Genomic DNA, 102,331 nt, shown 5'->3' on the forward strand with positions numbered 1-102,331 from the left:
GCCAAGCCTTCCTGCAGAGATGGGAAGAGCCAAAACACACAGGCAGCCCTGGGGTGGGTGTAGGGCAGCTGGATGTGGGCTCCTGACAACCCCTTTTCCAACAGCCACCACCAGCAGCCAATGCTCCTCCCTAAGACTGAGAGATTTCTTCAGGTAAGAGAGCAGCTGTCTGAGGGCCCCACTGTCCTTTCTCTGCCTCCCACCTCAGCACTGGACCCAGAGCATGAAAAAAGGGCCAGTCTCTAGTTTTCTGCCCCCCATACCAGCATCTACTCATGTCCAGCTGAAGCCCTGACAACTAAAAGCAGCTCCTACTCAGTGCAGGATTGGGAGGAACGGTACAGGTGGATAGAGCTGGACCACAAAGTTCCTTTCATCCCTCTCCTACCCCCACAGAGCACAGCAGAACAGCCCCAGGCAGCTGCTGTCAGGCCAAACCCAGACCAGGTGCTTTATTCACTTCATATTTATTTTTCACAAAGACTGTACAAAATTCTTATAAAACTCTGGTGTGGGGATGGGCTATGACATTGATCCAAAAAATAATTCCCATGCAGTCCCACCAGTTCCATAACTTACAAGGAGACAGAGAAGCTACAGAGAGCTGCGAGTCCTGGAGTATTTACACCGAGGAGGGCAGGAACAGGAGACAAAGCAACACGTGACGAGAGGTATTTACAGCACGGACACACAGGCCCCCTCACCTCACGAGAACGGCAGCAGCAACAGCAGGTCAGGCCCATGGTGCTCCGAGGCCGACAGAGAATCTGGGCTATTTACAGTATCTCACATATTAACAGCTTTACAAACGTGTCCAGGAAGTTCATCTCATGTATAAAAAAAAAAGCACCAAGTGTCTGAATAGAAATCACACAGGCCTCCACGGGGGCTAGAATCCGAGGGCTGGCTGGCACCTGTGGCGTCACCGGCTGATGTCCCGGCTCGAGTCCCACATTTTGGTGCTGGGCTCCATGCCTAGCATGTCGAAGAAGGGGTGCTTGAGGGCCTCGGCCAGGGTGACACGCTTGGATGGCTCGTACTCCAGCATGCTCTCGATGAGGTCGAACAGGCGGTGATGGTCCTCAGCCTCCGAGGTCAGGTATCGCTGCCAGGTGGAGGGGGAAGTGAGGCTCAAGGAGGTTACACCCTGTTCTGGGGTGTTCCCTGGGCTCACAGGCTAATCTAGGAGAAGGCTGGTTTGTTCAGACCATCGCTCAGCCTGGAGCTGAATTCTGCGGTCCTCTAGCCAGAACTGACAGATTTTCACACAGCCTCCCTTCCCTAGGCACTTCCTGAATTTTCCGTGCCCTCCTTGTCCTCCACTTCAGATTAAACTCAGGCTGCTGCAGCTTCCTATTCCTGGGACAGCCAAGGCTCCCTTCAACCACACTGGTGTGACCCAAGCTTGCCCAGAGGGAGGATCTGAGGAGGGGCCAAGCTGCCTTACCCGCAGTGGTTTGCAGTTCTCCCGGACGTAGCGTCCTGCTGAGGTGTTCTCGTCCCAGTCCAGGCGGCCATGGTAGAAATACTTCTGTTTCCTGTCAGAGTAACAGGTGGGAGCAGGTTACACCTGAGCACGACACACCCTGCAGCAGCAGCAGGGCACTGCCAGCCCCAGTGGGACACAGCTGGCCCTTCCAAAGTGGGCTGTGCCAGGGAGAATCACTCCGTGAAGCAGGAGGGGCTGGCAAACCCGCAGTGCCCAGCTGGCCTTGCTCACCTTGTCTTCCTGACCATCCGAGAAGGAATTGGCCCCAGGATCCTCTCCATCATGGCCAGGTGCTCCCGGTTGTCATGTGTCTGGGAGAGAGAAATGTAAAGGGAAGGCATGCAATAGATTCCAGTGGTTCTGCCTCCAGCCCTGGGTATTCCCCCACCCAGAGCCCCTTCCTGGCCAACACCTCAGGTGGTTCTACAAGACTGCAGTGATGGAGGGACTTCCATCAGTCCCAAGGTTTCTGGGCTGTGCTGGGAAGCAGCCAGCATCCTCTCACCAGTTGAGAAGTACCCACACAACACAGTTCTCACCTGGAAAAGGGTGAAACCCACATAATACTCAAAGATGATGCAGCCAATACTCCACACATCACAGGGCTGGCTCCAGCCAAGCTCTGAAAAACAATGTGGTTTAAATAAATCATCTAGTTACAACTCAAGAGTTCAAATCCCCTCTTTCTGCTAAAAATAAATAACTGAAAAAAACACATCCCATTCCAGCCAGACTCCTAGTGCTCTGCTGACAATATACTGCCCAGTTGGCAGCAATGCCAAACCACCAGCTGGTAATAATGACATCATCAAGGTTGGAAAATACCTTCAAGATCACCAACTCCAACCTCTGACCAATCCCCACCTTGTCACGCAGTCCAGGCCACTAAGTGCCACATCAAGCCATTCCTTGGATACCTCCAGGAATGAGGACTCCAAACCTCCCTAGACAGCCCTTTCCAATGGTCTGACCCTTTCCAGGAAGAAAATTCCTCCTGATGTCCAGCCCTGGCACAACTTGAGGCCATTTCTTCTTGTCCTGTGCCTTGCTCTCTGGGAGCAGAGCTCAACCCCCTGTCATCAGGAAGTTGTGGAGAGTGAGAGGGTCCCCTCTGAACCTCTTTTCCTCCAGATGCAACAAACCCAGAATAATGACAGGGCTGTAACCATGGCCTTCCCAGCACTGCAGAGCTGTTCAATAAAGCACTTCCCATCTCCCTGGCAAACCCAGAAAGCTCCTGAGTGATGTGGAAGCCCAACACTCCCCAGCCCAGTGGGCAGCATCCTCAAGCAGCACACCTGCCCTGGCACAGACCCAGTGGCACCTACCCAGGATGACTTCAGGGGCCCGGTAGTGCCTGGTGGAAACAATGGTGCTGTGATGTTCATGGTCAAACGTGGCACTGCCAAAGTCCACCACCCTGATGGCCGTGTTCTTCACACTCCGCTCGTCCCGCTTCTGCATGGGGGAGAATGGGATCCATCACCTGGCAGCTCCAGCCCCTTCCTTACACAGCTGAGGGCACCTCGGGAGGGGAAAGCTTTGGCAGCCCCACAGCTCAGCCCCAAACAAGTTCCCACCACCAGCCAGCTACACTGGGGTCACCACAGCTCACTTAGCACTGCCTGAGCACTGGCAGATCAGGCAAAGCCCTGAAGGACTGCATGGAGTCCACATCCCCTGGGGCTGTGTCTGACTCATCTGGCAAGGTCAGATTCTTGGACACCAAGAATCCAAGAGGAGACCCAGGTTGAGGCAGTGTGTTACCTTTTCCAAGTTGTAGGAAAGCTCATAGTCAGAGTTCACAAAGAGGATGTTCTCCGGCTTGAGGTCAGTGTGGGTGAGTTTATTGTCGTGCAGAACTGAGGGAGCAAAGAGAGCTGGGGTGAGGGGAGAGAAGCAGAGCAAGGCTGCACCCCCCCAAAAAAGCCATCACTGGTTCAGTTTGCTCATACTGGCACCAGTCTAACCCACATTTCAACCTGGGTGTGAACAGCCGGGCAAAGCCCAGGCCACAATGCTTCAGCAGAAGCACAAAGATTTATTGTATTGATTGCTAGAAGGTGCAGGGGATGGATGCTGGAGTGCTGTGAGCTACTGCCAGCCCACAAGCATCAGAAAATGAAGAGAATTCATTCCCAGAGGGGCAGGAAGGCTCAGGCTCAGAACCACGGCAAAAACTTGTTGCTCTGGGCCACCAGTTGCAGACGTGCAACCTACTGAGCTCCCCAGGCCAGCCCAGAGTGGGGGGAGAGCAGCAGGGAACACTTACACTTCACAGCCTGGCACACCTGGAAGGCCATGTGCCGTACTTGGTGGATGGGGTAAGGCAGGTAGTTGTTATCCTTCAGGAAATCGAAGGTGCTGAGTCCCAGCAGCTCGAAGGAGATGCACATGTGGCCGTGGTAGTCAAACCAGTCAAACATCCTGACACAGAGACTGACAGAAACATTCCAGTTGGGAACAGCTCTGCAGGCACTGCTCAGCTCTGTCACCCCTGTGTCAGGCTTCTCCTTTCTCTGCTCAGTCTGTATCCCACAGGAAGCCAAGATGCCTCCAAAACTATCTAGGATCACATTCAACCACACAACACCAAGCACCATTTCCACCCCAGCCCTTCCCACTGAACACTGAGAGCACACTCACTTCGTGTTCTCAGGATCCTTCTCGTTGATTTTCTCCAGCACGTTGATTTCCAGTCGAGCAGCCTCTTTGTATTTCTCCACGTTTTTAATGATTTTCAGAGCAACACGTGCTCCACCCCTGTGGGAGAAACAGGAAGAAAGCACAAGGTGAGCCCTGAGCAGGTAAGAGGGGCTGTGCCCTGTGAAAGGGACCTTCTGACCAGCCTCCCCTCCCTTGCTCAAACAGGTTGTTATTATTAAGGGGTGTACACCAAAGCTATGCCCCTTCCCTCCCTACAAAACAACCCTGAACCTTCCCCCAGAACACGGGCAACACAAAGAGGGTGAGAGCCCAGAGCAGCAGAGGATATTGGAAACCAAGAGACTGATTTTCACCCCCAGGCTCCCACGTTATGCCCAAAAGGCTCTGTTGCCAGCTGTGGTCTCTTCTCACATACCTCCGGTGATCCATGCACTGCACCACTCTGCCAAAGGTGCCTTCCCCCAAGGTGCTGATTATCTCATCTGGGAGGGAGAGAAGGAGAAGGAAGGATCTGAGAGAGGGAGCAGGACCTGGCTGCAGCAATACACAGGGCAGAGGAGAATGCATTGCAACACCTAACCTGCACACAGCTGGAGAGACCGGAGCAGCGGAAGGCTGACACCGGCTGCACAAGGCAGCTGCCCTAATTCCCTGGCACTTCAGTAACAATACACAATATAAACGTAGCTTTAACAAAAGGGGAAGGAAAAGGAGAGGGTTTCTCTTTAATAAACAATGAAAATAAAATGAAACAGAAAGATAAGACAGATCTGCGACTGCGATGGGAGCTTAACTAGAGAGCTAAATTATGTTACGATTTGGCTGTACATCTTTCTTGTAGCCAGTCGCCGACGCGATAGATCAGATGCCCCTCGTCGTCGTCCTCCACACTCTTGGCCCTTCTGCTGCTCTGTCGACTCCGCTGCTGGCCCAGGCAGACAGGGAATTCATCATTCACCAATCAGATTTTCAAACCAGCGCAGCAGCCAGCGTCACGCATTGGTTGGTTTGGAAATTCACATGGTTGTTTGAGGAGGGGTTGCAGGAGGAGATTCCCAGCCAATTCATACGGCACAGAGGAATATATAACGATAGGGATATTGCAAGGGAACATGTCAAGATACAACACACTAGCTCAGAAAAGAAAAAAACAGTTTGCTTTTTGTTGTAGCAAAAAAAGAAAAAAATAATAAAAAAAGAAAAAGAAAAAAAAAAAGAAAAAAAATAAGAAAAAAAGAACCTACAAACAGCCCCAACCCGAACCAGTGTGACAGCAGAGCTGTCAGTGAGGGAGCCGAGGGGCATGGAAGGGGCCAGCTGCTCTCGCTCCCACAGGGGCTCAGAGAGGAACAGCGCTGGCCTTTGGGTCCTGGGGACTGCCTGAGCATGCCGAGGGCCAGAAGCCACGGGGAGGGGCTCCCGGCAGCCCCAGGGCCGCCGCAGAGCAAGGGCAGCAGGAGGCAGGTGCCGGGAGGTCCTGCACAAGCCCAGGCTGCCCCCACAGGCACCCCCATCCCACTCCAATAACCGCCCACACAGCTTCCCCCAGCCCCGACACTCAGGGAAAGATGAATTCTGAGATTTCAGAAAAGCAGCTCTAGATACAATGATCCATCCAAAACTGGAAGTTTGCAGTGGGTGCCTGGGGAAAGACGGACACTTCTTCCTAGACCCTCCCCCAAAGAAGCTGACCCTGGAAGGACTAACTTCCAGAAGAGAAGCAGAACCCAACAGGGAACAGGGACAGCCTGGGATGAGGTAGAGAAGAGGTTTATGCCAGAGAAGAGAAAATTCCTGCCTTCAGTTCCTCAGCTAAGTATCCCCATACCTGGGAGCAACCGGCCAGCAGACTTGGGACCCAAATCCAGCCCCCAGTCCCCTCCCTGGACACAGAGCCAGAACAGACCAGACAACACTGAGAGCTCCACACACAGAGCAGAGAATGTGTCTGGGGTCTAACGGAAGTGGAAGGTGAACAGGTGAACAGCAGAACAGACAAGAAGAGAAAGCCAGGGATGCTGCCAGGAAGAGCCTGGGATGGTTCTGCCTCCACCTGAGCTGAGTGGTCCAAAAGCTCTGCTCCTCCGCAAAGCCCCTTGCATGACAGCCCACATCAGCTGGGCCCACCCAGGAGGATCCTGCTCTGGAGCAGGTTCTAAGCCTCAGAGCCAGGGGCTTCCTGCCACAGCCCGAAACAGGGACCACAGGGGCAAGTCACCTGTCACAGGCTCGCTGGGACTAGGACCAGCTGAGCACTGGCTGTTCGAGCCTTGCACAAATCCTGCCTGGCTGGGGCTTCTACACAGTGCCCCATGAGCATCACCGAACAGGAGGAGATGCATCACCACCCTGGGGACCCGCCAGCCTCGCGGGGCCCTCCTGTCCCCCAGCCTGAGCAGGCAACACTGAGAGAGGGTCTGAGCCACAGGGATGGCACAGGAACGCTCTGCACCAAAACTCCTCTAACACACATGTTCAAGCCGACTCCGAGAGAGCGTTAGAAAGTGAGTTTTCTACTTACCCAGCTCAGCACCTGGGAGAGAAAGGTTACAGGGCAGGCACGGCACAGCAGGATACTCACCGATGAGGAGCGGCTAAAGGACCGGCTGCGGCGCCGCCTCCGCCTGTGCTTACGCCGGCTGCTTTTGCAGCTCCGGTAGCTGCCCTCGCGGTCCCGGGAGCGCCGGTACTCGTAGGAATGTCGGTACTCGGGCTCGTAGTAGGCATCGCCCCGCTCGCGGCTGTAGTCGTTGCGCCGGTAGCTGTCACAGTAACGCCGGTCGTAGGCCCTCCGGTCTGCAGAGTGGTCGTCGTAGCTGGGCAGGGGAGTGTGCAGGGGAAACGTTGAGGGGTTGGAACAGGCAGATCATCATCATCATCACCTCACGCTGGACCAGATCACCTTGGCCAACCTGGCCTTGAACACTGACAGGGTTGGGGTATCTGCATCCAACCTCTGTGTCAGCGTCTCACCACCCTCACAGGGAAGATTTTCTTCCTGTTGTTTAGCCTAAATTCTCTGTCTTTTAATTTGTATCCATTACTCCTTGTCCTATCACTACAGTTCCTTAGGGAGGGTTCCCTCTCCAGCTTCCTTGTAGGCCCCTTTAAATACTGGAAGGTGCTGTGATGTCTTTACACCTTCTCTTCTTCAGGCTGGAGAACTCTCCCAGTCCCAGTTCTCTCAGCCTATCTCCATAGGGAAGGTGTTCAGTCCTCTTAACAACTTCCCAGCCTCCTCTGGACCTGTTCCAGCAGCTCCATGTCCTTGTTACATTGGGAACACCAAAACTTTGCAGTGCTCCAGGTGTCTCCCAAAAGCACAGTAGAGGGGATACACTCAATGCTGGCAGCTCCAGGGACAGTGGCAACTAGAGGGGTGGGAGCCCAAGGCAAGAAGCCATGAACTGCCAGCCCTTTGCGTAACAAGGGGGACAGGGACGTGTGTCCCAGCCAGGTGAGGGCCATCTGGAGCTGAGGACCCCAGACCTTTCTGTACTGAGACTGGGAAGGGATAAAAGCTCAGCAGATCCTTTGTTCAGGACCCCTCCTTGAAGGCATCAACTAGAGCTGTTACTTTGTTATTGCACCAAGATTAGACTGTTTTTAAGGACTGAGACATTTGAAACTCTGCTGTGAGAAACCCGGGCTGAGCCAGTAAGGAAACTGGTCTGACTGGGAGTGTGTGGGGTGTGTAGGGAGTCAAACAGAGCAACCATTGGGTCACTGAAGCCACTGTGAAGGGCTGTGAAGGGGCCTCAGTCCCAGCTCAGGTGGTGGAGTGGCACCTGGGTGTTTGGACAGGGAAGTTTCCCTAAGAGGGGAATGAGGAGGTTTGGTGACAAGCACTGCCCAGGCTGTGACAGCTCAGAGCAGGCCCAGGTCACATGGAACCTGAGTACAGATGACTAGGCCATGATTAAGGGACTGGAGCATCTCTCTTAATGAGCACAGACTGTAGGAGATGGGCCTCATTAGTCTGGAGAGGACTGAGAGAAAATTTCATTATTGCACATTAGTGCAATCTCCAGGGCAGGTGTGAGGATGGCGCCAGACTATTTCCAGTGGTGCCCAGCAACAGGATGGGGAGCAATGGCCACAAACTAAAACAACCACATTCTACCTCAAGACAAGGAAGAAGTTCTTCCCATGGAGGGTGGCAGAGCACTGGAACAGCTGCCCAGGGCGGGTATGGGGTGTCCCTCTCTGGAGGGACCTGGACGTGTCCCCGTGCCACCTGCACTAGGTGACCCCAGAGGTGCCTCCCAACCCAACACCTCTGTGATTCTGCGCAACAGAGCCCCACTGACCTCCGGGATCGGACGTGGTAGCTGTCCTCCCGCCGGTGCCGCCGGTCCCGCTCACTGCTGCTGGACCGGGACCGCGTCCGCCGCCGCTTGTGCTTGCGGCTCCGGTAGCGCTCGTGGTAACTGCCGCGGCTGCTGCGCTCCGACGAGCGGTACCTTCGGGAGTGCGGCATCTGTGGGGACAGCAGGGACCCTGTGAGCCACCGTGGGGATGGCAGGGACCTTGAGCCACCCCAGGGGACGGCAGGGACCCTGTGAGCCACCCGTGGGGATGGCAGGGACCCTGTGAGCCACCGTGGGGATGGCAGGGACCCTGAGCCACTCATGGGGATGGCAGGGACCCTGAGCCACTCATGGGGATGGCAGGGACCCTGAGCCACCCCTGGGGACAGCAGGGACCCTGTGAGCCACTGTGGGGATGGCAGGGACCCTGAGCCACCCCTGGGGACAGCAGGGACCCTGAGCCACCGTGGGGATGGCAGGGACCCTGAGCCACCCCTGGGGACAGCAGGGACCCTGTGAGCCACCCCTGGGGACGGCAGGGACCTTGAGCCACCGCAGGGGACGGCAGGGACCTTGTGAGCCACCCCTGGGGACGGCAGGGACCCTGTGAGCCACCCGTGGGGATGGCAGGGACCCTGAGCCACCTGTGGGGATGGCAGGGACCCTGAGCCACCCCTGGGGACAGCAGGGACCCTGTGAGCCACCCCTGGGGATGGCAGGGACCCTGTGAGCCACCCCTGGGGACGGCAGGGACCCTGTGAGCCACCCCTGGGGACGGCAGGGACCCTGTGAGCCACCCCTGGGGATGGCAGGGACCCTGAGCCACCCGTGGGGATGGCAGGGACCCTGAGCCACCCCTGGGGACGGCAAGGACCCTGAGCCACCCCTGGGGACGGCAGGGATTGCATTAACAGCTGCATGTGACAGGAACTGGCTCAGAGCAGGGGGGCTGCCAGCAGCATGTGTGAGCATGCCAGAGAATCTAAGAGAGAGGGGAGGAACCTCTGAGAGATCCCAGAGCCCCACAGGACAGGATGAGACCACCCACTCGCCCTGTAGTTTTCTTTCCCAGTTTCATATCTCTTCTTCACACCCATCTCTACTGTCCACAGCTTCAGGAACAGCTTTTGCACCTTCTCTCTTTAAGCTGCCCAAGAAGGAGGGAAGCAGCACCAAGGAGAATTGAGGGAAGGTGAAATGAAGCCCTGGATACCACTAGAGTCCCTCCCTGTGCATCAGTAATGGACGGCCAGAGAGCAGCTCCTCAAGAGACACCTCAGGTTTACTGCCAAGTGACACCTGCACTTGGACACAGGAAGGGCCTGGGGAGGCACATAAGGAGCAGCTGGAGGTATCTGGTCGGTTTAGCTGGGACTGAGAGAAGATCTCAGGGGGCTGCAGCTTCCTCAAGAGGAAGCTCTGATCTCTGCTCTGTGTGACCAGTGACAGCACCCGAGGGAATGGGTCGAGTTGTGTTGGAGGGGGGTTAGGTGGGTTATCAGGAAAAGGTTCTTTCCCCAGAGGGTGCTGGGCACTGCTCAGGCTCCCCAGGGTATGGTCCCAGCCCAAAGGCTGCCAGAGCTCCAGGAGCATTTGGATCACTCCCAGGGATGCCCAGAGTGGCATTGTTGGGGTGTCCCAGGTAAGGCCAGAAGCAGCACTTGCTGATGCCTGTGGATCCCTTCCCACTCACGAGATTTGTGACACACGTCCCTTTGTCCACGGGGAATCACCCAGGAGCAAACCTTCCCTTCCCAATGGACAGTAACAGAGCCCTGCAGCCCCTCGGCTCTGCCCCTCTGGGGGAACATGAGAGGCTGGAGCCAAGGACATCCCGAGGTGAGATGGCACAGCGGGGTGCAGCCCCTCAGATCCTGACAGGCCATGCTCCACAGCTCTCAAACATTCCCCACGCGCATTTTGGTTCCAAGCACAAATCAGAGAATCATGGAATGTTAACGGCTGAGATGGACCTTAAAGCTCACGCAGTTCCACCCCCTGCCATGTGCAGAGACACCTTCCACTAGCCCAGGTTGCTCCAAGACCCGTCCAACCTGGCTTTAAACACCCCAAGTATGGGGCAGCCACAGCTTCTTTGGGCAGTTTGTACCAGGGCCGGAATAGAAGCCGGACCTCCCTTTTCCCAAAGAGCTCCCGCGGCAATTTCCCCCATCCAAAAATGCCCCTGGCTGCGTCCCCGTCCCCGCCCTGCGCTGACATCACCGGCCGGGCTTGGGCAGGCCGAACTGGCCCCGGCGATGGGGTGATCCGGGGGCATGGGCACAGTGTCCCCTGCACGGGGGGCTTTGCCCTAGGGTCCCCCGAGCCTCGCCGTTTCCAGCTGCTGATTGAAGGGAGCGAGAAGGCGGCGCTGGCGGCCCGCCAAGCTCCGTCTCCGTGGAACGAGCACTAGAGCGTTCCGCAGCGGGGCCGGAACCGGTTTGGGGACGGTGATGGCGGCCGCGCCGGGCGGCGCCTCCGCTGTGCAGGGCCGGAAGCACCGGGACACCGGGAGAGATGAGCCGAGGGCGGGGCGGCCTCGGCGGGGAGGCCTAGACTCGGTCCCCGCGGCCATCCGACCTCGCCGCCCCCGCGGGAACACCCACACCGCCGCTTTCCACCGCGGCCCCGCCGGACCCCACAAGGCCGGGCCCGCCCCAGGCCGTCCTCACCGCGGCCTACCCACCCCGCCCCAACCCGCCCCGCGCCGCGCCGCGCCTTACCGTCCTCGCAGCCAGCCCGGTGCGCTTGTCCCACAGGAAATCCGTGATGGCGGCCGTGGGCCCCCAGGCCCCGCTCCAGCTCCCGCCGCCGCCGCCGCCGATCCGGGTCCTGCCAGCCCGCGGGGCCGCGCACGTACGTACGCGCGCACGTACGCACGCACGTAGCGCGCGGAGTGCGTCACACAGGGTGAGGCCAATGGGCGGGGTTAGAGCTGGGGGCGGGGCCGAGAGCGGGCTAAGCCACGCCCCTTTCCGGCCCCAGCTGCGCGGGCTGGGCGAGGCCGAGGGGCGGGGTGAGCTCCGAGGGGCGGGCCCACCTCTCCTCGAAGCCACACCCCGCCCTCCTGACGGCGGCGGGACAGTGCCGAGGGGTGGGGTCAAGTAGGGGGCGGGGCCTATGCGGATATTCCCGCCCATAGCCACCCTAAGCCCCGCCCCGTGCCCGCCCTCGGGCGGGGTTAGATTGGAGGGGCGGGGACTACGGCCAGTAGCCCCATCCACCGTCTCCCCAAGCCACACCCTTCCTCAGCCCTCTGCCGGTGATGGGGCGTGGCTAGAAATAAGGGGCGTGGTCCCAGACTGGTAGCCCCGCCCCTCTCTCCTTGAAGCCCCTCCTCTCTCCGGTTTCTCCGGTGGTGGCGGGGCCGGACCGGGGGGCGCGGCAGGATCGGGGGGCGCGTTCTCCTTTCCCAGGCCCCGCCCGCCCGCCCCGCCCGCAGCAGGGTCCCGCCGCCGCCGCCGCTCCGGTGCCGCCCGGGCCTCGTCGCTGCCCGCGCCGCCGCTCCGGTGCCGCTGGCGCTTCCCGGCTGCCGGCGGCCGCCGCGCCCGCGCCGGAGCGTGCGCAACAGGCGGGCGCCGGCGGAGCTTCGTGAGCGCTCGCTGAGCGAGTGGCCGCGGGCGGCGAGCGTGCGCCCGCCCGCCCGGGGCCGGGCATGTGCTGCGGGGCGACGGGCAGGGCGCCCGGGCAAGGGCGTTTGAAGGAAACGTGAAGCGAGGCGGCGGCGGCGGGATGGAGGCGGCGCCGCGGCGAAGCCCCGAGCCGCGGGAGAAGCCGCCAGTGCTGGACGGGGAGGCAGCAGGGGCGCCCGCGGGGGCGTCGGGCGCGGCCCCGGCCTCGCCGGCGGCGACGGAGCAGATCGTGGCGGAGGGCGAGGCGGCGGCAGCGGGCACGTTCGTGCAGCGGCAGCTCGGGGCGATGCTGCAGCCCGCCGTGAACAAGTTCTCGCTGCGCATGTTCGGCAGCCACCGGGCCGTGGAGATCGAGCGGCAACGGGTGAAGTCGGCGGGGGCCTGGATTATTCATCCCTACAGCGACTTCAGGTGGGACCGGGGCGCCGCGACCCCCGCCCCGGCACCGGCACCGAGCCCCATCCCGGCACCGGTCCCGGCTCCGGCTCCGCCGCTCGGCCCGGTGCTCGCCGCCGCTGTCCGTGGTGCTGAGCGCGGCCCCGCCGCCCGACACCGTAGGGGCAACAAGTGCCGGTAGCCGGGGCTCCGAACCGGCCCTGGGAGGCGGCTGCCGACCGCCGGAGCCCGGGGCCGTGCTGCCCCGGCCCCTTCCCGTCTGGGATTATCCCGCCCGCACGGACAACTCCGTCCTGCCTCAGCACACCCGGGCTCTCCGGGCTCCCGGTGCCCGGGGGCAGCCTGGCTCCGCCGAGCCGCGGGGCTCCGCTGACCCGGCCCCGGGCGTGCGGAGGCGGAGGCGGGAGCTGGTTGCTGAGCTTTGCCTGCCCTTACAAGTCCCCCCGCCCTTTTCGATGCTGTTTTTAATTTGATAAGGAGCCTTCATCTCCCTGGGACGCGGCTCCCCGCGGCTGGAGCAGGGCTGGTCACCCAGCGAGCAGCCGGGCCTGGCTCTCGGTGTCACCGGGATCACAGTGGGAGCTCGGGGATGGATGATGTGGGAGGAACTGGGTGTCACGGGGATGTTGAGTCATATAGGGTGGGCTTTCTCCACGGGGAATGAAGCTGCCAGGCAGTCATCTCCCACAGCAAGCTGTGACATGGATGATGTCCCCAGCCTGGGAAGCACCTCAGAATGGGGCCAGCAACTGGTGGGTCCCCTGCACCTGTAGCCATCTCCCCTCACCACTGGACCCCAGCCACTCACTCGGTCCTTTGCACCACCCCAGCATGACACCCAGGGCTGCCAGCCCTGTGAGCCCTTTTCCTAGGGAAACCATCCCAAAGTTTGTGAGCCTTGAGCTTGGCAGCAGCAGCTTCTGCAACCAGTGCCATGAAGGGAGCTGGCAGGTAGACAGGCAGGGGGATTACTCCAGTGTTTATCATATTAGGGAGATACATAAAGGCCATGGAGATCAGGGCCCTGAGTGTTCAGTCTGACACGTAGTGAAGGACAAGGCCTGTCCTAAAGAGCTTAAGCCTAAATCTGAAATGAGAGCTCTGGGCAGGCTTGGGCAGCTACAGGGACAGGCAGCTTCCCTGCTCAGTTTCTCAGGGCACGGCATGGAGGTGCAGGAGGCAATTCCTCAGCCAGATCAGGCCCCTTCTGCTTCAGCTGCATTTCCTTGCATAGCCCAGCAAATCCAGGCCACTGGCAGGAAGGTGTAACTTCGGGAGAGGCTCCTGACGCTGGAGTGGGCTCCTGATTATGGGGTCCCTCACAGCCCTGGGGTCATTCCTGACCCGGGGATGGCTCCTGGCCCTAGGGTGGTTTCTAGACCTGGTATCAGTTCTGTGTTTGGGGTGGCTCCTTAAGGAAAGGATGCCTCCCCCTACTCCCCCTTAGGCTCTGGTGCTCTCTCTCTCTGAAGAAGCCTCTCCATGGCACCACAACTTCCCTTCCCTCCCCTCCCCTCAGCTGCAGAGAGCTCAGTGCCTGTGTCCCACTATGGGTGTGGGGTGGGAAATCCCCACAGGCTTCTGTCACCTGTAAAAGCTGGTTTGGTCCCACTGGGCACTAAGAGCCACCCAGAAGTCACCTTTGGAGATTTGAGTCTACACCCATGACCAGGGCTGGGACTAAGAGGGGCTTCCTGGGAACACCTGAAGGTGGGATCTGGACCTGCTTTCCCAAGGGTCCATGAAGGCACTGATGGGGGATCCCAGGAGTCATAAGCCTGGTGGAGAAAGGCATGATGTGTCTGTGTGAACAATGAAAACATGCCCGTGGCATTTGCATGTGAACAGGGCTGCTGGATGTCCTGACATGACCAGCTGCTCCCAGCATCTCTTGGCTTTCCCTCCAAAGCCTCCAAGCTTGTCCAGTCTCAGCAAAAGGAGGTGGATGAGGAGTGCTGCAGGCCCAGGGCATGCAGCTCCTGCCCTGTGAGTGCTGGCAGCTCCTTTAGGGTTGGACATTCCTCCCACCTTCCCCTAGTACTGGCATTGTCTATCCTTGCTTGGCTGCTGCCTGCCTCACCACAACAGCCTCCCCGCTCCTCCTTGGCCGCCCCAGGAGCTCGGCACTTGGTTTGCATAACCGGCAAAGCTTATCCCAAATCCTGCTAAGCCAACCCGGGTGGTGGCGGGGAGACAGCAGATGACAGGGAGCCTCAAGGGAGCAAAGCCACATCTTCTCTGAGTTCTCCATGGGGCACGTGTCAACTTCGGGGTGGGGCATAGGTGTGCATGCACTGCCCTGCAGGAGAAAGAGACAGCCAAGCTCCTACAGCCTCCCCCATCCCCACACAGGGTGACTTTTGCACCCCCAGGCCCCTGACGTGTGTAGGCAGGCACATGTGTTGTGTCCTCAGCACCTGCCTCTCTGCACTCTGTCAGAGCCTAACTTTGATCCTGGGTTTGCTGTCTAACTGCCTGTGTCCTGCCTCTCCCCACTCCTCCCTGTCCCGCTCTGTCCCCTGCACTCCCACCCTGCAGGTTTTACTGGGACCTCATCATGCTGCTCCTGATGGTGGGGAATTTGATCATCCTGCCTGTGGGCATCACCTTCTTCAAGGATGAGAACACCCCTCCCTGGATCGTTTTCAACGTGCTTTCAGACACTTTCTTCTTGGCTGACCTGGTGCTGAACTTCCGGACAGGCATCGTGGTGGAGGACAACACAGAGATCATCCTTGACCCTCACACCATCAAAATGAAGTACTTGAAGAGCTGGTTCCTTGTCGACTTCATTTCCTCCATCCCTGTTGACTACATTTTCCTCATTGTTGACCTGGAGACCCAGGTGGATTCCGATGTCTACAAGACAGCCCGGGCCTTGCGCATCGTGCGCTTCACCAAGATCCTCAGCCTGCTGCGCCTGCTGCGTCTCTCGCGCCTCATCCGCTACATCCACCAGTGGGAGGAGGTGAGAACCCCTTGGGGATCTCCTGGCCAGAGCCCCAGGCCAGGTCAGGGGTCTCCAGCTACAGGGTACAGCTATCTGGAGGGCAGAGGGCTCCAAGGGTTGTTCTAGGAGAAGAGTTTTTCTGCAGCTTCACTCCTGCCTGTTCCCCAGATCTTCCACATGACGTATGACCTGGCCAGCGCCGTGGTGAGGATCTTCAACCTCATCGGGATGATGCTGCTGCTGTGCCACTGGGACGGCTGCCTCCAGTTCCTGGTGCCAATGCTGCAGGACTTCCCTGAGGACTGCTGGGTCTCCAAGAACCACATGGTGGTGAGTGCCCAGACAGGGGTGATTCCAGCTGGGATCTGCCCTAGTGAGGAGAGGATTTGGTTCCCCTTCTCCTACCCCATGGCTGGGAGACCTGCTGGTGAGCAGTGTCTCTGTGGTCACAGCAGAGAGATAAGGCAGAGGAAACCTCTGCATCACCTTCCCATCTCAGCCCACCTTGCTGGAGTCAGGGAATCCCTCAAGGAAGGAACAGGACACTGGGGCTCTTGCTTCCTCCTCAGAGCAGGGGCTGGTGCCTGCTCAGGGCTTCACACAGTCCCAGTGCCTCTTCCTGGAAGAGAACTTGTCCCTTTGGCCTTGGAGGAACCTTGTTCTCACTGGGTCTCTGGACTCCCCATCTTAGGAAGGTGGGGCCTGAGGGGTTCAGCCCCACAGCACCTTCCAACAACCCCCCTCAGTGCCGCTGTCCCTCATCTGCAGAACGACTCGTGGGGGAAGCAGTACTCACACGCCCTGTTCAAGGCCATGAGCCACATGCTCTGCATCGGCTATGGGCAGCAGGCGCCTGAGGGCATGACCGACGTGTGGCTCACCATGCTCAGCATGATCGTGGGGGCCACCTGCTACGCCATGTTCATCGGCCACGCCACCGCCCTCATCCAGTCACTGGACTCGTCCCGGCGCCAGTACCAGGAGAAGGTCAGCAGGGTGGGGGAGGGAGGGCCTGGATACTGGGGGGAAGAGTCCTGGCACAAGCAGGTCCAGCTCCAGAACCAGCTCAGCACAGCTGCCACGCCCTACTGATTCCAGAGGTTGGGATCTTTGTCCTTGCCACTCTCCCTCGGGTTATTGCAGGTGGAGCTCAGGCTGCCCATGGAGAAAGAGACCATACTGGTGTCCATACTGGGGGTCACTTTTGCACAGTGTGGTCCCTTCCTGCCTTCTGCCCTAGGCCCACCTGCATCCTGTGTGCACAGGGGTCCTCTCCTTTGCCCCAGGGGTGGCCTTTGGCACTCGAGCAGGGATATCTGTATCTACATCATAGAGAAGGGACCCATTGTCCAGCCATGCAGGTGGTCCCAGCTCAGCCCTATGTGACTCCCCTTGTCCCTACAGTACAAGCAAGTGGAGCAGTACATGTCATTCCACAAGCTGCCCGGGGACACGCGCCAGCGGATCCATGAGTACTACGAGCACCGCTACCAGGGCAAGATGTTTGACGAGGAGAACATCCTGGGGGAGCTCAGCGAGCCACTCAAAGAGGTGTGGGCATCACTCCAGTGGTGTGACCTGGGGGACAGAGGCTGGTGCTCACAGGGGCCAGGCTCAGTGACGTCCCCACTGACCTGCTCCTCCACCCTACAGGAAATCATCAACTTCAACTGCCGCAACCTGGTGGCCAACATGCCCCTGTTTGCCAACGCCGACCCCAACTTTGTGACGGCCATGCTGACCAAGCTGCGCTTTGAGGTCTTCCAGCCTGGGGACTTCATCATCCGTGAGGGCACCGTGGGCAAAAAGATGTACTTCATCCAGCACGGCGTCGTCAGCATCCTCACCAAGGGCAACAAGGAGACAAAGCTGTCTGATGGCTCCTACTTTGGGGGTGAGGCTGGGCTGGGAGGCCTGGTGAACAAAGTAGGGGTCAAAAGCTGCCCAGGAGCAGAAGGTGGGGCATCCCTAACTTTTCTGCTTGCCCCGTGCCAAAACCTTGGCATCTACTTTACCCCGGTTCTGTCTGGCTGGGGCAGAAGAGCATCCACCACCTCTGTGCTGGCCAGGGAGGAGGAGAGTGTAGAGCAGAACATCTAAGCCAGTTTACAGAATACAGGCACAACTCTGGGAGGGAAACAGACCAGGCCATCACAGCAGCCACACCTGGGAATGTCTCCATGGCCTGCAGAGGGAGGAAAATGCTGTGCCTGGCCAAGGAGACAGCCGTGGCTGAGCAGGCTCCAGGGTCTGGCCCTGCCTCTGTGCAGGGTGTTGGGATGCCAGGCAGTGCTGCTCCTGCTCTGACAGCTGGGAGGGGGATGGATGGCTGTGTCACATTGACCCCAGCCCTGTGTCCCTGCAGAAATCTGCCTCCTGACACGGGGCAGGCGCACGGCCAGCGTGAGAGCCGACACCTACTGCCGCCTCTACTCCCTGTCCGTGGATAACTTCAACGAGGTGCTGGAGGAGTACCCCATGATGAGGAGAGCCTTCGAGACGGTGGCCATGGACAGGCTGGACCGCATAGGTGAGGAGTGACCTCCTGGGCTCAGCACAACCACCTCTACAGCCACTCCCAGGGCCCATGGGCCCCCAGACCCACAGGTGATGGAGTCACAGAGCTGGGATGAGGTGATGACAGGGCCCCAAGCCCATGGGTGCACAGCAATGAGGATGATGGGGTGTGTGGGGAAGGAGCCTACCCTCTCTCTCCCTCTCAGCAAGATTCAGGCAGGGCCATAGGACAGGCTTCCCTGGGAAAATGTCATTGCACTGCACCGTACTTGCCATGTCTGGCAGTGACCAGCTGCTTGTCTTCACCCTTCCTTGCCTGTGGAGGACAAGCAGGATCCCAGTCCCCATTCCCTTAGGAGTCAGGACTTCTCTTTTTTGTCCCTGCTGCTTCCACTGCTCCAGTCTGAATCTTTCCCAGAGTCTTGCTTCCCCTGGAACGCTGGTGAGGTTTTATTGCCCTTTCCCCACTGCCACCCCGCCCTCCACAGCGTCCCCAAGAGCCCACATTCCCAGGGTCGGTGACACTGCTGCCTCCCCTCCAGGGAAGAAGAACTCCATCTTGCTCCGCAAGCGAGCCGAGCACAGCTCGGGGCCCCTGAACAACGAGATGATCCAGCAGATCGTGAAGCACGACCAGGACATGGCCCACAACATCCAGGACCTGCAGCAGATGGCGATGGGCCGGGAGCTGAGCGGGAAGCCGGTGATCTGGGAGCCGCTGGTACACGCTCCCCTGCAGACGGCCGCTGCCACCACCAACGTGGCCATCGCTCTGACCCACCAGCACAGCCTGCAGGCGCACATCTTCCTGCCGCCCTCCTCCATCTCCAGCCCGCTCTCGCCCGAGGCCACCCTGCTCACCAAGCCGGTGCGCCGCTCCCAGCCCAGCCTGGGGGGCTCCCGGCCCTCCTCCGTGAGCTCCCCGTCCGGGGCGCAGTCCCACCTCCAGACGCCGGCCGCCGGTTCGCCTTCCTCCCCCATGCTCCAGTCGCAGGCGCCGCTGGACAGCGGGGCCCAGAGACCCGGCCCCGGGGCGCAGCCCCTGGCCCGCGGGGCGCAGAGAGGGGAGATGCCAGCGGGGGCCAAGCAGCCCCAGCCCCAGCTCTCCAGGTCCCGCGGCGCCTCGGTCTCCACCTCGCTGCTGCAGCAAGCGGCGGGCGCTGCGTCCCCCAGCTCCGAGCAGGCGCTGCCACCGGGAAGAACGCTCCACTACAGCCTGTCCCGAGCCACCGGCTCCCACATCTCCCTCCTGATGCAGCCCCAGCAGCTGGTGAAGCACAGGAGCATCCAGGGCCTGCCGGTGGGACGGCTCACCCAGGATGTCCGGCTCATCTCTGCCTCGCAACCCTCCCTTCCCAATAAAGTGGCCCAGCAAGCGGACGGGAGCTCCTTGAAGCAGGGCAGGAAATCTGCCGGGAACCTGGCCCGCAGGTCCTCGCCCTCGGTAGCCGGACTCCTCGCCAAGCCGTGTGCGGGGATGCCGGGCCAGCCCACACACTCGCAGCAGATGCCTTCAGGATCGCTGGCTCAGCCCGGCCGCCCCACGGCGGGAGCGTCCACTCCTCAGTCCCCGGGCTCCGCGTCCAGGCAGGCGGCAGGTCCCTCCCGCAAGGGCTCCGTGGCCTTCAGCCCCGAGGTGGAAACGGCGAAGCCCAAACTCTCCTCCAACATGTGAGTCCTGGCGGCACCCACACAGGCAGGAGGGACCCGGGCATCCCGGCGGCAGAGGAGGCAGGAGAAGCAGAGCACCAGCCCCGCCGTGTCGGAGGGAAAACGAGGTGAGAGGCAGCACCTGGGGCCATGGAGGGGCTGTTTCAGGGGCACGGCAGGGATGAGCATGGGGCCAGCCCCAAAGCTGGCCCAGCCTGGGTGAGGAGGGGGCTCTGCTGACTGCCCCAAGGGGGCCACCGTGCCCGGGCTAGCCCGTCCTTGCTCGTCACCATCTGTAAGTTCTGCCCTCCTCCCGGACACATGGGAAGGTGAGAGCCCTTGCCCAAACTCTGGCCTCTCTGGGGAGCTCAGCTCCCCATAACTGTCTCTCGGGGGCTGGGCCCCCCACGCTGTGTGCCGCGTGTCCCACGGCCTGTCCTCGGGGCCAGGCTGGCGCTGGCAGCTCCTCCAGCTTATCTTCTGTCACAGCAGGGGCTGCCTCACGCCCACCTTGATCCCCAGATTGCTCTGCCCAGCACCTTTGCCTTTAGGGTGAGGAGGGAGAGTGAGGCCCCCGGATCCACTGCCCGGATGGAGGGAGGAGGCTGGAGCCCATGGCAGGGCCTCTCAGAGCGTGGGGGTCCAGGGTCAGCACTCCCCAGAGTGCTGGGACCTGGGGGTCCTGGGCAGGGCTCCCCTGGTACGAGGAGTGCCAAGGAGCAACACTGGGTGCAGAGGGCTCTCCACTGAGCAGCCCCCCAGTCCCTCTCCCCGGCTTGTGGGACCATTGTGCCTCAGAGGTGCTGAGTCCCAGTGAGATTTGGATGTGCTGCCGGGCAGGGCTCTGCCCCACACCCGGGCACTGTGGCTGCCCCCCCACGTGCCCCCATGGGGGCAGCCTGGGGGGATTCTGATGCCTGCAGCTGCAGGAGGATGCTCAAAGGGTGAGTCCAAGAGGACCCCCTCTGTGGCTTCAGAATGATGTCCTGAAGGTCATCTGGGAGGACCCTTCTGTGGCTCCAGGAGGATGCTCACGGGGTCACCTGCGGGGACCCCACTGCCTGTGGCTCCAGGAGGATTCTCAGCCTGGGCTCTGCTCCCCTGCCCTGTGCTGCAGTCCCGTTGCCAGGTTGTCTGGAGATGCCAGTCACCAGTGCCACAGGAGCAAAAGGCCGTCACAAAGAGATGCCAATCACGGGCAGCGCCTGAGCGACGTGCGGGACTGTGGGGTCACTCCCCTCGAACAGGGGCCCGCGGCCGCCACAGATGCCCCACGCCACCCCCCCAAACCACCCTAGACAGTAGTGTGCAATGTGTGTGCGAGTCGTGGCTCTGCCGAGCAGCCGAGCTCTGCTTACAGTGTCGCTTTGGGCCAACCGTGTTCAGTCCTGGTTAGAGTAGTGTCCCCTCCGACCCCGCCGCGCGAGCTGCTTCCCACTCCCGGAGTCTGGAACCATGGCTTGTCCTCCTGCTCTGGGGCTCAGCTACTGCTGAGCGGGACCCGCAGCGCAGGGCGAGCTCTTGTTCCCCGCGGTACTTCTTGAAGTGAGGTGTTCAGTTCTCCGCCCTCGTGTTTTGGGCCATCGGGAGCGATCCGGAGCCCAGCTGCTCTGGGAGCCCAGCCTGAGGGGTGCAGCAGCCCGCCAGGAATCCCAGCAGTGCCTGCCAGAGGTGATGTTCTGCACTGCCTTTTCTCCGTGGATTTCAACTGCCCTTCCCTGCCCATCCCCACGTCCCCGCTCCATCCCCGTGGTCCGTGTGTCCCCAGCAGCCTCTCGGGCAGGGATCTGCAGCGGAGTCGCGTGTCCCACGTCCCCGGGTTGTGTTCACACTGCGTGATGTAGATGTCTTAGCGGTCATCCCGGTGCCCCGAGAGAGCGCGGGTTGGCTCGGACAGCACCGAGCTCCGGCTGGCCGCTCCTCTGGTGCACCCTGCCCATTCCACGGCCCCGTGTCGGGAGCCAGAGCCACCCTGCGCTCCTGTCACCGCCGCCCCTGCCCTGTGCCGTGGCACCTCGTGGCCCGGTGCTCGCCCCGGTGGAGGCTGGAGAGGCTGGGGGTGCCGGCCGTGCGCGGGCGCAAGTTTAGCCACCAAAGACCATGATCCTCCACTCTTGCACTCACGGCAGTCGATGTACAGAGCTTGTAGTTTTCATATCGCAGAGGATTTAAGAGCGTTTTTTTATTTTTGGTCGTTGTACATAATGGATTTAAATAATAAAGAGAGATTCTGAGCTGGTCTGGGGGAGACTCCTTCTGCACCTCCTGTGACCCCCACAGCACCCTGCCCGGGGATGGGACAGGACAGAGGGATGCTGCAGCACCCCAGCTCCAGTCCTGGCTTTCTGCAGAGCCGGGAGCAGCCAGAACACCCTCGGGAGCCTTTGAGAGGCCTCTCCCGGGCCCCACAGACCTGGGTGGTGCAGCAGGAACCCAAAGGCAACAGGTCCCCTCCCACCCACCCCAGTCCCTTTCGGCCCTGGGCAGATTAATGTTTAATCTTTGGTTATTTTCCCCTTCCATCTCCTTTCCCTTTACTGCCGGGGGGGATGGGCAGGTTTGATACCGCCTGATTGCAGAGCAGACTCGAGGCATTAACGCGATTAAATGAAGGTCACACAGCGCAAGGTGGGCCGGGGCACCCAAGCCACGGCACTGCGGCGTTTGTGGCACCTGGAGCAGGTCTCAGCCATGCTCCTGCTGCACCCTGGTCACCTGCCAGAGCTCCCTCAGCACGGCGCGGGCAGGACACAGGCAGGACACAGGCTGGACGCTGGACACGCTGGCAGTGGGCACAGGCAGGATGAAGGTGGAGGCTGGGTGTGGGCAGGACGCAATGGCAGGCAGGACACGGGCAGGGCTCAGGCAGGACACGGGGACAGGCAGGACACGAGCAGAGGGAGGACACGGGGACAGGCAGGACACGAGCATAGGCATGTGCTGGCGGCCACCCCGTGTGCCTCTCCCCGATGTACCCCCGGCTCTCCCCGCTGTGCACCCCGGCTCTCCCCGCTGTACCCCCCGGCTCTCCCCGCTGTACCCCCCGGCTCTCCCCGCTGTACCCCCGGTTTTCCCCGCTGTACCCCCCGGTTTTCCCCGCTGTGCCCCCCGTCTCTCCCCGCTGTGCCCCCTGGTTTTCCCCGCTGTACCCCCCGGTTTTCCCCGCTGTACCCCCCGGTTTTCCCCCCTGCAGCCCCGGCCCGCAGGACGCTGCTGGCGGCCCCCCCTGCGCCCCGCAGGAATTAGGCTCCGTGACACACGAAGAGCTCAATGCTGATTAGCGGTTTCTCTCTAATTTGATTATTTCAGATTACACTGCAGCCAGCCTGATTAAGGGGGCGCGGGGCTGCTCTGCGGGGCGGCCGGGAGGGAGAAGAGCATTTTTTGAGAATTAATTCCAGCATATGTCCTACTTCTAGTCCAATACTCTTCCATCCAGTTCGTGTCCATCGGCAGGGCTGGCGGCTCCGGCGGCCGAGGCAGCGGAACAGGGACACGGCACCTCGTCCCGGGACACGGCAGAGATCCGCTGCCCGGCCGGGATTGAGGGCAAAGCCCCGAGATCCGAGGACCTTGCAGAGCCCCGGAGGTGCGGGCAGAGCCCGACGTCCGTCCCCAAGGACACACGTCCTGCAGCCGGAGGCTCTGCCCCGAGCCCCCGCGTCCCCGGCGGCGGCGGGAGGGGGATTAGAGGGCACCACAGAGAGATTAATGAACGCGGGTGAGCCGGGATTAGGGGATTCGGGGCGAGCGGGGCGCCCAGGCAGGAGCTGCGGGCAACAGCGGGAAGATGTCACCGCGTGTGCCCACCCAACGCGTCCTCGGCCCAGGTCACCCCTGCGGCGTCCCCTCGAGGGGTGATGGGCGGCTAGATCCCCGGCAGCAGGGGTCTCGCCCTCGCACACAGGTGTGGGGTGTGCCCCAGCCTCACAGCACCTCCCACCCGTACTGCACCCTCTACCTGTACAGCACCACACCTGCACAGCGCCTACCCAGTGACCCACATCTGCACCACATCCCATAACTGCTCTGCACCCCATAACTGCTCTGCACTGCACCCACACCTGCACAGCGGGTCAGCTGCATGACTACTGCACACCTACATTGCACCCCCCAGCCGCACGGTACTGCACACGTGTGCTGCACCCCATATCTGTGCTGCACCCCATATCTGTGCTGCACCCCATATCTGTGCTGCACCCCATACCTGTGCTGCACCCCATACCTGTGCTGCACCGCACACTTGTGCTGCACACACAGCCGCATGGTATTCCACCCCTGAATGGAGCCCCACACCTGCGCAGCGCCCCAAACCCGCTGTAGAACCCCACAGACCACATGGCAGCCCCCACCCGCACCCCACACCCCCATTTTTTCCCCGGTTCCAGCGCATCCCATTCCTCTCACGGTCTCTGGACACGCCCCCTGAGCACGCCCCGCCCCAATCCCCGCCCCTCAGCTAGGCCACGCCCCCCGCGCCAGGCCGGGCGCTCGCTCCATTCTCCCTCTCCACCAATCACCTGTCTCGGTCCCGCCCCCTCCGCACTGCTATTGGCTGAGCCGTCTTGGGCTCATCCTCGCGCGATGAAACGGGCCAATGGGCAGTGCTCCAGCGGCGTGCCCTCTAGCCCCTTCCCGGCCGCGTGGCACTCTGGGAGTTGTAGTCCAGCGGCGGTGCCGGCAGGGGCCGCGTTCGCGCCTCAGGACTGCGCGTCCCGGCGTGCCCCGCGCCAGGGGCGGGGCGGGGGCGGGGCCGGCGGGTCCTTGGAGGTCGCGGGCGGCAGCGGCGGGATCGTGAACCGGCACCATGAGCGGCGGCGAGCCCGGGGCGCGGGCGGCGGCCGAGCGCCAGGAGTTCGCCGCCTTCTTCCCGCAGATCGTCCGCGACCTGACGGAAGACGGGCTGGGGCACCCGGAGGTGGGAGACGCCGTGGCGCGGCTGAAGCAGGTGAGTAGGGGAAGAGGGCGGCGGGACCGGGCCGGGGGGCGGCGGGACCGGGCCGGGGGGCTGCAGGCGAGGGGCTGGGGGCCGGGGGCGGCGGGCCAGGGCTGCTCACGTCGCTGCGCTCCCGCAGGTGCTGGAGTACAACGCGCCGGGCGGCAAATGCAACCGGGGGCTGACGGTGGTGGCCGCGTTCCGGCGGCTGGCGGGCACCGCGCAGCAGGACCCGGAGAGCCTCCGCTGCGCCCTGGCCGTGGGCTGGTGCATCGAGCTGGTGAGAAACGGGACCCTGGGGATGGGACCCCCCGCGGGACCCCCTGTCCCTAACCCAGCCTCTTGCAGTTCCAAGCCTTTTTCCTGGTGGCTGACGACATCATGGACGCGTCCCTGACCCGCCGTGGGCAGCCCTGCTGGTACAAGAAGGTGAGAGTGTTCAGGTCACAGCGGGTGGCCCCTGGGAGTCAGGAGGCTTTGTGACACCTCCCTGCTTTCCTGGTGCAGGAGGGGATCGGGCTGGATGCCATCAATGACGCTTTTCTCCTGGAGTCGTCGGTGTACCGGGTGCTGAGGAGGTACTGTGGGCAGAAGCCCTACTACCTGCACCTGCTGGAGCTCTTCCTGCAGGTGAGCCTGGCTCCCCAAGCCCTTCCCGATTTCCTGGGGTCTGCGTCTTTCCTGATGTTTGACAGCGTGGGGATCTCGGAGTGTTCCTGGGCATCCTGCTGGACATGCCCTTCCTTTAGACTCAAAGAGGAGTTGAAATAGGGTTTGGGATCTGCACTGTGGTGTTGGGACTTTCCTGGAGGATTGTGTGAATAAATTATGGAATCACAGATTGGTTTGGGTTAGAAGGGACCTTTAAAGATCATCTTGTTTCACACCACCCTGCCTCCCATGGGCAGGGACATCTTCCACTCTCCCAGGTGGCTCCAAACCTCAGTGTCCAACCTGGCCTTGGACAATTCCAGGGATCCAGGGGCAGCCACAGCTTCTCTGGGCACCCTGTGCCAGGCCTCCCCACCCTCACTAGGAGCAATTTTACTCTCATATCTCATCTAAATCTCTCCTCTTCCAGTGTAAAACCATCACCCTTTTGTCTTGTTACTTCTGCTCATGCAAAACCTCCTCCCTCTTTTTTGTAAGCCCCTTAAGCACTGGAAGGCCACAGTGAGGCCACAAATCCTTTCTTTCCTCTGCAGACAGGCTACAAGACAGAACTGGGGCAGACCCTGGACCTCATCACTGCTCCTGTTTCCCAAGTGGATCTGAGCCGGTTCAGCGAGCAGCGGTACGGAGGGAACAGGCAGAGCTCAGTCCCTCCCTGGCCGTGCTGGACACAGCCGAGACTGAGGCTGGTTTTTGGGGGATTGCTGCTGCTCCCTTCTGTCCCTGACCTGCAGAGGGTGGGAGAGCCCAGGCCTTGGGGCTGAGCCTGCTTCCTCTGGCACAGGTACAAGGCGATTGTGAAGTACAAGACAGCGTTTTACTCCTTCTACCTGCCCGTGGCTGCGGCCATGTACATGGTGAGTCTGGTGGGAACAGCTCAGGAGGGCCTTCACCCTCGTGTCAGCTTGTCTAGGAGGGCAGGTGCTGGAAGGCTTTATCCCTGTTATTTCTTCCCTTGCTCAGGCGGGTATTAATGGTAAGGAGGAGCACGAGAATGCCAAAGCCATCCTGCTGGAGATGGGAGAGTTCTTTCAGATCCAGGTAGGAGGTGGCTCTGCACCCCTTGGTGCTTGTCAGGTGCTGGCTGTGGCACTCAGGTGTTCCCACTGTCACACAGGACGATTACCTGGACTGCTATGGGGACCCAGCAGTGACAGGGAAGGTTGGCACCGACATCGAAGACAACAAGTGCAGCTGGCTGGTGGTGGAGTGTCTGCGCCGGGTCACGCCAGAGCAGAGGCAGATCCTGGAGGTGAAGTCCGGGATCACACACCTGGGAGAGGGGATGGAGAGCCACAATATACACCTGGAGTGCCAGGGCTCTACCTGGCTGGGAGGAGGGGGGAGAGCACAAAGAACAAAGCTCCTGAACAAAGCTCCGGCCCCATCCTGATGGAGCAGCAGTGCCATGAGCTGGGAGGGGACCTGACTCACTCCAGGGTTTTCTCAGGAGAACTACGGCTCTAAGGAGCCCGAGAAGGTGGCAAAGGTGAAGGAGCTCTATAATGCCTTGGGCATGGAGGCGGCTTTCCGGGAGTACGAGGAGAGCAGCTACCGGCGGCTACAGGAGCTGATTGGGAAGCACGCCCAGCGCCTGCCCCGGGAGATCTTCCTGGACCTCGCACAGAAGATCTACAAGCGGCAGAAGTGATGGAGGGGCCTTGGCAAGGGGCTGGGCTCAGTGACTTAGTGGCTGGAGCTGCCCCCTGCCCTGGGAGGGGCCGGGGACGAGTTGTGGAAGGTGCGATGGGACGGCCGAGGGGTTCAGCGCTCTCCCCGCGGCCGAGTGTCAATAAACATAAGTTATTGTAGCCGCGTCGCTGTCTGATGCTGTGTGGGGACGGGGCTGGATGGCGGGGAGGGGGATGGCGGCATCCCCCGAGCTTTCCGCGGTGCGGGGATGCCCGGAGCGCCGCCCCCGCCGGCGGGGCGGGACCGGGCGGCTCCCGGAGGGCGGTGGCGGGGCCGCGGCTCCTCCTTCCCTCCCGCAGCCGCATTCGCCGCCGCAGCGCCGAGGTGAGCGGGGGACGGGGAAAGGGATGGAGCCGGGCGGGGGCTGGAGGGGGATGGGGACGGCCGCGCCCAGGAGGGTCGCTTCTGCTGCCGGGCCGCCGGTCCTCACCCTGAGGATGCTCGGAGCTGGCGGATGCTCGGAGCTGGCGGATGCTCGGAGCTGGCGGATGCTCGGAGCCGCCCTCCCGCGGTCTCTGCTGCCCGTTCCCTGCCCGCAGCCTCCAGCAGGTGCCTGGGGCCCGGGCTCTCCCCCCGGGTAAGGCCGGGCCCGGTGGTGCGGCGGCGGTTCTGCAGCGGTTCCCAGGCCCCGCTCCCTGAGCACCCGCGGTGCCACCGCCCCCAGCCTGGACAGCACCACCCCCTCCCCCCCGGCCTCCTCGACGATGCTCCAAGGGCGTTTTCTCCTTGACGGCATCCCCGAGATGCTCCCGAGCCTCCGGAGGGAATCCTGCTCCGGAGCAGCCGAGCTTCCTGGGATCATTCCCAGGCCATGCTCCAGGGACCAGCGGCTGGCTGCAGTCCTTGCCCGGCCACAGAGCCCCAGGTGTGGCAGGAAGCTTTGAGGCAGCCCCTCTGTCAGGGCACATCCCCATCTCTGACCCCCAGACCCTCGTGCCGGGCCCTGCCGCAAGGTCACTGCCATCCCTCTTCTCCTGGCTGTGCCTCTCCCCGGGTTTGTCGTGCTGTGTTCTTCCCTGACCAGGAGGGTGTTTGGTGCTTACAGGGAGCTGGATGGTCTGAAGAGAGGAGCTGCTGGCCTTTCCTGGGAGCCCCGGGACTTCCAGTGAGGCAGCACCATGCTGGCTCCAAAGAAAGGCCTCCTGTGCAACCTCAACCACATCCACCTGCAGCACATCTCCCTGGGGCTGCACCTCTCCCGGCACCCCGAGCTCCAGGACACGGATGGTTCCACCACAGGGGGAGACCAGACCGGCTGCACCCACTGCCCGGAGAACCGTGAGCCGGTGGATGCCAATTCCAACAGTCCCTCCGTGAAATGCCGGTGTTGTGAGTCCCACACTCCAGAGCCGGAGACGCTCGGGCTCCAGAACCAGGCAGTGCAAGAGGATTTCCCCTGCCTGCAAAGCGGAGACGAGGAGGAGGCGGCTTCCCCTTGTGATCCCCCTTGTGATCTGGAGTCTTCCTCCTCCTCCTCCTCTTCCTCTGTCGGTAGCTGCTCGGATTTCAGCTTGGATGACTCCCCGGTCTCGGTGTACTGCAAGGGCTTCGCCAGAGAAGAGTCCCAGTCGCCTGACAAGCAGCCGAACGTCATTCCTACAGAAAACGCCCCGGATGGAGAGTCTCTGGCTGAGCAGGACAGGACGTGTGATGGGAGAGATGCCAACCACAACTCACCGGTGCTCCGGAGAGCCACCGCCTCGGCCAGCAAGAGCCCAGACAGCCTCTGCAGCAACAACTCGCTCGACTCCCAGTGCGATGAGCTCTCTCCCAGCACAGCAGCCCAGGAGACCACGGGTACCTGCGCTGACCTAGACCCCAACTGCAACCCCCTCCCTGAGCCCGATGCTGCGCCTCCGGCACCGCCGCCTGTGCCGGAGCGGCGGGACCCCAGGAGCCCGAGCAGCGCCCCGGAGCCGCGGCCCCGGCCCGGCGGCGTCCCCCCGCCCGTGCCCCCTCGGCCCCGGCGGCGGCTGCAGGTCCTCACCGCGCACAGGGCAGAGCAGCCGCTGGGGCCAGCGAGGCCGCCAGAGCCCAGGGCCGGCCCAGGTGAGCTCTGCAGAGACACGGGCACGAAGACCATCACCTCTTTCCACGAGCTGGCGCAGAGGAGGAAGAGGAACGTGTCTGGCCCCACGCTCGCCCAGGCCAGGGTCGACCGCAGCGACTGGCTGATCGTGTTCTCGCCTGACACGGAGCTGCCCCCCACCAGCGAGCTCCTCTCCGGCCCCGCGGGCCAGGAGGCGGCCCGGGCCCAGCCCAATCCTCAGCCCCAGCCCCAGCAGGACGGGCCGGCCAGGCCTCCCGGCTCCAGACACAGAGAGGTGACGACGTTCAAGGAGCTGCGGTCCCGCAGTGCCGCCAGGCAGCCCAAGGGCCAGCGGGCAGAGCCGGGCCAGCATCCCCCTGTGCCCCCGGGGGGACAGGCGCTGGCACACACTGAGGGCCACCAGCTGAGAAGGAGACCGCGGCCGAGCCTGCAGCCCATCGCCGAGGGGCAGCCCCGGGATGTGGAGAAGGGGGAGCTGCCCCCAGCGGGAAAGGGGCTGGGCGCTGCCCCGCTCCGGAGGCTCGGGGAGCCCACGGTGCCACGGGCGGCCCAGAGAGGAGACGAGACCTGCCTGGGGGGTGAGTCTGTGTCCGGGGTGGGCCGGGGGGTTCTGCCCGGGGGGGTTCTGCCCGGGGGGTTCTGCCCGGGGGGTTCTGCCCGGGGGCTGCGGCGCCGGGCGCTGGGAGCGGTGCCGGGGCTGTCCCGCCCCGCCCCGCCGCTCGCAGCCCGCTTCTTCCGCCGCGGGCCCGGCCCGGCCCCGCCGCCCTCGGCCCCGCCGCCGGCCGCAGCTCCATGAGCTGGAGCGGCCCGGGCCCCGCCGCCGGCCCCGCTCCTCCCCCGGGCCCGGGCAGCGCTGCAGCCGCCGGCCCGTCTGAGCCCGCTGCCCCGCTCTCTCCAGCCAGGCCCGAGCCGCTCGGCCCTGCAGCCGCCGCTGGAGCCGCCGCTGGAGCCGCCGCTGGAGCCGCCGCTGGAGCCGCCGCTGGAGCCGCCCGGCCCGGAGGGGGAAGAGCGGAGGGGGCCCATGGAGAGCAAACGAAAGGTTGGGGCAGGTCTTTGCCGGAGCCTCCGCGGGGCGAGGAAGTGGGACAGGACGGGCCGGGAGGGGAGGAGAGGGCAACGGGACCCCCGGGGTCGGGAGGGTGCGAGGGGATCGTCCTGGGGCGGGTCGGTGTCCGCGGCGCCCGCAGCGCTGGGCTGGGGCAGGGAAGGGCACGGAGGGACAGTGAAGGCAGGGACAGGCCCGGCAGGTGCTCCTGCAGCCGCCCTCGAACCCCCCGAGGGTCCCCCACCCGCCGGGCTCCGGTCGCTGTGGGGGCTTCAGGGTCCGGGATGGTGTCCGGGGCCGCTCGGTGCCCGGCGGGTCCCTCCGTGCTGACCCTTCTCTCCTCTGCCTCCGTCCCCAGCGCTGCTGGTCGCCGTCAGCTCCGCCGTGGACAAGGTCATCGCCCACTTCAGCACCGCGCGGAACCTGGTGCAGAAGGTGAGAGCTGGGCTAGGCTGGGCAGGAGGGGGTTTGGGGGTCCTGGGGGTGGGATTCCCCCATCTCTCCCAGCAGGATCAGGGGCAGGTGCTGCCCTTCTCCTCCCTTCCCTCTCCCCGTGCCTCGCTCAGGCCCAGCTGGGGGACAGCCGGCTCAACCCCGACGTGGGGTACCTGCTGCTGCACACCCTCTGCCCTGCACTCTATGCCTTGGTGGAGGACGGACTGAAGCCCTTCCAGAAGGATGTTATCACAGGCCAGCGGAAAAATTCCCCCTGGAGTGTGGTGGAAGCTTCTGTGAAGACAGGTGAGGGTGAGGCTGGGGCCGTCTCCAGGTGCCTGGAGCCGTGCTGCGGCCCGGGCTGGGGGATGTGTGCCCTGGGCAGTGACTGTCTGTGCTCTGCACCCCACAGGCCCCAACACACGCTCCCTGCACTCCCTGTGCTGGCACGTGGCCGGGCTGGCCCCCCTCAGCAGCACCAGGCAGAAGTTCCACGCCTTTATCCTTGGCCTCCTGAAGTGAGTATTGGCCCTGCCAGCCCCAGTGCCACAGCAGGCTGGAATTGTCCCAGGGGCTCTAATCTGGGTTCCCTTTGTCTTTTTTAGCATTAAACAGCTGGAGTTGTGGATATCTCACCTGCAGAAGAGCCCAGGTAAGGACACGGTGCCTGGGACTCCCCAAGGCCAGGCTGATAATCCCACTTTGGGGTTGGGATACATCAATGCTTGGCTGGAGTTTCCCTGGTGGATCAGGGCGTCGTTTTCCGTGGTGCATCTTCAGCACGGAGGGTGTCTGGCTGACACGGACAGGGCATTCTCCCCCTGCCTCACGTGTCCCTGTCCCCACAGGTGTGATCTCTGTGCTTTACTCACCCACGGCCTTCTTCGCCCTGAGCCAAGGCCCTCTTCCCCACCTTGCTGACGAATTGCTGCTGCTCATCCAACCCCTCTCGGTGCTGACTTTCCACCTGGACTTGCTCTTTGAACACCACCACCTCTCGGTGGACGTCCGGCCCTTGTCGCGCCGGTTGGAGTCTCCCGGCCGTTGGCCCGTCCCGGTGCGGGGGGCTGCGTCTCTGGAGGGCCGGAGCGGTGCTGCCGGAGCCAGCCTGGAGGATGAGACCCCTCCCGATGCCCTGGGCAGGGTGGGGGGCAGCACAAGGGCCCGGTCCCAAGCGACCATGGGTGGGCTGGTCCCTGCCCCCCCGGTGGGGGCCGCCCTGCAGCAAACCTTCCAGCACGTGCTGCGCTGGGGCGACCAGCTCAGCCGCACCTTGCTGGGCTCTGACACCCCCCCGGAGAGCCACGGGCCTGAGGAGGGCGCTGGGGGCACTGCTGGGGCTGGCCTCAGTGGCTGGTGGGGCCAGCTGAGCCAGAGCTCCAGGATTTACACTGCTCCTAGCAAGGAAAAGTTTCCCTTGGTCTGGTGGACGAAGCTGCGGGCGGCTGCAGGGGATCCCAGCCCGGGCCAGGCTGCCCCATCCCAAAGTGCTGTGAGCGAGCCCAGAGGCACAGAGCTGCAGCTCCTTCAGACCAAAGCTGGCCCTGAATGCTCCGGCCCAAAGCCCAGCGGCAGCACTGACACCTCAGCGACCTCTTCCCCTGAAGACCTCTTCTTGCCCACTGGAACTGGAGCACTCACCAAGCTGGATGATCCCACTGCTGGAAAGAACCTGCTGGCTGCTTCCCCAGAACCTCCTGCCAGCAGGGAGCAGGCAGCACCTTCTGGCCCAGAGATGGCTAATCCTGCCGGTCCTGACAAGGGCAGCTGGCTGGGCCGGCTCTTTGGAGCCACCAACCCTTCATCCAGGAGCTTCCCCCCCAGCCCTGACACCGTCTTGGCCAGGTCCAGGTAAGACTTGGGCAGGCAGAGGGGGGAAGAGGCATGTGCTGAGGAAGGGTTTCTGTGCCTGGCTCACCACGGTGTTCTCGTGGGGATTTTGTACTGCCCCTTGTCCAGGGTCAGTGCCCCTGGCCCCTTACACGTCCCAAGTGCTGCTGCCATCGCGTTGTTCAGTCCTGTGGAGCAGCGGGAGCTCATGGGGAGGCTCGGTGGTGCTTGATGGCTTCTTGTCAACTCCCAGATCACCAGAACAGTCTGAGATAAACAGCAGGCAAAGCTCCCAGGCGAGCTTGTGGCTCCCTTTGCTCTGTGGCAGGAGACCGTCGCGCTGGCTGTCCCCCAGCCCGCGTGTCCTGGCCGGGGTGGTGAAGGGGCTGGCGTCCGACAGGAGCCGCGCTCCGGAGCAGCCGGACAGGGGCACGCCCGACCCGCCCCCGGCCCGCAGGTGAGACCGGCACCGGAGTGGGCAGAGCTGGGAGCCGTGGTGGGCTTTTCTGGAGGGGGGAAAGCCGGGACTGCTCCCACACACGGCCACGTGTCTCTCTAGAGAGAGGCGACGCTGCTCGCTTGAGCCATAACTGCATCCCTCCTCTGCTGAGCTTTGGGGGAACCTAAGCTTCTGCCCACCTGGGATCTGATGTTTTTCCCAGGCGTTTTGGGGACAGTTTTTAGCGTTTTCTCGTGTGCTTTGTGGATTCGTGGCAGCTTGTTTGGGACAAGCATGTGGCAGCTGTGAGCCGGCTGTGGCAGGTGGGAACAGCCCTGGGCAAGTGAGCGGGGCGGGCATGTGGCCATCCCAAAATGTTTGGGTGTTTCCTTCTTCTCCATCCTCACTGTCGCTGACCCCGATGTCCCCATGTCCCCTTTGATGTCCCCACACCTCCTGCTCTGCTCCCACCCCCGGGGTTGACAGGACAGCTCTCTCGGGTGGCTCCTTGGACGTACAGATCCCTTCTCAGTGAGCAGCTCTGCCCGAGGAGCCCCCTGCTTCTGCCCAATTCCAGTCCCCAGAGCTGCGGGATCCTCTGAGGGTCCTCGGGGTCCCCAGGGAGGGGACTCCATCCCCAACTCTGCGATGACATTTGTGCTGCAGGGCAGTCCAGGCACTGTGTGACCACACGGGCACCGCCGACGGGCACCTGAGCTTCCAAAAAGGGGACGTCCTGGAGCTTCTGTCTACTGTGGATGAAGACTGGATCCGCTGCTGCCATGGAAACAGCAGCGGCCTCGTTCCTGTCGGTTACACGTCCCTGATTTTGTGAGGAGGTGGAAGGAACCTGAGGAAGCAGCTGAGCTTTGCCGGAGTGGATGCCGGCTCCGGGAGGGGATGTCTCCTGCCACAGCTTCGCCACCTCCGGGGCTGGCAGCTCCCAGGGGACCCTGTCCTGTGCCTGTCACTGCTGCATGACGTCCCCGTGTCTGCCACCGTGTCCGCGGGACGCGCTGAGCCGCGGCTCCTCTTCGGGGGCTGCTCTGGCTCGGGGTTCCTCAGCTGCTGCCCACCCCTGTGCCAGGGCAGGGATGGCTCCTGTCCCTCACACTGCCCAGTGTCGTCTCCGTGCCCTCGTGTCCTGCCACCGCTGTCACCTCCACGTGCCCTGCTCTGCCCCGGCGGCCCAGGCCGGCCCCAGCACTCTGTAAATAGTTGTAACCACAGGAATGAGCTTGTTCCACGGGGGAAAAGCTGGAAATAAAGGTTGTGACTCACGTATCCACGCGTGTGAATGAGCTCTGGGGGTGGCCGGTGGCCGATGTGGGTGGCCCGAGCTGGCGCTGGGGCTGGGATGAGGAAAGGCTCCAGTGGGGTGATGCTGGCTCTCAGCATCCCTGCTGCAGGCCAGGGAGGACAGGGAGGCCTCCTGCCCCAGCAGAAGGTGTCCAGGCTCCTCCACAGCGTGGGAGAGGCGGCTGCAGCCTCCCAGAGCCAGGAATATCCCGGGAGAAGCTGCTGGCGACCAGCCCCAAGCCGTGGGAGATGCACAGCACTGCGAACAGCCCAGGTCACTGGTTTAGTTATTTATATAACTTCAACTAATCTTTCCATGGCCCAGAGGATGGCAGTAGGGGCTAAATGGCTCCAAGTTATTCATGGTTTTTTTTTTTTCATTGCTTGTGATTTCATCCCAGAATTTACATTTCATGCTGGGCTCCCCAGTGAAAGAAAGGTGTGGCCGTACTGGGGAGTGGCCACATGGCAGCAGCAGCTTGTCCCCAGAGGCAGTTTTGGGCCGCTGCTGCTTCCCATGGCTCAGGGCCACAATTCACCCTTCTGACTTCCCATTTCTGCGGCAAAAAGCCGCTGTGCCTGTCCCCGGGCTGGGTTCTGCTGCCAGGGTAAAGCTGCTCTCCTTTCACTCTGCTCTCATTTTAATTTCTCTCTCCGGAGTTTTTATTCTCAGACGAGTGACGTTCTATCCTAATTGGAATGTTCCTTGGCTTGCCTTAAGGAGGTTTGATTGAATTCCGCAGCTGCTTCTGGACTTTGAAATGGGGTCACGGCAGGAGGGGAGGAAGGCAGGTGATACTTCCATTTATTTATGTATTAGTTTATTTTAAATAAACAGCCCTCCAAGCCTTGGGCTGGGTTTAAAAGGAGTGTAGAGGTCAAACCTGGCATTTTCATGATGACAGAGAGTCAGACTGGGAAAGGGAAAATGAAATCTCAGGTTGCACAGAAAGGGTGTCGAGGAGAAGTTGTTTCGTTCCTGAGGGACCCTGGTCTCTCCCTGCAGGTGCCACAGTCGGACACGGCCCAGGGGTGACAGTCCCCAACCTGCCACCCACAGGACAGGAGGGCTCCAGGCACTGGGGTGTCTAACCTGGGAATAGGAACCAAATGTGTGGATTTAATGGCTCCTGCCCCAATTGGCCTCTGAGGCAGCCACGGTCACAGCCCCTCTGACCAACGTGGTGACCGTGCCACATCTGTGCCACCGCAGGGACACTGGGGTCACACTGGAACGCCACTGCTGAGCCGGCAGTGGGGTGTTCCCATCGCGGGTGGGTGTCCTCATCCCAGGGGTGCCTCAGCCCAGAGCTCTGAGTGCCACCTCCAGGAGCTCCTCAGACACCTCCAGGGATGGGCACTCCAAACCTCCCTGGGCACTTCCAAGCCCTGAGCACCCTTTCCATGGGGAAATTCCTGCTGCTGTCCACCCTGAGCCTCCCCTGGCCCAGCCTGAGGCTGTTCCCTCTGCTCCTGTCCCTGTTCCCTGGAGCACAGCCCGACCCCCCGGCTGTCCCCTCCTCTTGGGGACTTGTGCAGAGCCACCAGGTCCCCCCTGAGCTCCTTTTCTCCAGGCTCAGCCCCTTCCCCAGCTCCCTCAGGAATTCTCCAGTCCTATCCCCAGCTCTGTTCCCTTCTCTGGACATGCTCCAGCCCTTCAACCTCCTTCTTGTCACAAAGGGCCCAAAACCGAGCCCAGGTTTGAGGTCCCTCAGCAGAGGCAGCAAAGGGCACCGGGGTCACTGCCCTGGTCCAGTGGCCGCCCTGGGGCAGGTCCAGGCCAGGTGCCATCGGCCTCTTGCCCACCTGGGCACCCCTGGGCTCGTGTCCAGCTGCTGTCCCCAGGCCCTTTCCAGCTTTTCTGCCACTTTTCCCCGAGTCTGGAGCGTTCTGTGGGGTTGCTGTCAGCCAAGGGCAGCACCCAGCATTTGCTGATCCCTTCACCCTGTCGGCCCGTGGATCCCAAGGATCTCATGGATCCAGGCTGCCCAGATCCCTCTTCCTGCCCTCTGGCACATCCACAACTCCCACCCAGCTCAGCAAAGAAAACCCCCCGAGCCAGCCGTAGGAAAAGATTTTCCATTTAATACTAGACTCTCAGGATTGAGATGCAGGCTTTTTATGCAATTACATCCAATGTTAAAATTGGTAATACATAATTTACAAAGATTAACATCAAAACAATGATCTATTTAGATATGCTTTGTAAAAAGGAAATATATTAGCAGCATTTATTTTCAGCAATCACACAGCCTACACCCATGCAGACTAAGGTTCAGCTCTATTTGCAGTAACGTAGTGCTTCCTGGCTCCGGCGGCGATCCTGGGGACACACGGGTCTGCTCAGTATTATAAAATAACCAAAAAATAAAAAAAGTCATTAATTTCTACACCAGTAAGAAAAAACAATTCTTTGCACTTACCTAACATTTGATTGTCTAAAAAACATTTTGTTTAGTCTTTCAACAAAAGAAAGATAAAATGACAGAGCTAGTGTCTCGCTTCTGTACGCACTTTATTTTTTTTTTTCTTTTTTTAAAAACTTTTTAGTGTTTAACACCATTTGAGACAATGATTTCCGTTTGAAACTAAATGAGACAACTCGAGGGTTTGGACATGCGATATTCCTACTACACGCACGAGTATTTTATACTCAGGGTTCCTGGTACTGTACAGTGCTTCTCTACAGTAAGAAAATATTCCAAACTATTTTCTTATTTCTTTTTTTTTTTTTAATAAAATATTTTTTTTTTCTCAAAGGGTTTTTTTCCTTTCTTTTTTTTTTTTTGTGTTTTTTTTTGTTTTGTTTTGTTTTGTTTTCTCTTTTTAAATCAACACATAAAAGTTAATGGAATGAGTCATGTTCCACTAAGAGTAAAATAATTATAATAATAACAAGAATGTACATTAGGACGAGCTTGGTCCATAAAAAGGAACATGTAACTACGGTATTGCTTTACATCCACGCAGCAGATATATATACAACTTGGCACATTAAAAACCGGATTTCTTATAAGAACACCTAAAACAGGACTGGATATGCATGTGTACGTCTGAGACAGGAAAGCAAAGCCACCGTCCGGGGGCAGCGGGAGCCGCCCGGGCCCGTCCCGAGCCTCGGGGCTGTCGGGACAATCGCGATGGGGTGGGGCCAGCGGAACCCGCGGCCAGGACGCTCAGCTGTCCACCAGCACACGAGGGTAGTGTTAGCAGTTGATAAAATTCTACAGCTCACGACAAACACTCGCTCGGATACTGCCTGACGGGCACGGAGTGAAAGGGTCCTTGGGGTTTGGTTGTGGGTTTTTTTGTTGGTTTTTCTTTTTTGTTTGTTTTCTTGGTTTTTTTTTCCTTTTTTTTCTTTGAACAGAATTTTATTTGCACAACACACGAGACACACGAGAAACCACAGCTTATCAAAAAAACCAACAGCAATGGTGGCGTCAGGAGCTGACTTCGCGTTTTATAAAATTTCTCTGCAGAAAAAAAGTGAAAAAAACCTCACACCCTGCCCCTTTCCCCTGCACAGCAAGTGCCTCATCCCGGTGCTCCTGCCCCGCTCCAAGGGCCTCTGGAAGCTTCTCCTTGGCACAGACCACAGGGACACGTGCTCGGGCCGACCCACGGCGAACCTCGCGCTCGTCTGGGGACGTTTCTCTCTTCTTGGGACTTGTGCAAATCAGAGGCCACAGCTTTAGGGCAGCTTTTCCTTTTGAAGCCACTGGGCCTTTCCTCTCCCCTCTGGATTCCTGGATTCCCTTCCCTGGCGTGGGCCGTGGCGGCTGGTACAATCCCAGGTTAGCAGTGACCATGGGGAATATCCTCCTCAGAGTAACTCAGTCCTTTTCCTCTGCCCTCCCCATTTTTTTTTTTTAAATTTTTTTTTTTTCCTCTGAGTGGGAATATCAAGCAAAAATAAATTAAATTTGACCATCCTGGACAATAACCACGAGGTTTCCTCAGTACCTAACATCAATACAAGGCACGCCCACCAACACACACACCAAGAGCACTGCAGAGCAGGGTGGGCGCTGTGCCGGCCCGGCCCCCCACGTGCTACTGTTTGTAGTTTTGTCAGTTTGCTGCTGCCCTCCTTCCCCGGGCTGGGCTCTGGCCCCCAGCCCCAGTGACAGACCCCAGAGCTCGGCTGTCCCTCCTGGGTCACTTCCTGAAGGTGCTCTCGGGGATGGTCAGAGTGCGGCGCCGCAGCTTCCGTCCTGAGCCCTCCTCCAGCAGGTAGGTGACATCGATGGCTGCAACAGAGCACAGGGGCAGAAGGGGATCTCAGTCATCAGAGAATCTGAGGGGGTTGGAAAAGACCTCCACGATCATCGAGTTCAACCTGTGATGGATCCTCATCTTGTCACCCAGAGCACAGCACTGAGTGCCACCTCCCATCGTTCTTGAACACAGAATTTCTGTTTCCTTATTCCTGGTTCTTTCAAGGATGTTCCCCTCCAGGAAATCCAAAACACCTGGACAAGGTGCTGAGTGACCCAAGCCTTGAGCCATGGCTGGACCAGACAACCTCCAAAGCTCCTTCAAACCCCATTTAAGCATCAGTCCATGACTGACACTGCCAGAATTTGGAAGAGACTGGACAGGGCTCATCCTGGGCTTTAATTTAAAAGCAGGGACACACTTCACCACTAGAACCCCTGTCCCCTTATCCCACAGCTCAGACAACACCTACAGCAGGTACTCAGAACCCAGAGAAAGCTCATGAAAGGTCAAAAGAGACTTTCCAAATTCCCTTCAGTCTTTCCTGGCCTGTCTGTTAAGTTTCTCCGTTGTAGATATGGAATGATGGGGGGGGATTGGTTTATGGAAAGTTTTTGTGGTTATTAAAAATGTTATACAAAACAGTATCAAAGTTGTAAGAAATTTCACTTGGATTTAGAGGATTTCTGTGGCAAAGGAAAACACAGCTGCAAAGAAAACGACTCTCCTAATGCCCACTAGGAAGAAATTCAGCCAAAAACATTCACTTTATCAACACAGCTCAGCAAAGCGACCCTAGACCTGGCGGGAGACCTGGGGCTACCAGAGCCTAAACTCTCACCGTTTTTCCCTGGGATTTTCTCTAGGAGGTTGAGCAGGATCTGGTTGAGCCTCTCCCTCTGGAGGTGCCGCCGCTCCTCGGGGCTGCAGAGCGGCCTCGTGTCCGCGGGGGGCTCGTCCCCCTTCTTCTCAGCCTCGCAGCTCTCGCTGGGCACCGGCTCCTTGTCGGGCTCCTCGGGGCTGGGCAGCTCCCCTGGAGCCTGCTCAGGGGCCCCCAGCACCTCCTCCATCAGGGGCAGGGAATCTTCCTCTTGGTTTAAGTCTTTGATCTGCGGTTTGGAGCGATCGGATTTCCAGGATGACCTTGCAGGAGGAAGAGGGGGGTTTAAAGAGCAGTTTTTCAGACACTCACCTGAAAGGACAATTTCCAGCGAGTCCAGGACTCATCCATGGGCAGGGACTCTCTGGAGCTCAATTTCTTCCCTCAATCCCTGCACTTAGAACTTTATCTGCACCACACCAAACTCAGCTTTGAAAAGCAAATGGCTTTTATTTTCAGTTGCAAAAGATTTTGCCTCCAAAGCGGTTTGGCCCAGCCCTTAGTGGGGCGTTCTTGCTGTCTCTGACCAGATCTGGGCTCTGACTGCCCCACAGACACGGGCAGCAGGTCCAGGACTTCAGTCTGTCCATCTGGGAAGGCTGGAGCCTCTTGTTTTGGACATCTCCTCATTCAGCTGCTTTTTTTCTGACTTTTAAATGGCTCCTTTCTTTTCCTGATATACATTATTAAGGCTGCCTATCTATCCCTCCTCACTATGTTCCCTTTTATCTCTCTGAAAGTTTAGAGAGCTTTAAATAATTTAAACTTCTTATTTCCATAACACCCAGGGGAAAGGGGCAGGGGAAGAGTGGGCACAACAAAAAGCTAGAATGATTTCATCTCTTCTCAACAATCTGGGAGGGGAGACTCACCTGCCTCCATTTCTCTTGTAGTTGTCTGGCACATAATGAGGCTGCAACAACAATGAAGATTATGATGAATACCAAACCAAATGGTTAGTGGAAGGAAGTGCTGGCCTATCAAATACTCTGAAAGTGCCAATGCAGGACACTCTGGAAATGCTGGTGTATGCCAAAGAGACTTCACAGAAAGAGGCACAATCATGTAATAAGATAAATTAGAGCTAGACTTGTCTGACTCTTCACATCTAAATAAATTTCAAGACACAGACCATCATGATAAAAATTACCTCTGCTTTCTGCCCAGCACAAGTCTGGAACCTTCTCCAAAGCCACTACAAAAACCTCTGCTCCAGGAAGAACAGAGCTCATTTGCAGGTTTGTGGATCTAACCCTCCTGTTGCTCTGAGACCCTCTCTGAGCTCACCATTACCATCCTTTGAGCACCTCTTTGCCTCTCAACTGCAGGTTCTGTTACACCCAGTTTTCTTTCCAAGCTTGCTTTCAGGGAGCTTTTCCCCCAGGCTGTGCATATTCACAGAATCATGGAATGATGGAGGTTGGAAAAGGCCTCCCAACCCATCAAGCTGTGCCCAATCCCCACCTTGTCCCCAGCCCAGAGCTCTGAGTGTCACCTCCAGCCCTTCCTTGGACACCTCCAGGGATGGGCACTCCAAACCTCCCTGGGCAGCCCCTGCCAAGGCCTGACAGCCCTTTCCATGAGGAAATTCCTGCTGATGTCCAGCCTGAGCCTTGCCTGGCACAGCTTGAGGCTGTCCCTCTTGTCCTGTCCCTTGTTCTTTGGGAGCAGAGCCTGACCCTCACCTAAAGGATCAAGCTCCCCTTGGCTGACCAAGCTTCATGTATCAACAGCCAGCAGCTTCCCAAAACTCCATCCAGTCTCCAAAAACAGGTAAGGAAGCTGAGAGCAAACCCACTTACTGAGAAATCCCTCTTGGGTGTGAGCTTCTTGGGGAAGTGGTCGAAGGCGTAGGGCTTGGTGCACACGGGGTACCGGTTCCGGTGGATCTTGTAGAAGAGGTGAGCTGATTTATCCAGGCGGTAATCGCAGATGTAAACATCCTGCTCCTTCACACCCTTCGGCCTCCCTGCCACCAAAACAAGGCAAAACCAGTCATGGACTGAGGGGGAAATGTGGGGTTTATCACAGTGTGAGGGAGGCAGGAGCTGTCACTGTCCCTGTTCAGTCTCTCATTCAGAACCCCAGCACGACACGCTGCTGTGTCACCCTGAGGGAGAACCTGAATACTCTAACCACACACTTCCCAAACTTTCACAGACACAATTAGCAACTGACATCATTTTCCCTTCCCTGCCCATTGCTGTCCCTCTTCAAACAGTCCCAGGGCAAAACCATTGTGTGTCCTCAGCTCTGAAACACACAAACATCCCCCACGGCCTTTGGACAGCAGGAACAACTCCAGTGCAATATCCTTGCTTCAGAACTGAGTGAGTTTGTCCCAGTGGCTGGGTCAGCTGTGTCTGATTCAAGGTGAGGATGTTGCTGCTCACACCCCAAGGTTTGGTTGGTGCCCAGCAGTGCTCACCCTCAGCACAGAACTCTCCAGGGTCCCCTGCCCTGACAGCAGGCCCAGGACAGCTGACCCCAGGACATTCCACACCACAGAGTGTCCAGCCCCATGGGGTGGCCAGGATCTCCTGAGGGGTGCTGGGGATGGGCATTGGGTGGGGAGTGACTGCCCTGGGCATCACTTGTGCTTCCTGGGGTTTATTCACAGAATGATGAGAGTGGATTGGGCTGGAAGGGATCCTGAAGCTCATCTCATGCCATCTGCTACCATGGGCAGAGACACCTTCCACTATCCCAGGTGGCTCCAAGCCCCAGTGTCCAACCTGGCCTTGGACAATTCCAGGGATCCAGGGGCAGCCACAGCTTCTCTGGGCACCCTGTGCCAGGGCTCCCCACCCTCACAGGGAAGAATTTCCTCTGTGTATCCAACCTAAATTTCCTCTTTTTCAGGTTGAAGCCATTCCCTCTTGTCCTGTCATTCCAGTTCACGATTAAGAGTCCCTCTCCACCTTCCCTCCAGCTCCTTCAGATACTGGACACCTCTCTTTCTTTCTGTAACCTTCCTTTCCTTAATTACTACTACTGCTATCATCATTATTACAGTATTTTAATTTGTTTCAACTATGAAACTATCTTTATCCCAACCCCCTGGCTGAGCTGTCAGGGGGGTTAAACCACCACAGCCCACTGCCCAAATGCTTAGGAATGTGTTTAATTCTCACCTTTGCAGTAGGTGTACAGGTCTAGCACACAGCACGTCCCCACCACGGCCTCCAAGGGGATGATTTCATACAAGGGCACCCGGAACAGCTCGTTGTGGTAGAACTTCCGAGACGGGGAATGATGCGTTTCGTGTGGACGGAAATAGTGGTGGCCAAAGGCGAAGCGCTCCTCTCTGAGGGTGCAAAGGGGACAGAAACACACATCAGCCCCTGACACAACTCGCTCGATGCCCCCTGCTTCATTTTGAGTTTCCTCTCTTGCACTTGGCTGTGATGAACAGCAGAGTCACGCAAGTGTTCCATATTCCACTTCCCGCCTGCAGAGAGGACAAACACTCCCAGCGTGGTTTCCGTGGGCACAGCAGACTCTGACTGGCCAGGGCACAGCACTGAACGGCCTCACAGCTGTCACTGCAGCCACAGCCTGCTCCAACACTGAGGAAATCCATCCATTTCTATCTCTGATCCTTTGCTTAAACCTCCACAACCTCACGTGTTTCCACTGTGCAGTTGTGAGAATTCCCCAACCTCTGCACCCGGACCTTGCTCATTTTAAGACGAGACTGCCACAAAATTCCTGTGCTTTGCCAGGCAGGCCAGTGGGATGTCTCAGAGTGTCTTGCACCTACTTGTCGTTTTTCCAGAGTTTCTCGATGCGGAAGATGTCGAGCTTGTCGCGGTTGATGTGGGACAGCAGCCGGTACGATTGCCGCACCGGGTGTCCGTCGGGGGTCCTGCGGCTGTCTCTCATCAGGTACACACAGTCACCTGCCCAGGGACACAAAGGACACACCTGTAAAGAGCCTGGCCTGAGCCCAGCACATCAGAACCAGAGGAAACAGTCATTAAAACAAACACAACAGAGGCGCTTAATGCTGGATTGCAGAGAACAAACCCGCCGCAGAACCCGCCAAAAACATTCCGATGTTTTTCGCAGCAGCTTGACAGAAAAACTACCCACAACTTTCCATGCCCAGACTGAAAACACCAACCTGTAAGGAATCAAAACCATGATAGACCACGGGATATGTAAACATGTCAGTCATGATTAGGAAAAGGTGTAGGAATTAGTGACGGCTGCAATGTGTAAAGAATAAATCTTTGAGAGAGAAGATGCTTAGAGAGAAGATTACTATTAAGAAAATAAATCCTGTCCTGAGAAGCCCCAAGCATTTGGTTATTCCAGCAGAATTCTGATGAGACATAGAGCTCAGTAAAGGTAAAGAGAATGCAACAAACTGGCACTGCTGGCAATCAAGAAGTATTTCCCAAGGCCAACCCCTAAACTTAAATTTATTAGTTTTGTCCCATAGGTGAATTTACTCCTTAATTTCTCTGCTCTGACCTGTCAAATCCCAGAATGACCTGGGTTGGAAAGGATCTTAAAGACCCTCCAGACCCACCTCTCTGCCATGGGCAAGGATATCTTATAAGCTGCTCAGAGCTCCATCTCACTTGGCTTTAAGCACTTCCAGGGCTGGGAAGAGATTCCACCCCTTCTGCTATTTACCTAAAAATGACCAAGACCTGGGAGGTCCCAAGTCATAAAACCTCCCCTGGGTAGGACCAGAGGTCACACAGCAGAATGTTCTGGCTGGAGAAACGGGCAGCAGCAGCTGCTCAGGAGAAAGCACAGGAACAGGCAGGCCAAGGAAAAGCCTCCCCATGCTGCCCCTGCCCAGCTGCCTTTCTGCTGTTTATGGACTTTCAGAGCCAAAGGCTAGAGCTTTAGAGATTAATCCTTCCTCCAAGAATTGGTCTAATCTTTTTTGGAATCATTTATACTCTGACCTCTCCACCCTCCTGTGGTAAAGCTTGCCACAGTCTAGTTATGCTTTTGTAAAAAATCTTTCTAGAGTTTAACTGTTGCCAGCTAATTTCTGTTTGGTCCCTAATTACTGCCTCGTTGCACCTTCCTGAGACACGTTTCACAGACCTTCATCATTCACCCTCCAAATCACCTGGGCAGACTCTGTCCACAGAAAAGATGATCCAGATCAGATTATCCTTGTTATCCTTGTTTTTATAGGTAGTGAGATCCTCTGTGCAATGGGATGTCAGAGCAGCACAGGGCAGGCAGGAAACAGACACCCCAGGAGGTTAGAGAAAGGCACAATCCCTCTGCTATTTTGTGCATAACAATTTCTGATACTCCCTTTGCCTTTTTGACTCAGGTAGAACGTTTTTCTCATCTTAAATTACAATAACTCCTGGGTTTTTGTTCCTATTTCTTTCCCCTGTTTTTTGCATATGCAGTTATGGCTGTTTGCCTTCCACAGATATCACTGTTATTAATTAGCAAATTTCAGATTGGGAAAAACATGCCTGGGAACCACTGAGAACAACGTGGCCCCAGGGTCATCAACACCTCAGTTTTGCTATAACCAGATTCAGAATTAAAGTGAAGCACAAGCAATTCTATTTTCATTAATATAATCACATTTAGCAATCATGCCTAAGTTTAAAAGATGCTCCTAAGGACTCCTCATATGCAGAAATTTCTCCCATATATCCAACCTAAACTTTGTCTCTTGTCAGTTTGAAGCCATTTCTCCCTTGTCCTGTCACTCCAGTTCCTGATGAACAGTCCCTCTCCAGTTTCCCTGGAGCCCCTTCAGATCCTGCAAGGGCCTCTGAGTCTCCACACACCCTTCTCTTCTCCAGGCTGAGCATTCCCAGCTCTCCCAGCCTGGCTCCATAGGGGAAGGGGCTCCAGTCCCTTCAGCAACTTCATGGCTACCTCTGGACTTGCTCCAACAATTCCATGTCCTTCTTACACTGGGGGCCCTGGAACTGGACACAGCACTCCAGGTGGAGTCTCAGGAGTGCAGAGCAGAGGGAGAATCCCATTCCTTTATCTGCTGGTCCTGTTCCTTTGGCTGCAGCCCAGGACACGGGTGGTCTCTGGGCTGTGAACACACATGGCCAGGGCACGCTGAGTTTTTGGTCTCCCATCACCCCAAATCCTTCTCTCAGAGCTGCTCTCAGCCATTTCCTCCACCCATCCTGCAGCTGGGGCTGCAGCCTGGGATTGCCCTGACCCAGGTGCAGAACCTTGCACTTGGCTCTGGTGACATCCATGAGGTTCACACGGTCCCACCTCTCCAGCCTGTTCCAGGTCCCTCTGGATCCACTTCTTCCCTCCAACATTCTGACCACACCCCACAGCTTGGTGTCTTCTTCCCACCTTTGCTAAAACTGGGATAATAACAGCTTCTCTTTACAACTTTAACAGTAACTTTTAAAGAAACTGGGGAGGTGGATTCCTTAAAAGACTCTTAGAAAACAAGGAACATACTGAGAGGAGCTGCTGGCTCCAAGCAGAATGTAAATAAAACCATTCAATTCTAAACCATCTAATTTTAAATGAGCTTTTTTTCAACTCTTCTTCCCCACATCTCCCACGAGAAGAAAGCAACCTCAGCATTATTGTGCCTGACTGAAAAAGGAGCATTCAGGAGGAGATGTAGACAGATGCTCTCTTGCTCTAAAGACCAGGAAACTTGAATTCAATTCCAGTTTATACAGATGCCCCTCTGCGTCAAAAATGAAGTTTCCACAGAAAAAACACAGCAGTTATTGCTGGTGCATCAGGGATGACGGTGTGTTACAACTTCTGGCTATGTGGGTTTTCTGGGATCCATTCTGACCCCTGTTTATCAATTCCTACCCAAGGTAGAACTCCATGTTCACTCCAAGGAATGTGATGGATCAGAACTGTTCTATTTGCATCATCTCCTGGGTTTAGGGAATTTTTGCAAAGGAAGCTTGTCTGTGGTGTAATACTCAACAACTTCCAGCAGAATTGCCAAGAAATTAAGAAACAAGTTCTGCAACCACCGACTGAAGGAGCCTCCCTGAGATCCCTCTGAATGACAGAGATTTGATCACAGCAGAGTGTGACCACTCACACAGCTAATTTTCAGTCTTGCTCCTCCAAAACATCAGCTCTCAAGCTTGGAACTGGTGTTCAGGGCGCAGCTTCTCCTGGGCAGGCACTGGGCTCAATGCACTTCCAGGCTTTGTGGCAACATCAGCTTCTTCCCAACCCACAACTCCCAGGAAAATGTAAACCCACACACAGACTGAAGGGCTGCAGGCCACATTTTGTCTCAGAATGTGGAATTATGAGGTCTTTTAGACACCAGAGGGAGTAAAAAGCTGTTTCTCCCGCTGTCTACACCCTGATACACCCACAGCAAAGGTCCTGCTTGAGGACTCTGGGTGGAAAACTCAAGACCAGCAACAAGCCCATGGATTTCTCCTTTCCCTGCTGGAGCTGCACGTTCTGTCCCAGCACCTTGTGACAGAACTTGCTCCATCTGCTCCCCGTGCCTGCAGAAGCATTTGGTGCCCAACAGCTGCAGTCTGGGCTCCTCTGTCCCCTGCTGATGGCACACGGAGCTCAGTCACAGAGGGACATTTCTCTCATTAAAGGGCATTTCTCTAATTAAGGTCACCAAGATCAGATCAGAGGCACACAGGTAAAATCTAACACACTGTGACAGAAATGATCTTAATGCTCTGAACACCTGGAAGATGCCACAAGCCCCAGATAAAACATGATCCATTTCAACAGAGAATGTGAAAGCAAGTTCTGATATAGCCCTTGAAGTGAGTTACTCTCTAGCAAAAAAAGACATGACAAACCCAGATGGTGAACTCTGGACAGAACAGATAATGCAGAGATACACCAAATAAGGAAAACTGAATACAAATTCCAAAATCTTGCAGATGGGATAAAGAATATGCTGTTCTTTGACCATTTTTAATTCTTCATTTTACTGAAGGCTCTCCTACTCCCCTCTAGCAAACTTATCAACTGGTTTCACTCATTCAAGAGCAGTTTCCTAATAATGATAAAGGGTCCTTTCTAACCTTCTGTCTATCTGTAGGATTAAATTAAAAAAAAAAAAATAATGAGTGAGCTGAATTGTGGCTGTAGCAGCTGCCTTGGAGAGATTCAGGAATTCAGAGTCCAGTCCAGAAGAGATAAGCTATATGGAACACATAAGCAATGAGCTGGATGTTTTAATGACCATTCTGCACTAAAATACTGGAGGTCTAACAGCCTTCTTGGCTTTTACTTCTAAATGTTAACTACCAGCAGTTGGCTCAGCATCACCCTCCCCTGGCCAGGACAGTCCTGGCAGTGCTAATTAACATTTCTTCATCAACAGCCTGTGAGAACTCTGACTGTGTATCACTCCCAGCATCACGTGGAGAGTTATTTCCACTTGTATTTTTGACAGGGTGATGTCAGAGATCCCTACACACTGATGGAAACCCCAGAGCCAGACGTACCTTGGCGGAGCAGCAAATCATCCCTCATGAGGCAGATGTAATAAACACAGCCAGGCTGGGCATAGTGAGGGCGAGGGATCATGGGAACCTCCTGCAGGGAAAAAGGAAAGGGAATCCTGAGCTATCCACCACGAGCAGTCCAAAATTGGGCTGCCACCCTTTTGGAAATACACAGAGGAAAAACCGACCCCGCACGGAACCAAACCTAAATCAAGGAAGCTTCACCAATCCCAAAATATACAAATTCTAAATACAAATACAAAAAAACACCTCCTAAGGAGGTGCTGGGGCTTGTAAGAGTAACAGGAAGGAAGAGTCTTGATTTACCCTGTTTACAGCTCGAGGTTCACACTGCTCACACAGGTAGTGCTCAACGTCTGAATTCACACCCATGCAGTCACAGTGCTGCCAGACCTGGAAAAACAGGGACAGCCCAGTCAGAAAGCCCTGGCACAGATTATAGTTGCAAACTGCATTTTCTCAACAAATTTTCTCAACAAATATTAAGGAAAGGAAGAATATAAGCTTGATACAGGAAATTCAAGATTTTCTGTGAACTATTCCACACCCTGTCAGCAGACAGACAGGATCTCCAGGCAACAGTAAGTGTAAAAGCCCGAAATTTTTAAATTAATTTCTCTCTCCTAAGGGCAGGAGCTGGGACAGTTTCAGCTCCTCTGCTCAATGCAAGTAGCATTTTCTCTGTGAAAAGAGAATCTCTCTTCCTCTGTGGAGAGGAAGTAAGAGGCCTGAAGTGTTGGGGAAGATGAATCAGAGAAACCTTATAAATATGATTGCTTAGCAAAAGATTCTGAAAATATGAAACCTATAATTGAACTAGAAATGACTTTGAGTTGTAGGATACCAAGTCTTAGTTACTATAGAACCTGAAAACAATGGCCTAAATAGCTGAAGGAGAATCCCTTTGGATTGAACAATCCCTTTCTGCTGGCTGAGGGATCCAAAGGTCAATGCAGCAAAACAGAAGTCTAAAGAGTAGTTTTTAGAGTTTAAAATATAACACAGTATGGTGATATAGTAGTTCTTATAGGCTATATGTAAATTCTATAGGATTTCGTGTCTTATATTAGTTGGTCACTGTAAATTTGAATATTCATCACAAAAGGAGATATAATGGATTGTAACAAGAACCTCTCTCTCTTACCTCTTACTCTACTCCTACCTCCCAACTCTTACCCTTCCTCTTCCCCCTATTCTTGCTCTCTCCCCCCTGCCCTTTGCTCTCTCACTCTCTTCTCTCTCAGCTCTCACCCTGCTGTTCTCTCTCCCTCTCTCTTTGGGACTCCCCTCCAGCCCAGGCTGGTGGCTGAAGGCAAGGCCCTTTTACCCACCACCCTGGCAATAAAACCACGTGTTCTGGAATATACAGTCAGCAGAATTCCTTGTCCCAGCCGTCTGTGGATTCACCTACACTGAAGAGTCAATTAACACTACCAAGCACATGGGAAGCGTCGGCGAAAAGCTCCACTAGATGTGGAGAAGAGGCTCCCTCTGGGGCTCCTCACCATGCACTTTTCACACTGGATCATGAGCCCCTCGTCCTTGTAGAGGCCGCAGATGCAGCGGATGACGTCCTCGTCCTTCTCGTGCCCGTTGTCCTTGTCGCACACCGAGGTCTCGCTGCTGTCGGCCTCGCTGCCCGTCTCGCCCACGATCTCGTCGATCTGCGCCGCCGCCTCGTGCCGCGCGCTGTAATACGCCTTGCGCAGCCGGCACACGTCCCGCCCCGTCGGCGACTTCCTGCCGTAGTATTTCTGCAAAAAGAATTCAAATAACAACTCAAAAAGCGCTTTGTTTCCATGTCTCAGCCTGTTTAGCTCCTGTCTGTGTGTGTCCGGGAGGGGTTCTCCCTACAGCTGCAGTCCCAAATCACCTCTCCATCTCCCTCCTGACGCCGGCCAGCAGGTCCATGGATGTGCCCTGGGCAGGGGAGGAACTGAGAGCAGCCCTGAGAGAAGGATTTGGGGTGATGGGAGACCAAAAACTCAGCGTGCCCTGGCCATGTGTGTTCACAGCCCAGAGACCACCCGTGTCCTGGGCTGCAGCCAAAGGAACAGGACCAGCAGATCAAGGAATGGGATTCTCCCTCTGCTCTGCACTCCTGAGACTCCACCTGGAGTGCTGTGTCCAGTTCCAGGGCCCCCAATGTAAGAAGGACATGGAACTGTTGGAGCAAGTCCAGAGGAAGCCATGAAGTTGCTGAAGGGACTGGAGCCCCTTCCCCTATGGAGTCAGGCTGGGAGAGCTGGGAATGCTCAGCCTGGAGAAGAGAAGGGTGTGTGGAGACTCAGAGGCCCTTGCAGGATCTGAAGGGGCTCCAGGGAAGCTGGAGAGGGACTGTTCATCAGGAACTGGAGTGACAGGACAAGGGAGAATGGGCTCAGATTGAAAAAGGGGAAATTTAGGTTGGATATATGGGAGAAATTGCTCCCTGTGATGGTGGTGAGGCCCTGGCACAGGTGCCAGAGAAGCTGTGGCTGCCCCTGGGTCTCTGGAAGTGTTCCAGGCCACAATGGCCAGAGCTTGGAGCAACGTGGGATAGTGGAACATGCCCTTGCCCATGGCAGGGGTGGAATGAGATGAGCTTTAAGGTGCCCTCCAGCCCAAACCATTCTATGATTCTGTGATTTCATGATACCTGAGACTGGAAAACAGGGTACCCCTTCCAAAAGGAACAGAAATGTTTTGGGTTAGCTAAAGCTTTAGGTCAGTTCTTTAGGACACTCAATTAATGAGTGTCCTTGACCTTCTTGCTGACCTAAGGCAGTCAAAGAGATCATGATTTGCTATTGAGGCCTCATCAGGAATGGATCAGCACAAGTTCTTTTCCTCCAGAATAAATTTCTTCTTTTACTCCTGTAAAAGTATTAAAGGAGAGCACATCCCTGCTGCCAGTGCAGCAGCTATCAGGCCAGAGAGAGCCTCACCTCTGCATTCCTGAAGACCTTCAGCATGTCCCCATCAAAAGCTTCCACAGTTTTGTAGTGGCCAGTCAAGATCTGCTTCTCAATCGTGGCAAGGTCCAAGGGGTCAGAGATCTTTTCATAATAGTCTGCATTTCTACAACAGGAATGTTGGCCCAATGTCAGGTTCACCAGCAATTCTCACTGTGCAAATCCATCAGAGAAAGAAGCTCTGGAAAGGCAGCACTTACTTTTTCTTTGGGGGCAGATTCAGGAGAGGAGCTGCGAGCGCCTGCCTGGAAGAGTCTGCAACAGGAACAGAACTTAGTGACATCACTGGAGTGAAACCTCCAAAGGAAAGTAACTAAAAGCGTTCAATCTGGGTTAAAAAAAGGCTTTTCTGTTATCTGAGCCACAGAGAATTGAAATACTTTTGCATTTCTAGATGTTGGTGCCTGTAATTGGGAGTACAGGTAGTACATGGACAGTTTCTGATTTTTTCTGGAATTTTGAAAAATCAATTTCAAAGGAGGGCAACATCTGCAGATTCTGGTGGTAAAGCAGGGGATTGAGGCTAAAGCAAAGTGATTATTGGTAAAGGGAGAAATTAACAAAAATAGGAGTTATCTAACATCCTACTTTTTTCTAGCACTTCCTACTCAGAGAGTCCATTTCCAGAGGTTGAAAACATACCCACGGAGATTTTTTTAAAAGAGAATCACCTTCACCTTTGTAGGATATGATGCTGTCACATATCTCCTTGAAGATCTGAGCCAGGCGGGCGGCACGAGCCACCTCGAGGTTCTCCTCAGCCGCGGCCAAACGCCGCGTCCGCACCGAGCGCGACGTCTGCAGCGCCGAGAACTGGGTCATGAACACATCTGAGACAGGGCAACAGAGAGTTACCTCCACACAAGAAATCCCTTTCTAAACGAGAAATCCTTAACAGATCAAATCACAGCATCTTCTCTGGTCTAGCAACTGCACCACGGATTATTAAATGAAGATGTTTTCTAAGCTGCTGTAACATCCAAGGCTTCAGTTCCACGATTCCCACCTAAACGTATCAGTTGGTTATTGGAATATTTTATCTCACTGGAGCAAATAAAACATCTCATTGAATTCACCCCTAATACTCACTGTCCAGCTTCTCCTGTACCTGCTACTGGGAGCCAAATCCTGTGAGGATGATGGTCCCATCAATAGGCTTATTTTTGGAATAGTAACACCAATTTTTCCCTGATAGTCATATTTTGCCCCATTCCCACAAGTGAGTGCATGCCAAAACCCTTTGTTCTCTGAAGGCTTGAAAGCTGTGAAACCATGAGGATAAATGACAATTTTCACAGTCTACACAACTGTTTCTGATACAGACAGCAGGAAACAGCCCTTCTCCGTTGGGGTTCAACCATGGAAAATCATGGAATTACTGACTGGCTTTGGTAGAAAGGGAGCTTAAAGCTCATCCAGTTCTACCCCCTGCCATGGCAGGGACACCTCCCACTGCCCCAGGCTGCTCCCAGCCCTGTCCAACCTGGTCTTGGACACTTCCAGGGATCCAGGGGCAGCCACAGCTGCTCTGGGCACCCTGTGCCGAGTCTTCCCCACTTTCGCAGGGTAGAATTTCTTTCCACTATAGAATATAGAATTTCTTTCCACAACCTCACTGAGGCTGGAAAAGACCTCCAAAATCACAGAGTCCAACCTGTGACTGATCATCACCTTGCAAAACAAACCACAGCTCCAAGTGCCACAATGTTAAATGCCATTCTCCTCCCCCTGCAACAAACCACTCTTGTTGTAACACCACATGTGACAACTTCTCGCAGGACTCCAGTGACCTCTGGGAGCTTTTACCTGTGCAGCAGCTCTTCCAAAAGGTGTGTGGATCTCACTGGAACTCTACACTGGATCCACACAGAGTTTAACTCTCAGTGTCCCACGTGAGCCCCCTCACCTGATTTGATGTTGCCGTCGTCGCGGCAGATGCCGTTCCAGCGGGTGTACAGCGACGAGCTGTGCATGTTGTCACTGACGTGCTTCACTTCCTCCTGCTTCTGCCGGATCTTCTCCCAGTTCCGCACCAAGAACACGTGGTGTTTGAGCACAAAATTCCTGCAGAAATTAGGAAGCTCTTCAAGAATCTCTTTTGACTGGGAAATTAATTCTGTAACATGGGGGAAAAGCTTGATATTCAGAGGTGTGCCCTGTGCTTTCTCTCTCTCCTTAGAGGAGAGGAATTCCAGACTGGCTGGTGAAGGAGAACTAAAAGCTGCATTCTTAGAAATTTCAGAATGCCCCATCTTGCAGAAGAAGATGTCAATATTTGCACAGCACTCCATTTCTGAGGAAAATCCCCCTCAAATCAGCCCTTACCTTTCCCTGTTAGACATGGGCTTCATCTGCAGCTGAGGTGTCAGCCTGGTCGGGGCATTCACACTTTCACTGGGTTCCTCAGGGATGTGGCCCCTCTGGAAAACAAATTGTTCTGATAGACAGGAAAAACTGTGCCAAGAACTCAGCAAAGCAGCCAATGCAATCCCTGAGACAAAACCTGCAGCATTACCCTACAGTACTTCTGTTTCAAGTTTGGGTTTCTGTTTCAAGTTTAAAATTTACAAAAGCACCAGTTTCTGGTCTCGTGGCACAGATTGATTTCTCATCAGCCTCACCCACCCAAACTCTGTCTTTGCTACTTACTCTCTTCTTTAGTTTGTGCTTTGACTTCCTCTTCTCTTTCGACCGCCCAGGTCTTCTGTGGGTGCTCACAGGCTGGTTGCTTTTGCTTGAGAGTCCATTCATGCGTTGACTTTTACCCCCAATTATTCCTCTGCATTTGTCAAAGCCACATTTGCAGAGTTGCTTTGAGGAAAAAAAAAATCCAACAAACCTCAAACATTTAGGTTCTCTCTCAATATTAAAACTAACATTTTCTGCCTAATACAACACGACAGGTTTCGTTAATTTTTACGCTTTACAGAACTGTTAGGCTTTAGAGTGAGATTTTTCGAGGTCTCATGGTGGGTTTTTTTACCTGTTTTTCAACATTAAATGAGTGGAAGTTGTAGTCATAGGTGAGCTCAGTCCCAGCAGGCATGTCCTTGAGTGCATACAGCCCGATCCGATACACACCATTCACAGACCTGGGGGAAAAATACAATCAAACACCCCCAGAATTAAACATAAAATCATCTTTGTGCACAGAGTGGCAGTGATAGAGGCAGGCAGCAACACCTCTGCTGTGCCCTGGGTTATGCTTGTGCAGAACTTTAATTCATCTCTTAAAATAAACTTTGAAGGCTAAAAAGGGACCACCAGGTTTACAAAGAGTAGGATGTGGCAGGGCCTCCTCACCCTCACAGGGAACAATTCCTTCCCAAAATCCCATGTATCCCTGCCCCCTGGCAGTGGGAAGTCATTGCCTCTTGTCCTGTCACTCCAGGCCCTTGTAAACAGTCTCTCTCCATCTTTCCTGCAGCTCCTTTCAGGTACTAGAAAGACATAATTAGGTCACTTGGAGCTCTTCTTTTCCAGGTTGAACAATCCCAATTCTCTCAGCCTTTCCTCACAGCAGAGCTGCTCCTTCTCTTTAATTATTTGGTGCCTCCTCCAAACCTACTCCAACAGCTCCAGGTCCTTCCTGTGCTGGGACCCCAGACTGGAGGCAGCTCTGCAGGAGGGGTCTCACCTGAGCAAGGCAGAGAGGCAGAATCCTCTCCCTCTGTCTCTTCAATTCTTTTATTTTGTGCTGGATTTTCAAATTTAAAACTTTACTATCACCTCGATCTAGAATTATCTGAGAACCACGAGCTACTCTGATGTACCATCCCTACAGGGACTCCTATTCCACCATCTGCCATTCCCTTGCAAATCACTCACTACAAATCCCTCTGCAGCACTTCCTTCTAGTCTGGCTCTCACAAAGTGCTCATTTGACACAGGGGCTGCTGGAATCCTCTTTCCCTGCTTTAAAAAAATAAATTGAATTGTCAAAAAGAAAGGGTATATATACAGATAGATGATTTTAGAGCATTACCCAAGCTTCAACCTTTGCAGAGGTTTGGAGTGTGAAAACCAGCAATACTGGGAGGGAAACAGCCCAGTGTAACCAGCAATGGTGGGAGGGAAATGTCCCAGTGTGACAACCAGCAGTGATGAATCTGCCAACAAACTCAGATCCTGTCTCCAAAGCATCCAACACTACACGACTTCTCTTGAGCAACGTGAGCACCGCGTAAGGATTATTTACAGCTTGATTCCCTTCCCTATTTTTAGATCTGACTCCCTCAGATGAACTGGTTCTCTCTCTCTCTGTGTACACCAGTCTTCCAGGGAGCAGACTCCCCTTCCTCACCATTTCTGCATCTCACAGTTGGGGTTGCAGCTGTGGTTGATGAAGCGAGCCTCGTTGCCCATGCGGTAGCTGTCGATGACCATGCCGCTGTCCAGGTTCAGGCAGTAATGGTCACTGTGGTTGTGGTACTGCTCAATCATCCTGTTCCTGTGGAGCAGCACAGGGACAGCCTCGTCAGTCTGCTTGTCCCACACAGCACACAGGGAGTGACACAGTAAGAGCACATCTCAGAGGGTTTTGAAGAAAAAGGAATGATAATCTTTTATATTTTATAGAACCGTACACCTAGAGATGGAGGAAAACCATTATTGTACCTATTTTTATAAGTCAAGGCCACTGACAGAGCTTGGGTTAGAATTTAGAAATCTGCTCTTCTGGAATGCTCCCTTTTAGGTTCTGCAGATTATTTGTACACATTTCATGTTGGAAACCTGTGTATGGAAGAGAAAATGCAAGTATACATTCCTTGGGGGGGTCTGTGTATGCGCGTGTACAACAACCAGCTTTCTCCTGGGGAGTGGGCAGGTTCTGGAATCACATCCATGGATCACAAGAGCACAGGGACAGGAGCCAGTGTTAATGCTTATCTCTGTATGAGGAGAATGCAGCTGCCTTCTGGTGGAGCTCTGAGAACAGCAGTCCCTCCAACCTCAAATATCCCACGATGCCATGGAGTTAACAAGACAGTTTCTTTCAATGGTTACCAATGCTTCCATGTGTTCTTTTTCCTTCACATCTTTCTGCAGCCCCTTCCAGCCCCACAGTTCTACCTGGTGCAGCCCAAATCCTGCAGAGTTCTCATTTCACATTCAGTCACTTGTGGCATTTTGCATTTACAGGGCAGATGAGGCAGATAATAACATTTCAAACATTAATCACTCCTCTCTACTGGACCAAGAAAAACTTAGTTAACCAAAAACCCCAGAATTCCAAACCTTCCTTTTCCCCCTCATCCTCCCCTTTGTTCCAGCCTGAGGATATCCCAACCACAGGCACTAAAACAACGACCACAGGCACTACAAATCATTTCTGAGCCTTCCATGCTAAAGCAGCAAATGAATGTTTCTACCTGAATTCTTGCTCACTAACAACTTCTCCCAGATATTCAATGATAAACTGTCCTGCTTTCAGGGGCTCTTTGGTACGGATACCCCATCCTTTCTCCTCGGCCCGGAACCTCTCCAGGCACTGCACCCACTCGTGCCTCTGGATGCGCTGGTTGCAGCACTGCTCCCCACAGGGACAGGTGTTGGGGGAGCACTCTGCAAAGATCATCCTAAAAGAGACAACAGAGAAGGTAAAAGGAGGAGAAGAGTATCCTTTGGGATCTGTCATGTAAGGAAAATCAATCATAAATCAGTATGTGAGATCTAGATAGAAATATATAAATCGTCACATCGTATTACTTATAATAATAAATCAATAAAAAATCAATTTATAATCAACATTTTATATATATATAATGCATATATGATTCAATAATAAATCAATACATAAAGAAATAAATCAGTAATAACAAACTAAACAAAACAGAAGTCATTCAGTAACTAAAATGCTTCTTGTTTTCAAGGTGTAATTCACACAGTGATTCCCTGCCTGGCTCTCACTGCTATTCAAAGGGCAAAATGGAGATTTTAATGGGATCTTCCCCTGGAGAAAGGGGTAGGGCAGTGCTGAGGAATCCCCTGGTGCAGGTGCAGCTCGTGCAGGTTGTGCCTGGGGAGGAGGAATGGCCGGAGTGCCCGGAGCTGGCACTGACCCTTTACCTGCCCAAGGCCAGGAGGCCACTCTGAGCCCCCAGAGCACAGCTCAGAGGGGACATGAGCCCACAGGGGGGACAGGAGCCCAGGGTGAGGACAGGAGCCCAGGGGGGACACAAGCTCAGGGGAGGGGACATGAGCCCAGGGGGGACATGAGCCCAGGGTGGGGACAGGAGCCCAGAGGGGACACGAGCTCAGAGGGGACATGAGCCCACAGCGGGGACACAAGCCCAGGTGGGACAGGAGCCCAGGGGGGACATGAGCCCAGGAGGGGACATGAGCCCAGGGGAGGGACATGAGCCCAGGGGAGGGACATGAGCCCAGGAGGGACAGGAGCCCAGGAGGGGACAGGAGCCCAAGGGAACACGAGCCCAGGGTGGAGACAGGAGCCCAGGGGGAGACAGGAGCCTAGGGTGGGGACAGGAGCCCAGAGGGGACATGAGCCCACAGGGGGGACACAAGCCCAGGTGGGACAGGAGCCCAGGGGGACATGAGCCCAGGAGGGGACATGAGCCCAGGGGGGGACAGGAGCCCAGGGGGGGACAGGAGCCCAGAGGAGGGGACAGGAGCCCAGAGGAGGGGACAGGAGCCCAGGGTGAGGACAGGAGCCCAGGGGGGGACAGGAGCCCAGGGGGGACAGGAGCCCAGGGTCCCTCCCCAGGGGCAGCAGCTGAAGCTGTTCCTATGGCTGCTCCACCAGCCAAAGGCTGGAAGGAGCCAGAGCCTGGGGCTGAGCTGGGAGGGAACTGCTCTGACTGGGAGCAACTGGTGGATCCAGCAGGACCCTGCTGGGTCACTGTGAAGGGGCCTCAGTCCCAGCAGTGACAATCTGGGGTGACACTGGGATCCCAGAGCATGTCCAGAGGGTCAGGTTGGGAATTTCCCTCCCTGTGATGATGCCTTTGTTGCTGGGGTGCATCCAGCAAAACTATTTTCCTAGGAGATGATGAGCTGATGAGAAATAATCCATTGCTAACCTGTTCAGACAATCCTCCACACAGCCCTTCCCACTGTCATCCTCTGGTTTCTTACAATTGCAGGTGGTGGCCTCATAGCCAGAGAGAGGTTTGACATCCACATAGACATCTGGAGGGAAAGAAAAGAAAAAAAAAAAAAAAAAAACCCAAATAGGGAAAAGAATTCTTTTCAGGTGAAAAAAAACCAGAACTATTTATCTACAGTATTTTCATTCCAATCAGTAAAGTAAAAAAAGCAGTAAAGTAAAAAAAGGTGGAAGTATCTTTGGTAGGACAAAGAGCAGGACAGAAAGGAGGGTGTCACATGAAAATTCCACAGTTATCACAGTTTAGTAATAAGATTTTACTTACTGGAACGGATTTTTTTATAAAGTGGGACATCTGGCTTTTTATACAGCTAAAAGGAAGAGAAAGAAAATTTTAATACATTGCATAAGTGCATCTGTTATTCAAAAGGATCAGGGAAATTATGTTCTGTACATAGGGAACTGCTCTGTAATCATTACTAGAAATCTGTGTTCTCTTCTCTAGGCTCAGACTGCATTAACAAATGGGTCACACAAAGGACCTGAATAAGTAGAATTTGGGCTTAGTGAGACAGTGGAGCAGTTTGTCCACCACATTATTTATTCTGTCTGCCCAGAGCAATGTGGGAAACAGCTGTCCCAAGGACAGGCTCCTCTGAACAGGCCTTAGAAGAAAAGGAATTATTTATACCTACTTTGGAGAAACCATCTTTGGTGGAATCACCATGTGCCAATGCTTAAAAAAGTGAAAACAAAAAAATCAAGGTGCTGATTTATCAAAGTAACTCAATGATCTTAAGGGTTTTTTTTTTCAATCTAAAGGATTCTGGGATTCTCTAAGAACTGTGAGTACAGGTGGGAGCCACGAGAAATGAGATTCATCTTCTCTACAGAGGAGCTTCCTCTGCAGATGGAGATGATGGGAACAGAAAGGGAAGCTTACATCACAATTCATGATTTCATATATATTCCAGGCTTTCAGACAAGCTTTAAGGAATCATTTCCAATTATTCACTATTTCACACAGATTTCCTGCACTAAGAGCCTTCCCTCAGTGACCCTTGTGGCCCACATGAACAATCCAGATATCTCCACACCCCTGTACAGAGAAACTCCTCTGCAAGGGCCTCCAATATTCTAGGGAGAGCTGGAAAATGTCAGGGAAACAGATTCCACGTATTTATTCCTTATAAAATACTGAACAGATGAGATAGGCCATCGTCAATACACAATTACAAGAAAGTGTTTTCAGCAGAAATGTCCCCAATGCTCCTGATGTGAGGACCAGATTCCAGAGGTGCTGGAGTGCAGCTGGAGCCACAGCACCTGGGAATGTGTCCTGCTCATTTACATGCTCAAGTTACACGTCTGAGAGCACTTTCTCACCATGGAGCTGAGGGCAGAGTCTCCCATAAGCCTTAAATCCTGTGGTAAATCACTTGGTGGAAATATCTCAGGGGGAAAAAAAAAAATTCCTATTTTTAAGCTTGCACATATTTAAAGCTCTTTAAAAAGAACGAGACTGTTCAACAGCTTCTCTTCTTCCCTCAGTACGAAAATTTCAGCTTGCAACTGAAAAATAAATTCCACTCTGCTGGGATTGATCCAAGAAAAATAAGGCCTGAAATTTCTCAGTGCTGCTGGCAGTACATCCGAATTCTCCCGAGGCGTGTCTGAAACCAGCTCCCCACACAGAGCAGCACTGCCAAAATAAAAGTCTGCAGCCAAATTAATGACTTTTGTCGGAGGAGGAGCAACTCACAGGGTTGTTATTTTGCAGGAGATGGAATAATGGGAATTTTCAACATTAAATACATATGCAAATCCCTTCTCCCCTCACACAGCAGCAGCAAGGAGAAATCCCCCCCAGCAGGGACGTGTGAACAGGGCTCTGAATGCTGCTGTTTCCTTCTGATCCCAATCTTGGCAACCCCGTGACTCCTTATCTCCTACCTGGTTGTGTTTCCACTGCCACAGGATGTCGTAAGGCAGCTGGAAGTCGATTCTCTTTTGTCTGAGGTACTTCCCTGAAACAAAAAGGTTTGTAAGTGGCACACACTCACAGGCAGAGAATGGGAGCTGCTCCCAGGCACCTGGCCAGGCTCTGACAGGGGCTCTCAGGGCTGGAGAGCAGAGAGGAGAGGGGCAGAACCCTCTGAGAACGTTCTGCATGTCAGAGCAGGTTCAGAGAAGAGACCCCAGGACACAGCCCCGGGTCCTGCTCTCCTGTCTCACTCACAGGGGCCTCCATGGACAGTGAGGGATGGGAAAGATGGGTCAGACCTCACCACAGCCAACCCTGGACAGGACTGACCACATCCCTGTGAGGGCAACACCCCACAGAACTGACCACACCTGAAAGGACTGACCATAACACCTGACTGCAGTGACCACAGCATCTGCAACAACTGACCACAGCACTTATCAGGACTGACCACAACACCAGACAGAACTGACCGTGACACCAGACAGAACTGACCACAGCCCTGTCCTCGAAGCTGACATGTTCTCCTGAGTTTTCCTGCGCAATTCAACACTTCAACACCCAGGACAAGACCTGCACCACCCATGCAGGCTGGTAAATCACAATATTGTACTCAAAGAAATCAAATCAGTTTTGAAAATAGTCTCCCAGCCTTTTCCCGTGACCTTTACCAGAAGAGATTTAAGAATGAATTCAGACTTGGCAAACACATTCCTAGATTTTTTGGAAAGGCTTCAAGGGGATCTGTATTTTCAGCAATAACTGGAACTCGTTTTAGACAGGAGTTCCTGCTTTCACTGCAGATTTTGGCTCTATTCTATCGTTCCCTGTCACCCCTAAAGGACACAGACCCATTACATCATTCACACCAGACCCGAGGGCTGACACTGGTTAGTTCCAGCCAAGATTCAGTATTCTCTGATCATTTTGCTGGAATCCTGTGTCACAAAACTGCAGGGAGCAGAGTGCCTAGGATGAGGTGTCAGGCCCAGGCCTGATTCTTTTTCCCCCAGCTTTTCTAACTGTTAACAAGTGCCTTTATATTCTTCCAGAAATGCTCTGCAGGTTCATACAAATTCACACGCATACCCTCACCACTGGAAACTAAAAATGCTAATGTTTTCCTTACAATTTATCCCTAAATTACTTTCCATTTTCAATGCCTTATTCACCCCTAGCTGGTTCCAGGAAAGAGCTAAATCTGCCGGGAATTTGCTTTCACTTCTATGACCTCAGCAGGCCAAACAAAAGGCTCTTTCAGGTGCCCTGGAACTTGGCCTCCAGCGCAGGGAAAGTCCCTGCAGCCCTCCTCCAGTGGGCACCAGTGCAGTCCCCTGGCAGAAGCCCAGCCCTGGTCACTGCTCTGGGGTTAAACCACCCCTAGGCACCCCTGCAGCCACGGGAGCAGCCGCAGGGCAGGACCAGCAATGTGGGTTGGGAACCTGGTGAACCTGGTTTTATGATCTTATTCAAAAAGGAGCTGAGCAAGGGAACATTTTGCAGGATTGAAATTTTCACCTTCGGCTCTGAAACCTGTCTCGTGGCTCTGGATTCACACAGATGTGTCCAGCTGTTCTGCCTTGCTGTGCAGATGTGCAGGGAGCCAAACAGTTCAGTTACAGCAGACAAACCAGTGACAGCATGTGTTTGATGGGACAAAGATTCCTGCTGAACAACGTTTGGAACTCCCCAAACCCACTGGGCGTGACACGACTTGCAGCAAGGAATCACAGCACTTCAAAAGCTTGAAACAATTACCTGAGAATCAGGAAATTACTCAATCTTGGTTTAACCTGGGAAATGGTTTGAGCTGCAAACAGTGGGAGCTCTGGACCGTCCCCCCAGCCCAGTCCCTGGGAGCAGCATCCTGAGCTCCATCCCCTCTGAGGGCCTGGGGCAGATTTGGGTTATGGCTCCTTTCCACAGGCACTTCCCTGAAGGTTCAAGGCCAGAAACAGGCTTTGGAGTAACCTGGGCTATGGAAAGCCATGGAACAAGGTGGAACAAGATGCCCTGTAAGGTCCCTTCCCACCCAAACCATTCCATAATCCTGGTTCAGAATCAGTGATTCTGTAAAATCCTAAGTCCCATTTTTTTTCCTACCTGAGACCTAAAAATGGGGATAAAGTAAAAACAAAGGTAACAGCAAAGCTTTTAATTCTTCCATCCTTTTATCCCTGTGTAAAGACAGACACCATTAAGTGCATGGGGACATAGGGGAATTTAAAATTCCACACTCAGCATTTAGGATTTAACAAATGGTCATAATTGCCTGTGGCTATTCTGCTATAATTTTACTTTGAGGTGGAGACTATTGCCCTGCATTTCATCCAAGGACTATCACAGTTAAAGCAGGTTTTCAACGAGAATGGTATTTTCTGACACACACAAAAAAAACCAAGAACAATGTTTTAAGCTAAAAAAAGCCTCTTGAGTGGGGAACACAGAGGGATGAGCTGGCAAAGTTCACGTGCCAAAAGCCACGAGTGACCTGGCAAGGGATAAAAACCAGAGAAAGGCAGAAGCTGTGCAGCTCCCCCCCAGTGCCACATTTGTCTCCCAACAATGAAAACACAAGTGAGGTACCCACCAACGTGGATAGGGGCTGGAAATAGCCCGTGCTCGTGCTCCCCTGGGGTGTATTCCAGCTTCTCTTTCTTCAGCTGGATCAGGCGGCTCTTGGGGCTGTGGAGGACAGGGACAGAACCAAAACATCACCATGGGGAACATCTGTCACTTGCAAGAAACACATTTTCTATTTTAGTTAAGGCACAAATGTCTGGAGCATCAGCCAAGACTGTAAGAAGAGAAATGGCCAAGGAACTGCTTTCCAGGTTGTCTGTAGGAGGCTGATCCCAGCCCCTCACAATGGATTTTTTTCTCCATAAATGCTGTTAAGGCAACACCCCATGGGACTCCACTGACTTTAAATGCCCAGCACGTGTTATAAAAGTAATAACTAAAACTACACAAATAAAAAAACCACTGGCAGATAGGATCTGGTGGTTTTGCTCAGGAATTTGACACGTGACACACGTACAGCCCTGCTCTCCCATTTCCCTAAGAGCAAACATTCGTGTGTTGCCATTTAGAAGGTTGTTCAGCAGGAAAGGCAGAAAAAGGACAGAAATCAGAGTTATAAAAGCAATGAGACACCCCTTTGCAGAAAGAAAAATCAGAGTATGAAATCAGAATGGCTGTATGGGTCAGGCAGGTGCCAGCTCTGTTTTCTGGTGTTTATAGACATCTCCTCCTGGACAACAACTAACCTTGGAAAACAGAATCTGATATGGTTATATTTAGAACTGCAGTCCTGCAACATTCAGGGAGATTTCTACATGTTAAATATACCAAAGATTAAATGATATTGAAGTCTACTGAAGTTTACTGAAGCATTTCAAGGGCTCTATTTTAATAACTGGACAAATAACAGAAAGATGGCTCAATAAAAAAATGTCATATTATTGTTTAATTAGTGACAGGAAAATGAAAGTTAAAACAAAATTTGAGATACAGATATCAACAACTAGAAATATTTCAAAAGAAATTCTTCCCTGTGAGGGTGGGAGATCCTGGCACACTGCCCACACCAGCTGTGGCTGCCCCTGGATCCCTGGATGTGTTTAAAGCCAGGCTGGATGGGGCTTGGAGCAACCTGGGACAGTGGAAAGTGTCCCTGGCCATGGCAGAAGATGGAATAAAATGAGTTTTAAGGTCCCTTTCAACCCAAACCATTCCACGATTCTGTGATTCCAAGGAAGCCAGTTAGATCTGGGTGAGATCTCACCAGTAATCACGGAAATAACAACTTGCACCAGCCCAGGTGGGCATCTACCACAGGGAGCTGGGGCAGGACACTGCTGAGCATCTGACAGACTGAAATGGAAGCCTGGCTACACAAAAGGTCAGACTTGATGACTGGAGGTTTCCTCTAACCTTAAAGACTCTTTGATTCTACAAGAAACACTTTCCACTCTCTAATCCACTGCCCAAAGCTGTTTGGTTCCATTTCTGTAGGGATGAATTTGTAATATCCATTTTGGTGCAGTCCCCACCAAGAGAACTGAACTGGCCTCTCTGTGCAGGGCAATATCCAAATGATATTTTTGTAGAGGAGCACATTCTGTATCACTCTGCAGGGGCTGAGGACCAGCTTTAGTCTCAAAATGTCAGTCTCAAGTTTCAGGCAAACTAAGGGAACAAAGACCAGACCCACAGCTGTCTTTCCTGTGCCTTCACTTCTCTTCAACACTCTCCTTACCTTTTTTCTGTTCCATTTATGTTCCTCCTCTCCAGATTCCAGTGTCTCTTATCATATTGGCTGGGATCACATCTCTGTGCAATTACATTCTTGATTCTCATTTTTCCTCAGACCACAGTTTGATGAACATTTTAGGTGGGGATAAGCTAGCTTTGATGCTGATCTGACCATCAGTCTGACTGCAGGGTTAACAGCTCCAGGAAGCCTCCAATGGAAGGCTGGATTCCATCCAACCTTAACCCTACCTGGACATCAGGATAGGACAAAGGAAGGGCCAGCACAAGAACAGGAATTTGCCCCAGAGGTGAGGAGAAAGCACAGCTGATTCTTTTGGTGCAACATCAGGCACCTGCTGAACTGCAATTCATGTCCTGCTCAAGTGTCAAATAATGCATTTCTCTAAACACTCTACGACATTTAAATGAATTGCTAATTTACCAATGACGAAATTATTTTTTTTTTGTGAACTGGACTTTTCAGTTCATTTCTCTAGGAAAGCCACTGTTGGATACAGAGAACAACTCCTGCACAAGATCTTCCCTTGTTCAACCTTGTGCCACCACAGACTGAATATCTCTCCAGCACCAGGTCCATGGAACTCCCAGAGGGAGCCAAGGACTGGGAACCCTCCTGTGAAGGTTACAGCCATGCTGCCTACAAAATTACAGCTGGAAAGGAAGAACTGAGACTGACTCAGGAACTATTCCTTTTATCCTTAGTTCATTTACAACTTATCAAAATCTGAGCTTTTTTCACTTGCATTTTAACAAGGTCTCCAGATGGAGCAGAACTGGAGTGAACTCCTGCTGAGGCAAACTGTACCTGGCTGCAGAGAAATGAGGTACCTTTAAAATACCTTTTTAAAATCAACTCTTGAAATCTCTTTTAACAGTCCACCAACAGTGGCCAGGCCAGGCCAGGCCAAGCCTTTGCTGTGCTGTGGTTGAGCAGCTGGATGTGACTGATGCAGGGACAGGCTGTGACTTGGACAAATCTCAGTGCAACCTCCACTGTTTCACACGTCCTCGTGATGTTCAGGAATTATTTAGGAAGGATGAAATAGAGGAGGGAAATGGTGTTCAAAACAAAATGTGAACACTGCAAAAATTACAGAAAACCAGCAAGTACAACCCACTAATGGAATGCAGTGACTGTGAGAATGGGGACAGGGACCAACTCTCATGGTGACAGCACTAGAGGGTGCCCCATGATCATAGAGCTGCCTTTTCCTTCTCCACTCAGATCAGGTTTTCAAACTCCTTTAGCAGGAAGTTACATAAGTAATGGGATAACAACAGAACTTCTGCTCTCCTCTTACTCTCTTTCCAAATATCCAACCACATGTCTGCCCATGCAGTAGAATGGCAACAACACATCAAATCAGATAAAAATCCAATTACCAAAACGTGACTCTTGTGTGGATTTAGTCTGCTGAACCAATTTGGTAAAGAAGTGACCCAGTGCCAGCAGGATGCAATGGTGGGATCAGCCCTTCAGGCTGCAAAGGAGTCCTCAATGGAGATGGCCACAGCTCTGTCCTTGCCCAGCCATGCAGGTCCATGCCCTGCTTCAGTATCAGTGTGCAAACAGAGCTCACGTGCTGGAGGCAGCACTTCCTTGGAAGGGTGAATTTACTCAGCCTCCATAAGCAGCTCATCCCAAACCCCAGTATCAGAGCAGGGAAGAACTCAGCATGTGGAACAACAGGCAAAGGGAAGACAAAGCAGCCCTCTGTAAGTGATTTGCAACTTCTCCCTGGGGAGCAGTGGAGGAGCAGCTCCAGTCTCTGCTGTGAGTAGGGACAGCAGCTGAGGGAACAGCTGGAGCCGTGCCAGAGGAGGTTCAGGTTGGTATCAGGAAAAGGTTCTTCCCCCTGGGCACTGCCCAGGCTCCCCAGGGAATGGTCATGGCTCCAAGGCTGCCAGAGCTCCAGGAGCCTTTGGACAACACTCTCAGGCACAGGGTGGGAATGCTGGGGCTGTGCACGGCCAGGAGTTGGACTCCGTGATCTCTCTGAGTCCCTTCCAACTTAGGAATACTCAAAGTTCCAAATATTTAGACTAAAGGAAAGGAGAAGACTCTCTCAGCTCCTCTCCTAAGGCAACAGACACAACGGTGAGATTTGAATGTTTCATGCTCTGTACAGCAGTAACAGACCCTCCCAGTGGTAAAGTTTCAGCACATCTCTTTAAAACAGGTAAAACTCAAGTGGCCTCACTTTGGTCAGACTGATCTTCCTTAGAGTCCTGACCCTTTCACTGATTCCTTCACTCTACAATGCAGAGATTACAGCAGGAGCAGGTGATAAACTGTACTGGCAGTTTCCCAGTGGTCTCTGCAATGTTTTAAAGTGGTCTATGACATAGTGAGAAGGTGCCAAATTTTCTCTCTTTTCAATCTGTCAGATCATATTGGGACAGAAGCATCAATTCCTCACTTCAACTCATTTGTTCAGATGGCATTAGAAAACATTTGTGGCTACAAAGGAGAGGGAAAGAGGGAGGTGTCCACATTCTAGTGGACACCAAGTTGCAAACCAACCAGTGGGAAAAACAAAGAAACACTGGATTTTTTTTTACTCTAAACATCTCAGAGAAAATAGAGATGAACTTCACTGAAGGGTGAAATGAGCTGGGAACATATCTGAAATTCTTTCACACAGAAGATGACCACTTGTCACCATTCAGCCAATGAAAACAGGAACCTAATGACCCCTTCTCTGCAGACACTGTGCTCAGCTCCTGCCCAGGACCTGCACACATCCACCTCTCCCAGCACCTGGACTGCCAGGAACATTATGACTCTTGAATAAATCTCTTACCTTCTTCAAAGCTGATAATGAGAAACACTTTCAGACTGCTCAAGGCTGCTTTCTGACTTGAGGGGTTACATTTTAGATCCTCACTGGGTCAGGTTCTGACAATCACCAAGCATGTAATTTTCCAAAGGCTCCAATTAAGTTGACAGTTTTGATTTCACCTACTCATGAGTGGCAGCTCTTTATGGCTCTAGGTGAGAGTTTCCCCTGGACTACCAGAGAGCAGTTGGCTCTGTTTTACTTACTCTGCTGTTTTGTACACATCAGAGTAGAGCCCAGCCTTCTGGTACTTCTTCTTTGGGGGTCGAGGGGCTTTCTTCTCACGCTGGGTTAGAGGAGGCAAAGGCTGCTCAGGGGTTTCAGATTCAGCTGGTTTCCCAAGGGCCTCATGTGGACTGGGAGGTTCAGCTACTGTCTCAGAGAAACTGGAAGAAAAAGCAGAGATAAAAAAATCACTTTCCCATTAAGATCATCTCACAGTATTTCATTATTCCTCTCTTGAATCTGGGCAGCAGAAAAAGTCCACGTTTCTGAATTTCTGGGTGTCTCAACTACTTAAAAAATGCAACTCAACTCAACGATCATGATCAAGTGGGGGTTGAGCATAATCATAAGAAAAGTATTATTTTTTTTTTGTGATGTTATTATTACAAAAAGAATGTTGTTTGTACTGCTCATGTTTATCCCTTGGAGCCTCAGCTGAGTAATTCAGAAGGCAGCTCTTGCTCTCTGCTTTTGCACTCTAAAACCAGCACGTGGTAACCCTTTCCTCAGCCTTCAGGAGAGCCACAGAGCAGCCCCTGAACACGTGGTGCCAGCAGCACCCTCACAGCACCCATTTCTGGGAAGGAGAACTCCTGACACAGTTTGATCTGTTTATTGATGACTGTGGGGACAAGCATGACAAGATGAGATCAGAGAGAGATTTTTGGGGTGTGCCTTTACAGTGACTGCACAGGTGCAGTCCTTACCTCCTCCTTGCTGCTTTAGCTTTACTCTTTATCTGCTGTGTATCAACTGACTTCACCTTATGTCCTGTGTTGCCTGTATTTGTTTGTGATCTACATGAGTAGACCACATGGCACACACAACAATTCACGGCTCCTTATTCCACACAGGATGAAGGAACAACCTGTGGCACCTCATGAGTAACCCTGTTACCAACTCCTTAAACGTATCCTTCACCAACACAAGTACAGAACCAACAGTTTCAGATCACCTGAGATTCCCATTTCTGGGGTGTGTTCAGTACTTGATGAAAGCCCTGAACACACTTAAGGCTGACATGTTGGTTCCCTCTACACTGAACTCCTTCAGAAACAAGCAGAAGATTCCCTCAACGATCGAAACGTTCTAAAACCACCTGAAGCACAAAATTGCAAGGCAATCACCTCTTATTGCTCTCCTGCTCGTCTTCAGGCAAAGACTTGTGTCTCTTCCTGGCCTGTTCCTCCGGCAGCCACCTCTTCCTCTTCCAGCCTTTGCGGTGCTCAGGGTTCAGGTTCACGCTCTGCACCACGGCTTCGATGACGTCCGTGATGGTGTCTGGCCCCAGGTGCAGGGGGCTGCTGCTCTGCTCCCTGTCCTCCAGCTCCTGGCTGACCAGCCTGGCTGCCTGGAAAGCCTGCATGGACACCACAGCCTGCAGGGGATACTTGCGTGGCCGCCCCGGCCGCCGCTTCACGAAGTTATTCCCCGTCCGCGACTGCCTCTGCAGCTTTTTGGCTTTCAGGATTTTGTTGACGTGGTCCAGATTTTTTTTGGTCGCCAAGATCTTGTTGTAATTGCACATTTTCCTCGCTTGGCGTTGCATGGCCTCCACCACGCTCCTCTTGAGGTGCCGAGGGGAGTAGGTGCCGGGCAGCCGCTCCTGCAGCAGGGAGATGCCGTCGGCGCCGGCCGGAGCCCCCAGCCCGTCCTGCTTGCCCAGGGCTCTCTCCCGGGAGTGGTTCCGGGCGGGGCTGGCCGATGGAGGGGCTGACACGTTGGCCATGACAGCTTCCAGGGTCTTGTCGAGTGCAGGGGGCCCGTCCTGCTGGGCCATGCGCTGCAGCAGCGTGTCCACGGAGTCGTCGGCCGCCGGGGTCAGGCGTGAGCCCCTCGCTGGCCCTGCCACCCCTGAAACACAGACAGGCTGCAGTTGATGCCTTGGGATTTCAGCTTTTGTAGCTTTTATAGCTCTGTAATCCTGCAATTGTTTGGTGTCTAACTCTAAGCTCCATACACAGTGTGAGTTGCTGATTTCTCACTGTGGTCAGACACAATTCCTCTCCAGGCCTGGGCATCAAGGGCACCTCACTGCCTCAGGGCCTGGGAGATGTGAAACAAAAGTGAGTTGAGGGGAGCAAACTTGGGGTGAATTACTTCATTACCTGAAGCTTTAATTGGAAGATTAACCCCCAATATACAAATGGACCAAAGTGTAAAAACTCATGACTCATCATACAGTTTTGGGTGTAGCCCCTGGGGGGTTTCATCTGCCCAAAATGTACCTGAAGGCCCTACAATAAATATAACTGCTTTTGATTCCCTTAATTTTGTCTGGCCTCTGTTTTTAGGTAGTCCCAAGAAGGCATCAAAGTGGGGATGGGACAAAAACCATGGAGCTAAAACACAACAGCTGCATCAACTAACAGCATTTGTGTCCTGGGCCTGCCCAGAATGTTCATTGTAAGATTCTGTAATATGGAGAGGGACCCAGTGACACAAAGCAGTCACATTTTATATCATTGCTTTTAACATACCATTATTTTCTCTTTATTCCCACATAATTCCCCATTTCTAACAGCAAAAAGCAATGAAGGTTCACACGGTCCTCAAGTTTCTTTCTATTCAACAATAAAAATACCAAACCCTCTGTGTACATAAAAAATTCAATCCCAATTAAAAATGGAGCAACGTTTGAAATATTTTTAAACTATTTTTTCTTTTTTTTATAGTTTAGAAGTACTGTAACAACTATTTTCATTGCTCTTGCCGTTTTTTTATCAAATAGACAAGGCTGCTGATGACAGAACAGACTGGATAAAGGTAAATCAAAGTATCTGGACAAAAGAGAAAGGCTAATTTACACAGGAAGTAAATTTAGATCTGACTTTTAAAACTGTTATATGCTTTAGAGCTGAAGATTGCTGTTTGAAAGTTTCCAGGTCAACCATGTAGATTATGCTGCATTAAAAAGGGATTTTTCCAAACTAAGAGCTTCCCAAAGCTGCCCTGCTGCTCCTTAGTGATAACATTCCATCAGAAGAAATCCTGTTCTTTCTGGAATGAAATAGATGCTGCCTTCTCATAAATACATCACAACTGCACATTAGCATTGACAAAATGTTGCTGTAATTGTGGCCAATTACTTAGATCAGATCTGCTTAACCCAGCTGGGCCCAGGCTGGAGCCTGAGCAGCACGTCCTGGTGGCAAGGGAACTGTAAAAGGAAGACAACAAAATGTGTTTATAAAGGGCTCTAGCATTTGACAGGAAGGAGATTATTTATTAGATGACAGAGATAAAGCACGACCAGTCTAAATATTTTCTAGCCTTCTAGCTATTCTTGAAGTATTTTCTAGTTTACATATTTTCTAATATTTTTCCAGTGCTCAGTAGTTCAATTGTGATACTCTGGAGAATGCATTCCTCACTAAGATTCCAAAGTCAGGAGTTTGTAAGTGCAAATGAAAAGGTGTTTCAGAGAGTACACAATTTGGAGGAGAAAGAGTCAGCAAAACATGTCTTAAAAATCCTCCTCTGGACAATGTTCTTCCTGGTGATAAAGGACAAGAGAAGCCTCCTTCTCTGAGCTGACATGGACATTGCAACAACTCCGAGACAACTGGAAGGATTTCCACTTTCAGCTCTGCATTTCAGATAAAACAATAAAGATAAATTCCCCTTTGTTTTCTCCTGGCCTTTACAGGCATGTGAGAATGGAGCTGGGGCTCCTCACAGAACCCACCTGCTCAGTGACCCTCAAGCAGCACCACGTCCCATGGGTGCCCTGGAACTGGTGCTGCTGCTGCTTGGAAACTGATGCCAAAGGCTGGGACACTGCAGGCTCTGATCCTGGACAGCTGCAGCTCCTCTCTGACAAACACACTGAAACTCACATGCATTCCAGATCCACAGATAATACAACAATGACCCAGCTTCTCAGCTGCATCGTCACTTCGGTGACTTTGAAGTTGATAAACTCGTGATTCATGTCATTCCAATGCTCCTGCACAGAACACTCCTCGACTTTAACACTTCCTATTCCAGTTACAGCAACTGCAGCTGCCCCTTTCAAGGGAGTGAGGGCAAGAAAGTGAATGAGACAGAGGAAAAAAGAAGATCCCTTTCCCTCTGCAAACGACTTTCTGCAGCACAGGCTGAATGGAGCATCTGTTGCAAACATCTGTTTAAAGCAGGGAGGAAATGGCACTTTTGGCACATCCTTCCGAGAATGGATATCATAACTAGCTCTAAATACCAATCCTGGGGATTTACTACATATTTGCAGTCAATTTGGGTGTCTAAGAATGTCTGAATTCTGATAACGGGAGCGTTTCTGCAACTGAGCTTCTTACAAAATGGGTCAACCTGCTGGATTTTCTTCTGTCCAATCCTAGGGCAGCTCACATTTCATTTTTACAGAATCACAGAATGGTTTGGGTTGGAAGGGACCTTAAAGATCATATTGTTCCACCCCTCTGCCATGGGCAGGGACACCTTCCACTGGAGCAGGCTGCTCAGAGCCCACTCCAGCCTCTCCTGCTACCTGGGATAACCACTGGGTGACAACCTGCAGGAAATTAGCATCTTCAGATCTTCCCTGTGACAATTTGGGCAATAGATTTGACACTGTCATAGGGGTAAAATGTGACTGACAGCAACACACAGAGAGTCACACACACACTGTGTCTGCATAGGTCTGACCTGACAAAACAAAGCTCAAACACAGAGTCACAGAACCATGGAATCACTGAGGCTGGAAATGACATCCAGGAGCATTGAAGCCAGCCTCTGCTCAATCCCCACCTTGTCCCCAGCCCAGAGCTCTGAGTGCCACCTCCAGGAGCTCCTCAGACACCTCCAGGGATGGGCACTCCAAACCTCCCTGGGCAGTTCCAAGCCTTGAGCACCCTTTCCATGGGGAAATTCCTGCTGCTGTCCACCCTGAGCCTCCCCTGGCCCAGCCTGAGGCTGTTCCCTCTGCTCCTGTCCCTGTTCCCTGGAGCACAGCCCGACCCCCCGGCTGTCCCCTCCTGTTGGGGACTTGTGCAGAGCCACAAGGTCCCTCCTGAGCTCCTTTTCTCCAGGCTCAGCCCCTTTCCCAGCTCTCCCATCCCTCAGATGACCCTCTAGAGCTCCACTTCCCTGTCAGGAGGGAAAAGCTTTCCCTTCCTCAGGCAGTGAGCTGCAGGGAATGTCAGCCCTTGGCTGCCCTGCTGCAACATCCACTCCAGTTCACAAGGATCCTGCATCCAAGATTTGTTCTTGTATCATGGACTTGATGCCACCAGAGCTCCCAGGCCTTTCAGTACTTCCATTCTCTCTTTTCCATGAGCATTTCTGACCTGTCTGGAGGCACTCACAGAGCTGTGCCATTACTGATGGCTGGGATGAGCCACGTGTCATCCTCCATCCCCTTGGCAGGATTCTCACAAGTGAGGAAGCAAACCCCACAGCACAGCCTGATGCTCCTGTGACCTGCCCAGGGGCAAGAACCCTTTGTCTCCAGAGCAGTGCCAGAGTCAAGCTCTTCCCCAGGGAGGAATTAATTGATTCTTCTAATTCACTGATTAACTGTAATGTCACAGGTCTGGATTAAAGCACTGACCTCCACAAGGCCTAACTTAACCTGGTGAGAAACCAAACCCTCCCCTGCCACAGCAGTGGCTCAAGTCTCCTTATTCCACAACCCAGCTCACAGCCCTTGACTCCTAAAATGTCAGTGGAAAAACTCAAGTATATCCATGAGCTGAAGTTCTCCCAGCCACCCTGCCCCAGCTCAGGTCTGAGCACACAGGGATTCCAAAACCAAGGCCCCTGAGCAGGACTTGCCTGGAGAAGAAGTGCTCTCCGATGTGGATCTCTTCCTGGAAGGGCTGCAGTTTGTGCTCTCCAACTGCCTCTGGGAGGGCTTGTCCTGGCTTGGCAAAGTGCCTGCAAGGCAGATCAGGGAAAGGCACAAAAACCATCAGTTCACTCTGGCTGTGCCAGTCCAATGCTAAAGGTTGTTTAACCTCAAAACCTCAAACTGAGGTTACTCTGGTGTGGCTTCAGGAACCCCTGTGTGCTCCCACAAACACAGGGACAGGATGGAAAGGAACAGGGGAAGGCTGGAAAGGAAACACCAAGCAGGGATTTCGCACAGGCCAATGGCAGAGGTAAACGAGCCATGAATAAAGCCAAGTCATATTAACCAATTAGCTTGCTTGTGAAAAAATGACACAAAATCCCCAACATATTCCTACTCTCAGTTGAATCCACGCCCCTTGAATTTCAGAAGAGCTTGGAAAAGACTTTTGCAGATTACCAAGACCAACCACTCTGCTCAGGATGCTCAGGGCCACCACATTGCATTAGGTTTTCCACATCTCCAGTGACACAGGTTCCATGATCTGCCATTCCTTCACCTTCACTATGAACACTTTTTTCTTCTGCACAAGCAGAATTCCCTGAATTCCAGTAGATCTCCTGCCACTGGGCACCACCAGGACCAGTTTTGCTCCTTTTTCTTCATTCCCTCCCACCTGGAACATGGACACACTGCAAAGAGCTCCTTTTGTGCATCCTCTGTTGCAAGCTGGTGAATCCCAACTCCCCCAAACCCTCTGGATGACAGAGACTCCCATCCCTGTGTCACTCCTGTGACCAGACTCACTGCAGATTGCCCATGTCCCTCTTGGCCTGAGCTGCCCAGAGCTGGACACAGCATTCCAAGTGTGGCCTCTCCAGGGTGGAGAAGAAGGGGGTAACATACCCCTCATCCCCCTGGTGATGATCTCCATAACCCAGCCCCGGGTGCTGCTCCTCAGAGAGCCTCTCCCACGTGTCCTGCCAGTGCTGGTCCTCCCTGTGTGCTGGCACTGTCCCCTGCTGTGCCCATCGTCCCTCTCAGCCACTGTCCCACCCTTCAGGGCACTGGGAAGGAGGTGAAACAGCACTGGAACCCAGATTGATTCCTGAGGAACACTGAGTGGCTTTGTGCTGCTGATCCCTCTGTGCCAGAAGATCACCTCCTTCTGGAAAAGCATTCCCTTCCCCTCCTTCTCTTGGTGGCAGAACTGCTCGCCAGAAACTGCAGAAAGGTGAAAAGCTAAACCCCAAAATTCTCAAGATTTTAAAACCCTTTAGATTTGTCCCTTGCTGTGTTGCTTTTCCTTTTCAAGATCCTGCCGCGATAAAAACCACAAATATTTCTGCTCCAGTCCATCATGGCAAATCTGTTAAAGCCCTGGGGCCTAAACAAGTGAGGATGATGATTATCTACACACAGACCAGCACTGGATTTTAGGCACCTGCAAAACATGTTTCACTCCATGTTCTGAGCACTTGTGGCTTGCTGGTACACGCTAAATCCTTGGATGATGTCACCAGGCAGCAGGAAGCACAATTACCATTCCTTGAGTTAAAACCAATTTTAGAAAGATCCAGGAACCCCACGACTACTGCAGGGTGAAAGGACAGGGCTGGGAATGGCAGCTCAGCTGAGAATACAAGCAAAGACCTATTTCTGTTTCCCTTTTTACACGTAAATATTTTGTTACAGTAAACTGCTTTATTTTTCTACGATTTCAGCTTTTGGAGAATCTCAATTACTCTTGAAAGCAAAGGCTGTGGGAGTCATGAAAATGTCATAGAAAAACCTGCTATTGCAGTTATAAAAATGCTGAGATATTAAAAACTCAGATCAGTAAAAAACCCCAGATAAGCAAATATGCACATGGCAGTGTGAGAGGAGAATGTGCACATCCTGAAAATATCTAGAAGACAAAACCTACAACACAAAAAACCCAGATTTTTCCTGTTTCCCTTCAAAATATGGTTCATAATGAATAAGTTTTTTACATTCTGAGCTCTTCTCTCCCTTCCTCAAGAAATCCTCCAAAAGGTAACAGCAGGACACTGAAGTTCTGCCCAAAATCAAGGCCCAAAATTCCTCCCCTGTCCATGGCCTGGGGCTTCAGTGCCTCAAGGGAAACCCCAAGGAGTGTGATGATGGGAGAATCCTTGAAAGCATCAAACTTCTGGTACACCAGAATCTCCGGGAAAATCTTCTTTTGGCTCCTCTCTTGCCTCAAAGTTTGGAATTTTATTAATCATGGGCACTCTTAGCTCCTGATGTAAGACCTGTGACTGATGGAGGGAATGAACAACACCACTTTTCCAAGGATTCCAGCCTCTCAAGAGGGCAGAGGGATAGCTCTCTTTTTCATGAAGGCTCTCCTCAACAAGGGCCCCATCACAAGGCTCCTGGACACTGTCATGGAGCCTAGGTTCCTCACAGCATCCCACTGTAGGATGGTGCTGCTGTTGGGATCTCCCAGCAGCTCTGGTACCTGCTGTTCCCACCACACACAGGGGAAGGCACCTGCAGGAGAGCTGAGCTGAGCTGGGCCACTGCACAGGTGCTCAGCACTGGAAAAAGCTGTTCTGGTTCCAGCTGGGACTGGACACTGAGTGAGTTTGTCCCAGTGGCTGGGTCAGCTGTGTCTGGTTCTGGGTGAGGATGTTGCTGCTCACACCCCAAGGTTTGGTTGGTGCCCAGCAGTGCTCAGCCTCAGCACAGAACTCTCCAGGGTCCCCTGCCCTGACAGCAGGCCCAGGACAGCTGACCCCAGGACATCCCACACCACAGAGTGTCCAGCCCCGTGGGGTGGCCGGGATCTCCTGAGGGGTGCTGGGGATGGGCATTGGGTGGGGAGTGACTGCCCTGGGCATCACTTGTGCTTCCTGGGGTTTATTCACAGACTCATGGAGTGGATTGGGCTGGAAGAGACCCTGAAGCTCATCTCATGCCACCTGCTACCATGGGCAGAGACACTTTCCACTATTCCAGGATGCTCCAAGTCCCAGTCTGTGCTGGGGACTGGCAGCAGGTACTGAGCAACTGTACCAGGCATCACTTGTGCTTCTTGGCCTTTATTTCCCTCTGTCCTTTTCATGACAATTATTACTACTGTTATTATTAGATATCATTTTATTCCATTATTAAAGAGTTCTTATTTCAACCCATGAGTTTCACTTCACTCTGACCCTCTGCCCACGCAGTGCTCTGGAGGTTCAGGGAGCTGCTGAGCTGCCCATGAGTTACACCCACAGCAGCTCTGTCATTCCGGGCTGAGTTTTCCTCCTGAGGAACTCCAAGATGCATTGATTTCATAAAGTCTACACTAAACAAGTACCCCGGGAGGTGGAATTGAAAACAGAAATTAAACTGCATGAGTTAGCGTTCAAAGAGTGAACGGGCTATAATTCATAATAGGGGAAAAAAAAAAAAAAAAAAAAAAAGGGAGAAGCTTTTGGAGGCTGCAGGGACAGCCCAGCGGTGCCCCGGCCTCCGAGACCCCTGTGTGTGATACCCTCCACCCTGCTCAGCATCCCGGGACACGCTGTGCGCCCCCCGCCCCACCGGGCTCGGCGGGGCCGCCAGGGGGCGCTGCCGCCCGCCGGTGCCGCGGGAACGGGAACGGGAACGGGAACGGAGACCCCTCGATACAGGGACCCCTCGGGGCACAGACTGACACCGGGCCGTGCCCGGTGACACCAGGACTGTCAGCGGAACACACAGAGGCCACAGGAATTGTAAGCAGCACATCAAGGCTGGGCGATGATACAGCATCGGTTGGCCAAAAGAACTCCTGATGTGAGGCTGCAGACGTTCAGGAAAGGAGCCTGGGAACTTGGGATGTGAACAGGCAGCGGTGTCCTACAGAACTCCCCCGGACAAAACCAGCAGAGCCTCGTGACCTGCAGCGCTGTGACTGTGCCAAGGTCACACAACAGCCTCCGAGAGGGAACTTCCACCTGGTGCTTCACCTCCCGGGAAACTCCGAGCTCCTTGGGAGCCCTGTTTGCACAAAGCACCAACACAAAGCCTTTCCTCACGGGCAAACCTCTGAAAATATCTTGGCATTGGCCAATATTGTAAATAGAATTTGTTCATCCAGTTAGGCCAGGTTTACATTCAAGATGCTGCGGAGGTGAGGTGGATTTTCCACATGGAATGCTCAGAAATAAAGCACCACAAACATTCCCTATGGATCCCAAAATCCATCTGGATGGGTCCCCTGATGCTGATCTCTGACTGCTTATTCCAAGTCTCTGATCCAGCACCTCTCCACAATGCATCTTAACTGCATCTGGTTTTATAAATAGTCTTTGATACACCAAAGTTTTCCCTCCATCTGTGCCTTTCCTTTAATCTGCCATGGTCATGGATTCAGAATTACCATTCAGCACCACAGCTAAAACCAAAACACAACATGCAGACTGACATGGATCTAAACCCCCCAAATCTGGCTTTTCTCTGCCCTGGGGCTTTTAAACCAGCTGTGGGTAAAGTTTTCCAAGTCGTGTGGGGCACTGAGAGCTCCTTGGGAATGAGGCAAAAACCAGCATCACAAAACAGCCAGGTTCCAGGGGGGGAATGCACTGCCTGGAAATGATATCCCACACCTGAGGAATCATTCAAACTTCCTGGAGCAGGGAGCAGGCAGAGCTTTCACCAAAAAGCATCTCTGCTCTTGTCCTCCCTTGAGTTACTCCCCACACAAACCCTGCTCAGAGCATTCACTGCAATGGAAAACATCTCGGAATTCCTGGAGCTGCCCAGGTTCCCACAACCAATTCACTCCTCAGAGCCAAATTTAACCCTCTGAGTGACCCAGCACTTGGAATTTCTCTTTCCATCGCTGCAAGAGAAGCAATGGCTCTGCTGCCTTCTCCACACTCCGCTCACCACCTCAAATAATTTCACAAAGAAATATGAATTTGTCAAAGATCCAGCTGTTTCCAACTGCCCTTAAAATAAAAAATAAACCCCCCAAATCAAGAGAAAACCTCTGTCCATACACAGGTGTGCAGAACAGGAGGTGGCAGGAGGCATCAGAGCAGGAGTATCCCACAGGAAGGAGCAAAATGAGAGCCAGGAATGTAAGCAGGGATTATTCAGTCCTGGCAGCTGGTTCTTACTCTGTGAAATACTAGTCACAAGTGGCTTTGGACAATGATTTAAACTTCAAGGGAGAATGTAGGCAAGAAGGGGAGGGAGAAGCAGCTCAGGCTCCTTCCCACAGTGGAAGCAGGCAGGAGCACAAGCACACATGCCCTTTGTAGGTTATCTTTTCTTTTCCTTAATATTATGCAAATGACAAGTTCCTGTTCCTGCTTCTCCTGTTCCAGTTTTGCTCGAGGCTGTCAGATGCATTTCCCAACTATGAATAAATCTAAAATTTCTAAGTTTGTTCTCAGGCATCCCCAGCATCAACCCCAGCTCTTCTGAGGTGTTGCAAGAGGCCTCAAGGCAGGGATTGAAAGCTCTGTTGTAGCAGGGATTGTCAAATAACCAAAATGGAGATGGAGTTACAAAATGAATAGGAAACATTTTCTTAAATGGAAAAATTACTCACAACAGTAGCAGCAACAGCTGGTCTGAACCAAACCAACCAAACTTCAAACCAAACAGAAACATGGCTTTCAAAATATCAAAAATCACGAGAAACTTTCCCTCATTTTTCCGGAAGATTAAAATTGTACGGAAAAAGTAAAGACCTTTGCATGAGAAAGCATCCTTTAGCCTTTAGGAGTGTGTTGGGAGGAAGGACAGAGTGCCATGGTGGCCCTGGGGGAGATCCCACGTCAGTCTGTGCTGACACTGCGGGAACAGAGCCCTCGGTGAGGGCAGGGCTGCACCCCAGCACCGATCCCTGCAGAGCCAAAGTCTCACCTGCCTCCTGCTCCAGCCGTGTCTGGTACAACAGAACCCAGCCAGGCCCGTGGAAAGCAGGCCCAGGCAGAGCTCCCTTACCTGCCAGTGGCTGCAGGGCCTTCTCCAGGGAAGGCACGGGCTCCTTGCGCAGGGGCCGGCCGAGCGACGCGTCCTGCCCGCTGAAGAGTCCGGGGCTCTCGGGTAACTTTTTACGTCCGTTGGTGCTGCCAGAGTTGCTGACTCTGCAGCTGCCTATTGCACTTGTGAAAAGGTTTGTGTGTTCATCACTGCTGGCTGGCTCCGAGCTGGGAGTGAATCCCCCCAGGGACAGAGCTGGGGAATTTTCGGAGCAGTCTATCTGCAGAGGTGTCTGCAAGCCCAGGGCCAAGGAATTGGACTCTGAAGGCTCTCTCCTGACCCACTGCTCATCTCTGCTTATCAAACCCTTGGAAGGTGACAGGTGAGGACAAGACATGTGGCATCTGTGTTTCTCTTTATGTTTGTACCTCTCGCCAACAGCCTCCTTCCCGAACCTGTAGCGCTTCAAGGACTCCAGAACTGTTCTGGAGGAGCTGTTGGCCGTGATGGTGTCCATGGAAACCTGCGGCTGCTCGGAGGAGCGGTGCTCCCGGTGCTTGTGACGGTGCCTGTGCTTGTGTTCCAGCATCCAGCCATAGGCCATCTCGGGTGGGACGCTGGGGTACGTGCTCATGGACAGCAGCGGAGTCCTGCTCGTGGTGAGGAAAGCTTCCTGGCGCAAGAGTTTATGCTTCTTCTTGTGGTATTTGGTGGGGTTGAGAAGCAGGTGGCCTGTATGCATGTAGGAAGGTGGGGGCAGGGGGGTGGTGAAAGAAGGAGAGGGTGGAGGAGGGTAAAGAGTTGGAGGGTACCTTCCGTAATAACCTAACCCTATGGGAGCAGCTGCCAGGGGAGAAGGGGAGTAAGGCATGCCATAGGAGGGGTAGAACCCGGTGCTGGACAGGGGAAAGCTGAGGCTATGCATGAAAGGCATTTCTGCCATAGCTTCCCGCATTTTCGGAGGCCTGCCTCTCTTTTTCTTTAAATCAGGTTTTCTAATGTAGTGCAAAGGATCTAAAGGAAAAGTGGGGTGGGTGTAGAAACTATTGAAATTTATCCTAAAAATGGTAGGCAGCAAATCTCGGGGTATAAAATGGTGACTCCTGTGGGTTATTCTAATTTCACTTAATCGACTTATTAACTCCTCTAACTCAGCAAGGAAATCGGGGTCCTGCCTCCCTCGGAGCTGAGGGTACTTCTTTTTCCTTTTTCGCTTCTGCCTCTTCATCTTGTCATAGCTGAGGTAATCGTGGCTGCGGCGCTTGCACTTGTGTTTGTGCTTTTCCTTCAGGTTACTCAGCACGGTGGAAGTCTCGGGCGGGATGAGGGACACGTGGTCAAACGAGTGCCTTTTCTTCTTCTGCCCGCAGAACTTCTCCGCTCGATCCGAAGTGCTGTTGTTGTCCGTGCCTATGCCGCTGTCGCTGGGGATGGTCTCGTCGCTGTGGGACTCGCTCACGGGGGATGGGGTGGCCTCTTTGAGCGACGTCAGCTCGCTCAGGTGGGACGGGGAGTTGGGCAGCAGCGTCGGCGGGGACAACCTCCTCCTGCCCTTGGCTGCCTTCTTCATGGCGAGCGTCTGGACCACGCTGCCCGGCCTGGAGTGGAGGTGCAGGTAGGGCACGGAGCTGGGCTCAATGAACCCCGCGTCGCTGCTCACGGGGCTCTGCCCCCCGCTCACGGCCGAGGACTGGGAGCAAACTGGGGACGGGAGGATCTCCGAGGGATTGGCTGCCGAGGGCAGCAAGTGGGGAAGGACTTGTCCTAGGGACGTACCAGGAGCTTGCTGGGCAGACTTCTCCAGAACGGTCAGACTGGCAGCACTGCTGGCTAAAATGCCATTCAGGACAGCTTTAGGTTTCCTCCCTCTCCTTTTTCCTATGTAAATTGTTCCTTTCTTGCTGACATTGATTTGCTGGCCTAGTTTTGAACCAAACGTGGCAGCAAGAGTTGACACGGTGTTGTGGAGCTTGGATTGCATCTTCCCTTTGGTATTTGGTTCCACTGTACTGGACAGAATCTGATTCAGAAGTTTCTTTCGCTTCAGAGTTTTCATTTTATTTATTTTGCGAATAATTGTTTTCATTAACTGTCCGTTATTTCTCTTGGCAACTTTTCTGTCTGAGTCGACTTCCAAATCACTCATGCTACAAATACTGGAGCTTTGGACTTCTTCTGGCCCTCGGAGCTGGTCTTTCCTCTCAAAGAACTCCCCGGGTCGATGCTGTTCACTTTCAGGCCCCATCTTGCTCGAGTTCTCTGTTCCAACAAAAGGAGCCACAGAGAGAATAGGTGGTTTCATTTTAATCGATGACCGGATCTGCCTTTTCGGTCTCCCTCTCTTTTTGGGAAAAGCTTGTCCTGATAAGCTTTGTTTTAGAGAGGGAATTTCGACTTCAGGCTGCAAAATTGGAGGTTCTTGCTCTTCTTTTGACTGCACTGAGAAGACTTTTGATGCTGGGATCTTAAGAGTTCTTTTGGGGGGACCTTCGAGTTCCGGCATTTCCTTGGATTTAGGTCTTCCTCTCTTGGGTTTGTAAATGTCAGATAAGAAATCATCCGACATACACAAGCTCGAGGGTTGTTTGTGAGCACTGTAGAACTTCTGAGTTTGTTTGTCAGTCTCAGCCAGCAGTGCCAGAGACTGGCCATTAGCTTCATTCAGCTTTGGCAACTGGTGTTTGACAAATTCGTGCTCCACAAATGAGGACGATCCGATGTTTTTCAGGAATTTGGCCTGATCCAAATTACTGCTTGATAGTGCACTGTATGAAATGTTTTTAAAAAGCTCTGACCTTTCTAGTTCCAGACCCTTTGGAGGTCGGCATGCGCTTCTTGACACCACTTTAGTCCATCGTGGCTTCCTTCCTTTTCTTTTCTTTAAAGGTTTTGATTGCTGAGTGCTGCTCAGGTTTTTTGCTCCTTGGCAGGATTTCTCGGATGCAGCTATTGCACCGATCTTGAGGAACTGCTTGCTACCAAACAAGCTGGTGAAACTAACTACTGACGGGGTGACAGTAGTGTGGATGCTTGTCTCAGCTGCCAAAACGGGCTTTTTCCCTGTGGGAGGACTTGTTCTTGAAGTTTCCACGTAAGATGCTTTTGAATCACTTAAGTCTTTCTCAGCACCTTTAAAATCGGCGCCGAGGGTGTGGTTCAATGTCCTGTTCAGACTCAGGAGGGTGCTGTCCGAGGAGAACGGCGTTTTGCCCATCGGGTCTGAAATGCCTTCCAAGAGCTCTGCCGTGGAACTTAAGTGCAATGAGTTGGACGCCAGCTGGGAGGAGGCTGTGGAGAGGCTCCTGTTGAGGGTGGGGACAGACACCGTGGGGGAAGGAGATGGGAGATTCCCCTCTCCCACTGCACTGAACGGGGACTTGGCTGTCGACACCTCCGAGGCACCTCCTGTCCTGAAGTCTGGTGAAGTGCAATAAACGGGAGGCTGCTTTTCGTGCTTTGACGTTTCGTAAATCCCTTTCTCACTGGATGAGTAGGCATCCTGTGGAACACACATTCCTTCATTGAACATCTCTTTGCCTACGTCAGCAATTTCTTTCCGAATTGAAAACTTGTCCAAGATACTTTCTTTGCTCTGTCTCATAATGTGCTTCTCAAAGGTTTTGCTGGTAGTATTTTCCTTCAGTAAATCCGCAGGCTCATGGCTTTCAAGGCTACTGAGGTTTGAATTGCAAGGAAGCTTAAAGGGCTCTGAGGAGGGCACAAGGGAGTCTGCTTTCAGACTTCCAGAGTCCTTGTTAGCCAAACCAGCCGGAGTGCCAATCCCTGCTGGCTTCTTCCCACAGTCCTTGCTAACCAACCCCACGGGATTGCTAATTCCTGGCATCTTCCTCCCAGGGTCCTTGCTAACCGGTCCCATCGGGCTGCCAATCCCTGGGGTCTTCCTTCCAGAGTCTTTGTTAACCAAAACTGTGCTGTTCCCAGTCCCTGGCATCTTCCTCCCAGAATCCTTGTTAGGCAGACCTGTAGGACTATTCACTCCCAACAACTTCTTCCCGGCATCCTTGTTAACCAATCCTGCTGGAGTGCTGATCCCTACTGGCTTCTTGAGAGGCTCCTTGTTAGTCAGTGCAGTTGGAGCGCTCATCCCTTGAAGTTTCCTCCCCACATCTTTGCTGATCAACCCAACTGCAGAGCTGGTCACTGGCTGCTTCTTCCCCGAATCCTTGTGGACTAACCCTGTTGGAGTGCTGACCCCTGGAGGCCTCTTCCCAGAGTCCTTGCTAACCAATCCAATTAAGGGGCTGATCGTTTGGGGCTTCTTCCCAGAGTCTTTGTTAACCAATATGGCTGCACTGCCAATCCCTAATGGCTTCTTCCCTGAGTCCTTGTTCACCAACCCAACAGCAATCCCAGAGCCTGGCAGTTTCTTCACCAAATCTTTGTTAACCAACCCACTCGCAGTTATGGTTCCCGGCAGCTTCTTCCCGGAGTCTTTCACCAAACCAGATGTAGATCCACTTCCACTTCCAGGCTTCTTCTGCTTTGTTTTGGAAGACTTGGAAGGAGGACAAGTTGCAATAAGTTGAGCCAATTTTTCTGTGACAGTTGTTGCTCCGTTAATTTCTGTTCTATCCTTTAAGTCAGAATTATGGCTACTGATAAGAGTCGGAGGAGATGACTTTATATAATCTGTCATTTCAGAATGCAATGGGGGAACTTTCTTAGATAAAGGGGTTGTTTCTACTTGGATACCTTCTTCGGTGCGTAACTCAACTGATGCAACTTCTCCAGCTTTCTTGTAAGACTTTGAAGGGTCCTAGGAGTTAATAAACAAAAAAAGTCTTTAGAAGCAGAGTACAAAGTATCACTTTGAGTAACACAGTATCATTTTATGCCTAGGTGATTAACACTTGCTCTGGTAACAGGGTTACTGTATAAACAGAGGCTTCAGGATCCTATTAATTTTAAACCAAACAATAGTAATATCAGTAATTTAAATACTAAAATGTCATAAAAAAATAAACACATTCAGCAAATAAATATTCATATTTAAAGCAAAATTTTAAAACATGCTGTGGACATGCTGAGGCTTTCCTGATGTTAATGAAACCCAAACTCCCTCCCAATACGGAAATATAAACCATTTAATCTGTCCCCCAATTATCATAAATACTCTCCAAAAATACTGTTGATGTTTATTAATAAAAACCCACTAACAACTAAGTGCTGGGCTATTTATAGTGTGAGAGAACTAGGAGAGCTCACATGGTGCTGAGCAGCAGCTGAGCAGTGCCCTGCAAGGGCTGGCACTGTCACTCTGTCCCTGCACAGCCCTGCTGGCAGCTCAGCCATGTCCCCACAGCCCCTGCACCAGCAGCTTCTCCTCCCAGCACAACACTGACACTCAGGAAAATAAGTAGAATAAGTCAAATTATTCTGTTTGCATGGGGAGAGGGGGGTGATAATGCAAACACATAGAATAACTGAAACTCATACTTATTTCCAGTTCAGACCTCACCAAACTTGAAATTTATTCTGTGAAGGTTAAAATCAAAATTGAAATACTCATTCTCTTCATAAATCCTACTGAGAGCATCTCAATAAATTAATCTTTTATTTTGGAAGGACATTCTTTACATACAGTGCCCAACACATCTCTGCAGTGCAGGGGATATGTTCACTCCATGCAGGAGCTGGGAATGGAATGCCCTGACCCCTGATGAGATTATTCTGCCCATAGTTCTGACATCCCCAGCATAAGAAGGACATGGAACTCCTGGAGGAAGTCCAGAGGAAGCCATGAAGCTGATGAAGGGAGCACCTTCCCTATGGAGAAAGGCTGGAAGAGCTGGGAATGTTCAGTGCAGAGAAGAACTTTGTATGGAGACGTCAGAGGCCCTTGCAGGATCTGAAGGGGCTCCAGGGAAGCTGCAGAGGGACTGCTCATCAGGAACTGGAGTGACAGGACAAAGTTTCAAACTGACAGAGAGAAAATTTAGGTTGAATACATAAAAGAAATCCTTCCCTGTGAGGATGGGGGGGGGGCCTGGTATAGGGTGCCCAGAGGAGCTGTGGCTGCTCCTGGAGCCCTAGAGGTTTCCAAGGCCAGGCTGGATGGAGCTTGGAGCACCTGGGATAGTGGAAGTTGTCCCTGCCCCTGTGTTGGGGGTTAGGTTTATCCCTTTTTCACTCTAAAGAATTTTTCCCCATAAGTTACCAAGGAGACCAAGTGTTAGATACTTAAGACTACTTAAGGGAAACAAAGAGGTGGCCAAAGCTTGGAGGGGAGATAACTCAAGTTTTGGGGACAGGAAAAGGATGGAGCTTGAGGCATCTGGTCTTGGTTCTTTTTGGCGTTTGGGGAGAGAGAATGGCTGGGCTGCTGCTCGCTGGGAGAGGTGTTCACTCTCTCTGGAGGGGTCCAGTCCTGGGAAATCTTCCATCACCTGCCTGCCCTGGAATTCTGAGCTCCTCTGCCGCCCTGCTGGAGCTGGGCCAGCCCTGCCCTGCTGTTGCGGTTCCATCAGCGCTGCTCCTCTTGCTACAGTGTGACTGCACATCACCCTACCGAGACACCCTGCCCCAGCCTGCTGGGGACATCCTGCCATCCCAGCCACCAGCCCGGGACTTTCCACTGTTCCAGCCTGGTGCTCTGAGGATCCTACAAAAGCATCTAATCCAAACTGCCCTGGGTTTTTGTGAAGCAAAGCCCTCAAGGTTGTTGGTACTGTTTCTGTTATTAATGCTGTAGTTGCTGTTTTTGTTTGTTTTGTTATAAATACTGGTAAAGAACTGCTATTTCTATCCCCAAATCTTTTGCCTAAAAGCCTCGAACTGCAAATTTATAATTGGAAAAAAAAAAGGGGTGGTCTACATTCTCCATTCCAAGGGAAACTTCAGCTTTCCCTGGCAGATACCTGTTTTCCCAAACCTTGACACCATGGCAGGGGGTGTGGAATAAGCTGGGCTTTAAGGTCACTCCCAGCTCAAAGCCACTGTGATTCCGTGATTTCATTCCCGATTTGAAAACCCTTCTGAGACCTAGCAGAACAAACACCAAATAGAGACTGAAAGACATCAACGACAGAGCTGTTCATCCCTCTGCAATAAAAACTGATATGGCAACGGCCTGGCACTTCCTGCACTTGATTACAGTCAGCATCCCCTGATCCCAGAGCTGTACCTATGGCAAACACCTACGGATGCTGAAGGGACAGCCTGGCTTCCTCTGAAACAGCCAACTTTGGTGCTGATCATGAAGGAAGTATTTGTTCAGTCAGCTGCACCAGCAGGATTTAACCAGGAGGTTGCAGCCTGGATCCAGCTGGTGAGATGAGAAGCAGTTGTGTGAGTAACGTGGGAGCCTCTGCAGTGACCCCAAGGCACCCCAAACCCAGGGCTGCTCCTTCCTGCAGGGATGGAGCAGCACAGGGATTCTTTCTGCCCACCTCAAGGCCTGGCACTCACATGGAAACTCCTGAGTCAGCATGACACCACCCCCAGCCTGCAATGCAATGCTCCTGGAATTCCCTGGGGCAGACTCTGAGTGCCAGAGAGTCACTAATGAGCATTAAAGTGAGCAGCCTTCAGAGAGCTGCATCCTCCTTTTCAAGGCCTGAAATTCTGACAAGAACTTTGGAAGAAAATCCTCCTTTGTTCAGTAGACTTCAAAAATCCACCTAAATATTGACTTGGGAATTCAGCTCCTCATTCCTGTATTTGCTCAGCCATCAGTGTATCCACTCCTCCTCCTTCTGTTCCCCCCGGGTGCTCTGCCACCCCCTGGGCCAGGTTCTGAGGTGCTCTCACACTGCCACTGCTGGGTACCCAACGCCTCTTGGCAGGCTCTGCTTTTCCCTGCTCACCTCCACTTCCAAACAAAGAGCTTGGAAGTTTGAGTAGACACTTATATAATAAATACATAACTAACAAAACCCTTCCAAACACCAGCTTTGATCTGAGCAAGATGCCAGGATTTTGAAAACAAGACTTTAGCATCAAACACAGATCCTTTGAAAGCTGAAGGCGTGTGCCCTGGAAAGCTTCTTTCTCATCTAAGGGTGACTGAGTTTTCCAAGCACACTGAAAATTATTTCAAAGAACATGAATAGCAAAACAGGAAGCATCTAGTGAGACGTCAAACAAGATGTTGAAGAAGTCTATAATTTTTTCAACATTTTTAAACCCAAAATTCTTATGTGGGATTTTTTTCCCCCATAGATCCACTTAATAATCAGCACAATTAACAGAAACATTTCGGAGGGAAAGTTTTAAGGACAAAATTTCATCTGATTACTTCTTATAGAAACATCTTGAGATGTTTCCTTTGGAGAAGGTTGCAGTGGCTGCAGAAACATTAGAAAAACTCCCAACATCAGCCACAGAGTCAAAGCTGCTTCTTGCAATTCATTAAAAATTTCAGATTTTTGGTTGAAGTGAATAGCAGGTATTGCTGCCACTAAGGAGATCCCACTGGAAGAGTAAGAGTACTGCAGACAGATACCAAAATCAAACTGCAATCATGCACAGCCCCAAAGTTCAGGAAGAAAAAGGACATTTTCTGTGTGGAGGCAACAGTGGAAAAACTAGACTCCACTGCTCATATACTGAAGGAATCAGGTAAATCAACTTCAGCCACATCAGCCCAACTCTCCCAGCACACACACCCCACCCTGGACACCCCCAGGGCAACACCCCAGGGCACTAGAACAAATCCCAGGACATCCCCAGGACATGCCCCAGGGACCCTCCAAACACATCCCTGAGACCCCCCAGGACACAGCCCCCAGAACACACATCCCAGACACGTTCTCTGGACACATCCCTCAAGGGACATCCCCCAGGGCACACACCCCCAGAACACGGCCCCAGGACACCCCTTCCTTGCCCTCAGACACACCTCCCAGACCCCAGGACACACAGCCACACCCTGCACACAGCCCCAGACCAGCCTGCCCAGGACACAGCCCCGAGCCCCCGGATACCCCTGGCACAGACCCCTGGACACATTCCCAGGACACTCCCTAAGACACTCCCTCGGGACACCCAACCCGGGACACACCTTGGGACACCCCCTCAGGACCCAAGTGTACAGGACACCACCACAGGACACAGTGTACAGGACACCACCACAGGACACAGTGTACAGGACACAGTGTACAGGACACAGTGTACAGGACAGTCCCCCAGGACCCAGTGTACAGGACACAGTGTACAGGACACAGTGTACAGGACACCACCACAGGACACAGTGTGCAGGACCCAGTGTACAGGACAGCCCTCCAGGACACAGTGTCCAGGACAGTCCCCAGGACACAGTGTACAGGACACCTTCCCCAGGACACAGTGTACAGGACACAGTGTACAGGACAGTCCCCAGGATACAGTGTACAGGACACTACCACAGGACACTCCTCCAGGACACAGTGTACAGGACACCTTCCCCAGGACACAGTGTACAGGACACAGTGTACAGGACAGTCCCCAGGATACAGTGTACAGGACACTACCACAGGACACTCCTCCAGGACACAGTGTACAGGACACCTTCCCCAGGACACAGTGTACAGGACAGCCTCCAGGACACAGTGTACAGGACACCATGTACAGGACGCAGTGTACAGGACACAGTGTACAAGACAGCCCCCAGGGCACAGTGTACCCCTCCAGGACACAGCCCACAGTGTTACAGCCCGTGGCCATGGATGGGCTCAGGCTGACCCTCAGCCCTGCTCTCCTGCTACAGCCACAATCCCTCGGCAACTTCTCCCTAAAAACCTCCAAATCCACTGGAGAAGCTGGGAAGTGGGGAGCAGCCAGGAGTGCCACCTGCAGAGGGGACAGGAAAGGTGCCCAGCTTCCCTGAACAACTCCTCGTGCCCACACAAGTGCTCTGTGAGGTGGGAAGGAGAGACAGGAAGTCGAGCCCAATGATGGAGTGTCCTCAGGGCTTCACTGGCTGCTTCCATGGACCTCTAAATGTGTCCCTCTCTCCTGCTTTCAGCAGCTCCAGGTGCTGCAAGCTGGGCTCACAGGGCAGCATCCAGCACTTAATTCCCTCCTGAGCCCTGCTTCCCTGTCTGACTTGGACAAATGCACAGCTTTGTATCAGAGAAGCACAAAGCCAGGTTTTAATCAGACAGATTTGTGAGGACTGTGGGGGGAAAAAAAAAAATAAATCAGTATCTCCTGAGTGTTTCGCCCGGTCTCACCTCCTGTCTCCACAAGCACCTGCCTCAAGCTTCGTCACTGCTGCCTCAATGTTGCAATCAAATGGACAATGCCATAAAAAATAGACTAAACCAGTTTTCCTGGAATTCCATGCCTTTTCAGCCCAAATTTCAAGCCCTGCTCTACGTTCCTGTGGTGTCAGATGGAATGAAATGGCCCATCTGGGCACAAAGCTGTTCAAAACGATGAGATTACGTTGCATCAAAAAGCATTTTGTGCTTGAAAAACTGAAACATTTGTTCCTGTGCAATCTTTAGTTCAACTGTCTGGTTTAAGAACCCATCCAATAAAAGTATTGCCCAAAGCAATTGCATAAAACATGTTACATTTCCATAAAATTGGTATTATTCTTAGTCTGACACTGAGCTGAACTGAAAATTCTGTATCTCCTATGTGAACACGCCGTTTCTCAACTTGCATCATTCATCTGAGGAATAATAATCCCAAGTTATTTTGATATAAACTATGAACAGGTTATAATCCACCGCTGGGGACATGGGTTAATGGTGGCCTTGGCAGTGCTGGGGGAACAGCTGAACTCCTTGATCTTAAAGGTCCTTTTCAGCTTGAACAATTCTGTGATTCCAGAATCATCACAGGCACCAACAGCAAAAAAAAATCTTTTTTTTCTAAAAAGGGCATCTGTTGTTGTACACTAGCGCACAGTCTCAGGGTTTTTTACTACTAGATCATTATTTACTGTCATTAGCATTGGTATTTACTTGCAAAAAGCTCAAGGGTAGCTGATCTTCCCTGTGAACAGGAACATCTATCAAGTCTGGTGTCACACTTCTCAACTAAACCCAAGTCACAAAACAGAAGACAGTCTCAGCTTCCAACACCTGAAGTAGTTAGAAGGAACCAGGGTGTCAATGAAAACGTTGTTTGGTATTTCTCTTGAGAGCCACCAGCAAGCAATAAGGATTTTTTATGCGCATACACAGATTTACCCATTATTGTTTTGGCTGCTGTACTTCAGGCCAATGCTCAGACTACAATTCTAACAAGCATTTTGAGGAATCACAGGAACTGTTTTGTAGTTGTGGCATCAACATGCTCTGTGCAATCCCCCATATAAAATCAAATGCTTGTTTTTCACCTCCAAGACTTTTTAATCTTTTCTAAAAGCAAGTTTGAACTACCAGAAAAACAATGATTCTATGGAATTAGTCTAAGACAAACTGCTGTCCCAGATCCTGCAGGAAATATTCTTGAGCTATCCAAAAAAGAAAATAAATCAATTCTTCAGCTTTTTAACTTCTTTGCTTGAAACTGTTTTAGTTGGTGGCTGTGATTTCATCAGCACATTTTGCTGTGGAGCTTCCCTGCACGACCAAAGGCAAGAGAAAGAGCTCCAGAATGCTGCACTCAGCAGTTTTACACAGGAATAAGGAGATGGAGCAGCAGGGCGAGTCCCAACCTGCTGCCCTGTGTTACCACTGAGGGAGAGTTACACAGGCTGCTACTGTCACTTCTTGCCTTTTATGTGTTAAACCTTCACCACTGCACCTTTGCCAGCACAGCTAAACCACTCCAACACACCATCCTACAAACTAACAGGGCCAAAATGTCTGTTTTTGTTCAAGGCTCAGGTGTTTGGGCCTAGCCCAGCAATGTCTGCCTGCCCCAGGACACTTTCTGAAAGAATGAAATCCATGCTCAACGTCAAAAAGCAAACTGAACACTGCCTGGCTATTGCAGTACCTGCTAATTTGGTTTCTCATAACACTTGGGAATCTCAGACATTTCTGACTTTGCCTTTGCAGTTCTATGATTTTCTCCTCAGGAAAAAAATTAACTTTTATGTCTGCACATTTCTGGAGGACAAATTGTAAATATATGAGGAAAAACTTCTCTATCGAAAGGGTGGTCAGGCATTAGAAGAGGTTGCCCAGGGAAGTGGTGGATGGAATTCCCATCCCTGAAGTGTTCAAAATCGTGTGGATGTGGCACCTGGGGACAGGGTTCAGTGCTGGGGAACAGCTGCATTCCATGACCTGAGAGGGCTTTTCCAACCTGAACGATTCTGTGATTCCAATTTGCCTCATGTACTCACTCCCCTTTCAGGCTAAAGAGATCAACCCTCTATTCATATATCTGAAGACACTCCCCAAGTTTTACGAGTCCTGTCAGCACTAAACTTGAGGTAAAAAACCTGTCAGATGGCAGTGCAAAGGATTTTCCTACTATTTTCATTGCAACACTGGTATTCCCAGGAGAAGAATCCTATTACTTCTCTTGTCTCTCAGTGGTTAACTGTGCACACTGCAAGTGCTAAATTTTCATTCTAACTCTTTATTGCTCCTTTAAAAGAACAGAAAGTTCTGTTTCAGAGCTCCAAATAAAGCCACACCTGGCTTTGAATGGGTCACATGTTTGCTTTCCCCTCCTCTGCATCCACAGCAAAAATTCACGGAGAGCTTTCCTTTGCTGAAGTCTAATTTGCAGCGCTAAAACTCGCTTTATTACATGGCAGTAAGACAAAAAAAACAACCCTTGGGTATAATATTCAAAACATGTGATGGTTTTAAGCCATCATTCCCATTTATTTCCACACAGACATTTCTAATTTCACTTCGGGAACCAGCAGGATGTTGTTTAGTGTCATTTCTAACAAGCCAAAGTGCAAAATGGCAGCAGGGAACAGACAGACTTAAACACCATCTCAGAAACAACTCTGGAGAGAGCAGAGGATCTAAAGTGAGTTATCATGAGTCAGGGATTTGAAACTCTTGTAAATAATGCAAATTTAATGCAACAGATCTGCATCCTCTGCATCGCACACCGGGGCTGCTCGCCAGGCAGGAGAGCAGGGAGTGCACTGAGAGGCGCTGCAATCTCAAACTGACCTGGTCATGCACCACAGCAGTAATATTCTACAACATCACTAATATTTGCCTCCCTTTCTGTTTTCCATTGGAAATGGGATGGATCTCTGGGAAAAAAAAAAAAATCCTGGTGTATAAACAAAGATGTCAAGGATGAAGAATCCCTGCTGTCACCATGCAGATTCAAATATTGATTATTTCCTTTGGTAAATACTCCCAGGGCACGATCTCTTGATGCAAAGGGAAAGTCTCCAGACTCAGTGGTGCTTTTTGGAGTGTAGAATCAGGTAATTATGGCATGTTCTGAGCTGGAAGGGACCCACAGGGATCAGCCAGTCCAGCCCCTGGCCCTGCACAGACCCCAGCAATCCCACCCTGGGCAGCCCTGGCAGAGCTGTCCAAGTTCTCCTGGAGCTCTGGGGCTGTGCCCATTCCCTGGGGAGCCTGGGCAGTGCCCAGCACCTCTGGGGGAAGAACCGTTTATTGACACCCACCCTAAACCTCCCCTGATTAACTTAACATTAAACCTCCCCCGAATGAGAGATTTTTCAGCTGCAGGGGCCACCTCAATTCAGACATCAAGTGAAATCCCTGGTTGGATATTCCAGACTGGCCCAATACTCAACCCATTGCAACAGTGCCTTGTCAAAAAAAAATAAAAAATAAATCAGTGTAATAAACTGTGATCGACTCTTCCAATGTTTTTCAAGCCAAAGTTAGAAACACCATCAGAAATAATAAGCTTGTTCTGAAATGGAAGAATGTAAAATAAAGACCACTGCCAAAATTATAAGTTACGCAACGTACACTTGAGAATTTCTTGTTCAATAGGCTGACTAAAACCACCTCTGTTTCCAGTGGAGGAAAACCCCAATGTGAGTGCATTGTAGAGTCTGGAAAAGGCAATTTTAGTCCCTACACGTAACATCCAGCACACTTGTTTTGTCAGCACATAATTTATTACTCAGAATCCCAGACTGGTTTGGGCTAAAAGGGATTTTAAAAATTTCATTCCATCCCCTGCCATGGGCAGAGGCACCTTCCATTACCCCAGGGTGCTCTGAGCTCTGTCCAGCCTGGCCTTGGACATTTCCAGGGATTCAGGGGCAGCCACAGCTTCTCTGGGTACTCCATGCCAGGGCCTCCCCACCCTCACAGGGAACAATTCCTTCCCAATATCCCATCTAACCCTGCCTTCGGGCAGTGGGAAGCCATTCTCCCTGTCCTGGCACTCCAGGCCCTTGTGAAGAGTCCCTTTTTGGCAGGCTCCCTTCAGGCACTGGAAGGCCACAATCAGGTCATCCCCAAATTTCACTTCTCTTTAAGGTGACTCTTTCTCAAGGCCAATTGCAGTCAAGGTGTGCCAGGGGAAAGGAAAAGGTCTGGGTATGTCAGACAGACATCACCTCAGCACAAGGTGAGGAATTTTCCTTCCCCCTGGGTAGGCTCTGCCTTAGGAGATCTGCCAGGACAGATTTATGCAGGAAGCCTCGAGAACAGGACACAGGCTGGAGAAATGGAAATGCTTCAGCCTTGGGAACCTCTGGAGCAGGAGCCCTCTGAACAGACAACCCCTGCAAAGGAAGGACTCCAGCTTCCAGGGATTCCCTGGATTCCCCTGCTGAACCACCTGGCAGTACTACATATGGGTATACTCTAACATTTGATTAACAAAACTTTTATATTAATTGGGAAAAAAGAGCAGGCCGTAACCAAACCCTTCAAAAAATTTAGCATCTATGCAACTCTATTTGTAATCCTTGCCATTTATCCTGTTTTCCCTATCTGCTACTGCTGCTCTTACTGATTACATCATGGAGATCATAAAAACAAATCCTCGAGGCAGGGCTACTTCCTGGTGTTTGGAAAAGCCCTGGCACATCTTTCCAGCCACTGCATTTACATGCAGATTATCACCACACTGGTTTCTAACTCATTTGGCAAAGTCTATTTTACTTTTCAAACCCTTTGTTGAGCCACTCATGGCAGTGACAGGTGAGACACAGCAAAACAACTGCTTCTAACAGGTAGGAAAAAATATAAATCCAACCATCAAAGACAAGCACAGCATATCCAGAGCTCCATCTCAAGAGAGACAAGACACCCAAATCATTCCACTTTGTTACAGAAAAGAGACTACAAATCTCCCCGTTACTTTTCAGAAACGAACCCACTTCAAGTGAACATGGGGATTATCTTTCGCTGTTATTGAAACAACAAATCGACAAACTGTGAAAGAGCATTTTTTTCCTGCTAATGGCCACAACAGAAAACCATTTCTAACTCCAGACACTTCAGTATCAGAGGTTACACAGAAAAACAGCAGAACACGGTGGTGCAGAGATGATGAAGCTTTTAAACCCAGCTTAAATGGACCATGACTTGCAAATCACCCCACAGACACATCACTCACTTGCTTCGAAGGACAGTGCTCGTTCTTCTCCTCTGTCATCTTCCCGCTCTTGGGAGCCCTTCTTGGCTGCTTGATGCTGGTTTTTATGGCAGGCCGGCAGACATAATTCTCCAGGTTTTTGGGAGGCTTTTTGGTCCTCTTCGCTTGAAGGCCGATCTTCAGTTTGAGGTTTCCCTCGGAGAAGTTGGTCTCCTTCACGGAGAACTGCTGCTGCGCATCGCCCAGCGCCTCGCTCCTGCCGCCCTCCGCGCTCCCCTCGCGGCTCCTCTTCTTCCCGTCCTCCTCGTCCTTGGAGCAGCCCTCGAGCTCTGCCTCCCCTTTGCCCACCAACGTGCCAATGTTTGCCACAGAGGGGCTTTTCCCAGAAAACCCTTCAGAATCAGAACCCAAGCCTAACATAGCAGTATTCCGAGGGTCCATCACAGGCGGAAGATTTGCCTTCGGGTGATTTTTTTTTTTTTTTTTTTTTTTTTGTTAGGGAAGATTTTACAGAGATGTGTTCCTCAGAAGAGCTGTTCCACTATGGGCAGTCAACATCTTTCACTCTGTGAGAAGAAAAGACAGACAGAATAAATTTGGATTTTTCTAGCAGAAATTAAATTAATATTGAAACCAATTTAAAAGCTAACAATTGTATTTCAGACAAGCGCAGCGGCTGATGTTCCAAGACACCAACACTTTCAGTCACCTCCTTCAAAACCACAGTTTATCTGTAACACACTTTTAAATGGTAAGTGAAAAATAAAAAGTATGTGAATATTATAATTTCCAAATTATCCACAGGATGCTTCAAATGATGGCTACAGATTTTAATACTGATCATTGAATTAATTTTTTTATTTATAATCAGAGCCCAGTTAGTCCCAGTCTTGCTGCTTCTACATCCACTGGAAGAGCTGCATCTAAGGAAGGAGTGGGCAAATAAAACCCATGAGAAAGCATCCAAACCTCAGAAATATTCTGGTTTTAATTATCTGAGCCACCAGGAAAGCTGAGCCTAAGCCACGTGTGCATCAGTTTACAAACACGCCACAAAACCCACTTGTTAGTTAAGGACTTTCCCCAATCCAGGAAGAAGGATGGGAGAATAGAAGCCAACTAACCCCACCAAACATTCCCACGCTGCTTTGTGCTTCCTGAGGCACGGGAAGAGAGAGGTCCACACTTCCATCAGCACAGACACTGTTAGATATATAGAACTGACCTATTTAGCATAAAACAACAGAAGGAAACTTTTCATCTTAACTACAGCAAAAGTAAAGAGGAGTTGAGCTCAAAGTTTGTGAGGGTCCCCAGACTCTCATGCAGCACTGAGCCCCTGCTCACACACAGACCCTGAGCTTCCCTCCCTGCCAGAGAACAACCCAAACCTGTGCTCATTGTAGTTTTACCATGCAGACAAAAATCCCAGAACTGTGTGGGCTGGGAGGGACCTTGAAGATCATCTCATCCCACCCCTGCTGTGGGCAGGGAACGACACCTTCCACTATCCCAGGTTGCTCCAAACTCCATCCAATCTGGCCTGGAACCCCTCCAGAGATGGGGCAGCCACAGCTTCTCTGGGCATCCTGTGCCAGGGCCTCACCACAAAGCCATTCCCCTCCGCCCTGTCTCCAAACCCTTGTAAAATTCTCTCTCCATCTTTCTTGCAGCCTCCCTTGAGGTTCTGAAAAGATATTTGTTCTGGAGGCATTCTAAAGGGAAAATGTTCCGATATCTTCAGCACTTAAATACCTTTATTATTTTTGGAGATGAAATGGTTCAGAAACAAATCTGAAAAAAACACTGATTTGCTGAAAAGAGCATCCCAGGCACCAAACCAGCCTGAATCTTCTGTCCCTATCTCCTCTACACTTGTTAAGGCTGAAGTGTGAGAATGGCACGGAAAGATGTCATGAACTCCAAGTGAGTTTCAAATAAAGGTCTCAAGGAGCCCAGCACTTTTCTGTGATGTCTGACCTCGTGGCAGCTCAGCAGGAGCCCACTGAAGCACAGAGCACACGGCAGGTCCCACAGCCCCCCTGGCCAGACAAGAACTGGGGAAAGCAGCAGCAAGGAGCTGGTTTTGGGGTGGCTCTGGAGCACAGGCACCGCAGGGGAAGGGGAAAGGATCAGGAATGTGAAAGGTGACACCAGAGAGCACCAAGGCAACTGCAGTGGACACAGGTTGGAGGACAGATGCCAGGATTAGTGGGGGCAGAAGAAATACTGCTGGGAACACCAGATGCAGCCAGTCACAAAGCCAGGCTTCCCTGGCTACGTCCTCAGAGAAAACAAACTTATTTCCATGTGTTCTGGGCACATTGTTCATGGGGTTTCTATCTGCAGCTCTGGCTTTCCAACTATGCACAATATCAGAAACCAAACCTGCTATTATTACTCATAAGACCAAAGGTAATTAGATAAAATCTCCGTTTTACAAGGAGAAAAAGGGGTAGAGCACTGTGACATGGACATAGAAAGGAGTCAGTGGCACTGCCCAGTTCAAGGCCCAATGTTAGTCCAAGAGGTTTCACCATGTCACCAAAAAAGGGCTTTTTCATATACATCAGTGTGCAAGGAAAACTGGCAGGCAGGTAAATAACTGTGAGCTAAGGCCTGAATTTGTATTATTCAAGTCCAAGAAAAGGGAAAATCCCACATGCCATTAGGCAACTCTCAAATCTGTGCTCACACAACTATTTCCCTCTCTAGTGACTGGGGTGCAGAGCAGTGACAACACTTCAGACATTTTCTGACAAATAAAACGAATTAATCAGCTTCAAATACGAAATCAACAGCAAAACTCACACACTGACCTTAGAAACTGCAAGACCCAAAGTGCACGGTGGGAATCAGAGCAAAGGAATGGTGCTAACATCCCACTCTGTGCTAAGAGGATCAGTAACTACCCAGAAACAAAGCCACTAAATTGATGGCACCCACAAACACAGAGCAGGTCATTTATTTATCCATTAATTGCTCTCAACGCTGACAAGCAAACTGCTAATCCTGGCCCTAATCACCATTTTGTCTTGATCACTGTAATCTCCTCCCAACTCCCCAGTTACCCCACTAATTCACAGGATATGTGTCTGTCACTCGGATCTCATCTCCCTGAATCCCCCTGTGCTGCTCTCTCCCTGCCTTATCAAGTTCAAGCTTCCTGTCACTGTCTCCGAGGTGTTCTCAAGTGTACCTTGGCTCTTCCTCTGCTCCTGTTCCTCGGAGCTGTTTCCCCAGTGATGCCACTAGTTGTTTTCTTTTCTCACTTTACTTTCTCTGTGCTACTCCTCACACTGCGTGTGCCTCGCTCACGGCAGGATCTGTGCCATTCCTCGTGCAGGTTGTGCCTTAAAACCTTGTGGATGTCAAAGCAAATGAGCAGCCAACTGGTGACAGCCACCAGTTCAGAGGCAGCTAAAAAAACCTGCACGAATTTACCCTGAAAACTCTGATGCTTTGGGACTTTAAAGACCTAAACCACGTGAGATAAGGTACTTATCCATGTCTCTGCTTTCCGTGGTTGCTGCACAAAGTTCCAAGTCTTGTTCTGAATTATCCTACATCAATGGGATCTTAGGTTAACAAAACTTTGGCTGAATTGAAAACCATCCAGTACCAGATCCCTGCATGGCCTCTTAAGTGATGAGTAAGACATGTCCTCACCACCTCCCCACGAAGGAAATCATGAGACTCCCAGCCCCTCAGCCAGCAGCTTCTGTATACCTCAAATCCCTCCTGAAATCGTTCTTCTCCAAAAAATTAACTATGAAGCATTTTAACACCCATTTTGACACGTGCCACCTGGAATTAAGTGGCGCTCATTGATGATTTCTTTAATGCCATACAGAGTTTTAATACCTGGCATTCATCCTCATTCCCCTAGTGTCACATCCCAAGCCCTTTCTGCCCATCAGCTGCTAAGATTTCTGTTCTTCTGATCCTCTGCTTTCCCAGAAAGAAAATGCCAAGGGTTGATTCTACTGCCAGATCCCAGATATGTGTCCCCACACCCCCTCAGCAATATTAACTGAGATTTCTCCCTCTGTTTAATTCAGGATGTTGCATTCATTCCTGCTGCTGCTTTTGTCGATGAACACACACTGTCATGTCATACTTGGAAGGTGACTGTTTCTTCCTTTGGTTCTTTTCATTGCTTCAGCTCCAAGGGACATTAAAACCAATTGAGCTGACTGTTAGAAATCCCACAATGTTACTACAAACTCTGTGGCCTCCCACAGTCCCCTCTCAAATTCCTTGTCTTCTTTTCTTTGCTAAGGAAAACAGCTACCACACTCAGAACAGAGAAATAAAACATGGGGAAAAGCCTTACAGTATTTCTCCACATCACAATCCCTGAACAGGGGGAACAGGAGCTCAAGGCCCCTGCATCACCTGCACAAGCAGCCTTAAAACGTTTAGAGATGGAGACATTTATCAGGAATCAAGTTCCTGTTTGTGTTCCAAGAGGTAATAAATAAAACACTTTCCAACTGGAATCTGCTGGATGTGTTTCTGACAGACAGCAATCCCAGGGGACCTGTCTTGCCAGGAAGAATATCCACAGAAGTTCTGGGAGCAGAGGCCACGCTCAGGGAAAGCACAAGGAGCAGGACATGGGTTTTGTGAGAAAAAAAACAGAGGACAGACATGATAACACCCTGCAAGTGTGCTCTAGTGGGAGGAAAAGTGGGAAGCAGAGAGAATTTCTGCTGGTTTTTAACCTGGCCCCAGCTGACTGCAGGTCTGGAATCACAGGGCTGAATTTGGAGGTGCAGGGTAATTCTGTCCGTTCCCTATTCACATGCAAATAAAGGCAAAATTGCTAAAATCTGCATAACCAACCTGTGTTTGATGGGAGCAAAGGTTCCTCAGCCCTTAGGCTTTGAGTGCCAACATCAGCCAATGCTGAGGGAAAAGCACTTTGGGAATTCTCCTAAAATATTATCCCATCTGCTAGAGTCTGAGTCAGGAGCTCAGTGAGAGGTCTCCACATCCAGTGCCTTCCAGGGGATTTTTCAGGACAAAACCCACTTTTTTATATCCATCTAGTAAAAGGTAAGGGTCACAGCAAACCAGCACTTCCCCTTAAATCCAGACAGATGCCTTTGGTTATTCCCAACCACCCCAGTGCCAGAATGGCCACACCTGTGCCACAGGTAACAGACAGAAAACCAGAGACAAACACAGATTTTGCTTTCACAGAACAATCACAACAGGTCTCATGACAGATTTTTTTCCCTTTGCAAGCTGGAGATGGGGCACATGACCTCACTGGAGTGGGAGAATGTGTCCACAACAGCACCAGCCCTTCCAACAGCAGCAGAAATTAATTTAATTTTTAAAAAGCCAACAATCCCATAGACAACAATATCTATTTTTAAATACCTTTAATTCAGTAACTTCATGTGCTATTGCCACTTTTCTCTTGTGATGACAGCACTGCCATTTTTACCAATATGTCTGTCTCTTCCACTAAGGAAAAAAAACCTGCTTTTTATATCCTCCAGGACAGTTTAAACTTTTGAAAACAACTGGGGAAAAAAAAAGCTTCTTCTGGAAACTGCAACTCAAGTTTTGTCACTGGTTATTATCACTCAAACCTTTTTAGGCGACTGCCGACTGCCTGTAGCAATGAATTCAAGTCCAAAAAGAAATTGTGGTAATTTTGTCTTTTAAACCAAGATGTTTCACACTTAGAACTCCTCAAAATGAAAAAAAAAGAAAGTCTCTCTTTTATACTCTCAGACAGTTGAGAAAAGCTTTGAGCAAGAACACTTCTTAAGAACTCAAGCAGGCAGACAGATGATGATTTTAGAGCCCATCTCTCCCCATATGTTCACACAGCTGCCAGAACTCCCCCGTTTCCCAGAGGCACCAGGGATGATCCCAAGGTCCTCAAGGATGACCACGGCAAACACAAGTCTTAAAGAATTCACCCCCCAAACCCCACACCCCTGGAAAACAAGTGCAGGTACACTCTAAATGACTGCAAGGAGGACAGCCAAATCAAACCAGGAAAGAAGATGCACTGCTCCTGAAAATGAAAACTGAGATTTCAAGGGATGAGGAGAAAGCCACAGGTTCTGTCCCTGCTCCCAGAGCTCCCACCACTTCCAGTTTCCCTGAGTGGCTCCTGCCAACACACAGCCAGCAGGAGAGCGAATGCGTGTCCTGAGGCCATCGCATGGAAACCCACATTCCAAGCAGCTTCCAGTTCTCTGCTACATAATTAACGGGGTGAAGAACCACAAACCAAGGGCCAAAGCCAGGAGTTAGAAAGTCAACGGGATGGGAACACATTTTGGCTTTTGATGTGAAAGATCAGCAGGGCCAAATTAAGGCACAACCATCTGAACCCAAATTCATGGTCAATAAAGCTAAAATAGGGTTAAAAACGCGATGAAAGTCAAATTTCAGAAGTATGATCTCGGAGAAGGTGGATGACTAAACCTACAAGATACTGATCCAGCAAAGCAACCAATATCCCAAAACCCTAAAAAACCACAGAAATATTTGGCAGGGAGACCCCCGCCTCCGTGGCCCGGATCCCCGCCCGTCACACGGGGCAGGACCGCGCCGTGCCCGGGGAAACAGCGAACTTCGGGGATGCGCAGCCCCGGGCACAGCCCCGCTCCGCAGGGAACCGGGGACCACGAGCAGGTGACAGCCGGGCCCCCGACACACGTCCGAGCGCGGCTGTCAGGCCCCGCACCGCCGGGAACTGCCCCGGGCCCCGCCGCGGCCGCTCGTGTCACCGGGCCCCGCCGCCAGCGGGGATCCGCCGCCCCTCGCCGCGGCCCCTGTCAGGGATCCCCGGTGCCTCCCGGTGCGGGCCTGGCTTCAGGAACTCCCCGGCCCGTCCCCGGCTGTCAGGGATCCCCCGCCCCGCTCCCCGCGCTGCGCTCCGGGCCCTGCCGGGGATCTCCCCCCCCGCCGCCCCCGGGGATCCCCCGCCGTCGCCGGGGATCCCCGGCGCCCGCCGCCGGGGCGGGAGCGGGGATGCGGTGCGGGGGAAGCGCGGGGGGCACACGGAGGAGCCGCGGGCGGGGTGCGGGGCGGCCCCGCGGCGGATCCCGGCGCGCCTCCCCTCCCCCCGGGCCGCGGGCCTGAGGCGGTCCCAGTCCCCGCCCGCCCTCCCGCCCGCTCCTCACCGTGTCAGCGGCAGTGCGGCCGGGGCCGAGCACGGGCTGCTCCGCGCCGCATCCCCGCGGCCGCCCGGGCGCGGACGGGGCCGGGGCGGGACCGGGACCGAGCGGCCGCCGCGGCGGGGCCTGAGCCGAGCGAGGCGGCGGAACCAAAATGGCGGCGGCTCCTGCTCCGCCGCGAGCGAGCGCACGGACACGCCCCCGCCGCCGGCCACGCCCACTCCGCGCCAGGCCACGCCCCCAGAGCGGCCACACCCCCGCGGGTAGAGGGCGCGGCGGTCACGCCTGGCCACGCCCCCTCCTTTTGACCACGCCCCTTTTCGTCACGCCCATTTTGGCCACGCCCCTCCGGTCCCGCCCATAGGGAAAGTGCCCGCGAAGGGGAAAAGACGGGGAAGGAAGAGGAGCTTTTTTGCCCCCGAGTGATGCAGGTGGTGTTTTTCATCCACAAAGCCATCTTTTCCTTGAATGCCACACCCACGCACTTGTCAGTTGAGGGTCGTTAAAGTCTTTTCGTGAATTTGGACTCGTGGGATGTTAAGGGGTTGGAATGGACCTTAAAGGTTATTTAGTCTCAACCCTCCTGGCCATGGGCAGAGACATCTTCCAATAGACCAGATCACGCAAGGCCTTGTCCAGCCCAGCCTTGGACACTTCCAGGGATCCAGGGGCAGCCACAGCTTCTCCGGGCAGCCTCTACCAGCACCTTACCACTCTCACAGGAGGAATTTCTTCCTAATAGGTGACCTAACATTTCTCTCTGTCAATTTGTACTCCTTGTCCCATCACTACCATTCCTGATGAAGGTCCCTGTCCCTCTCCATCTCCCTGTAGCCCCTTGAGATCCTGGAAGGTGCTTTGAGGTCTCCCGAGATCCTGCTCTTCTCCAGGCTGAATATTCCCAGCTCTCCCAGCCCTTTTAGCTACATTGTTGTCCCCACCAGACTTCTTCCAACAGTTTAATATGCTTCATATTTTGGGAATGATGGAGTGGGATGCTCACAATATCTGATGGGAATTACTACGGCCATTTGTAATTGCTGTTAAATGGTGTTTTAAAACACCGTCTGCAAGAAATAGAAGAAATTAATTTTAAAACTGTATTACAGCAATATGTATATATAAAAT

The 102,331-nt window shown here is 53.0% G+C and overlaps 5 protein-coding genes across 11 annotated transcripts; 3 read left to right on the forward strand and 2 right to left on the reverse strand.

Annotated features, from left to right (window-relative positions):
• Positions 1–451: 451 nt before the first annotated feature.
• On the reverse strand, positions 452–11,368 carry CLK2 (CDC like kinase 2). Of its 4 annotated transcripts, none has more exons than XM_066337786.1 (13): positions 11,190–11,368; positions 8,467–8,636; positions 6,738–6,972; positions 4,985–5,078; positions 4,572–4,638; positions 4,136–4,252; positions 3,762–3,928; positions 3,257–3,351; positions 2,818–2,947; positions 2,029–2,111; positions 1,721–1,800; positions 1,448–1,538; positions 452–1,105 (listed from the first exon to the last, which is right to left on the reverse strand). In XM_066337786.1, the coding sequence occupies exons 2-13, from the start codon at positions 8,634–8,636 to the stop codon at positions 923–925; spliced, it is 1,512 nt and encodes a 503-aa protein (XP_066193883.1). In that variant the 5' UTR covers positions 11,190–11,368; the 3' UTR covers positions 452–922. The 4 variants fall into 4 exon arrangements, with proteins under 4 accessions (XP_066193883.1, XP_066193881.1, XP_066193884.1 ...); XM_066337784.1 differs by having other exon boundaries at positions 4,985–5,081; XM_066337787.1 differs by lacking the exons at positions 4,572–4,638; positions 4,985–5,078; positions 11,190–11,368 and having other exon boundaries at positions 8,467–8,611.
• An 830-nt stretch (positions 11,369–12,198) lies between these two features.
• On the forward strand, positions 12,199–21,845 carry HCN3 (hyperpolarization activated cyclic nucleotide gated potassium channel 3). Its single transcript, XM_066337841.1, has 8 exons — positions 12,199–12,509; positions 15,033–15,462; positions 15,613–15,774; positions 16,213–16,431; positions 16,849–16,995; positions 17,098–17,338; positions 17,810–17,974; positions 18,504–21,845. Exons 1-8 carry the CDS (start codon positions 12,199–12,201, stop codon positions 19,634–19,636), a joined length of 2,808 nt encoding a protein of 935 aa, XP_066193938.1. The 3' UTR covers positions 19,637–21,845.
• A 2,510-nt stretch (positions 21,846–24,355) lies between these two features.
• FDPS (farnesyl diphosphate synthase) lies at positions 24,356–27,030 on the forward strand. Its single transcript, XM_066337846.1, has 9 exons — positions 24,356–24,559; positions 24,687–24,827; positions 24,896–24,976; positions 25,055–25,177; positions 25,753–25,841; positions 26,004–26,076; positions 26,183–26,260; positions 26,337–26,471; positions 26,670–27,030. The coding sequence occupies exons 1-9, from the start codon at positions 24,419–24,421 to the stop codon at positions 26,868–26,870; spliced, it is 1,062 nt and encodes a 353-aa protein (XP_066193943.1). The 5' UTR covers positions 24,356–24,418; the 3' UTR covers positions 26,871–27,030.
• A 765-nt stretch (positions 27,031–27,795) lies between these two features.
• RUSC1 (RUN and SH3 domain containing 1) lies at positions 27,796–33,994 on the forward strand. The gene is made up of 9 exons (XM_066337840.1): positions 27,796–29,539; positions 29,860–30,000; positions 30,365–30,441; positions 30,573–30,747; positions 30,854–30,959; positions 31,047–31,093; positions 31,290–32,292; positions 32,600–32,728; positions 33,377–33,994. The coding sequence occupies exons 1-9, from the start codon at positions 28,030–28,032 to the stop codon at positions 33,543–33,545; spliced, it is 3,357 nt and encodes a 1,118-aa protein (XP_066193937.1). The 5' UTR covers positions 27,796–28,029; the 3' UTR covers positions 33,546–33,994.
• A 2,080-nt stretch (positions 33,995–36,074) lies between these two features.
• ASH1L (ASH1 like histone lysine methyltransferase) lies at positions 36,075–101,372 on the reverse strand. 4 transcript variants are annotated; one of them, XM_066337837.1, is made up of 28 exons: positions 101,210–101,369; positions 94,074–94,618; positions 78,663–83,418; positions 72,692–72,793; positions 68,044–68,770; positions 66,898–67,077; positions 62,164–62,258; positions 59,543–59,616; positions 57,915–57,960; positions 57,564–57,672; positions 55,896–56,102; positions 54,827–54,973; positions 53,507–53,615; positions 53,173–53,334; positions 52,849–52,943; positions 52,430–52,587; positions 51,201–51,353; positions 50,724–50,778; positions 50,497–50,629; positions 49,075–49,323; positions 47,876–47,962; positions 47,549–47,639; positions 42,874–43,012; positions 42,245–42,417; positions 40,913–41,079; positions 39,983–40,023; positions 39,072–39,373; positions 36,075–38,262 (listed from the first exon to the last, which is right to left on the reverse strand). In XM_066337837.1, the coding sequence occupies exons 2-28, from the start codon at positions 94,491–94,493 to the stop codon at positions 38,171–38,173; spliced, it is 9,069 nt and encodes a 3,022-aa protein (XP_066193934.1). In that variant the 5' UTR covers positions 94,494–94,618; positions 101,210–101,369; the 3' UTR covers positions 36,075–38,170. The 4 variants fall into 4 exon arrangements, with proteins under 4 accessions (XP_066193934.1, XP_066193931.1, XP_066193930.1 ...); XM_066337834.1 differs by lacking the exon at positions 72,692–72,793; XM_066337833.1 differs by lacking the exon at positions 72,692–72,793 and having other exon boundaries at positions 51,195–51,353.
• Positions 101,373–102,331: the final 959 nt, after the last annotated feature.

The sequence above is a fragment of the Sylvia atricapilla genome, chromosome 30 (genome assembly GCF_009819655.1).
Source record: "Sylvia atricapilla isolate bSylAtr1 chromosome 30, bSylAtr1.pri, whole genome shotgun sequence".
Lineage (NCBI taxonomy): Eukaryota > Metazoa > Chordata > Aves > Passeriformes > Sylviidae > Sylvia > Sylvia atricapilla.

Bases quoted from the DNA above. Each gene is read 5' to 3' on its own strand.
- FDPS (XM_066337846.1), top strand. From the start codon at position 24,419: ATGAGCGGCGGCGAGCCCGGGGCGCGGGCGGCGGCCGAGCGCCAGGAG. The intron at 24,977-25,054 runs GTGAGAGTGTTC...TTCCTGGTGCAG, and splicing joins AGCCCTGCTGGTACAAGAAG to GAGGGGATCGGGCTGGATGC. The intron at 25,842-26,003 runs GTACGGAGGGAA...CCTCTGGCACAG, and splicing joins AGCCGGTTCAGCGAGCAGCG to GTACAAGGCGATTGTGAAGT.
- CLK2 (XM_066337784.1), bottom strand. From the start codon at position 8,636: ATGCCGCACTCCCGAAGGTACCGCTCGTCGGAGCGCAGCAGCCGCGGC. The intron at 6,973-8,466 runs GTCAGTGGGGCT...TCCCCTGCCCAG, and splicing joins TACCACGTCCGATCCCGGAG to CTACGACGACCACTCTGCAG. The intron at 1,801-2,028 runs GTGAGAACTGTG...TCTCTCTCCCAG, and splicing joins TGGGTTTCACCCTTTTCCAG to ACACATGACAACCGGGAGCA.
- ASH1L (XM_066337837.1), bottom strand. From the start codon at position 94,493: ATGGACCCTCGGAATACTGCTATGTTAGGCTTGGGTTCTGATTCTGAA. The intron at 53,616-54,826 runs GTGAGGAAGGGG...TTTTTCCCCCAG, and splicing joins AACTGTGAGATGCAGAAATG to GTCTGTGAATGGTGTGTATC. The intron at 38,263-39,071 runs GTGAGAGTTTAG...GCTCTGTTGCAG, and splicing joins GAAAATCCCAGGGAAAAACG to CCATCGATGTCACCTACCTG.
- RUSC1 (XM_066337840.1), top strand. From the start codon at position 28,030: ATGCTGGCTCCAAAGAAAGGCCTCCTGTGCAACCTCAACCACATCCAC. The intron at 29,540-29,859 runs GTGAGTCTGTGT...CGCTCTCTCCAG, and splicing joins AGACGAGACCTGCCTGGGGG to CCAGGCCCGAGCCGCTCGGC. The intron at 30,960-31,046 runs GTGAGTATTGGC...TGTCTTTTTTAG, and splicing joins TTTATCCTTGGCCTCCTGAA to CATTAAACAGCTGGAGTTGT.
- HCN3 (XM_066337841.1), top strand. From the start codon at position 12,199: ATGGAGGCGGCGCCGCGGCGAAGCCCCGAGCCGCGGGAGAAGCCGCCA. The intron at 12,510-15,032 runs GTGGGACCGGGG...CCCACCCTGCAG, and splicing joins CATCCCTACAGCGACTTCAG to GTTTTACTGGGACCTCATCA. The intron at 15,463-15,612 runs GTGAGAACCCCT...CCTGTTCCCCAG, and splicing joins ACATCCACCAGTGGGAGGAG to ATCTTCCACATGACGTATGA.